The sequence below is a fragment of the Megalops cyprinoides genome, chromosome 10 (genome assembly GCF_013368585.1).
Source record: "Megalops cyprinoides isolate fMegCyp1 chromosome 10, fMegCyp1.pri, whole genome shotgun sequence".
In the NCBI taxonomy this organism is placed as follows: Eukaryota; Metazoa; Chordata; class Actinopteri; order Elopiformes; family Megalopidae; genus Megalops; species Megalops cyprinoides.
This window is the reverse complement of record NC_050592.1, coordinates 24,848,413-24,992,591: the sequence shown is the minus strand read 5'-3', so window position 1 is coordinate 24,992,591 and position 144,179 is coordinate 24,848,413. Positions and strand designations below refer to the sequence as shown.

At 43.2% G+C, this 144,179-nt stretch overlaps 4 protein-coding genes across 4 annotated transcripts; 2 read left to right on the top strand and 2 right to left on the bottom strand.

Moving 5' to 3' along the window:
* Positions 1–22,273: 22,273 nt before the first annotated feature.
* On the bottom strand, positions 22,274–23,294 carry LOC118785033 (protein ripply2-like). The gene is made up of 4 exons (XM_036539559.1): positions 23,215–23,294; positions 23,022–23,091; positions 22,623–22,696; positions 22,274–22,427 (listed from the first exon to the last, which is right to left on the bottom strand). Exons 1-4 carry the CDS (start codon positions 23,292–23,294, stop codon positions 22,274–22,276), a joined length of 378 nt encoding a protein of 125 aa, XP_036395452.1.
* Positions 23,295–28,403: 5,109 nt separating this feature from the next.
* On the top strand, positions 28,404–56,310 carry LOC118783932 (cytochrome b5 reductase 4). The gene is made up of 16 exons (XM_036537861.1): positions 28,404–28,895; positions 30,416–30,569; positions 33,018–33,118; positions 35,248–35,332; positions 35,498–35,536; positions 35,970–36,057; positions 39,228–39,285; positions 39,661–39,754; positions 40,546–40,578; positions 43,597–43,719; positions 45,228–45,368; positions 45,624–45,776; positions 51,941–52,091; positions 54,207–54,293; positions 55,644–55,805; positions 56,173–56,310. The coding sequence occupies exons 1-16, from the start codon at positions 28,821–28,823 to the stop codon at positions 56,225–56,227; spliced, it is 1,599 nt and encodes a 532-aa protein (XP_036393754.1). The 5' UTR covers positions 28,404–28,820; the 3' UTR covers positions 56,228–56,310.
* Positions 56,311–67,111: 10,801 nt separating this feature from the next.
* On the top strand, positions 67,112–77,037 carry mrap2a (melanocortin 2 receptor accessory protein 2a). The gene is made up of 3 exons (XM_036539810.1): positions 67,112–67,264; positions 71,756–71,855; positions 76,226–77,037. Exons 1-3 carry the CDS (start codon positions 67,141–67,143, stop codon positions 76,653–76,655), a joined length of 654 nt encoding a protein of 217 aa, XP_036395703.1. The 5' UTR covers positions 67,112–67,140; the 3' UTR covers positions 76,656–77,037.
* A 1,867-nt stretch (positions 77,038–78,904) lies between these two features.
* On the bottom strand, positions 78,905–112,805 carry cep162 (centrosomal protein 162). Its single transcript, XM_036539558.1, has 28 exons — positions 112,745–112,805; positions 111,896–112,000; positions 111,461–111,617; positions 107,149–107,466; positions 105,776–105,940; positions 104,063–104,231; positions 103,032–103,102; positions 102,685–102,746; positions 101,833–101,863; positions 101,509–101,622; positions 100,400–100,600; positions 100,027–100,108; positions 99,162–99,387; positions 98,657–98,903; positions 98,155–98,315; positions 96,765–97,010; positions 93,936–94,073; positions 90,478–90,590; positions 89,126–89,234; positions 88,861–88,987; positions 88,493–88,656; positions 88,055–88,162; positions 86,772–86,990; positions 82,734–83,395; positions 81,045–81,186; positions 80,733–80,831; positions 80,334–80,468; positions 78,905–79,126 (listed from the first exon to the last, which is right to left on the bottom strand). The coding sequence occupies exons 2-28, from the start codon at positions 111,953–111,955 to the stop codon at positions 78,905–78,907; spliced, it is 4,548 nt and encodes a 1,515-aa protein (XP_036395451.1). The 5' UTR covers positions 111,956–112,000; positions 112,745–112,805.
* Between the last annotated feature and the right edge of the window lie 31,374 nt (positions 112,806–144,179).

Genomic DNA, 144,179 nt, shown 5'->3' with positions numbered 1-144,179 from the left:
CACTTTCAGCTGTGCTCACAGTGTTAGCATGTTTACTCGGGCTCTTTACACCTAACTCTGTGCCAGAGGTACTGCGTCCACCCCTCCACCCCAAACCCCCCGGCCCTCTCCCAGCCTCTCTGTTATCAGCAAGATGTGAGGTATTTACCTTGGAGATAGGTGTGAAATTTCGTCCCAACTTGTTGGTAAACATGAGCCTTGTACTTATCAGAGAGCGGGAATTTTACAACAGGGTGAACTAATGAACTGCTGCCTTCTTTAAAAGAGTGTGTGGGAGGGGGCAGGGTCTGTGTGTGTGTCTCTCTCTATGTGTGCTTGTGTGACAAAGTGACAGATTTCTGGGAAACTAATGAGAACTGTGTAGGAAGCACATGCAAACACATACGTAACACAGATCAGAAGAAAAAAAAAATCCTGATGTGCCAGTGACATGCCAAGTTCCATAATATCAGTGCAATGCATCATTCTCACATACACACCTGGATTGTCTGCTTTCACACCTTCCACCTATATATTGCATACATAACACATTCTTTCAGCAAAAAAAAAATGTTGAAATGCTACCCTTTAACCTCAATAACATTGCAAAGACATAATTCATATTAGTAACAAATAATGAATTTTATTCCAGAAAACATGAGACATTTATTCATAGCTTCAGGTCTTTTTAAAATCTGACAAACAGAAGTACACACATATCATTATGCTCTGCTTTTTGGAAGTTCAACAGAAGCTTCTGACACTATATAGAACCTCGATTAATTGTCACAGCCGGGCATCAAGCCTAGAACCATCTGGTTGTAAATTTTCTTAAAAACTGTACTGCAGACCTGCCAGTGTATTGCTAACTGTGCTGAGGGGGGCTGTGGTTGAACACTGTGCACCCTGTACTGTGGGGTGTTTTTCATATCTTCTTTTATCATTGTGTGAGCAAATATGAGTTCTGTCCCTTCGTCACCTGCTTGATTCTGACTTGCGTGCGAACCCCCGGGCCTCGGAGTGATCGGCTCCTTCAGGCCACACCTCCTGGGGGTGTGAGGAAAACCCTGCTGGCAAGTCAGGCCCCCTGTCACCATTTATGTCTATAAGTAAATCTACCATTGACAACAATGTGAGCAGCAGACAGTCATGTCACGCTCAGCCTCTGGGTTATGTAAGTGTGACTTTTATGCATCAGAGCTGATCTCACAGCTATTGATCCCATGTTTTCTGACAGGCTCAGAATGTGAGTAGCTGATGGGGAAACGGCCCTATCTCAGGGTGCTGAAGCACAGCATGGGCACAGAAACATGTCCAGCTTCAAGGTCTGACACATTTAAATGCAAATGATTTACATTCACCACCCCCCCCCCCTCCCCGTCCCTCCCCCCCACCACCACCCCACAGCAGTGTTAGCGAATGCTTATCACTGTTGTCTTTGTCTCAGAGAATAAGAAGTTTGCTTTAATTTAGAGTGAACGGAAAATTCATTCATTAATCCAGATTTCCATCCTGTTCTGAGTCAGCCTGATCTGCTGAACTTTGTGGCAGCCCAATGTGATGTTCTTCTATGACTGTGCATGCAGCCTCCAAGCCCAGTGTGGTTCCTGCATTGCATTTTTATATCTCATTATATTGAGCAGAGAAGTTATCAGTGGTCTAGCCCTTGGGTGCTTGGGTTGAAAAACAATTGCAAATAGTTGCAAATGTACATTCAATTGTTTAACTTAAAACATGCTACAGGTGTCACGTAATATACACAACGTTTTTGGATATATTTGATGTCTTGAATGTACAAATTTGAAGCATATGATATTAACACTGCCCTTCAAAAAGCATACATTTTAGAAAATTAATGTTTTTAATAAATCAAGCACTGAAATATGTCTTCAAAGTGTTAATGCTAAATAGTTGTGTAACTTGGAGAAACTCATAACGAAGCAGTTAAAATGTTGGTCACCTGAGGTGAATGCAAAAGCATACAAAATGAAAGGAAAAACAGTGGATTTCTAAGGTGACAAATAATTACCTTCAACAACTGAAACACAAGTGTTCACTCTATATCAGACATAGCAAGACACTTTGTTACTGTACATGATAAGAACAGGACTTGATCTTTTTACCCATTTGAAAAGGTGATATATATTTGCAGGCAGTTAAGGATATTGCTAACCACTATTAATTGCTAAGATAGGGTCCTGATTATGGCTGTCATGAAGTATTCACGATCGGTTTAACAGCCCTGCATGATCCGCACTGTGTAAATTAGTGTCAGCCTTGAATATGAAAGGAGAATGATTCCAGGTCATTAGAAATGTCTAAAGATGATAACACATCCTCATATAACGTCAGTACGGTGTTAAATATAGTTTTATAATTGTGGTGTCGCATTGCAGATTGAGAGTGAACAGGAATGAGGGGGAAATGAGAGAAAAAGTTTGTGAACTCTACCGTATTTATACACATTTAACCTCCATTTACCTTGTGTTCGTAAGTTGTGTTTGTATATGTTTGTGTTGTACAAGAAGAAGGAATTATCCCAATTATATCTCACTCAGTTTCTTTCACCCACTGAGAACTGTAAAATATCTAGGTAATCACCTTTAGCCAGTTATGTTGTTTTGTGTGCTGCATGATACATTACTTAGGCAATGGGTAAATGATTGCTAAATAGTAAGTCACTGTTCCCTCTGGACTCTCTGCCTATTTAGCCTATGGATTATTGGAGAGCTTCACAGAGTTTGTGTGCTATGTTCACAGTGTACATGCTTTATCAAGAAGCAACATCATGGACACCTGTTGTGATCAGATTTGACCACGTTTTTTTATTCACAATGAACATTGCAAAAATCATGTCCAGGTGCTGCCACAGAGTTTGGGGGCAACACTGAATTTATTTTCAGGGCATGCGTGTGGTCATGCCTGTAATTTGTGATGTCATCCATCACATGTATGCATAAAATGTTCCCTTGCTTCCCCAAATTCCTTACATTTTGATAACAGTTGTATCTATTTTTTTGTTTTGCCTGCAGCCTCTCTCTGCACTCTCTCCTTGCTTTTGGCTTCAAACAAGGTCTTTAGCTTGAGGCATTTCATATTGAAATGTAACTATTTAACCATACCATAACATTTGTGGATGTTTCAAAGTGCATGAAGAAACAATTAGAGATCCGCGGCTTTGAATACGGCCCGCTATTTACTGAGAAATTCTTGTTGAAAAGTAATTTAAAGTTGTCTTTATCGGTGATGCTACGTGAGTTCAGAGATATTGTGCAAATGACCTTTAAAGCTCAAAGATGAAACGTCTGTAAGTTCTGGAGCACTGAGCCAAGATTCCAGAGGCCTTTGAAAAGCTTTAATTAATCCCCAACAGACCACTTTCAATCTGTTACATTTACAGTATGCGTATGCTCCTCCTGTACTGGAACTTAAACAGGAGGGCAAGCACCTGCGAAGCCTTGTCTTTGGATGTGCTAAATATGGTACATAGAAACGGAAATGTCCAGTTTAGTAAAAACGCAACAGCAAGAGAGATAAATGTGCAAATGAGAATGTTTCATTAATTAACAGAAGTTACCCGTGGAAATTTGGACTCCACAGAAATCAGGGAACCAGACAGATGCCTAAGTAATTTGTCTGTTTCAATGGTAATAATACAGTTAGAGGACTTGAGCATTGGGCTTTGTGGATGCAGCTTCTTCTGTGCGCTGTATGGCCATTGTCAGAAAAGTCAGCTGGGCAGAAAGGTAACAAATGGCTTTGTAATGCGGCCTTGCAAGAAAAGAAATGAGGCCAAATATTGTGTCTGGGACAGTCAGCTTCAAAGATCATAGATATTATTCTACAGAAAACTAATCTGTGTGTAATACCCTGTATGTATGCCAATACCCTACTGAAGGCTGTCTCTCTGATAAATAGATAAAGAAGCTACTGATGGTAATATAATATCAATAATCATAATGACATTATTAAAATCCAATAATGTTAAGAATAATTATCCTGTAAAATGTTTTTTTCTACTCTATAACCTGTAATTCACCTCAACATTCCTCTTATTACCCTGGCTCAACTCTTAAAGATGCCACTGTCTTTGTGGGCACGCTGAGCATTGTGGGCACGCTGAGCATTGTGGGAAACTGGAGGACTCCGGTCCATAAACAGGAGAGAGTTGTGATGCAGACAGTTGTTGTCTGGATCCTTCAACGCCAGACTGCCCCCCCCACCCCCCCACCCCCGAGAAACCAGGCACTCTCTGAATACCAAAACTGTCATTTTCCTCGTTATGAGCTTTTAATGGAAGTCCTCTTAGATAAAATGCTAGCGTTTTAAATAGCACCCGTACATCATTGATTTCCAATTCCCAGGTCTGAGGAAAAAGGAAAAATAAATCTATATTGGTTGAAGCTGAAATTTAGCGGATGCACCCTTTTATCTGAATACGCGGATTCAAATTTTATTTTTCGAGACCCCTAGAAACCTGATTAGTTCCTGGAGAAGAGGAGTGTCTGGGCTGGATTCTAATGAAATAATGACATGCATGGAGAGAGGCATACCCCCTCCAACCCCCACTACACACACACACACTCTCACCCACAGATAAGCACACACACACACACACACACACATTCACACATTCACCCACAATCCTGCACACGCACATACTTGCACTCACATCCACAGACCTACACAGACACCTGCTTTCACCCATCCGTACACACACATACACACATGCACAAGCATACACACACACACAAGATCATACACACACTCACACTTATACACTCTCATGCACTCACACACACACACACACACACTTAACTTGCACATGCACACATCACACTTGCACCAAGACACAGATACACATTTACACAGAGACACATTGGTGGTTTCAGAGGAGGAAAAATGAGTCGCATTAGAGGTGAGATCAATAGGAGGCTGGTGACGGGGGTGGGGGGGGGACAGAGATTACGGCAGTGAGACTGTGAGTGACGGCCCTCATCTCTGTACACCCGCTCTCGCAGGAGGAGCTTTACAGGGATTACAGCAAAAATAACTGTTTATTCAACCAGGGAGAGCTGCAGGCAGAGCACACAGCACACAGCTGTGTGTGTGTGTACGTGTGTATGAGGGCAGGCATGACTGTGTGTGTGAGATTTAGCTGTAACACACATCGTATTGCTGTCTCTACACCGCAAATATGTAAGTGTGATTTTATGTTAGTGTGTGGAAGGGTGTGTGTGTGTGTGCGTGTGTGTGTGCGTGTGTGTGTGTGTGTGTGTGTGTGATTGTGCATGTGTGTATATGCCTGTGCACAGGAGGGTATCATTCAGACTAGTTCAGTCAGAGCTGATTGCAGTGGGGGCAGGACATTGGTCTGGATGAACAGCCATCAGCATGAGGTTATCATATGATATATAAGAATCACTGTAACAGCTGAAGCCTTTGTCCCTTTTATGACAGTGAAGATGGTGGAGGATGTAAGTACAGTCTTGCTCTGATGGCTGTCAGGGTTCATGCTGTTCTGGGTTTGAGATTGCCTTTGGAGATAGCTTTATCACACAGGTACACACTTCCATGCCTACAGGCTACAGACTGTGAATCAAACCTCACACCCCTTCACTTCCACTTTATGACTTTAACAGACCTTGATTGACAGTCGGAGGTCCCGACTGGGAGGGGCTCCCCTCTGTTGGTTTAGTCCGACTGGGTGTCTCCCCAGGGGGGTGCCCCCTTCTCTTGGCCTGAACTCTTGACACGGGACATTCCTCTTTGACTTCTGGCCTAACAAGACGGACGAGACCCTCCACGCCGATTACCACCCGGTGACGGCGATCAGCCCGCGAAAGGCGAGAGGCGCATTCTTCGGTTCGTTCCGCCCGTCTGATGGATGAACCCGCAGCCGTGCCCACCACGGCGGTCCCGTCAGTACAGAGTGCACGCAGGGAGCCAAAACACCCGGAAGCTGATCGATTGAGCCGTTGGTCAAAGGGGGGTGGGGGGGGAGATCCCCCCCCCCTCCCCCAGTGATTTATGAGGTGTGTCTGAGTGGCACCCGGGGTCCAGTGCACCACTTTTGGTCTGGGTCGCTGATATTTTTGGGGGGGCAGGAGAGTCCAAGAGGTCTGGGGAGTCCAACCTGCACGGTCTTGTGGGTGGAGCCGCCTCCCTTTCCAAATAATAAAACGCTGTCAGGAGAAACTTAACGTGAGATGTACAAGGTTTCAAAAATGGAATGAGACAGAAAAAATAGTTTTGGAAAATCAATACAATTCCTCCTCCACTGTATAAAATGCAGTTTGGTGGATTAAAAAGACAAATATTCGTCTTGCAGCATAGTACAAAATAGGAAGGAATAGAATGATTTAAATACAGTAGAATTAAATGGAGTGGAATGAAATAAATCAGTGTTTTATAATTTGATTTGAAGAAAGTGGACTGGATCAGAATGTCATTCATTATTATTCCAAAAGGTGAAAGACGTCTTGCAATGTTTGTGCAACAATCTAGGACATGGATGGATGACAAATAAAGCAATATGATGTAATCTATACAACAGGCACAACACTTAATTAATCCCTGTTATTTAATATCAAGAACTTTCACAATGTACAATAATGACAGCTTATGACACTTCGCTGGTGTAAGCCAAAGTGTCCTTCATATGTGAAGCAAAATGTCTTCCACTGAACAGTGTATTTTAAAAATAGAGAAGGCATCATCTGGTCCCTGATTAAACATCTCAGAGCCTGCAGAACATACAGACACGCCGTGACATGGCGGTCACTGTGACACAAGGTGCTGACGTGCGACCGGGAGCAAGCTGCTATTCCACCGCGGCTCTGAGTGTCGTCCACCCAAACATTAGAAGTACCTGTCACAATGCGCAAATATCAACAACGGCGTTGGGCTGCAAGGATGGCAACAGGCTGTCCTCATGTCAAAACAGTCTTAATGGAATGCTCTGTCTGTTCTCACGGAGCCATCCATTTGAGACGGCTGAAATGCGGCTTGCGGAAAATATTTTGACAAACATTTGGGTGCTGTCAAGGGGGGGGATGCAGGATGAACATTCGGAAATCCTTCCATCTCCCGTGTTGCCATAGAAACACTGTTGGCGTTTGGTGACTAAAACTCTGCTTGGCAGCAAACAGGACTCGACATCTCAGCTAACGCACATAATCTCAGGCAAGGTGTAATAAGGCATTATTTTGACTCTATTGATGATAATGGTGGATAAAGCACTTTCATGATGTTGCTAGTGTGTTAAAAGAACTGCATTGTCATCAGCATGTGCGCTTGCATGTTCTGTCAGGACTTGTGCTCGCACCACATGTTGTATGGCAGATGTAATACGTGCCCAGAGCAGGATGTAACAGACCTCCCTGTGTGCATTTCAATAATCAGTATTTGCCTCAGTGAGCTGAGCCTGAGTGTTCCGAGAAGACGTTGTCATGGAGACGCGCCAACATGTTGCCCTTCCCTCCTAACTCCAGTGAGCTCCGCTGGGGCTAATCTACCTAGGCAAGCCCCAGGCTTCACAGGCCTCAGAACCATCAACTGTTTATTTTCCCTTTCCAAGTTCCCTTTTAAACTTAAATGAACAGTTTGAAGATATGAAGCAAAGCTATACTACTACTGTGCTTAGCAATATTACTGTTACTGTAATGAACTATTATTGACTGACTGGCATTACCTACAATCTGTGATTCTGTTTTGCAATGTTTAATGTTCAGTCTATCCCTCAGCTTGATCTGTTCTTTTCTATGAAACCAGCAGCACAGGGTGTCCAGGCAGAATGCAGAATCTTTTTTCTGGGTTTGGCTGAGCTGTTGCGTTCTTATGTGTTGAGACCACTGCTATTCACATCAGAGTGGCCGGCTTCTCCTTGAACCAAAAGCCTCCTGAGAGAGTTTCCACATATTACTTTGAATTCGGACATTTGAAACACCATGAGTTGGGTAATATGTGTTACTGTTTGTAACACAATGCCTCAAAACAAAAAAAAAAAATGGACAACTTCTTGATGATCTTCATCCTCATAATAACTGAGGTAGTGACGTCTTTTTGTTTTGATGTGGCTTTGGATGAAATACGTGAACACATGGGCACAAAAGCTGTTTTCTCTCTTTCTTTGGTAATGTAAGCAGTAAAATTTGGTCCTATAAATAGTTTAGCGTCTTCATCTAATTTGAAGCCACGTTGCAGATTTCCACATTCATCAATGAATATGTAAGCTTGTCACCCTAGATGTGGGTAATCTAGTCATCAAAATACCCTAAAGTCAGTGAAAAAACAAAGGCCCTGTATTCCCACCACCGATTGCAAACCATGATAATTGAGGCAGGCTGACACGTCAAATGTTAATGTAATATTCAACAAGGAGCATGAACATGATTGTGTGTGTGTGTGTGTGTGACTGTTTGTCTAGCTTGCTAGATAGCTAGCCATTAGGTAATGCTACTGCAGCTAATATGGCTGCAGTAATGTTAACAAATTTTCTTTTGCTGAAAATCTTTTTTTTGTTGTTTGTTTATCATTATTTCAGGAAGGGAGTTCATGTGTTATCTGTGCAGCTGATAGATTGATAACATTGCCTAACTGGCTGTCCATCATAAACAGAACTCGCAAGCCTTGAAGCTACAGAAACTGATAAAGTAAATGTTGGTTGACTAGTTTTGACAGTGGTCAGCATAAGAAAATGACCATTTTGAAACAACGCTTGGTGTATTGCATATTACAGTTTCTTGTTTTCTTAAGCACATTTGTCCACTCTGATGTCACATTTTCAAAACAATTAACACACAGGCTGAAACAGAAGCTGACTGACCAAAATGACTAATTTTGTTTGCAAAATGCTATAACACTCACAAAACATTAAAAACAAAAGCAAATAGTTTCCTCAAACACAACTTGTGGTCAAATTAATATATTCTTTCAATCAATCATTACACAATGACCACCAAAATACAAAATACAGCTATCAATATGAACCGGTTCAACCTTAGTTTGTGCTATATGCCTGTGCCATATGCCTGCCCTGTTGAAATACTGTAAAAGAGACATTTTCTAAAAAAGTTTTCTTCATTCATTTTATTCTTGTGTGCAGGTCTTTCTGTGCCCATGAACTGTCGTTGACATGTAAGAGTAACAGTAATAGTAAGCACCTAGACTAGACAAATTCAGACATTCAATTTGGTACCGCTTTAGTACTGCATTCTTTCTTCACCAAAGAACCAATAAAGATTTTCACCCAAAATACTCAGACACAAAAATTTTTATTGTATCAGATTTTTCCATGTCATTCTTTTTTCCATACTTTTCAAACTCAGAAACACTGAACTCTGTAAATAAAAATAAAATAAACCAAAGGACACTTATGGGTGGAAATATCCAAAAAACAGAATGAAGAGTTGAAAAACTCAGAACTTCACATTTAGTCCATTCGTTCCTAACGATTAGGCCACAGGTTCTCATCAACATTGCCTTGGATGTTTTCCCTTGCAATGCACTGAGGGAAAAACCTCCTTGCATGGCGTATCCATCCCTGGCAGTCCTCTGCACCTATTGCCAGGCAACCAGCATTCATGGTCTCCAGGAGGGACATCTGGTCATTTGGCCGGTGATCATATACCTTCCATCTCCAAGCAGAGAAGAATTCCTCAATTGGGTTCAGAAAAGGAGTATGCAGGGAGGAATTGCATCATCATATGGGGCTGTGCTGCAAACCATTCATTCACAAGGCGGGAGCAGTGGAAGGCAGCATTGTCCCAAATGATGACATACAGAGTCATGCCAAGCATCAACAGCCCTCTCTCTTCGGGTGGAACCAGTCTTTCATTCAGTGCATCAAGAAATGTGATGAGATGTTCTGTATTGTATGGGCCGATAGTTGGTATGTGGCAAAGGACGCCATCATTGGAGATGGCAGCACACATGGTGATATTAGCGCCCCTCTGACCTGGCACTGTAACAGTGGCCCTCTGCCCAATGATGCATCTTCTGCGTCTCCTCACTTTAGAGCGGTTGAAGCTGGCTTCATCCACATAAATGAATATGTGATGTGCCCCTTCAGCTTCAAGCTCCATTATTCTCTAAGAAAAAGCTAATTCATAAAGCAAATTATTCCAGTTGCATGTAACTGTATGGTATGACAAGGCATTACAATAACAAATCCTTACCTGCACATACTGGAGTCTTGCCTCCTTCACGATGTCAGAGTTTCTTTGGAATGGAACTCTGTACAGCTGCTTCATTCCGACATGGTTTCGTGTAAGGACTCGATCAATAGTAGCCAAACTCACACTGTTGATAACTTTAAATGCTCCCCGATCTGCAATTACTGCTGCCTGGATTTCATGCAGTCTGATTGCATTGTTTGCCACGACCATATCTACAATGGTAGCCTCCTGTTCAGCATTAAAGGTCTTTCCTCTGCCACCAGTGTGTGGTAGTCTGTGGATTCTATAAAGGAAATGCAAAAAGCATGTCAAAATTGACATTATGACAGTCACATAAATGGGATTGATGAAACAACTGCAATACTGTAGACCGTTTGTTCTGCCAACAGGGCAATACAGTAAAGCTGAAATACACAGTGGTTTACAGTAACATTGTGATTTACCTATTCTCGTTCTGAAAAACTCTGACAATAGATGCCACAGTGCTCCGACTCAGAATGGGCTGGAGCCTTTGTCCAGCCTCTCTAAAGGACAAGCCATGATTGATGACATGGTCAATAATTGCCACCTGAATTCCATCTGAAACTTGAGCTCTATTTTCTCCTCTTGTTGCGGCTCCTCCACCACGCATGCAAACTCCTCTTCCTCAGGTCCCTCTGCCATGGCCACTTACTGTCATTACGTGCCTTTGGCCTCTTTGATCCATGCTTGCAAATAGCAAAACAGAGGTGGCATCTTTTATAGATGGATAAGGACTGATTGCTGAGTGAAGAGTTGTGCAAAGGTGTTTCACACAGGTGCATTAGAGATCCATAAATATAAGTAATTTCTATCAACTGTGAATAGATGTTTTCACTTTGTTTAACACAGTTAATCCAGAGTTTTGGGTCCTTCTATGAGATCTGTGTTAACTGTTTTGAAAAAGGGTGTAAAAATGTGTGAAACCAATGAAAAAGTGTTAACACATTTGCAAGAGAAGACTTCTGCTATGCTAAGAAGGTGATGATGAAGATCAAGTGGAGCCCAGTGTGTCTTAGCAATCAAGAAAAACTGTAATTGTAAAACATGTCCTTAATACAAGATACTGTATGTCCTGACATCTTAGACTGCTTCTATGCACTGTTAGGCCTGGTTGATATTTTGGGTAAAATCACTAAATATACAAAAAGAAGTTTGACTCGATTTGGAGGCTAAAGTGTACTCTTATTTTTATGGGCAAATCAAATACATGTTAGGTCCACCTTTTCATATTTTTGCCTTAATGTTTGCTATAGTGCGAATCAGCAGCACATTGCCTTAGTACTTGTTAATGTACATAGCGAGCTACTGTATTTTACAGAAAAGCAGATATGAAACATTAGCTTGTGTTTTTAGAATAAAAAGACATAGCTGAGGGAAGATATTTCTTCAAGTACACAATCAAATATTCAGAACAAGCATGTGTGAAAACAAATCTCTTTCCCAGGCATTGTTTCACAATAGTACTCATCTTACTGTTTTGATAAAAATAGCTTTCAGCTAAAGCTTTCATTAAATAATTGTTCTGATTAATCAACAAATTACTATATCCCTGACATACGCATACCTCATTGGAAAATGTTAAGACAGGATGATGTCCATGCCCTTCTCTTGGGAGAGTGAACCATTTTTCGTTGACCTGGTTATAGTTATCACACGTGTTTCCTGTAGCGTGTAACATGGCACTCTGTTATAGATTACACAGGGTAACCCTTTGGATAAAACATCTGTGGCCCCAATGCGACACTGGTCAGTGGCCCCTCTGTCCCCTGTGCTGTTGAAAGGACTTCTGGGAATATAAATCTTCTTCATTGATTGAGCATTACAAATGAACACCCAAGTGGCCAGAGTGGACATAATCCCCCTATCACTGAAGGGAGGGAGGGCGGGAGAGGGAGGGAGAGGGAGAGAGGAAAAAAGAAGAAGAGCAAAGGGAGGAGGAGGAGGAAGAGACAGGAAGACGTAAATGGACAAAGGTAACAAGTCAGACCGGCAGATGCTTCTGTCAGTCCATCTACCATGAGGCAATTTCTCCACTCCAGCATTTATCATTTTCACAAAGGTATGACCGTCTGCAGCCAGGAATTGAACCACAGACTCCAATGTTGGGGTGATCACCCTGTCCGCATTGCCACTGACCCAGACAGAAGAAAGAAAACACAGTAAAGAGTATAACAGAACAGGCCTCTGCACTATGACACGATGCAGGATCTGAATGAAGTTGTACATTCTTGCCCATTCTGATAATCTATTTCACAGGTACAGGATCACCAGATGAGTAAAAAAAGTTCTCTTGAAAAGAAAAAAAAAAAAACTTTCAGTTTCAAAATAGCATTCTGAACCGACTCACCTTTTCCTTCATTTTTTTTTCAGTCACAACAACTTTTATTGTACATCAAAAACATTTTTGACCAAAGATTATGAGTCAAGCCTGTCTGATATCACTGCCCTCCTCTGGCACAAATTCGATTTGCTGCTCATAACTAGTAGAACCATTCTAGTCATTCCATTTCTTCACTTTCTGCTCTCTCTCTTTTTCTCTCTCTCTCTCTCTGAAAGACCACAAGCGGGAGGAGGCTGTTTCTCATCTGGTACTTCAAGCTTAGCCTCTGGCCCCCTTTGGCCTGGAAGATGACCGACGCCAGAATGTAAAAATACCCAGTTCTGTCCGACACCATGTTAAATCAGACGCGTGACTTATCAGATGAAATAGGGGATTAACTGGTAATGATCTGGCAAATGGTTCTGAAATTGTAATTATCTGCACTGCACTCAGATTTGGTTGAACAGAGACAGAGAGTGGGAGAAGGAGAGAAAGGGAAGAGGGGTGGGTGTAGGTGGGGGTGGATGGGGGGGGGGGGGGGGGGGGGGGGGGGGGGGGTGGTCACCATAAGAAACAAAAAGTCAAAATGTTTTCCTTTTTTTTTGCAGTCCATAAATTTCCGGCAAAGCTACATGGGGTAAATATTTAGATGCAGCTTACACTGCAATCCAATTTGACGTGGCGATACTGTGGAATGGTTTTAATGTGGAATTTCATGCATGGATGAAGGGATAGGCACTGCTGAATGGAAATGGAAAGAGCTTAGTAATGACTGCGCTCCGATTCGCGCACAAGCAGAAAACGCCTGCTCCCGTCTAGACAACCAACAATTGGCAACCTCCTGCCTCTGTAACCGGCAGGAGATGTGTTTTTTTATCAAATAACATCCAGCTTTGTTTATGAATTTCATACATTTTGGTGTGCGCGAAACAGAGGGCCACCTTGTGTCGCATCTGACACTGAGCGCAAAGGGAAAGCAAAATCAAAAGAAGATTCATTTCCATCGCTGAACGTCAGCGAAAGGGTTCTTTGCCTGATTGGATGGGTTCCGACGTGTTTGTTGGTTTTGGTTAGTTGTGTGTTTTTTTGGCCTAGAGCAGCCGTTCCCATGTCTCCTCTGGTGCCCCTCTGTGGGGTTATTCCAAGGCAAGAGAGCAGGGGGCTGGGGGCAGCGGTGCAGGTGCACTCTCACAGGACTGCTCTGCTTCTGATTAGGAGCACCGCACTGTTGTTTTTTAGTCATGTGGAGTGAGACCACAGGACTGCCAGTAACAAAAACAGCCATTAGCACACACCTCCACCTCTCTTCTGGCAATGTTTTCCCTGACCTCTCTCTCTCTCTCTCTCTTCTTCTTTTCACCCTCCGTCTTACACACACTCTCACACACACTTTCATTTTACCTCTCATACATACTCTTCATGCCCTTCTGTCTTCCTCTTTCCCCCAGACCAACACACAACATGCTAACACATGTTCCTTCTCCCTCTCTTTCCCACATGCACACACACACACACAGAGAGAGAGAAATACAGACTATTCAACTTCTGGGAGATTTTTCCGAGAAGGTCGAAAACTGCTGCCAATTCATTCATGGGCAGAATAGAAGGATAGAAGCTCCAGAAAAATTCAATCAATTTTACAGTGTTTTTTTTTTTTTTTTTTTTTCAGAACTGACCTGCACAGACCTGATCAAGATTCCAGAATAACAACAATAGTGATGGCACAATTCTTACTAAGAGTACTATTTCTACCACTACCCCTGCTGTTACTACTGCTGTGTCTAGTACTACTATATCTACCACTGCTAGTTATGATACTCCTTTTACTGCTACTACTAGTCACAATAAAAACAATCATCATCATTGCACAGGTCTGCAACTTCATAAGAGAATATAATATCCTATATGAATATGGTTTAATCATTCTCTAATTGTTTATTCTGTTTTGTTTTTGTTTATTGCTGCTGTTCACACCCAGTAATTTATAACTATGATAAAAATTTCAAATAATTACACAGTGCAATCGAAGGCATGCAGAGTCTCTGGTTTTGAACAAACATTGGCTATTTTGAAAGATAAAATTTCAACCAATGTGTTGGATTTACTCAGTATCCAACAAATGTACTGGTGTAAAATAATAATTTTACTATTTTGTGGCTGAGAAAGGAATGCAAAAAAAAACATGCAAATGCTTGGAGTTTTGCTGCAATGCTGGCTTCTACTGCCCACTGCTGAACAATGTTGAGAAATGCGTGCTTCGCTGGGGCTCATAACTGAGTGTGTGCTGCCATCACGTGGTTAAAAGCGGTGCTCCGTTTGAAGCCTCAGCTGCTATGTGGCCAAAGTTGTAACACTGGCTACCTCATCCTTTACGGAGTACGATCATCATCAGAAATGACAAGCAACATTTCACCCGTGTCTCCACATTTTTTAAATTGGGCACAATGACATGACGATGAACAAAAACACAACCATCTTTGGATCTTTGTAATCATTGTTGTCATGTTGTTATTTGCAAAATTGAGTATATTTGTGGCTGCATGCCTGAAGTCTAAATCAATGCAAATGGAAGAGGCCTGCTTTCAGTTGCAACCATATGGCTTTAATATGTAAATCTAATACTCTGTAAATGGCGTGTCAAATGAAAAAATGTTTGCCATAAGTTTTGCAGAACCATTTCTGAGGAAATAAAAATGAAATGCAAGCAGTTCTCCCAAGGTTGATTACCTTTTGTATTTAATAAGTTTCCTAAAACCTTAACAGAGTAGTAATGGCTGCAAACTATCACCAGCCCCTGGCCTCATCTTCTGCTGAAATGAGGCAATGGTCATATTTTTTCAGCTCCTCCACATGCAAATTTCTTCAGGTGCTTGAACAATGGGGACAGACCACCAATATTCTCAGAAAGTTCCCCACAATTTTTTTGTAATCCTAAAAACAATTTGGATCAAGTCTGATCATTGCCATAGTGGTTACTAAAGGAGACAGACACATTTTCACAGGAAATGTTTCATACTGTGAAGTATTTTTTTATCATATTTAAGATTTTATCAGATTTAATGATATAATGTCATTTTTAGCTGCTGTCCCCTTGAAGAAAAATATAGATGAGGTTGCAATATGCGCTGAACACTGAGATTTTCATATAAGATGGTGTTCTGGTTCTGCACATGGCCATGGATGGTGCTCTGGAATTCTGGCCAGTCTGTCTGCCGTGTCCAGTCTTTCCTGGCCCCTTGCTGTGCTGGCTCCTTCATCCTCAGGTGTTCCCCTCATCAGCAGACTTTCCTCTCAATTGCTGCCCAACTGACCATTCAGGTCTCTTCCTCCGCGTCCACTTCCTGGGGATGGCAGGGGTTCACCACTGTTTGTGAAATACAGTTTGATGTAACCATGTGGTGGCAATTAGCCAGATAAGTACACTGTGCTCCTAAAGTCTCAGTGAAGTTAAAACAGTTCCAACATTCTGCTCTTATAGAGCTATAACATGAGATATGGAACTGAAAAACACACACACACACACACACACACTTGACTTTCCTTACTGCCACAAATACAAACATCATAACATCAATTGCCATCAAAACACAATCTGAAGTGGTAAGAAGTAAATCAAAGCTGTGTTTCTTCTGACCTAGCTTTACTGTAGACCTGTTACTACATACCTTTGATCAGTTGGAAATGTTGATATGTCTTCAACAGACTTATCCAGTCTGACAGTATTTTAGGCCATCCCTAGATCTAGCAGTAGACTGAAACTACATAAATTGCTCTGCTGAATATATTCCATTGTACATTTTTGTTGTGGGCTTTCCAAAAGAAATAATAAAAGAAAAAAAACATCTGGATGAATTCCAACATCATAACCTTGTGAACAAACATACACATTTGATGAGCCAGCAAAGCATAGCACAGACCCATCAATAAAGGGTATCTCTTGTGGTGATTTTTTTTTTAGCTTCTCTGTTGATGACAATAGTCTGTAAACAATGATAATAATGATAAATAAATCTGAGATTTAATGTTACAAATTTATGAATATAAATAGGCCCTGTCAGTCCAAATAGAGAAGTTCTGTTGGAGATATGATCAGGATGTCATTATTTACATTTGCCAGCAGGTAGAGTTAGCTATCTAGGTAACTAGCGGTCATAAATGTTATTGTAGCTAGCTGTGTATCAGTTCCATAATATATAATTCCATATTTTCAAATTTTTCCATAGTCAGAGGACAGGAAAGGAGACTTAAAAGTTGGCAAAGATATTTTAGTGTCATTAACAGCAAAGCTGGTTAACAAACATTTTTTTCTGTTGTATTTAAACACTAATGTTTCAGCTTTCTACTTAGTTCACTACAGTAGAGTGTCCTTTGGGCTTGGCCTTCATTCAACGTGCTTTATTGATTGCAAGCTATCATTTATGTAGACCTCTCTCTATGCATACCTATTAACTGTCTATTTTTAGAAATCATTTATGAAAATCGCAGCTACCTACCGCAGCTAGCTAGCAGTAAGGTATCTTTGCAACCAGTATTTATGGAACTAAGGTGGCTCCATTTTCTCTTCGCATTATTACAATTATTGGTAAACATTTAGCTTTCTGGTGTGTTATATCAGCTGTGTCCCTGATTATAATAATGTTATCTATTATAGTTTGTTAATTCTGCCGCTATTCTGAATTTGGAATTCTTGTTGAATGAATCCGGCTGTTCTGTAATCCCCAGAGCACTTTTACTAAAAGATAGCTAGCTAGCTTGTTACAATTACAGACCTTGCTGCAAGACCACTGTCAGCTTCATGATCAGTACTGTCACACAGTGAGGCTTTAGCACAGGAATGATCAGGCTGCATTGGCATGCACAGCCCTGGTCATGTTTTAGTTTAGACAAAAACTTTGAAATATATAATGATCACTGCAAAAGTATGGTACGTCCTTCAAATCTGAATTATCAAACTACAGAGGCGTTATAAGAAGAGTGATGTAATGGGAAAATATCCCAAGTGCAAAGCAAACAAAATTTTCAGAGCCCAATCAGCAAATAAAGACACACCCGAAGACCTTCAAAGTGATAGTGACAGCATATGTTTCTGAGAATATGTAACCACTCACTATGGAATCACCACCTTCTTGGATGTTGACCTAGCTTCCTAACTAAATAAGTGTCCAGGTATTACTGTTTGGTTTGCTGGCTAGAACTAAAAACTAAACAATATGTGAGTAATGCTTACATTTCAATGGAAAACAGATCTGCATCTCTTTATCTCCCTTTTTGTGTGTATATGTGTGTGTGTGTGTGTGTGTGTGTGTGTGTGTGTCAGGGAGCAATGCACATTAAATGAACTGTAGGCAACTGTATTGAATGGCTAGATGACATAACTAGTGGCCATGTAAGCTAATTTGCTGGCTGTCTGGTTAAACTGCATACATATAAGCAAACCAAACAAACAGGTTTTCTACATTCAAGACATCCTGCTCTTCTAAAAAATACACTTCCAACAATGCACTTCCAACTGGCTGAGATGGGGAATAGAAAATATTTTTCAGGGATCAGTTTTTTGAAGAGATTTTTTTTTTACTTTTCTACTTCTTTTTTTTTTACAGCAGCACCATTAAAGTTAGCTAGCAACTGCAGAACGTGACATCAAACCAACTTAAGGCATATGGCAACCCTCCTTTTAAACTCAAGATGGTGGTTTATTTGCTTTTTACTTTTATTATAGACCAAGTTAGGCACAAAGAAGCTGTGAAAAGTATGTTATTTACTGCTGGAGGTACCCTGTAACTGCAGCCAACATAGCAATGTTGGGCCAGCAGAAACCATGAAGAAGTTGTTGGAGATACTGTGAAAATCTGCATGGTTATACTTAGCTGGGAACAGCACCAGCCAACCTCTGCTCCATAGCTACAAGATGAGCTGTAGATAGATTGCTCATGGTTTAGAAACACCTCTGTGATTTGGGTGCTCTGTGAGATTACATCAAAGCTTTCCACAATATGGCAATCACTCATTGCTCTGTGTCAAGAACATATCAATCAGAAAAAAATGCGTAAGTGTGAAATATGAATAGGCATACATTGCGAATACACATAATTTATGTTCTGACTATCACCTCAAAGAAGATCTCATTACATCTGGTGATATGCATCCAACTGCATACAGCTAACACAAACGCACCACTAATGCTAAACACATGTTTTCTGGTTAGCACTATGACAAGCACTTCAAATACAATTGATATTTCTCAGCATACATTTCTATTGGAATCATTCTGTGAAAACAAGAGGACTACAGAGAAGGATGGGTTGAGGGGTAATGGGAGTGGGACACATTATTTGACTAATTTCCTTCTGTGTCAAAATGGAATTTCCCTCTGAATGTTTGTATTAAACCTGACTGTCATCCTTATTTAGATTTATGTTTGTGGGGAAAGCAAACTTAAAAAATATTAAAAAATATTTTTCTATCTCTGAATGCTTTCCAGAAACATCTTCAGTATTTATTGAGAAGTTGTTAATTTGCAAAGCAAAAAAACATTGCAATGCTTTGGATCTGACCTCTTAAAATGTCATAGGATACCATTTTTTTCTGATGTAACTGTAAAAGTGCCTTACACAAGGGCACACCTGCAATGTCCTGTCTGTTAGTTTAGTTTAGACCAACAGTGAGAGAAAGTATCAATGTATGTGTGGGAAAAGCAACAAGGATGCAGGACCTCTTGGATGATTTTTTGTGTTCTCATGCTCACACCTCTACTTGTCACCGGCTGCCAGTGCCAAAATCACACTTTCCAAGTGTAAATGTTCACCCCAGGAAACCTTCAACAGCATTTCACATAAGGTTTACCAAATCCAGACAAGCACTTGCATATGTTATTTACATCATACAGTGAAATGAAATTGCAAGCTTAGTTGCATAATTGCACATTTTTATGATTGCATATATGTATAATTATTGGGTCTATTTTATTGCTCAGCTGGTCCTGTTCTAATATCACTGATTTCACACACTACTGGTATGTGCAGTACTAAAGGTATGCATTTGTAACTGTCGGGAGTTACAGTAGTACAGACTGGTATTTGTATTGGTCTTGCTGCGCTTTTTAATTTCCGTCTAAAACTGTAATGGCAAATACGATAAACCATATTTCTACCAACAGCCGTGAATTTGGCATTGCATTTACGGTATCGGGTCGAATTGTGGTCATTCCCGAACAGTTGCGACACTTGCTCATCCATGATGCACGGGTTTGGACATAGGCGTCATTTACGCTGGGAACGCTGGAGACATGTCCCCACCGCTTTTTGAAAGCCTGTAGTCAGTTGTGAACACGTCGAAACCGTCGTTGTCCCCAGTACTTTTCAAAACAAACTGACGCCCACGGCTTTGCATTATCTGGCTCATGCTGAGGGCACGTGCTAGGTGGCACCCTCAGATGGAGGCGCGTTAACTTCACACCGCAGCAAGTCACCAGCACACGCTCCAGAAGCGAGATGACATCACACCTCCCAGCGTCACACTTTGCCCTGGGAACGGCTGGGTCAAAGGAGGGTCAGCAGCGTGAATGTGCTACATCTGTAATCAAATCACTTCCCGATGTCTTGAAACACAATACTTTGCAAGCGCTCACATTTTTATGCTTTTCGAAAACACAGACCTGTTTGTTCTTCTTAAAATTAATTTGCGGAACTAAATGTTTTGTTTGAATGTGAAATGTTGACAATTTCACTAGCTCGCAAAGAATACCACACCACAATTTTTGTCTACAGTCACGTGTTGCTCACAGTGCCACAACTAAGTGGTGAAACCTTGTGTAGACTCAAGCGATTACGTCAGACGATAAGCAGCTTGTATACGGGTAGGCTAACAGAACAGTTTTGTATTGACAAACCAACAACGATGAAACAAGTGCACAGATTGTTAACACAACTGATCTATCTGAGTGCTTGCTAATGTTCCACATTTAAGTTTATTTTAACTATTAACTATTTTAGAATGCCGCCAAAGCACTCGTATCCATGTCACGGACCATGGAGTGATTTGCATACAGCCATGATTCGAATGACATCTTTTCCCGAGCGCTTTGTAGATTGAAAATAGCCTCCCTTTAGACCTTTTTCATTCCAAGAAAGTAACTAGAATGTTAAATGAAGAGAACGAAGGGGAGGAGGAGGAGGAGGAGGAAGAAGAAGAAGAAGAAGAGGAGGAGGAGGAAAGAGGAAGATATCTATCCGCTGTGGCTGGCTTCTTCTCTAATTTTGTGCCAGGTGCGTGTTTTCTTATTGAATGATTACGTCAACAAGAAGAATTTTTAAAATCTCGGTTGGTTTTGTTAGGATGCTTTATGATTTCTTTTTTTCAGCGATATACAGCACGTTTCTGTTTCCTTCTTCTGGCATGTATTGGTGTGCATCTGTTCGATGTGATAATCTGAGCTACTCTGGGGTTAGCGAAGGATAGCTCACGGTCTGTCACTGTCTGTGTTCCGCAACTGCCCTACTGATAAAGTGAGGTCTGCGCACTCTCACACAGCACCCCACAGTCAACCACGCAAAAATGAAATGAAACCAGCGTATACAAAATCTGTAGTCTTGAGTTGTGTCGACTTCGGGAACGACTACATAAGAACAAACAAGACTACCTCACATTTTTTTTCTGTCCTGAGCTAACTGCAGACAAATGCTCCGACAAATCTTGCTTAAAATTATAATGACAAGAGGTGATCGTGTAGGCTAGCTGTTAATAAAGGTAAAACACAAAATGTCACGACGTGAAAACATAGACTGTTTTCCTACTTTTATATGTACTCTACCCGATGACATGTGCTGTGGCAGCCAGCCCCGGTGTGTTGACATTTGTAAGCAAATGAGAGAAGTCACGGCAGCACTCCGTTTGGCCACACAGTGTTGACACGTGAGGCGTCAGTGGCTAGCAAGTGAGAAATCGCACATTTGGTTTCTCGGTGCCAAGACGTTTTTCGTTTGACACTCCGAAGGCTTTTAACCGTATGTAAGTGGAGCTACTATAGCACAACTGCAAAGACATAGCAGTTTATACAAAAGAATAGCCTTTTAATGAAACTTGCCCACTAAAACTAAAATTAGCAAAACTTCCACAAAAAACACATTATCTATAGAAACGTAAAGATAACAGAAGCAGGACAGGCTTCCGGGAAAAATGTGGATTAATCTGTGTTTGACTACGATTTTACAATCTACAATGTGTTGCAAAGTATTAACACTATATTGTGTTCTTATCTTAAATATATAATCATTCTTTATGAGCATGTTACGATTTAAGATGTCCTCATGACTTCGTTGAAACTTATTTCACAATGCTCCTTTTGGTCAGGCGCTGATATGATTGAACTGGCTTCACTCTTTCACAACACTTTGAAGAAGCACATTTTATACCTGTTACGATTTTTTCCCCTCGTCGTTCATTGCAACATGTAAATTCAGGTTTTGAAGAAAATACCAACAAGGGGTTATATTTCCAGAAATTTATTTTTGCCTTTCAAGGGTACATATATAACAATATTAACTCTTATAATACATAGTATACAGAAAAAAAATAAATTATCATATATGCTGTGCTGAGTATGTGCAATTTTGTCAATAAACAATTTCATCTTCAGCTTTGGCGTCATGTTTAAACGATTTAGGCTACGCGAGAGCTTATTTACAAAATAAATTAATTAGAAATATATTAGTTCATCGTTTCACTTCTTAAAATATTTTACAGACATGTACAGTCAATTTCGGATAGGGCGACGGCTTCAGTTGAAGTCCTTCTCATCCTCGGACTCGCTGTCTTCGTCGCTACTGGAATCCTCGTACAGACAGATGGTGGCCTGCACCGGGTAGTTCCGCAGAAGCGCCTCTGCGTCCCGGTAGAGATAGTCGTAACACCGGGATTTGGGCCAGAACAACCTAAAACAAAAATAATCACACGTTAGATAAATGCAGACCAACAAATCAGTTAAGACATAGTGCCATGACCTTAAAAGAAGGGGGTGCGTAAACAAATATCACATGACTAAACCCGATCAACTGGAAATAATAATTCAAACGCAATCGCTCTTATAGCTAACCCCAAAAGTAATGTTATATAATTGTAATACGTACTTCACGGGATGTGAAATCCGGTCATATTTTGAGTATTTGTCCGCTGGAGCGCTTCCATCGAGCTTCGTGTAAGGCTGCAATGACAAAACAATAATTTTGTTGAAAATGAAATGTATTGCTCTCAAAGCACAAATCGGCAGAGTGTCTATGAGTAATGTTTTTAATACCGTTGCTTAGTTTAACGATTGCATATAGCCTGTTACCCATGGTGGTGATATACTCATAAACATTAAATGTAATCATGGCATGTTATTATTTTGAAACAGAAGATAGAAACAACTCAACAGAAGATAGAAACAACTCTGACGAAAGCCTAAATATCTTTGAAACATTCTTTAAAATGTTATCTAAAAGAAATGATAAACCTGTCTTGGGGATTGTCTTTGTTTGCCATTTTACCTTATATGCCACGGTCCTCTGTCTTCTGCGAGATGCTGTAACAGTCCAGGGTCGCCACAAGTGGACAGTCCTACATGAAAAAAGAAAACGGATACATTAGCGTGGACGAATACAATCACGCATGATTCTACAAAGGCGTTCGACCCAAAAGATAAACGGACGCCACGCGGTTTTAATGAAATCGCATCTGTACCTTTTGTCTGTCTCTGTCAGCTCAGCGCGTCCCATGATATTTCCACGAGTGAATCCAGTCTGAACGGTAAGTTTGTCCATAGCGTCCGGCTGAAGAGCGTTTTGCAAAGAAGTCCAGCGAGAGAAGAGGCTATCAGGCACAAGTGACCGTCCTTGGGCCGGATGCCTGTATATATCGGCCGGAGCCCACGTGTCAAAGTGTGCGCGTGTAAACAATTTGACACGTCCACGCGCCGCAAATTGGCGAGGTGTCCGTCCAGTCACACTTCCCAAATTTCAACCAAATGGTCACACGTGCTGCGTGTCCCTTAAAGTTTATCCAGAAAATCTGCGCTTCTCCAGAAGGCAGCATCTGACTTAAAATCACCGCTGGTCCACTGCTCATGTCATTGGAACATGCTTTGTTTGTATTACATATACAGTGCTGTCCATGCATTGTACTTAAATTGTGTTTTAGAAGTTTGGTTGAAGTCAGGAAATGGGTCCCAACCCCAATAACCAACGGAGTCAATTTTACTTGAACACTGGCCTACTTCAGGCAGCCTATATTTTTCGAAGTCAATATAATTTCTGTTATAGAAAACAATATGGTTCACATTTCAGTTCAAATGGTATTTTTTATTTATTTATTTATTTTTATCAAGCTCACTTTCCAAAGGTGTGAACTGAGTCAGGTGACATTCCATTTGCCCATTTGGTCGGGTGAGGTGACAATGATGCACGCGCTGCGATTTTGACCCCGTCTGAAGTGGCATGATGGAGGGTGTGCATTGACGCCAAATGCAGTTAGTGTTGTGTAATGAAATTATTGCTATTTTTAGAATTGTACAATTGCATGTAGGCTACTCATATTTTTTAGTTCATATAATGTTATTGGGATGTTTCATTTGTGCCCTTGCCAATAGAGCAATGCATTTCGATATCGATGAAAAATGAAAAATATTACTGCGTGCCTCAAGTGTTCAAAATGTTTGTCTTCCACTGAAATATGAAAACAATATTGCGTTTTCCTCAATTTTTGAGGCAACGTGTTATTCACAATACAATATAATAATAAAAATACTAGCATTAAACGAGAATTTACCATTTCCTCAGTACGTGTGTGCTTGTAAAACATAGACTACGAGATTAAAATCTCACCGTGAGGCCTAAGAAACACAGCTTTGTATCTGATGAAATATGACGCAACCGTAAAATTTCGCCGTACATTACTCGTGATAAATCACGTCACTTCAAAGGTGTGATGGCGTCAATCTTCTTGACCGCAGAGGGATGCGCAGAGCACACTTTCCTCATTGCAGCAGAACAGAGCGTTTCTGGACACCACAGAGACCAAAATAACAAGGGCAATTTATAGTTTGTGTCATAAAAGTTCTTTAATGTATGATCAATTTTCGTTGGGTCCGCTACGCATCTCACAGGTGCCACGCACCTGTCGAGAAAAGACAAAGAAAAGAACTCTAGGAAAAATATCAGTTAGGTTCGACACCAAAGTGTTAAATCAACCTCGTCGAATCTCCACTGCTACAAACGTCTTCAACCTGAATCTGAGCCTTAGTCTTAGAAAGTCAGGATGCTAGCCATGTTATTCCTTGAAACAGTATACACGTCAATATTTGAATATGATGGCGTATCCTCTGTATGATCCCGTCTTGTATGTCATTTTAACGATGACTGAGGACATTCTGCAGTGTGATGTCTCAATATTGTTTTGCTTATTTTTTGTGGTGTTAATTCTGCTTTTCATGTCATGTTGCTATGGGGTTCTTGTAGTCACAATGCTTTTCTTGTGAAAAATAGACGCTGACATGCATGTTCAAACAAAAGCTTTAAAGGAGATAAAAAAAAAACAAACAACAGCAACAGTCTGAAATCTACCGGAGGACGTGTAGACTGTTGAAAGAAACGTGGTACAAGACTCGTGTCCATCAGAGATGGTAATTGGAGCTGGTGTATTTCGAATACAGCGTATACGATTCAACTACTTTTCTAATATGCTATCCCATCGGCCATTGTTATCGGTGCTGACTGAAGGGGTGCCGCTAGAAATTTTGGGCCCTGTGAACGAATATAATATTGGGGCCCCCAAACCTAGACCACACACCAACCTAGAAAACCCATTTGACGGCCCAAAGTTTATTAATTTGTAGGCTGGTGGCTCAAGTGTAGTCTAGTGTTAATTACCTAATACTTAGCCTACTGCATTGACCATTGATGTATGGACGGTCAGAGGTACATGAGTAGCATCTCTCTTTAGTGTTATTTTCTAGCAAAAAGACATGTGAGGCTGTGGGTTGAAAACTACATGAATTGACAAATTCTGGTGTAAGCCATGTTGAAATGAATATATACAGTGGGCTCCTAATGGTGTACTCCAGATCATTTTTTATATTTTTCTAAAGCTCCCCCAGATTAAATACAATATGAAAGCTTTAATGTAGGCCCTTAATGTCAGAATAGACGGTATTGGGATGTCTGTGAGTTCTATTCCCACGCCAGTTCTATATCCAGTTCTCATTCCTGTTACAATTTCAAGCTTAAGTTCAATTTCAATTTGCATTTCAATTCCAATTTGCATTCTAAATCAATGTTCCAATTTCAAATTTCAGTCTGAACTCCAGATTTCACTTCCAGTGTCCAACTGAGAACGGGGAATTAGAAATAGAAATTTGGATTTTAAATTACAACTATGAATATAAATAGGAAATTAAAATTTGTAATTGGAAATTGTCATTGAAAACATAATTGAAATTGGAATTTGAAATGTATGATTTTAATTTATAAGAGGAAATTTCATGCTGATTTTATTTGTCCTCTGACATTAAATACAATAAGTTTCAACTGAGCTTGAGGTGAAACACTAGGTATTTGGTAAGCAGACCCCCTTTATCCAGGGAAAGCTAAATGGTAATGATTCAGGTTAACTTCTTTAGTATAGCCCCCTAGTGGTGTGACTGTTCATATTTTTGTCTATTAAAGAGCCATGTCCACAATAAACACAGTCGTCAGTTCTGCAGTCAGTTCCTTCCAAGGCTACCCTCTGGCTACCATGTTTATCTTTTTCAATGCTTCCTTGAATGAAAATGGCAATATATCCCCTTTTAACCCCCCCTCCCCCAGCAACAGACCCAACTGTATCACACATTATATATTCACAAATAGACCTTCCACTATCACATCAGTGAATACTTGCATCAAAGAATAGTGCTCACTTTCAGTATTAAGACATGCGAATGTCACACTGGTTATATATATATATATATATATATATATATATATATATATATAATTATATATAAATATATATATATATATATATAATATAAGTTTTTGTCTATGTAACATCCTAGTTGCCAGGTATCCTGCATGATAAGGGTGTTGTCAGTGTTTACTTCCTGAGAAGCAGAATTCTAAGAGTGGTCATCCAATGCTCACTTCGGGTAGTACTCTATCCGTTTTGATTTCTAGGCAGTGATAGGATTATTCTAAATATCAATTAGCTGTTCCATGACGTGAGTAAGATTCTAAGGTTTTTAAAAGAGCCCTCATTTGCTAATACATACCAGATGGCTGGCGTGTCAATACGTCAACAAGTAACTCCCTCTTGCTAGTGTAATGTAGCTTGCACACCTGATGTGCCATGCATGGCTGACTGTACTATGGGTAACAATCTAGGAAAATAAAAAAAAAAAAAAACTTGCTACAAAAAATTTGTTTAAAAACAACTATTGCATAAGGCATTTCACTTATGTGGAGGAGCTGGCTGATGTTTCTCACAAAAAAAAGATAACCAGAAGGTTGAAAATTTCCAAAAATGAATGACTTATTTAAGGAAAAAAAACTACATGCAAAAAGAACATGCATGCAGCACACAGTGAAACTTCAGTGAAAACACAGTGAAAAAAAAAAGTAAGTTCTCCTCTAACCACTCACCTGCATTTAACTTCTTCCAGTTAAGCCAGGTGTGGCTCACCAAATAATGACTGACAATTAGACAATTAACAATGATAGAATGCAATAGGGTACAGCAGCCCTGTGCCCTTGGGCAAAGTACTTAACCCATAATTGCCTCAGTTAATATCCAGCTGTGTAAATGGATAACATTGTAAAAACCTATAATTAATGTAAGTTGCTCTGGATAAGCGCGTCTGCTAAGTGGCAGTAAAGTAATGTAATAATGTAACAATGAAACAGTTACCCTGTATAGATACAATTGAATAAAATAAACTCAGTTATGAACAAAGATGAATTGAAAGAGAAGGACTCTTACATATTTAAACAAAATAATCAGTTTAGGGGGCAGAGTGAAGGCTCTCCTTGACAGCTTGCTAAAAACATGATCAAAATTGAAGAAAGGTTTTGGTGCCAAAAAGAACGTTGGACCTGGCTTATGTGAACGTTATGAATGCCAGGGCCCAGAGCAAACATGTAGATTCTGCATTTCAGTGCCAATAGTGTGCTTCACACCAAGCTTTGAACCAGTGTGTACTTTTGATGTTCATAGATGTTATTTAAGACTAGTGAAAAAAACAAAACAAAAAACAGGTGGAAATTGCCTTTTTGGGCTCTTACAACAAGGGGTTAAGGTTTTTTGGCCTAAAATTTACTCCAAACATAAAATAAATTGGGAAAAAAATAAGTATGAAATGAATGAAAACCAGTGGAGCCATAATCAAATACTAACTATGCTGTTAAAAACTCACAACAATAAAATACATGCAAAAAAAACAAATATACAAAATAAAAAACATCAGAACTGCAATGATATTACATTTCCATTTCTAAATGCTACCCGATTTTCCAATGTGTTGATGTGTTGCATTATACATTGAATTGAAATACCAGAGAACCTCCCCCTATGTATACTTTTAATGACTTTTGTTTGTTTGACTACTTTGTATGAGAGGTATGGTTCACCACTACTTCAACCGTCCAGGTTTTTTATAGCATGGATCATTCCATGTTTCCTCTGCAAACATGTTGGAACACTTGGAACATATTTTAGCTGTTGAGGTTTTTTAATAACCTGTACCATAAACAAAATAATAAAACATCAACGGTAAAAGCAAGGATGAGAATAAAACAGTAGCAAAAACAAATGTACACTAGAGGTCGCTGTTATTTTATGAAAATTTTAGTTCCGCGAACAACACTCTTTACCAACGTCGTCATACATACGCGACAAGAAGAGGAGCGATTGCGTTATTTTAAAAACAAGGAAGTGAGTCCGGGAGTGATATAACTCCAAACCGGAGTTTGGGTACCTAGCCAACAAGTTATACAAAGTATTTAGCTAATACATTTTCACAGATATTGAATTCGTCACCTTCTGAAATGAACGTTGTTAGTAGCTAGCGAAACAATCAGGTCGAGAAGGGCCATTTGCAAATCCTGGTTATTTCCTTTGCTGGAAAAGGTCTTTTATTTTATGTCCGGCTTTTTCAGGAGCAAGCGACACAATTCTTAATGGGACATGTGCCGTTTTCAAACGGAAATATACAATCACTTTGTCCTCTCGTTGTTGTAATCATGCCTACATCCTCGTTGTAATTCAAAGTTCACCGTTCAGGGTTTCTCAGGAACTGGAGCTGTTTTAGGAAAGTCAAGATGCTGAACGTCCCATCGCAGTCCTTCCCTGCCCCCAGCTCCCAGCAGCGTGTGGCTCCGTCAGGGAGAAATAAAGTAAGTTTACCTTCCGTTGCTAGCCATGCTTCCGAAGTGTGTCGTGTGTAGCTTAGTATACTGCCTGTGCGTTCCCACGACTTCCTAGCCAGACTAGTTAGGTAGGTAGCTTAGAGTAGCTATCTTAATAGGAATACTAGTTTAGTCCCAGCAGCGTTAGAAATATTTAGAAGGAGAGCTAACATTAGTTAGACTTGCTTAGATGTTCCATTCTGTAAATACATATATTGAGCTGAAATTTCTTGACGCCAGATTTCTGTCAGATAGCATATTTTCATTACTTTATTGTAACTTAAGGAGCCGCGTTTGAATGGTGAAGTTCAAATGATTGTCTGCTCGTAGATAGCTAGAGTCATAACAGACAGTCTTGTACACGGGCTGGAGATTATAACAGGGGTTGCTTCGATCCACAGGTCTGTAGCAGATAGCTAGCTATGCCGTCTGGATGTCTGCGTGAACCGATGGTACCTATCTGGCTTACTTTGACCATCTAAGTTAACTTAAACTTAGACTGTTTGACAGACATACCCATTGTACTTATTAGCGCATATGGGCAGCGCCAGCTTTAAGCGATAAAAACGATATGCCATTATCGATTTTCACAACTTCGCTCGATGACAGCACCTAAAGCTGTCATTACCTGAATAGGTTAGCCACGCCATTCATTTTACAGCTGCATATCTAGGGAGCTAACCGTCTTTCAGCATAATTACCCAAAAGGTTATTCTCTCCTATGAAAATATTCTAATATCATTAGAGTCGATTTCTCCACCCCACCACTGTCGCGGCAATGCTAGTACTGCACCTTCACGTTTGTACTTAACACCGCTCTGCTTATGGAAAACAGCAGTCTCTTATGGCCATTGCTTACACGCATTTACTTTTATTTGCTGCAGTATGGTTCCACACCAAAACCCATATTAGCCCTTAGTGATACTACTCAAATGTCTTCCGCATCAGCGGGCGACTTCCGCAGGTTTTTTCTAAAGCCTATTTATTTCGCATTTTGTTGTACTGAATGGTGTAACCTACACCATCCCTGTTTAACAGTTTTGCAAACGCAAACAAAATGATGTGATGGGTAGTTGTGGCTATTACAAGTGAGTTGTGGTAGGCAACCTTTAATTCTGGAGATTCAGAGTCAGTACATTTATGATAGCAGCAATTGTCTGGTACAATATAGTATTTTCGTCCACTGTATTGGATTCTAGGCACTTTTTACATGGTGGTGTGAACATCTTCAGGAAGTTGGTTGTGAAATGGTTGTGAAAGTTGCTGGGCTGTATGTTCCTGGATTTTACAGTTTCAGAGCATGGTGGTCAATGCCTCAAAAGTCTGTAGGCAACTTTTAGCTCATCACAGGAAAGTACATCTTAGGGGTTGACCTTCCATATTAGTAATGGTGCAGTTTGAGAAGTTGTCTCATTCTAAAGGTCAACAGCGCTAGTGAAAGGAATGATGTCATGTTCATGTGATCACTGCAGTGTTGTGGTTGGGGTGTGCTCTCGATGTTGACGTAGGTGGGGCTGAAGCCGGGCCGCAGTCTTATGGACTGGATCCGCCTCACGAAGAGTGGGCGGGACCTGACCGGGCTGAGGGGCAGGCTCATCGAGGTCACGGAGGAGGAGCTTAGGAAGCACAACACGCGAGATGACTGCTGGACCTGCATACGAGGTGAGATGGGCACACACATACACACACACACACACACACACACACACACACACACACACACACACACACACACTTACATTTATTCATTTGGCAGATGCTTTTATCCAAAACAACTTACAAGTGAGGTAGAGTGCAACACATGCAAAAAACCATAAGGAGTCAGCCATATTAGAAGCGCCGCCTAACCAGGTTTCAATGGTTGGCCAGACAAGGTACAAACTAGGACGTTTCGGTTTTGAGCCCTGCTCCTTACCACTATGCTACACCGCCGCCCACACACAGGCAAATTCAGGCAAATCCAAAATCATACTGATGCACCCACCTGCACAAACACATACACACACACTGATACTCAAGCCCAGAAGTTAACTCATTAGCAGTCACAGAATCAGTTTCCTGCTGCTGTGGACATTGTGTTATGAAACTAAATGTAATTAATTAGTAAAGCAGGATGTGAGTGTCTGTGTGTGGGAGAGGGGTTGGACAGCGCTGTCTTGTGCATATGGGAACATTGTGAGCAGGTTGGGCTCTTGGTGTTCAGTTTAGTTCTGTTTAATTGCTTCTCAGGGGATTAGCAGGAGCACAGATGGCCAATTCTCTCTCAGTCCCGTGGATGAAATGCAAATGAACAGTTAATACACAGTGGCATTAGTCAGCAGCTTCTCCTGGCCAGCCTCAGAGGAAAAAAAAAAGATCTTGAGTGAGTGGGCTGCCTGACACAACAGCGTGCATGCGCAGTATCCACACTGCGTTTCTTTAAGTCTCGGCAGGTAAGGTTGTGTTTGTGCCACCTGAGAACGATGCACCAGTCTTTCCCTGAGGATTTTTTTTCTAGGCCTTGTAGGGCCAGGTGACGCCATGTTGGTCAGCGCTGTGTTTAATTCCATCAGCATGACTTGGCATTGGCATCTTGAAAGAGTACGACTGCAGAAGGGTTTTGGCTAAAGCTGAGCGTGTGCGTTGCTGAAGCTCGGAGGTTGGTCTTCCGTTACTGCATTTCATTGGTAATGTTTAGTATCCCTGCATGCGTTTCCCCCATGTGCTTATTGGGGATCCCCTGGCCCTCGCTGTTCACATAAAACACAGGCAGTGTCACTGTGAAGTGCACATAAACACACACACACACACACACACACACACACATTGTTACATCTTTGGCGTAGGCTAATGGAAACAGAGGTGAATCAATGTCCTGTGTCCACAAGTTTGTGTGTATGTCTGCTTTTTTATCTAGTTGTATGTATGTGTGTGTGTGTGTGTGATTGTGTGATCCTGTGACCATGTGACCGTGTGCATGTGTGTCTGTCTCTCTGTGTGTGTCCAGTGTTGATGCGTTTGTATGTGTGTCTGTGTGTGCTTGTTAATGTAGGTGTGCTGTAATGAGACCTCGGAGAGGATGTTGTGCAGCAGGAGAGAGCACGGACAGCCCTGATGCATTATTTCCTTAGTTAATTGTATGCAGCAGGGCTGATGTATTATTAATGAGGCCGAAGAGAGGAGATTTACATTTGGAACAGTATTTGCATGCAGACATTGAGGATCTTGGCTAAAGCAGCTTCATTTGAGTCCGTCATTCTAACAGGCTGGGTGAAAGCTATTATATTTCAAGTGATTGTGAATGCCCTGAGCACTTCTGCATTATTTTCATTAGAATGTTACAGGTTTGGTTCTGTGGAGGGCCGCTGCTGTTGTACTGTTAATATACAGAATGAATAATACTGAAAGTAATTGTTTAATAACAGCTGCCTTTGGCTGTATGAGTGACTCATTATCAGCTGGCAGGTGTGTCCTTGAGCTTTAGATGTTCTCATAGAGAAAAGATTGGTACCCCAGGGTGAAATAGGTGAAAAAGGGTGAAAATATTCATAAATGTCCAACTTCAGTTGTGAGTCTTATGCTGTGTAATTTGAAGACTAGGTTTGTTTGTTCTTGTGTAGCAATACATATACAACTATTCAGTCTGTTTGTGTAGCGTGAGCTAGGATACCAACTCACCTGACTAAATTCCCCGCAGTATTCCTTTTGCACCACCAGATGGCAGAATAACGCTTGCAAGAAGTGGCCATACCCCTGTAAATATTCCCCAACCTCACTGATTGACTCTTAAAACGTACACAGACAAGCTCATTAATACATGTTGTGACTGGAAACATGCAGCTTGCATTGAGTGATGACTGTGTAAAGCTGTGATTACAAGTATTAGCAAGGTGCTTTGTGTATTACTGTGGGTATTTATTTTGTGGTTGCTTTTCATATGAGTGTGCAGTTATTGCTGAGTATATGCTGGTTGAGGTGTGGGTTTGTGTGTGTGCGTGTGTGTGTGTGTGTGAGAGAGAGAGAAAGAGAGAAAGAGAAAGAGAGAGAGAGAGAGAGAGACAGTATGTATTCCTCAGTGAGGTGTGTATGTGTGCTAAATGTGTTTATTGATGGTGTGTGCATCGGTTCCAGGCATGGTGTACAACGTGAGCCCCTACATGGAGTTCCACCCGGGTGGTGAGGACGAGCTGATGAGGGCAGCGGGGGTGGATGGCACTGACCTGTTTGACCAGGTGAACCGGGTTTACAGCACGCACTACAGCCCAGGGCCATTACACACTGCAGCACACAGGAGACAGAACAGTTTGTCTGTGTCTCTTTTGTGTGTGTCTGTGTGTGTCTGTGTGTGTGTGTGTGTGTGTGTGTGTGTGTGTGTGTGTGTGTGTGTGAGTATATCTAGTGTCCTGTGTCCACATGTTAAAGGTCTTTGTGTGTAGTTGGTCTATATCTCTTTGCGTGTGTGTGTGTGTGTGTGTGTGTGTGTGTGTGAGCGTACCTGCGTGTGAGCATGTGAGTGTGTGAGCATCTGAGCGTGTGAGCATGTGTATGTGTCATTGTGTGTGTCTGGTATTGATGAGTATGTGTGTGTCTGTGTGTGCCTGTTAATGTAGGTGTGCAGTAATGAGACTTCGGAGAGGATGTTGTGCAGCAGGAGAGAGCACGGACAGCCCTGATGCATTATTTCCTTAGTTAATTGTGTGCCCTACCTACGTCTTCGTTAATGCTGAAATTCGCACTAACAATACTGAGCCTGTTTTTAATTCCTAGAATACACGCTCTAATTAAATGTTGTCTTGCACCTGCAATCTTCTCCTGTAATTCATGTCAGACCTTTACTACCATGGAAAAGCAAGATCAATAAGTATTTATTTTTCCGACAGCACCTATATACAGGTCCAAGACCCATGAACTGGAGCAAGCTGTATGTTTGCTAGAGTAGGGATTCTCGCCTTTTACTCTTTTACAGAGAATTGCTCATTCAACTTGAATGGATACACTTATGTTCTATTGTGCTGGAAGTCTCTGTGGATAAGAGTGTCTGCTAAATGAACGTAATGTAATATAAAGAGAATTGTTATTTTATATTATAAAAAAACATATTCCAGGGTATGTCACACACAGACTTTACATATGCCATTTATGCAGTGGGATGCTTTAATGGAGCAGTTCTGTAGAACTACGTCACTCAAAGGTCAGCTGTGCCCCACTCGGGCAGTCCTAACTTGAGCTCCCTGACCACTGCTACACATCCGTGAGTCAAACAGGAAAGGCCTGATGCTCATAATAACATGCATGAACAGTAGTGTGAGAGATGTGAGGTGGTTATTCTAGGATCCTGAACAGTTGTCAATGTTCCCGATTCAGTAGCATTTGTTGCCACAAGGTTTTTTAATGCTGAAAGGCTGAAAATAGGTGTCCTTGTTAAAGCTTTGGTGCTTTAGCGTAGCTGATGTAGTTTCACCACACTGTTTCTGCACGCTGTGTGTTAGCACACTGTCTCACCACACCGCGTACGCCAGCCGCGTGTCGCGACACGCTGTATCACCACACCGCGTACGCCAGCCGTGTGTCGCAACACGCTGTCTGCGTGCGCTGCTCTAGCGCACCGCGTCTCGCCGCGCAGTTCCAGCGGGCCGCCGCGCAAACGCTGACCTTTGCGGGGCCCGTTAAAACCGCTCGACCCGTCAGCTCCGTACGTGGGCCTTCCCGGCTGTCATCGGGTGACGGGCACGTTGGAATCGGAAACCCGGGGCTAATGAAGGAGCCCCGCTGATGCGTCCGTGCGGGGGCGTCGATTGGAATGGCAGCCACGCTGACACGTACCGCTCACCGCCTGTTATCAGCTACCCCCATGAGGAATCCGTCTCAGACCTGAGCCGCCGAGCTTGTGCGTTGTATGGATCTTCTGCCACGTTCGAGCACAGCCAACGTCAGCCGTGTGCGTCTGAGCGGGGCGCTGTAGATTCATTACATCAGCCAGCAGTCAGAATGCTGCTGCGGACGTGCAGTTGTGAGTGCGTGATTATGGATGCTGTTTTATGGCTGAGTCTTTATTTTGCTTGTTTACATTGTAATACTGTGATTTGTGTTGACATGAATAAATGCAGAAAAATGGTAATGAATACTGATGGCTTCGTGTCTGTATTCTTCATTGTTACATTGTGACTTTGTTCTATCCTGATACAATGTAGCTGCTGTCTTCTTTATTATTTGCATAATGATCTCTATTGTGCCCTGTTAGATTGTATATATTAACATATGGGGAAGAATGATAGTCAATAGTTATTGATACTTATTGATGTTGTCTTTCTTCCTCTGTGTGTGTGTGTTTTAATGTGTGTCTGAATGTGTGTGTACGCAGGTCCACCGCTGGGTTAATTATGAGTCCATGCTCAAAGAGTGTCTAGTTGGAAGAATGGCAGTCAAGACCAGCACTGTTACCCAAGGTAAACGGGGTGTGTGTGCGTGTGTGTGTGTGTGCGCGTGTGTGTGTGTGTACATCAAGTGTGTGTGTGTTATGCATTTCTGTGTCCGTGAGAAAATGTGTTTGTCTATATGTCTACTTATATAGGGATCTTCAACTTCACTCTGAATTCTATTTCTGTCTGCAGCTCAGCTAAATACAGAGAAGAAAATCAGTCCTGTGAACGGTAAGAACACCTACTGTATACAACAGCCCTGATTAATATTAATAAAGAGAATCCCTCCAGCTATACTCCTCTACAGAGCCTGTTTACACCACAGACATGAAACCTGATTATCACCCTTACTTTAGTTCAGCATTTTGTTTAAAAAGGATCTGGAAGAAAGCCAGTAATTGGGTGTCAAAACATTTGTGCAAGTACTCCGCTAAATCGGGCAAATGACTTCACAAACACTTGTAGCAGTTAGACATGGTGAAAGAGTTTACTTAAATGAGTGTGCCACTGTGGCAGTGGGAATATATAAGTACCGTCCATACCGCTCCTTTTAGCATGTAGACCTAACCTTGAGCCTCTACTCTGAGAATCTTAGCCTATTTGGTTATCACCTGCAGAAAGCCCTGTCCCACTGAAATCCTCTTGCGTTTGTGTTTTCTCACAGGTTTGCCCGCCACTCTCCCCGCCCTGGTCTTAGAGACTCCCTCAGCCCCACCCAAGGCTCCGCCCCCGCCCAAAGACCATCGTCCCAGGTGGGTGCGTTCAGAATGGCTGGTGTCTGTGATGTGGCCTGTCCGCTCTTGCTCACAGAGGGCGCAGTCTTCAAGCTGTAGCATCCTTCTCTGTTTCAGTATACAAGACGGGATTCTCTCACATGTCCCTTGAATGTAAAACTTCTTAACTTACTTTTCTGTTATTAATTTAAATTAAAATGATTGTATGTTATTATGGCATTGTTTTTACTGCTGCTGAATAGTTGGCTTGATTTTTTTTTTGTTTTTTTTGCTTCTAATGGCCCTGGTGGATAGATTAAGAATGCAGCTACAGTGTAGCAATGACTCATTTGTTTCTTTGAGACCTGCGGAAATTTGAAATTTTTTTTAATGAGCCAGATAAATTCTTCTGGCAAAGATTAAGGGGTTTGCAAATCTCTAGCGTTACACCCAAAACCCCTGCTCTATACAAACTAATGGGTGATATTACCTTAGATGGCATCTGCTTTATATATTTTAATACAGTCTGATTCCAGAAATTGTGGTGTGATCCGGAACACAGGCTCCTGTCCATGATTAATGGAGGCCCCCCAGACAGAGTTGTAGATGCGGTAGGATTGTTTAACCTGGGTTCAGCAGTGTTCAGTAATTACATCTCTCACTGTGCTGTTTCTTCCCGTAGTGCTGTTGCAAACTGCAGGGTTGTATTATCTCCCCCCTGCCATGTATTGATTCTGCAGAGGCATGCTATCTGCCCACACCAACCTCTCGCCCCCTCATTAGTCCCTGGGTTACTGGTACAGTGGGTGTGTGCTCTGAGTGCCTGTAAGGAGTCATGTTTTAAAGATGTGCACATGTGAGCCCTGCACAGCCTCCTGATGTGCATGGCTGTTTAAATGTAATTTCTGTTGGCTGCTCCATAATGAATATCTGCACGTTTTATGTTATCGCAATGTGTTTTGGGTTCTGTTATCCAGCCTCTGATGTATGGTAGCATTCTTGGCTTCACTTGTCTAAGTCAGGTTGCGCAAGTTAATTTAGGGTAGGGCTTGAACAGTTTTATTCTCACACTTGCTGGTCTGGGAGTGTTGTTTACCTGGTCTGACACTTGCTCATTAAACATGAATGGATACACTTATGTTCTATTGTGCTGGAAGTCGCTCTGGATAAGAGCGTCTGCTAAATGAATGTAACGTATTGTGAAAACCCATTCATGTATCCATTAGGAAATCCACAAGTATTTAACGTGAAATGTTTTCTCTGTAGTTTTGTATTTGTGTGCATAGCTATGTATGTGTTTTTTTTTATTATTGTTTTCTGGATACTCCCCTTCCTTTTTTTTTTTAACCTAATTCAGTATTGGCAGTTGTATGCTAGACTCATGTCCTCAAACACCCTCTTTGCTCATGCAGTGAGCTGAGCACAGTGCTCCAATATAGCCAATGGCTGTTTTTCACAAGTCCCACATTGCTCCACGGTGGCACCTGCCAATTGGAGGGACTTTGCAGGGACCTCATAAACCTGTTGGAGGGCAGCACAGCGGGGGGACGAAGGAACTCCAGCTGAGCAAAGCGAATTAGCCTCGCTGCTATTGGCCCCTGGTCACCGTTGGCCGATGACACAACTGGGCTTGAACCTGGCCTGTAGGGCTCAATCTGCACTCGGAATGAGCGCTTCAAGTTACTGAGCCACTTCACAGGGTTGAAGCGGTTGTACTTCCACAGCTGATGTGTTTTATTTCCATGTGATTTTTTTCATAGCAGAAGTATCGTGGCGAGGACAGTTGGCTTTGATGATGATATTGATGGGTGAGACCCGAGCCCTTGGCTCATCGTTTCAGAATGAAATGTGTGGGGGGCCTTTGGTTACTTACGCCCTCGACTTCTTGACTTCTTGCTTTCTTACTCTTCAATGAGGGAACTCTCTGGTCATACCGGCAAGGCTCCCACACACGCCATGCTCAGTCTTACATTTATATGAAGCACACTCATGCAAACACTCAGCCCCGTTCAAAACAAAGAGGAGCATATTTACATTCATTCTCTCAAGTCCCCCTCGGAGTAACAGCCTGCTCCTGTTGCTATGGAGATTTCCTTGTCAGGTATTGATATTTTCTTTTTAATGTCACAAACTGAGTTTGCTAAGCTGTATTTATTGTAAAGCTGTGATGTTGTCAGATAGACCACATTGTCTGTATACTCCGATGGCCTCTCTAGCTATTTCAGTCGATTCGGTGAGCATTGTGCAAATGTTCCATTTGTAAGCCCTGTTACGGATAATGATGTTACTGTACAAATTGTAACCTGTGCAGCATCCCTGTGGAAGCATGAGTGGCCATCACACTCTTGATGAGGTCAGGGTAGTGGTTCTCTTTTTTTGTATCTGTTGATGATTTTTCAGTTAAAAGACTGAGTATGTAAAAAAAAAAAAAAAAATTTCACCATTGGCAAATCAAACTTGGTCATATCCTGTTGTCAAACAGGAAGTATGTGATATTTCGGTCTCTGTCTCTGCACAGTCTGCTTTTTCGATCTTTTAAAAACAAAGTCTGTAAAGTCTGTCCTCGAAAAGGTATTTATAAAACTAGACTGTAACCCTTTGTTGGCTGTGTTGCTCGAGTCATTGAAATAAAGAAGGTAAACTAAGCAGGACATCGCCACCCAGAAGTCTGTATTGATTCTGTGCTGCATAAGTGTTGCTGAGTAATTGATTGCAGCAGACACTTTGAAAGCAAAAGCTGGTTTTAAACAACTGTTTAGCTGTGTGTGCGCTTGTGAGTGTGCGTGTATGTGTGTGTACGTATGTCTATGTGCGTGTATGTCCGTGTGTGTGTGTGTGTGTGTGTACATGTGCAGGGTTTATTAGTAGTTTAGTTACCACAGAGCTAAACAAACACTAAGCTTTATATATACTGGTAAAAAACAACAGAAATGTAGCAGATTTTGTGTGTAGGTGAACCTTGTCACCTCAGGCTGATCGCGGCGAAATTATTTGGTTGAACCTGTAATTACTGGATGTTGAGACTGACATTGGAGACCTGGATCAGTCAAAAGATTAATTTGTTGATTTGTTTGTTCAACCTCATGGGCCAGAGTCCCCCTTGTACTTCTAATGGAGTTCTGTACTTTGCTGTGCTTAATTAAATTTGTGCTCTTGCAGTCTGGCCATGAGAAGTTGTCCTTATTTGTTAAGTCATATCATTCTTCCAGATTCGACTGGTTCCAGACTGAGTCAACAGTCAGTGTAGTGGTGTACACCAAAAGGAGGGTAAGCACCTGAACTTGTCCCACCCATCCCTCAGTTCAGTGACCACTCTGACCACTGCTCCACACTGCTCCACACTGCTGCTCAGACCACTGCTCCACACCGCTGCCCTTATCCAGGCTGCTGCTCTAACCATGACTATTACAGATGCCATAAAACACAGCAACTTATTTTTGATTGGAAAAAAAACGTCAAGCAAAACGGCATCAAGCAAAGTCGTGCACTAGATACCTGTGAAATGCAGTGCCTCATTTATGATAAGCACACCGTGGTCATGTGACATTATTAGTAAAGGTTAGTTGATAATTGGTGTAATTATCTGTAATTAGCGTCTATAGGTGACATTATCATAAGCCTCCTCTCTCTCTGACCCCACAGATCCCCAACTCAGGCTGTGCAGTCATTGACCTGCAGGACGGCGCTCTGCGGATGGAAGTTCTCCTGGGAAAGCTTTCCTACCTGCTCCACCTCCGTGAGTGTCCCCTGTCCTTCTTTTCCCATCCTGTCAGATCCCACCATCCCTTTCTCGCTGTTTTGACCCAGAAATGACATCTCTTCTATCCATTTTCCATCTGTCAGAATTCAGCCTGTCACTCTTGATTTCGTGGAGACAGGCATTTTACTTGTGCATTTAGACTGCTGCAGCAGGTGGACCTGTCCTTATGGAATAGGAGGGGATAGTTTTTAAAGCCATTAGAAAACGAATTGCTTAAAAACACATAGTTAACATGTTGTTCGTTTTCCATTTTGATTTCCGGCATAACACTGAGGTCAGGAGGTTAAAACCACAATTTAGAGGAACGAATCTCAGCCAGGGTGTACAGACTATTCATAATTTAGAAGTGAACAGTATACTGTCACAGGTCAAACATAGATGGTTCAGATTCAGATATTGGCAATGAAGTGTGAAGTTTTTGTCTCCGCGGTGTGGGGGGCATAGGGTGTGTGGGTGGGCATTCATTCGAACTTTGAATAACGAATTAAAGTATGAATTACTTTAACGGAGTAATCAAATTAAAGTACATTTTTGTCATTCTCTTACAGTAATTCTCATTAAATGTTTCTTTGATTGCCGAAGTCACGACTGCGTAAATGTAGAACAAATGTAACGCTTGCTTAAATTTGATACTCAAAAGATAAGACAAACTGCATTATTGATTGAAAACCCAGCCACACAGGTGTGTGCCAGTGTGGAGTAGAATGTAATTTCTATGATTCTGTTACGCTCCGAAGTTGTTAAACATTTATCTCTTTTTTTTTTAGGTTTGTCTCATGAAGTGGAAGAACGTATCTCAAGTAAGTACAGGAAATGATTTGTTGCATTAAGCTCTCCTCACACTCTTGTGTACATAAATGTCCACCCCCACATTTGAATTTTGAGCTTTCATATAATATCTGAAAAAAAGCAATTCACAGGGCCTGTTCAGAAATCCCTCTCTCAAACATAAATGAAGTTCCGTTCAGTTTTCAATCCTTTGAACCTGTCTATACAAACTGCTATGAATCCATGGACTCACGGTGCCATTAAACTAGTATAATTTTTTCCTCTTCGTGGGAGTCTCTTACCTTGGTTGGTTTATATACCTTGAATGTGCCACATTATCTCTTTATACAACTGAGTATTTTTTCTGACACGATTCAGATTAAGTACCTTGTTTGAGGGATCAATGGCAGTGACCTGCTTTAGGTGAATAAATGCAAGGTCTTTGTTTGCTTTGAGGGTTGAGGAAGGAGGAGCAGTCTGGCCTGGATTTGCTCAGCTGTGAGCTTCACTCTCTGTGATAACGGTTCCCTGCATTCACCCAGTCATTGTTCCTCATATCCTCGGTTGCATCGGTTGAACAGTTCTCACTTTTTAAATTTTGTCTGAGATCCAGTGTTTTTGTTCGTTTATCTCCTGTTTTCACAATCATTTTTCGGGTCTGCATGTTTGGAGATTTTATACGTTCTGGTTTGCTGGAATGGCGCCTGATGAAATTAGTCTTTAGTTTATTTTTTTCCCTAAGTAAATATACACACGCTGTGATCTAAATTCTGGTAAGTATTCAAATACAATTCATTATATTCAGTGTGGATTTTCTGTTTTGATCCTCATAAATTTTAGTTGAGCCCATATTTGCGATATAGTCTTGGGCCAGGGCCAGTCAGCCTCGCCCTCCATTGGTTTGAGGGAAAAAAAAAAAAATCCTCTGGATTAGTAGCTGCAGATTAACGCTACAATTTGCATAAACACACCACCGAGAGCATATAACTCTAGCTGGCAACTGCAGAGAGATGCCTTATCCAGACCAGCAGCTACACACAGTAATGTTTCGACCAGCCCTGCTTACCTTAGCACTGGTCAAAGGAGAAGCAGGACTTATTGTGGTTCTGGAAGAGCACAGGGGAGTGCTCTTGCATCTGATCAACACAGAACGGTAATGGGACACAATTGTCCATCTGTACTTGGAGATGGGGAGATGTATACTTCGCTGCACTGTAAATGGATGTGAGTCACGAGAAGACAGGCTGGAAGTGCTTGCATGCTCCGTTGTTTGTCTTTGTAAAGCATATCTTCTCCGGGCACTCCGCTGCGCTTTGAGACGGGACCATCTGTCTCTCTGCGGTGCCTATCAAAGCTTTCCTACACGAACCTGTCCCACTGTCTCACTCACTAAGCCGCATCTCAGCTGTACCTTCGTCCTCTGCTAAACCTAGTCTCATCTTCCATTATGGAACGGAGAAAAAAATAACACTCTTTGGATGGGCTTTTATTAGGTCGCGTCCCGGGCAGAACATCTGCTTGCACATTAGTAAACACTACATCCTTCCATCAGCCTGAAATGCTCCCCCTCCCAGCATAGTGATGCGCACTTCATGATCCAGTCTTCCTTTTGGTGAGTCAAACGTCATCACGAGCGAAACAAACCTCAGCTATGGTAAACATGCTGAACAATTTTAGCCCGAGGACATTGTGCATTCTGTAGACCTGCACGTAGTGTGCCCAGCAGAATAAGCAACATGGACACATGGCAAAGCAGTCAGTGGTGTTATGTTAAATCATGTGCACAAATGATCTGTGGTTCTCTGCCAGATATGAGGGTAGGTATATCATATATTTTTCAGTTAAGCATTTGTGTTGTTTGGATAACATAGTCACACCTTTGCACCAGAGTGCATTTCTGTATATGAATACTGCATTGGTTCAGAGTCTAACACATATTATGATGGCTCAGGTTCATTCAATACAGAGGTTACAGCTCTGTATCGAATGAACCTGAAGAATGATACATTAGTGTGCCGAACTAGTCGAGCGTGCCCGCCATGCTGATCACTCACTCAAAATCACTCAAAACTCAAAAGGTTTGATTCATCTGATGTGACGTTTCGAAAGAACGGAGCCGAAGAATGAATCAAGCTGCCCGTCCCCACGTACAGTGCGCATCAAAGGAGCCTGGTAACACAGCCACGTGCCCCGGCCATTTGTTCTGCTCTTTAGTGTTTGGAGCACAGCTGACGGTTTGCACACGAGATGCACTCCTGTCCCTCTCGAGCCCCCAGCTGCAGGAAGAACAGAAAGACAGCCCAGCTCCCATTGTGGGTTAATGCAGCACCAGGCACTGAGAAATGGAGGAAGTGACAGGCAGCTTTCTCCACTGTGGGGCGAGACGAGCACTTATTTTCCGAGGGAGGTGGGGGCAGTGATGGTGGAGTGGGCGTAGTTTCTGTTCCCGCTGTGGCTTTTTTTTTTTTTTTTTTAACTCCAAGAAAGCTTTTGAAAATTTCATTTCTCAGGCAAGGCAAATGGATATTCGCACACTCACAAACTTTGTAAGAGACCATTTATTTCTTGTTAATATCTCTTTCTTATTTTGAGCCTGCCAGCTCTTCTCTTTTGTTATTGTTATGTTCACAGATACACATTTACTTGTGGTAGTGCCTGGCATCAAAGATAAATATACACAGCTGTAAAAAATGACTGCAAGGAGAAGATAAAACTCTCATGTCAATACAATACAGTGCTACTGTGAAAACATAACACAACAGAACACTTCAGTCTAAAGGTAGTCAATAGTGGTGATAATTAAAGCAGACCCTTAATGAGACATACAGCATTAGACCACACACTGTGGTTTAATGCTTTAGAGGATGTTGTGCTCAGCTACCAAAGTGTGGGACAGCAGTCCCTGCCTGATGGTGATGTATGCTCGTCATCCTGGAGTTTGAGAAACAAAGGAGCCAGGGGGAGGGGTAACGGCGGGTCTCTCTCAGGCTCCCCCCTCAACGCTGTGCTCACCATGTTTTTTCTGCCCCCCTCTCCCTCTGTCCCGGCAGTCCAGACAGTGAGCACGGTGGGCACGGTACAGGTGAGCCTGAGGAAAGCCGCCAAAGTCCACTGGACCCAGCTGGGAGAGTCCCTGGATTCCCATGATTCCTTTCTGCGGAGGAAAGATCGGGGTAAGTCATGTCTCTGCTGGAGCACGCCTGTACCTCTCAGGTTCTGTATCTCTGTCTCATGCGCTTTCTCTCTGTCGGTCTCTCTCTCTCTCACGATCTTGCTTTCTATCTATCTGTCAGCAAAATTGCCTGCATTTGTTGCTTATCAATGGGAGCTTTGTCACCATTTTTCAAGGAAGTATTGCAGTGCAACTGCTTCTTTTTCAAACTGTGTGATAAGGAATAATGAAAACGTTTCACTCTGTTCAGCCTGCAAAATCTGGCAAGCTTCAGTTTACAGGAAAAAAGTGATAAATGTTTTGGATTTTTAAAAAGCCTTTCTTTTTTCCCCTTAATGCCAAATAATAAAGCACAGATTATCTAAAGGCAAAGGGACCGCCTTTGTTGGGGGAAAGAGGATACTTTTAAGACTTTATATGTGTGGCCTTTCTGAGGAAATAAATGTGTTTTAAGGACATCTCCTGCCTTCCATGAACAGTAACACTTTGAGTGGCGGGAAAGTCAGCCTTCTTTTGTTGTAGGTAAATTTAATTATAGGCACTGTGATGTGGAGTTTTTTTTTTTCCTCATAAGTAAACCAGATTGACTGTTGATGCAAAGCTGAGGGTGCTTGTGAGTGCATGCTGCCTTTCATCTTTGTGCTTTCTTCACCGACCTGCTTTTCTCAGAATGTGTGTGCTGATGGCGTTTCGCCTCAGTCCTCTGTGATACAGGTCCAGCTACAGGTGTCATTAGAGTCAGATACGGGTCATCGGCCCCTCTCACTCCCCTCAGGACCGCTCACGTATGATATTTCTCTGTATGCGACTCCTGGCTGCTCTAAGCCTGCTGCGTTTCTGTGGCTCGAGGCATGTGAAAGCGCAGTAGCCATATTTTTCAGGGCGCGAACCCTTCACTTCCTGGTTTATGGGCCCGCTGATTTCACCGTAGCGGTGCTGCAGGGGAAGGAGAAAACACGGCATGCTGAATCTGCTGCACACTAGAACCCTGAGACCCTGTTCTTATGACAAACGCAAACACCATATCTCCTCTCACCAGCACGGAAAGATTTAATGGCAGCGTCTGCTTTGGGGATGATCTAAGCCTGTGCCATTAAAAAAAAATATGAACACTGTAAAATGTCAGTAAGTAACACCTCCCACAATGTTGACACAGCTTGGGCATGAAGCTGACAAAGGGTGTACCTCTTTAGGAGATCAGGGAAGCTCCAGAAGAAAATTTAACTTAGGGTAGGGCTTGGATAATGTCATGCTCACACTCACTGGTCTGGGAGCGTTGTTAGCCTGGTCTGACACAGTTTCTCATTCAACTTTAATGGATACACTTATGCTCTATTGTGCTGGAAATCGCTCTGGATAAGAATGTCTGCTAAACGTCTGCTGAATATGATGTGATATAATGGAGGAACATGGGCTATACCAAATGGATTTTTTTATTCCTTTGTATTTTCCCTATGTCTTCTTCTCTGATGTGTTTATTGCTTCATCTCACCTGCTGTCTTTATACAGCGGTCTACTTCAGGGAGTGCGCGATGGTGTCCAAGACAGACGTCACACACGACACCAGGGTGTTTCGTTTCCGACTGCCGCGGGGATCTCACATGGAGGTTCCAGTGGGAAAACACGTCTACCTCAAAGCCCTGATCCAAGGTACGGCCACCGTTTCATCCATTCCTGATCCCTGACCAATAAGCAGCAGCCATCTCTGTGGATGGTTGGGTTTCATGTGAAATTTTTGTGAGGATGTTTGGTCGCTGAGGTTGTGATTTTTGAGCTTTGCAAGCGTCCCATCTAGTGTTACAACACTTGTGAGAGTGTACAGTATACAGTGTGTTCTCTGTACAGTGTGATACATCCTTCAGTTTACAGTATGTGGCCAGGTACTCAAGTGTGTTTCCTGTACAGGTAGTGAGGTGGTGAAGCCCTACACCCCGGTGGACAGTACACTGATGCCAGACTCCCAGGACCCCACAGACAGCGGCCATACTGACATCTTCCTCATGATAAAGGTCTACCCGAACGGAGTGTTCACCCCTCACCTCGATGCCCTGAACATTGGTGAGCCCAAGAGTCGTCTCTCTCTGTCATAAGGTATTAAGTGCTAACACTGAATATTAGATATTCATCTCTTGTCTGCCTGCCTGTTAATGGGTACGGCAGTGAACATCAGCGAGTCCTCTCTCTTCTGTCTGTGTGTTAATGGATAAATTCTCTGGATATTGGTGACTCATCTCGGGCTGGCTGTTTGAGGAAGTGAAAATACTTCCAGAGGGTGTTAATATTGAAGTGAGTGTGTGCAGTGACAGGAAGCGGCCCGCGCGCTGCCGGGTTTCCTCTCAACTCGTTTCGCAGGGCCTGTCCAGCTGTCCGTCACCGCGCTCCCGCGGCAATGAGGAGAGTGGCACACCTGGGTGAGAGAGAGGCTGTTGCTTAGCGCGCAACAGAGACAGAGAGGAGAAAGAGGGGGAGGGAGGGAGAGGGAGGAGGGACGCAGGAATAGGGAGGGAAACAGGGGAGCGAGAGAGACAGGGAGGGAGAGAGAGAGAAAGAGAGACAGACAGAGAGGGAAAAGGGTGGGGGAGAGGGAGAGAGAGAGGGGGAAATGGGGCAGAGACGGGGGAGCGAGAGAGACAGTGAGGGAGAGAAAGAGAGACAGACAGACGGAGGGGGAGGGAGAGAGAGGGGGGAAATGGGGGGGAGACGGGGGAGCGAGAGAGACAGTGAGGGAGAGAGAGAGAAAGAGAGACAGACGGGGGGGAGAGGGAGAGAGAGAGGGGGAAATGGGGCGGAGATGGGGGAGCGAGAGACTAAGAGAGACAGAGACAGGGAAGGGTCTGCCTCTCCTGCTCCCTGGTACTCTGCGTGAGAGTAAGAGGAGAAAGTGCAACACACAGCTCGGCGTGCACCATCACATGTAGGGCGCATCACGTTCCTCTGACTCTGGGTCGGCTGTGGCTGAGATCCAAACAAAACTGCACGTAGCCAGGCGGCTTTATCAGTGTGACCAGCATGGTGTCTGTGAAATGGAAGGTTTAGGAGAAAAACAGTAGGGTGTCAGATTGACTGTTTCACCGACAGCTCTGATAGGTGCGACTGATGTGAAAAGATTATGCAAAAAAGAAAACAACTTTGGGAGACTGTATTTAAAACGTTTGCACAAGGTATGTGCTGTTAAATTAGAATAGCATGAGTTCGCTTAGCGCTTTTCTGAATTGGCAGCTGTTTTGCAGAAGCGGCCCCTAGACACAGAGCTGCTGTGAGAAAATGAAGAAGGCTGTATGGCATCACCTGAATACCATCCAAACTCTCTACCTTTACAGCAAGAGTACCAAACAGAAACCTCAGTTTACTGACTGCTTTTCTGAATGTGTACCTGTATCACCCCTAAACCTCTGCTTTTCAGAAGAATCAGAATCAGAATAGACTTTATTGTCATTGCACAGTGGGGGTGCAAAAGAAATGCAAAGAAATATAAAGAAAAGCTCGTGCGTTAATATGGCCTTTATAAAAACTACTTAAAGTGCACAGTGGAATTGCACAGTTGTATTGAGGTAGAGGGTTGGGGGGGGGGGGGGGGGGGGGTGTCAGTGTTTGTTTGCAGTCCGTATGGCCCAGGGGAAGAAGCTATTTGTTAGTCTGGTGGTGTGGGACTTGATTGACCTGAAGCGCCGTCCGGAGGGCAACAGGTCAAACAGGTGATAGGCAGGATGTGAGGAGTCTCCTGTGATGGCCTTAATTTTACTGAGGCAGCGGGATCTGGATATGTCGTCCAGGGTGGGCAGAGGGCAGCCGATAATTTTTTGGGCGGTGTTAATAACCCTCCGCACAGCCTTCCTGTCCTCAGCTGTGGAGCCTGCGTACCACACCTCCAGAGTATGTTAATATGCTCTCCACAGAGGAGTGATAGAAGGCCAGCAGCAGATTCTTGTCCAGGTTGTTCTTCCTGAGGACACGCAGGAAGTGCAGCCGCTGCTGAGCCTTCTTCACTAAGGCCTTGGTGAATTTTTTGGGTCATTTAACATTTTTTATGGCGGAAAAATGTCTCTAATATGCAGCTAAAGTTTCATTTAGAAGACAAACTGCATGATCTCCTCAATCGTGTTAGGAGCTCAAGGTCTCATGTTCCATGCAGAACTACACAAAGAGCATTTGCTCACAGGCCTGTGACTGGGTGTATGAGAGTTGCTGGTGTAGCTCTGCTTTGCTGTGCAAGTTCTTTGCATGCAAAGGAGCGCCATATTTTGGGAAGAACCCGTGTTTCCAATGCACATTGCTATCCTGATATTCCTGAAATAACCAGTAAACATAAACTCTTGAGTTACAATGGGAATTATATCCGTTATATTGCACACAAATAACATAATGAGATTAAAGTACGTACCTGTACACTCACAAGTCAGCAGTATTTATCTTGTGCGAAGTGGTATTAAAACTGATCCAGGATTTGAATGTCAGTGTGTTACGGGTTTAACACGGTGTGTTGTGATACATTTTCCCTTTGCATTTAATAAAAATGATCTGGAAATGTAAATCTTGGGACTCGCTCATTATGTTTTTCATTCAATAACAGTGCTGCTGTTTACTGGGTGAATGAGCACAGTGGCTGCCACAAACCTCAGAATATCAGTCAAGTCCCAGAGGCTGAAGGACCGAACGGAACAGTGCGGTTGGTGTGTAACCGCATGCTCTGTGGAGTCGACTGCCTCAGCTGTTGGTAAATTAAACGGCATCTATCTTCGCTCCGCGTTTGCGTGTGGCACAGATAAGGCTTCTGTGCGTCCGTCGCTGAAATGAATATTCTCCGCGCGTGCTGAAGGGGAATCAGTCGCGCCATTAACCCTTTCATCACTTCCGTCAGTAGCGTTGCAGCATGCAGCTCTGTGGCAGTCACAGCTTTTTCCGTGCTGAATCTTCACCTGGGTACAGCTGTTTCTACCATTCATGTGTGCACTGCGAGACTGCGCTGAGCTGAGCTGAGCTGAAGTAAGCACTGAGGTGTTTTCGAAAATAACCTGAGAAGTAGCAACTAAACTGAGGTGTGTTGTGCACAAGTAAGCGTACTCAGGTGTGTGGAGCATAAGTAACTACACTCCGGTGTGTTGAGCTGAAGTACCTGCGCTGATGTGCATTCAGCAGAACTACCTGCACTCAGATGTGTTTAAAAGAAGCAAGTGCACTCAGATGTATTGAGAAGTAGCTCAACACATCATCATTTGAGACTACCGCACTGTTTTATTTTCCCTCTCCTTTACAGCATTTGGTCAGAATCCAGCATCCTGCTTATGTTTTTGACAGCGATCTGGCATTCTGCCGCGGTGTGCTCGCGTTGTAGGGCCGGATCCCTGTCTGTTTTGTTTTGTTGTTTAATGTTTATGTCCCAGTGGTCCAGATTTTAGTGTTTGGGCTGCTGTGTGTGTTTATGTTTATGACATGTTCATTTTACTCTGACTGAAATTGTATTTGCAGCATTCCGAATGTTAAGTTTATGGTTTCCTATAGTGCGACTGTTAATGTCATTACGGTATACTTGTTAAATATATGTTATATATTTAACAAATAATAAAAATAATAAAATAGTATTATCTACTGTGCAGATGTTCTTTTCCCTGGGTTGTTTGTTTAAGGCCATGGTGGCAATGTACATGAGTCCGCATAACCGTAATCATTTGAAAGTTCATTCTATTCCCCATGTATGAAGCTAACTGATGGCTATTCACTGCTGAGGGAGCTTCAGGAGCAGACAAGCTGAGGTTACTCTTTTCTGGGCTCAGCCCTTGTAATTGCAGGGCTTTATGGAGGGGGTTTATGGAGTGACTGTGATGACCGTGTTTCAGATGAATCCAGAATTGCAATTATCTGTCTGCACGGTTTTCTAAATGATTTTGTGAATAGTGAATTCTACACGCAGGCTTCCTGTGGGCTGTTAGTCCCTTTGTAGTCTTGGTTTAGGATAGCACCCCACAATTTACTGTTGTTAAGAACAATTTGCTGAAAAGCACAGTTGTTGAAGATGCTTTCAAAAATTGCTTGATTCTTGTATGCAAAATAATTGATTTTTTGTATCGGGCTGATTCTTTCCCAGTGTTTCACTGTTGATTTGTGTGTGTTCGCTGAGTGTTAGGAAGGGTACAGACAGTCCTCTTTTGGTCAGGATCTGTCTGTGCGTTTTAATTCTGACAGTGGAGAGATATTCTGCCATTGAGTATTCTCTTTTATAAAATAATGGGATTTGGTTTTGATTTCAGTATTCCAGATTTATTTTTAAGTTAGGTTTCCTCTGAATGTAGAGGTGTTTGTGCATGGTTACCTCTGATTGTAAAGCAGTGCTGTTTTTGTGTGATACTGCAGTGATGCTTGGGACCAGCAGACTTGGGACGCTCCTGGACTGAGTTCCCTTGGAAAAAAATCTTTTTTCATGTTGTGAAGTCATCTTATTCTGACCATGGTTGTGATGTAGATGCACAATCGGGCACTAGCTGGTTAGTAGGTCATGAAGTTTGACCCAACAGACCTTAAACTGTTATATATCACATATATAAATGTGAACCAACATGCCACAGTGAACTGTGAAAAGGTAAGTTATGTAGGGGGAAAAACAGGAGTCTCCATTCGGGGGTGTGATGGGTGTTGCACTGTCTTGCCTTAAAACAAAGAGCAGGATAAGTGTATGTAATGTTATAAATGTACCATCCATACATGCTACAGAACATTCACTGGTTTAAAACCAAGTCATACCGTGTGCAAAATGATAAGCATAGTCGCTGTGCTCTCTGTTCATGTGTCTACCTAAAAGTCAGCCGTCTTCATTGTTCATCTTGGTTTTTAGTTTTAAAGGTCCAGTGCTCTTGTTTCCACCAATATTCTCCCAATTTGGAATGGCTAATTGAGTCATGATGGTGCCGATCACTGCAGTCCCCTGCTTGACGATCAGGGAGGGTGCATGCAAGCACATGCCAACACGTGATACCAAGCGTCACTGTGTTACACATCACAGTCCCCATGCCAAGCTTGCAAAGACCTGAGCTGGAGGAGAACGCTTCATACGCAGCTTAATGCAGGCTATACATAGGCACCCTGACTGACCAGCAGGGGTCTCTAATGAGGAACGGGACAGTCAGCCCCCTAGCTGACCCACCTGCCTTTATATCCCCAGCAGAACAGAGCCAATTTGTTCTTCCGGTATGGACTCCCAGTCATCGCCGGCTGCTGACATGGCTAGGATTGAAACCCAGGCTGTAAGACTCAGCCTTGTATTTGACAGATCCAGCTCTCTTACTGGCTGAGTCTCTCGGGAGCCCTCTCATCGCTTTACAAAAATAGCGCTCTTCCTTGTCACAGCGTTGGTTATGACACTTCTGGAGGCACACACAGCCTGCAAATTCATCCTCCATACGTGAGGGGGGAAACAGTGGAACGATAGCGCTGCCATTTTGGAGGCCAGAACGATGTAAAATTTATGTTTGAATTCCGTGCATTGCTTCCTGAGTGCTGGGGAACTTGATGTACTTTGACATCCTTGAAACGTGGCCTTCAGAAGCAGGAGTAAAGGTTCCTGAGATTTCTGCAGTATGCGGCGCGGTGCGCTGAAACGAGCCTGACGTAGACAATACGGTGTGGCAGGAAATGCTGGAATCGCAGAATAGAATGGGCTGTTTGATTGAGTGGCTCCAGGTCCCTCCAGCAGGTCTAAGATTATCTGACTAGTCAGACAGTAGGCACGTATTATTTTTCTATTATTATCACAGACATTTGAAACAGACAAATACTAATAATATCTTAAAATACCCTTTCCATTCTGAGTTGCACTCTTGCCTCAAAGACTGCAGCCATTTTTCCAGTAGCCCACTATAGTGGTAAAGCTAACACCTGCCTCCTCCACATATTAGTATTTGTGTGCAATTGCTTTGAGTCTGGGTTAATTGCAGTAGTTATTTCACGATCTCAGTTATTTCACAATGGATGTTCTCCCCTAACTGTTTTGCAGTTTTCCACAGGAATGGCTGAAATTGTATGTTCTTTCACATGAAACAGCAAAAAGTAATTGTTCATCCATCTTCCACATTTAAGATGCACCACATTAGTAGATATGCCTAACTGATTTACTGCGGGCGCTGACACTTGCATTTATTAAAACACCTCAGAGAACTTAAAGAGACCCCTCCCAGGCGGTGTGAGGTGTGTGCGGTCTGCAAGATACATGTGTACCTGTCTGTCTCGCTCAGGCGATTCCCTGTCAGTCAGCAGTCCAGAGGGTCCCTTCAGTCTCCGCCTCGTGCGGGAGGTCACCCACCTGTACCTGCTGGCCGCTGGCACCGGCTTCACCCCCATGGCCAGACTGATCCGATTGGCCCTGCTGAACCTGGACTCCCTTAGGTGAGCTCTGTGTGTGTGTGTGTGTGTGTGTGTGTGTGTGTGTGTGTGTGTGTGTGTGAAAGAGAGTTTGGCTCCCATTTTCAGTCTTACCTCAGATGAATAATAGCTACTTTATTGGGGCTACCCTTGGCCTCTCATGTGTGCCATTTCCAGCATATTAAGTTTTTCTAAAGTACTCTTTGCGTGAAGGGGCTCTTAATTGACCACTTTGGTGGAAAGTGCATTTTTAAATCCAATTACCGTTTCCATGGTTCTTAATGTATCATTCAGGGTAATTTTTTAAGGCTCGAGGGTCATTATAATCACTGCTGCCTGTTTATTCACAGTGTGCATAGGGACAAAAGAAGGCTGAAACACTTGCTTTTTCAAATACGATGAGTATCCATGTGGCTTCAGCCCAGGTGTGGACTGAATAACTACGACCGTGATTTGTTGAACCATGGAACAGCATGTAAAGGTTGTGATTATTAAGGTCATAGATAGGTTGCCTGTACCATTAAACCCCTACAGCTAATCCAGAATGCAGCCTCACAGTTTGTCTACAATCTCCTTAAACATAGTCAAGTTACTCCCCTCCTCACATCACTTTATTAGCTTCCAGTTATCGCTTGCATCAAGTTCAAAACCTGATGGAATACAGGACAGTGAGTGGGACAACCCGTCATACCTCTTCAAATCCTGTGTTCTGCCAAGATTGCTATGCTCTGTAACCGTGGGACAAGTGACTGTCCCATCCCAATCGATCCGTGTCTGTACTGATTCCTCAGTGGTGGAATGAACTCCCCACGGCAGTCAGGACAGCGGAACCACTGGCCGTCTTCCAGTGCAGACTGAAGACCCACCTGTTCAGACTGTATCTCAGCTCCATGTCAATCCGTACTCCCTAACACCTGCTACTTGTATTACTTGCTGGTTGTTTTACACCCAGTATCGCAATGTGTTGGATTCTGTGATCTAGTGACTATGTGTGGTAGTTGCACAAGTTAAACTTAGGGTAGGGCTTGAATAGTTTTATGCTCACACTCACTGGTCTGAGAGTGTTGTTAGCCTGGTTTGACACTTTTGCTCATATTTACTGAGCTGGATATTTACTGAGGGAATTGTGGGTGAAGTACCTTGCCCAAGGGTACAGCAGCAGTGCCCCAGCAGGTAATTAAACCGGCAGCCTTTTCAGTTTCGAGTCCTGCTCCTTAACCACTGTGCTACACTGCCGCCACACCACAGAGGCATTGTCTTCCATGCAGTACGACTGAACAGAAGACGGGGCGCGGTGTTCTTTTGAATTTTCCCTGCCCATGTTCCCCCCCTGTTGTTGCCACTCGAGCGCCACTCATGAGTGGCATGCCCTGCCGAGGGAACACAGCTGCACAAAAGGAAATTGCCCAAATTTTATAGGGGCTCAGCACAGGGAGGACGCAGCGTGCAGGAGCAGGGAATGCGGACGCCATTAAGCATTCAGGACTGGGGGCGTGGCAACCCCTGCCTCTCCGGTAAGAGCCCCCCCCCCCACAGTGTGAGATTCCAAAAAAGCCAGCTCTCATTTTGAGTGTGACCTCCCAGCCAGCTCTCCCTAAAGAAACGGGTCTGCAGGGGGGCCATGCAGAGGCTTTGTGTTACTCACTGCAGTGTCATTTTTGTTATCGTGACTGCGAGTGTGGTGTAAAGTATGTCTGAGAGGCGCTGCTGAATGATGTGGTAGCCCCGGCTGAACTCTCAGCTTCTCTCTCTAATTCCCTCTCTCTCCCTTTCACTCCTGTGCTGTCCCTCTCACCTCGTCTCTGCCCTCTGTGACAGTGACTCTCCCTCTCTCCCTCACTCACCGTCTCTCTCTTTTTCTATATCCCTGTGTCTTCCCTTCTCAGTTCAATCCAGTGAGCTTAATTGGTTTGAAAAACATACACCAGTGCTGCCAAAGCAAAGCGGACATCCTTGCATACATAAGTGACATTAATGGCATTAATGCTAAAGAGAAACTAAAGAGTAAGGAAAAGAACAGAGCGGTGCTGATTGGTTCTCACACGCGGGCTGTGGCAGGAAGCACCATGTCGGGCAGCCGGCGGGGCTGTGTGTTCCCCTCCCAGACTGTTCCTCTCGTTCTGTCTCTCCTTTTCCTAGAAAAGTCAAGCTGATGTTCTTCAACCGAAGAGAGAGGGACATCCTGTGGCAGTCTGAACTGGATGCACTCGCCCTGCGAGAGGACAGGTACTTTATCAGCACTCCTGCCTGATCCACTCCTCTGTGGGCGAGTGTGTGTGAGTGTGTGTGAGTGTGTGTGAGTGTGTGTGAGTGTGCTTATGTGTACATATATACTTATGCATGCACGCAACAACAGAAATTTCCTGTATCTCCAGTAGATAAGACCTACTGTTTCTGGAACGCAAGGTTTACCTGTAAGAGCTCATTGAATTACAAGGCTTGTGTGAGACGCTGTTTCCCCAACTCCCTCCCTTCCCCCTACTTTGTATGTAAGACTGGAAGGTCTTGTTTAAGTGTATACAGTCCCTTTGCTCCACTAGAGGGAAACAGCCACTCTTATCGGTGGCGTCACAGAGTTGCCGAGATTATCTCTAACCTGCGGAACCTTTGGGAGGCTTGTGGGGAAATTTAATTTGTGGCCTGATCTGTTTGTGAATGAATTGTCTGCTGCTGGCTGCCTTGGGCGGAACCTCCAGGCCTGCAAACGGAGCGTGCATACCAAGGAGGCGAGTGTTCTGCAGCCAAGCCCCCTGTGAGCCTCTTTAAAGCAGTACTGCTCAGGGTATTTTGGGACGGTCTAATTTAATTTAAAGCCTCTATCTCAGAAAGCCACTGTACGCCCTGCCCTTCAACAGTGACTCATAAGTGCAGAGGGAATAAGTGGCTGTATGGCTCCAGCACAGCACTGATACACCAAGACATCTCTCATTTGGGGCTGGAAAATTGGGACTCATTGGCTATCATCAAAGCTGCAGGAACCAATGACGATATCAGAGTGTTAACAACATCGCTTTCCTCAGTGTTTTGGAGCAGTGTAGTTACACAAGGGCTCTCCTCTGTGATGTGCTATGACTGACAGTTAAGCTACCAGAGTGTGACACAGGCAAGGAGGATGTGATTCATGCTTTCACTTAGAAACCGGTTGGCTAGATCATGAATCTTTCATCTTGTCTACATCATTTTTTTTTCTTTCTGAAGCAGGGTTGGTTTCAGGGCTCAACTGAGAAGGACTGTGCTTTTTTTTTTTTTTTTTTTAACATATAAAGAACGCCGCTTTTCCCATTTCTATGGAAACCATTGTAAAAATTCAATGAGGTTCTGAACCTTTGGAGGCACAGCTTGCTAGAGCCCAGCATGCATGAAGCAGCCTGTTCTGTAAAATCTGCTTCATAAGCCATATTTATCTGGTGTTTCTTTTTTTTTTTTTTGACACTCCCAGTCTTTTTTTGAATGGTTGTTGCTAACGGTAGTGTGCGCTGGGCTGTGGCGTTTGAAAGCGTCAGCTCCCTGCTGTGGAGAGGAGAGAGAGAGACAGAAGCTCGTGCGGGTCCGGAACGGCCTGTTTGTGTGTTGCAGGTTTGAGGTTGAGTACGTCCTTTCTGTGCCGTCGGACGGGTGGACGGGCAGGCGGGGCCGGATAGAGGCGGCCATGCTGGCGGACTTCCTGAGCAGTCCAGAGGAATCCAAGCGCCTGGTGTGCGTGTGCGGGCCGACGCCCTTCACGGAACACGCACAGGGGTGAGCCGACAACAGTACCAGTACAGCTCAGTACCAAAGCATTGCTAGAATAGCACACTATGCTTCAACATTAACAACCTTTGTCTAGTAGATTCTGGATTCTTCGATTTGGATTATGTGATCTAGTGACTGATGTATGGTAGTATACTTGGCTTCCCTTGTCTGGCCTTGTTGCACAAGTTAATTTGGAATAGAGCTTGAATAGTGTTATGCTCACACTCACTGGTCAGGAACTGTTGTTCCCCTGGTCTAACACTGTTGCTCATTCAACTTGAATAGATACTATTGTGTTCTGTTGTGCTGGAAGTCACTCTGGATAAGGGCCTCTGCTAAATGAATGTAATTTAATGTCTCCTGTCTTTTACAGACTCGTGAGAGAGTTTGGCTACAGTGACGAGGAGATACACGCTTTCCAAGGATAGGCGATAACCTCGACCACACCACAGAAACCTCACACAGCCTGTATCCAGAGAGCCTGTGTGTGTGTGCGTGCGCGTGCACATGTGTGCGTGTGCGTGTGTGTGTATATGTGTGTGTGTGTGTGTGTGTGTGTGTGTGTGTGTGTGTGTGTGTGTGTGTGTGTGTGTGTATGCTGTATACCCTCACTATGCACTGTGGACTGCGATGGACTTTTCCTGAATGGCAATTGCTTGGTGGCATCTCCTGATCTTCACTTAGCATGGACCGCTGAGGAAGAGAGAGGATGGAGTACCAGTGCGGTTCTCCGTAGCATTTGTATGCACTCAGGTCAATGAAGTCAAAAGTCGAACGCCACCTGTCGACTACCCCTGCAAGCCTGCTTCCTTCATCCATTGCAGGGACCAACTTCTCAGCATAGCTCCTCCTTCTTAACTTACCAATTTGTCAGCAGTTGCTCTTCGGCAGAACGAATCCCTCTCTCCCTCTCGTTGGGGTGGGCGTGACTCTGAAGTGATGATGAGGGCATTGTGGGATTGTCTGTCCCCTGGTACATTTTTCGCAATTCAAAAACACTTGGCATTTACCTTGTAAAGGGTTCAGCAGATGCTGCCTGAAAATTGTAAAATGCATCGTCCTCATGCAAAAACAGCCGTAATGGACTTCACCTCCCAGCCTCCCGCAATCAGAGGTCAGCACAGCGCGGTGCAGAGTAGGTCAGGATATTTAATTAGAACGCTCCCCTCTGTACAGCGCTGTGTTTTTTCTTCCCCTGCAGTATGTCTTAATGCACGGTAAGAGTTCAGTGAGAAAGCGCTATGCGTTTAAACAGGCCGCAGAGACGGCACAGTCAGGAGCACTCAAAGGGCTGTACGCTGAAGCAGCATTTGCACTTGATGTTATTGTGACCACTTAACATCTGTATGCAACTGCAGCCGGAAATTAATTTGTATTACTTGAACGTTTAACTTGGGCAGAATGCCCTGCTGGACATATCTGGCTCAAGCTCTCTCCAATCTGAAGGCCCCTTCTGAAAGCCGTTTAATTACAACGACTCCCACATCCAGCAGAAATGCATCTCCATTGGTTTGTATGGGAGAGCAACCTTAAAAGAGCCAGAGTTAGGCAGAGCAGAGCTTCACAGAGAGGGGACAGTCACAGAGATGTGCATTGCCAGGTGAGGATTGGACAAGCCACCTAATGGCTGTGTTGTTCTTCCATTTGGCAAGCCGCCAAGGGAGAGCATGCACCACTACCCAAAGGTCTACCCCCCCCCCCCCCCCTTTTTTTTTAAAATACAGTTTTGTGGGACTTCCAGTGACCATGTCATTGTCAAAATCATATCAAGTCACTAAATAAGTGACAGTTATGCGGTGCTTGCTGTTGCATATGGGAGTATATTGAGAGATCACTAGGGCTTTGTCAATGGTCCGGTAAAGGTTTAAAAATAAAAATGCAATGGGCTTTTATGACCAACTTTGCAGACCTTGTGTTGATGGTATGGGTGATGTTTTTCAAAAATGTCAAACTGTTGTGTGGACTACATGTTCAAAGCAGCTCATGTTATTTATTTTTTAATGTTTTAAAAGTTTTATCCAATAGATGCATTAAAGATACTGTAGGTGACTGTGGCAGTCTAGATGATTGGGGTCATATGATCTTCATCCTGTAAGCTGAAGGATAGGTACAGGGTAAATTTGCTATCGTTGTTTTAGGTTTTGTCATCCCATGAAAACAGACTCTATCATACGGCCTGGTTGTGATACCAGCTAGTGGTAAGTACTTTGCAAGTATATCCACTCTAGGCCAATATCATTAAATACCGAAGGTATCTGACTCATATAATAATTATGAAAATGTCTTCATTCTGCATGGAGGAAGAATTAATGTTATGTTCCTTTCTTGCATTAGTTCTTGCATAGAGAAATTGATGATTTCTCTTGCTCAGACAGTTATTCTTTGCTGTGAAGAAGAGGGATGGTTCTTATTTCGCGAGCTCCCAGTTTTTGCTGCATGTTCACTTGAACCACACTTCTAGAAATGGTGATATTGACCTTGGACATGGGATAGTGTGGCTGAAAAAAGCTTGGCTTGTTACAGAATCTTTATTGTTATTGTTGAGTTCTGACTACGAGAACAAATCTACCTTTCTTTAGGAAATGCAGGTTCTCCTGATTTTCCATAACATGACTGAAGTTGAACTAAATGAATTATACATCATATGCACCTGTGTTTTGGGGGGACAGATGCCGTTACAGCGAGAGCACACAGCAAATTGAAAAAAACATTGTTTTGAATATAGTATTTAACATTTTGCTACTTGATTACAGGTAGGCATCTGAAGCAAAATAAAACAGGATAATGATATCATTAGTACTGCAAGTCCTTCATTAATGCACAGCTGTGTGTGTAGAATATGACTATAAGCCTTTGGGTGGTATTAGAAAAGCACTTTGAACTTAGTTATTTGGGTGAAAGAAGTCATCCTGCTTATCTTAAATCTGCCAACTACTGCCAACTGAACCCTGGTGCTTTTTTGATTTAGATGCAGGAAAGAACAAAATGTCACTGAACAGTTTGTAAGGGAAATGGATCTGTGACCGAGAGGTTGCAGACTTGAATCCCACGTCAGACGTAGCTGTTGTACCCTCAAGTGATGTCCTTAACTTAAAATTGCCTCAGTACGTACTGTTCTGTTTTGTGAAATGTAAACTATATAAATCACCCCGGATGAGGGTGTCTGTGAAGTAAAATAAATTCTGGAGCTAGGTTTTGGCGTGTTTAATTGTGCTAATGTTTGTTTTATTTATAGTTTTATACTTTTTGTTATTTTTATCTCTACAAAAATGCTTTCAGCATGCAAAAGCAGCCGGTTACTCATGAACAAAAGGAGAAATAATATATAAGTCAGTCAAAATAAGTGTGCTGTTATTATATGAAAATGAAGCCAAATTACACCAATCTGACCCACTTTACCTTGCACAGACTGAACGAGCACAACTAGAAAGCAATGCTGCTCAACATTTCCAGGCTTTCCCTTGTGTTTTGCATCTCACCATCTGAAAAAAATGTGGTCTGTCAATATTATATGCATGCTGCAAACATTATTTGGAGATTAGACTCTTCATTATGTACTGTACAATATAGGTTGGAATGAAGCCATATAATCTTTGTTGGTGAGGGTGTTGACTTATACATGACCTTTGTAGTTTCTACAAAGTTTGAACCTTTGAGTATGTGCAGTCCATTTTTAAAAGGCATTTTTATGTAAAGAACATTAACATGTTTAAAGTATTGTGTTATGTAATATATTTCGCTTTTTGTTTGCATGTTGGCAGGCTAACTTCCAAAGAGAATGTAAGCTGCCATAGCCTCGTATTATGTAGTGAGTTGAGATGTGATTAATGAAGGATTTATGTAGTTACGATACCAAGGAAAGGGCAGGCGTCAACTACGCTCCACCACCAGTTCCTTCACCATCTTCTTGTTTTGACAATTTAACACAACTAGTTCTCCAGTGTCCTTGTGGTAAGGTGTGGTGACCCAGAGATTACAGGCACAAACAGTTAACTGTCAGCCTCCCCTTTGCGGGAGGCCTTATTTCAGCATTGTATGCTATATTATACAATAGGGTGTGCAGTAATTTTCCATCAGCAACAACAACAGAGCTCATTAATATATAGAAGTTACAGCTTTCTATTGGTTGGATGCCCTAACACATTTTCATTCTACAGATACTCATTGTTTCAATACAATTTTATTTCCACAACTAGCAAGTGTACCCACATTGCTGCTGCCACTACTTCAGAGACAGTAATCTCACGGCTACCCACCAGAAGTTGCTTTTTGCTGATGGGTGGATTATTTAGAGGGGAAGGGTGTGTTTGTGTGTGTGTGTATCCATTTGCATTATGCATTTCTGAGCACTGTGGTACTTGATGAAGTAAAACAAATACCTAATGACCAGATCACTCTAAAACGTCTCCAGACCTGGTGGAAAAATGGCTAAGCTGGAGGCACTCGCTCTGGTGTGCAATTTGGCCCCTTTGCAGCAGGAGGCCAGCAGAAGCATCTTGCTCAAGAGCATGGCTGGTATGTTGGCCTTGAGGCCTTCAGCATCGCCAAGGCTAGCTAACTCAATCTATTGCCTAGCAACTGGCCCATGTCCAAGGGGGACAATAAAAAATAATTTGACAGGTTATTGTCCAGGAAGCACAGTACCTTTGGTAGATAAGTGACCCCCCCCCCAACCCCAACCCCCACACACTAAGAGGATTTCCACCTACATTGGCTGCTAGGTCTTGTAGCAATCAGGGAACTAGAGTTCTGAACCAGAGGCAGTGAGTTCACATCTCTCAATGGGCAGGGTACTTGATTTGCTACCCGCTTCCCACTAACAAGCCTATGGCAGTGAGACGTACATGTAGACATGAGGGAAGTTGATATAGGGAGCGTGTTTATCCAATATAACCCTTTAGCCATATCACCCCCCCTCCCCCCACAGTCCCAAGTATAACAGAATTGCCTGATAGGTTGATGTCTCTCATTTTGTTTCTTTTGACAGAACCTCTTCTGCAGGAATCGGCCCTGTGCAGCTGGGTGCTTGTTCCCTTTGTTTTAGTGAATTCCCTTTCATGGAAATTGTGGATCAAATGACTATGGATCCTCCTGTAGAAGTCATAGTGTCTCTTTGTCTGCTGAGAATTGTTTCTGTTGCTTTAAGAGAAGATCCGCCAATACTGCTGCCATTGCGTGCCTGCTTAGGATGGACCTCACACCAGTGAAAGTACTGTGACTGGTTTGTTTGTGCTGAGGATACAAGAGGGATCAGAGTCCTTATTGAAGACTGAAAAACCTTCACCAGATTCTGGACTGGTAATATATGAGCATGAACAAATATAAAGCCAGACTTTTTGTATCCTTAGAATATAGCTATTTTATTCTTACATACAACATTACTGTGATATTTACTTAGCATGTCCTGTAAAAGCCACGGCAGTCTGCAGTTGGGTATACTGTATGTATATACACTAGGGTCCAAAATTATTGGGACACCTGGGCATTTTGTGGTTAAGTGTGGATGTGTCCATGTAGCTATTAGTTTTATCACTCAAACCTAATTTATGGTGTGATGAAAACAGTTACATGTTTTGGCATCTATTAACATTTTCAAAACATCTCTTTATGTGGTTGGCACACAATTGCCTGATGACTACCCTTATTTCCATTTTAATAATATGTATGACATTAATTCTGCCAAACAAACTGACAATTCCATGACATTAACTTAATTTTAAAAGGTACCTACATACTTATTGAGTGCAGACAAGTGAACAAAATTGACCCATCACTTCAATTAGGCCTGATTGAATGTTGCCCTGCCCCCTAATTGACCAATTGGCACTTTTTAACACAATCTGTTAGTGTTGCTCTGCTTTTTTCTGTCCTTTTTTTTTTTTTTTATGAAAAGCGCTCCTGACATTTTTTTTACTCTTCAGAGCGAGACGCCATTTTTCCCATCGTGGTGAGGTCTTCAAACGGCACTCTGTGCAAAAAGGCAAGGACATCCACTGACTAATTCTGCCCTCATTACCATATCAATTATGTGAGAGGTTAGACTGAGATTATATTGAGTTTAAAGAATGTGCCCTATTTGCTGCAGTCATTGAATATTCCCAAAGAAGGCTAAGATTAAAGAACAGACTTTCTGTTTGCGAAACCCGGCCGACCTTGGAGTGGCTGTGTTTTGACCCATCATGGACAAACCTTTCAGACGTTTGGCCTCAAAGGCAGCTTTGAGAGCCACCAGGTGATTGCCAGGGCTTTGATATTCACCATCAAATCATTTTTTTCACAGATCATTAAAAAGAATTTGACGTTTGGTATCATTTTTCAATATTCTTTTGCGTATTACTATATGGAGGCGGCGATACTGGTACCAGTGTCAAGCCATATCAGAATCTTCAGGAAATGATCTAACAGCAATTCAATATTAAAGATACCTACACTGTAGTCTGCATATATCCTGTTGTTTTTCATGTACTTGATGGTTTTCATATAAACAATTTGAAACATTTATTTGACAAAGTGGCATGCCACACTCATGGCCACTGAAAATAATCTTCCCTTTTGTTTGCAAGTTACAGTTTTGGTTCCCTAACCTAACCATATGAACACCCTACTAAATTTAACATGTTCTGCAATCATTTTCAATTGATACATCAGGAGATGATCATTTTCTTCCATATTGTGTTGGGATCAACACTCTTGGAGTCTGATAAATAAGTAGCAGTTGAATCTTTCTCCTTTTTTTTCTGAAAGCAGATTTTAACAGAATTTATAACATTAGCACTGGTGCAGCACTGTTCTGTTTCTTTTTTTTACTGAAAATTGTCTGTGATTCTCCAGTCTCACATCTTCAGCTGGTGCCCTGCTGTGGGTTTATGAACTTCAGTGCTGGATAATGACATTACCTTGCTCTCAGTGCTGCTGCATAAACAGGACCTCACAGCTTTCTCTTAAATCATGAGTCATGAAGTCTTTTTAGGCCACTTGATTTAAGACAATTAAATTTCACCCTATGTTTGCGTTCAGCATCCATTGACCGTAGGCTTCATACTCCATCCAGAAATACCAGCATTGCCTCCTACCCTGGGTGTAATTGGTAATGGAACTCTGTTCAGAATCTGTTCAGAATCCCTGCAAAATGAACTGTGTGGCCAGTTTATTTTATGATGTCAGAGATCTGCTGTTTCACCATCGGTCAGTAAGTTCATAAAGGCGGCTGTACTGCATATGAACACTAAAGCCATTTGCACAAGCAAATCCCGTCAAGCCTAGTGTAGACCAAGAACCCTTTAGAATTATGGTTTGTTGTTAGAGGTGCAGAGGAGAGCATTGTTTGAGAAATGTGATTTAGGTAGCATCGTCATAGTACAGCCCTTTGCCACCTGGTGGATATGAAAATATATAAATTCAGATAATCCATAAACGGTTAAAGCATTCTTTTTATTGTGATCATACATGCCATACACATTTCTATATAAGTGAAAAAAACATCAGAAGTAAAAACACAAAGATGACCTTTCAGTAATAAATTAGATCAAATTCCTTTCATGTTAATTAAGAGGAGCCCCAAGTCCATTACCTGCTGGATCTGGTATTATTGATTTATGGAAGAGATTGAAACCTGCATGATATTGAAAAGGCATGAAACTGGAAGGTCTGAGTGCTGCTGGGAGGTAAAAGCAGAACTCACAGGCCATTTCACAAAACCGAGAGAGTCTCTCTTATTTGTAATCAGAGAGAGATGGAGTCAGACTGCACACTTGTTGTTCCACTGTTTATTGGGTGTCAAGCCCAGCAGAACAACCCCAGATGTTAAGAATACATTATGGAGTCAGATAACTGAAGGTCATGGCACATATCTCAGCAGAACACTGAGCTGTCCCCATAGGGAGGTAGGAGTAACTCTCATGCCATTTACCAATAAAACAGTACAACCGCAAAAGACATGACAGGACAAGACATTGTAAATGATAAACAGTATAGATATTTTGTTGGTGTGTGGCAGATATAATCAGACAGGCTTGGGGTTCTGACTTTTTTTTTAATAATAAAAAGCACTCATTGCCTTTACTCAGTTTAATCTCTTACTTCATTTCTGCTGCCATTAAGAAACATTTATTGATGTCTAAATTAGACCCTACGTACTTAATTGGCTGTCTAAGACTATTTAAGAGGGTGATTACAGTTTAAATGCATTTTGATTTCAAATGAAGAGCAAATTTGGAGAGCTTTCTGTGATCTTTATTCGTTTTATTCATCTGGGAAGGAAACCTGAGAGCATGTTATCGTCTACAATAATGCCCAGGTCAAGAGATGTTTCTTGGGTCTTTTAAAAATTTATTTCATGGTTATTTCCTTTATAGACTATTATTTAAAAGTTCAGGAAAAACAAAATAGAAGTCAAACGCTCAGAAAAGCAGGAGTCGCACAGGAAAATTTAATGATAGGATAAGGATACAACAAAGACACCTGGTCCTGTTGTTATGTCGTGCAGGGCAGTCCCCTGAACATAGAAACTGGAGAGAGTCCATCCCTCTGGCGCTGTGGCACCATGGACAGTGCCCGTCCCTCCAGAGCTGCAGCACCTTGGAGAGCTCCAATCCATGCTTTGCGGGAGCAGAGAGCCTCAAGATAATTCTGTGTTTCTGCAGGCGATTGCTTATCAGCAGGGTGTGTGTGTGGCTCGTCTGATTCCCAGGAGGTGAGGGTGAAGACTGGCGTGCTTTCCAAGAAGGAAAAGCACTTTGAGCAGTCCAAAGGTGCTGGTTTCTCCTGAGATTACTTTTTCGGTAAATTCATTCTTTGTTTATTAAAGACATAGTGTTTGTGCTTCAGCCTCCTCTTGACACATGAGACACTTCCAGGTATAGTCTCCAACACCTCAGTCCTGCACACCACACTCACACAGTCATATTGTTGAATATTTTTTTCTAATTTTGTTGTGGTAGCGTTAACAGCAATTATGTAGTCTTCTGAGAAAAGTTGTTTTTTTTCCTTAGCTGGTCGATGTTAAGAAAAAGTGTTATTAGTCACGTTTATGGAAGAAGGATGCAGTGTGTAAAGCTTGAATGGCGCACTGATTCAGTGTTGCATGGATGATCTGTTGTTGCTGGGCTTTGTTTCAGCCAGCTCAACCTTTCAGATAATGAACGTCTTCCTTTGAGCTCCTGAGAAGTCATTTATGAATGGTGAGTGTTGCAGTAACAATCTGAATGACTCGAGTACACCTGTTACCATCCATTCACAATGAGCCGAAGCCTACACACAGGATGGAACTGGCCCAACAACATCCAAATTATGTCATTACTATGGAAACGCAAAATGAGGTGATCCGTTTTTTCCATCCATCATGCGTCGTGTTGAAAGAACAATTTGTGCTAAAAGAAGCTTTCCGCCTCCCTTGTGAAGTGTGAGTGGTGTCTAGAAGTTGTCCTCCAAACAGTAGCTAATTAAAGAAGGAAATAATCCTTCTGTTAGTGTCATATGTCTTAGATTTCAGTGCCTTCCACTGCCTTCTTCAGCGATGCTGGTTTTTCTTTTCATTTCATATTCAGTAAATCCCTGATAGCTATTGCATGTCCTTATTTGTCAAGCTGAACTGACTCTTTTATTGCTGGTGGAAGAAAAAAAAAAACATGGCACTTGCCTGCCAAGTGCTACCATTACAGTAGGCCAGTGTGTTCCTTACATGCTACTCTATGTGGTTAGGCAATGGGAGATTATGACAACGTAGCTATTATAGAAGGTAGAACCGCACTTTCTAAATTTTAGCCTAGTCTCTTTCGTTGTGTGCGGATGGCTGATCTAAGAGTAAAATGACTGTTTCACGACCATTAACGAGAAGAAGAGGAGGACGAGGAGGAGGAGGAGGAAGGGGTTTTGTTTTCACAGCTGTAAGCAATTATCGTGACATGTTCATTGTCCACAGATCAGTACCCACGCAGCACCCAGAAATAATTTAATTGAATTTTCTTTCATTTCATTCAAATAGGCCTACATATAAAAATTTATAGTAATTAGATATAGTAATTATGTCTCTCTGTATTCTGGGGACAGAGAGAATTAATCATTGAAAAGAAGACGCTGCTACACAAAAACATGTACTGAACTTCAGGAGGTGAGACGGTTTCACCTGTGGAAATGAATAAAACGGATTCCCTGTTCCATCAATCATCACGGAAGAGCATTCAGAGAGGGACAGAAAGCAGAGAGGGTTTAGATCACACGAGCGCCTAACGAACACTAATGAGCGTCAGCATAATGTAGGATCGATCACTTATGTGAGGAAATAGCGTTGACTATATTGATGGTTTCAGTGAAGGAAAAGGTCCTCAGTGCGGCAAGAATAGTGAAGAACGAATTACTTAAAATTTAATCTGTGTTTTATGGTTTTATGGTTCACTCGTATTCAGACATCTTACATTTCTCTTGAATGCAATTTTGCAGGCAGTTTACTCCGGAGTTGGCCAGGGCGTGACCGATTCAACACGTCGACCTCACTGCAGTCGCACTCCAATTATGCATGTTGTCATAATGAATGAACTTAGTTACGCACGTAAGTTTCTTTCCATTACTTTGCTGCTTGTAAATTATCTTGCTTTTTAGTGGAAGATTTGCTCCTTTTCGAGACCCATATGTTTGACCATTGATGACTGCAGCAGGTTATTGCTACATGCACTCTACAGCCGACAATAAACTGACAAAAAACTTCCATTCAGCACCTTGGAGAATTCTATAGGAACAAGGGAGAGATACTCCTCTGCCCTGGGAAATTCCCTCTTCTTTGTAAATGCTCGTGTGCTCTATTTTGTCAATTAGAGCTGTTGTGTTTGCAGTTTGTAATAGGGTCGTATATCTGCGTCATCATCGCCACCTATTTCTCATTTTGAGAGAATTTCATATACTCCCTCCCTCCGCCCCCAGATCACCGCGCACGATCGCGCAGCACACCCTCCCGATATCAACGGAGTCAGAAGTGAGGCGTTTGTGTGCGGATCGTGCGGAGACTGACAGGAGCTGAGAGAAGCAGGCGCGGTGCAATGCGCTCGGTGGTTGGGTTGGGTCCCCCCCAAGCTCTCTTTCATAAACCACCTTTCGTGACGTCTCGGATTGAACTATGCTTTGATTTTTGAGGAATCGGATGCCTTGTAAATACCCGCGCGGCTGCGTGATTTGCGAAGTGCGTTATTTCTTCTGCTGCCAGGGAATCAGATGAATTAGACGCTAATGGAGTTCTGTGACGTTTAAATCTCGTAATTTCAAGTTGCGTTGGTGACATATACTGCTTAATGTTAATTTTATATATCTAATTTACTCCCAGTTCACTTGAAACCCTTGAAGGCTGTTGGAGATGTCCGAGTTCCACAATCCCAATAAAACTCACTCTAGTGATCGTGGTCCAGACTACATATGGGAATACGAATATTACGACGATGATGAACCAGTGTCTTTCGAAGGACTTAAGGCGCACAGATGTGAGTTTTAAAGAATGAATTTAAGAAAAAATGTTTTTTTCTCAGATGCGTTTAGTTGTTGTTTTTTTTTTAAAAAGATGATTCTTTTAAAGATGTTTTTTTCTTGATGCAATAGATGGTATGTGTAGTTACTGAAAACCTCATGTTTTGTCCTTGCAGTGCTCTGTGGTGGGGTATATATGATTGTGTGAATGGCTTTTTCTCAGTGTGTTCGTGATCACCTCGCATTCCACCACCGTAGCGTGTTGTATTGTTTGGAGACAGTTTTTCTCCATCTAAGAGGGATTCCGTTTTTTTCCTTCTGCGTAGGTTGATAAAACTGTATGCATGCATCAATCCATTTCACTCCTGTTCAGATGTGGTTTGCGTCCTTGACACCGCATCGACCGCACACATAATATACATAATACAGTCGAAAGTCGAAAGCCTTCATTGTACCCAGACTCCCGATGCATTAAATTAGAAGTGCTTACATATTTAGAGACTTTAAAACCTTTGTGCAAAGTGAAGGAGGAGTGTAGTTGTTTCTTTCATAGGGTTGATTCATTTCTTTCTGGCTGTGTACGCCTTTGTATATTGGTATGTCGTTATCTTGTGTTTTGTTCATTTATGTTTTTAATTCTTTGCCGCTTGTAAAGATGCTGTTTTGGCCAGGTGTCCCTCAAAAAAGAGATTTTTTTTATCCTGGTTAATTAAAAGAAGAAACTGAAAGATTAAAACAAATAGCATATCCCAATAACTGTTGGAGAATATCTGAAAAATATGTTCTAAGTCTAGTCTCTGGACAGTTCAGTAATAAATAATAAAAATGAGAAACTATTATTTTTCCTTTAATTAAAGCAGTATGAGATGGCTAATGATACAATGAAAATATTGTAATTTTTAATGAGGAGAAAGTTCTCTTTGTTGTGACTTCCTACTAATGTTGTCAGTGCTCCGCCTCCTTAGCTGTCGTGCTTTTGTTTTCCCTGTGTTTTTCCTGCCCCGCTCCCCGCCCGGTCTCCGCCCGCCTGATTGCCTGCACACCTGCTTTCCATCCCCTCGTCAGCCTTGCCCTATATGTTCCCTGCTTTTCCCTGTCCGGTTGCTAGTTCGTCACAGTGTTTTTCGCCTGTTTCGTCCCCGCGTTTGCTTTATGCTTCTGTCTGCCTGTTTTCCGTTTCTCGACCCTGCTTGTACCCTGACCTCGTTTTTGCCTGCCTCCTTGCCTCGTTTGCTTGATTGCCTGCCTGTCCGGTTCCCCGACCTTGCCTGCTCCGATTTCCCGATCCTTGCTTTGCCCACGGACTGTCTCCCGGTTTTCGACCCTGCCTGTTTTCGGATTAGCGCTTTGCCTGACGATTCCATTAAAGACGCACGGAACCCGACGCTCCCGTGGTCCGCGCCTGAGTCCCTGCCTGAGCTCCGACAAATGTAAAGGGTTGATGAACGACAATTTACAGCTGAGGTGTAGATCAGAATGCGAATGCGTGGGCATGGCATGCGTGTTGTCTGTGTCCCTGAAATAAGGTGAGACACCTCTCCGCAGAGCTCTGGAGTTCCAAGGACTTTTATCTAGAGAGAGAGAGAGAGAGAGAGAGATATCTGTAGTCCAGTTTGTGGTCAATAATATCTATTAAATGTATATGAAGAAGTGAATATGAAATTGAAATTGCATGGAAGATATGTAAGGGTCTGTCATTGGGCTGAAGATTGTAGTCCCTGACAGACATATATATAGTCTTCCACGTCCATTGATTGTCCCTCAGGCTTCAGGGAGATGACGCTTCTGTCCCTGAAACATGCAACAGTCTAGTGTGCTAGGGATCTAAAGGCATGATGTGGGGGCACCATTAGCCTACTGTATATATGGAAACAGTAAAAAATATCATAAAATATAGCTGAGGATCTGCAACGATGGTACATATTTGCTGTCAGACATTGGTGTGCGTCATAAGTCCCATCCCATACGTTTATTCCCGTTACTACAAGCAGAACATTTTCAAAATCACCCTGAAATATGCCTCTTGCATGCCCACGGGAATGCGTTACTGTGTAGAAATCATGGCTCAAGGACAGGAACACGCTGACTTCCATAGCACAGAAGGATATTCTAATTTATTTGATAACATCTCCCTTTGCCACACAATAGACGTTCCGTAATAAACATGACTATGCGGTCAATAAAAATGTAGGAACATCTCTGTATCTGTCGAGGCCTTGGTTTTTACATTATTATATTACATTACATTATTGCTATTTGGCAGAGCGACTTACATAGGTTACACTTTGTATGTGCTATCCTTTTATACAGCTGGATATTTACTGAGTCGGTTGTGGGTTGGGTATCATGTCCAAGGGTACAGTGGCAGTGCCCCAGCAGGAAATCAAACCAGCAACCTTTTGGCTATAAGCCCTGCTCCTTTACCACTATGATACACTGCTGCACATTATTGATTAATTGCAGGACCAGACTGAACTCTTTTAGAGGGAACACTTACAGCTCAGCTCTAGGTTACAGAGTGGTAGAGTACACCATTATTGATTTAGAACAACTGGTAATAAATGCATTCACTCTCATATCAAAGAGACCACTTTCAGATCATAGCTAAATCACAACAGCATACAGACTCTCCCAAGAAATAAAGGAGAAATATTCACCTGCTCCACATACCTCACAATGGCATTTGATTCCATGGAGGGCTATTTCTCAAACTGCTTTGAAGCGGGGTAAGGGAAAAAGTTTAATATATCCAGAGAACAAATATGGTATGAAAACTGGAAGCAAGAGATCAGGGTTCCTGACTCAGGAGCATGGAGTGACACAGGGTTGCGGTCCAAAATTCTTTAGCATCTACATTTTGCCACAGGGTTGGAGCAGTGTGTAGCTCTTGGTTTAACTAATTGGGTTTACTAACCTGGCCCCACAATCCCCCAACAAACCAGGGGCTCTTAGAGCAGTACTGGCTCCAGGGTCCAGCCACAGCCTGAGGGACCAGCAGTAAGCACTCGGCATTTGAGGATCTCATAGCAGGTCATCAGCTACTGTGGGGCAGCAGTGTAGCATAGTGATAAGGAGCTGGGCTTGTAACAAAAAGTTGCCAGTTCAGTACCCCACTGGGGCACTGCTGCTGTACCATTGGGCAAGGTACTTAACCCTACAATTGCCTCAGTAAATGTCCAGCTGTATAAATGGAAATAATTGTAACTTACTGTATGTAAGTAAGTCGCTCTGCCTTTGAGGATCCTGTAACAGGTAACCTGTCTCTTTTCTTTTGTATTATACTGTTTTAGTGTTACTCGTGTGAGGCAAATACATAGAGAAGGCAAGAGAGAGAAAGAGAACAATGGGTAGTGGGGGTGGACACTTAAAAGGGAGGCATATTAGTACAAAATTACACTTTGCAGAGTTAAACATTTTATCACCTCTGTTTAGCATCCGTGTAGTCTGTGTACAAATGTTTGTTTCCCTTTGGCAAGGCTGCAGATTTGCCATGCCAATGAGGGTTATTGGATTGAATTAAAGAGAGAGAGAGAGAGAGAGAGAGAGAGAGAGAGAGGCTTCACACTGTGCTTGCTGTCATTCAGCGGCAGTGATTTTCTCACTGCTCTTCCCATTCAGCCTCCTCTCCCTTAATACTCAGAGTTTCTCACAGTCTCTGGATGCTGGCTGAATTCACACCACTGAGGGGCATATTGAGCGCGCCTGACCAAATTCCCTGGAAACACATGCTTCTGAGCTAGAAGCGGTTCGCAGGTAATTTGCCGCTATTAGCACTCAGGTGCTTTTAGGCGGCCCAGCGAGTAGGGTCGCTTCAGACAAATTGGCCGGTTTTCTGGAACCGTTCCGAGAAGTGATGGGGGCTGCGAACCCCCGTGGGTTTTGCGGAGATGACAATGATGAAGATGGTGACAATAATGATAATGATGATGACGGCTCCAGCAGCGTCCCCCTTTCAGCTGGTGTCTCTGACGCCTCAGCTGATGTCTCAGTCCTCTGGGGGGGTTTTTGCACGTTCTCTCCCATGCGGCCGACCGGTTGTTGTGGGGGCACCGGTGTGCGGGGATGGCCTCAGGGCTCATTATGATACAGTCACTGCTGTGCTTCTCTCTGGCAGTGGAGCAGAGCTGCTGAGCATTGATTGGCCGATGCTGCATTGTACCTTTGATTGAAGCTGGTGTTTTTCTTTTTCTTTTTTCTTGGTGAGTAGTGAGGCAAAGAGGACAGGAGGGGGATCGTGGGACTGTTTGTTGGCCTGGCACGCTGCTCCATAGAGTACACCTGCACGGCTGAGATTTCCTCAGTCAGTTATGGATCATTCTGCCAGACAATGTGTGCTTTTTCCTGTGGTTTCCTGTGAATGATTCCTGTGTGTGCGTGTGTGTATGTGTACTCATGTGCTTGCTTATGTGTGTGTGTATGTGCGTGTGTGTGTGTGTGCGTGTTCTTGCGGGACACATTTTTTTGTGTGGTGGATTGATAATCTCTCACCGGGGTTTTTTTTTTTGCAGACTCCATTGTGATCGGGTTCTGGGTCGGCCTGGCGGTGTTCGTCATCTTCATGTTCTTCGTTCTGACCCTGCTGACGAAGACCGGAGCACCACATCAAGAGTGAGTCACCTGTTTGCGACGTTATCGTCCAATACCTGTCAGTCATGTCTCACTCCCTCCAGGTCATTTCAGTGGAATTCCATTGTACAGAAACACTTTATGAAGACTGGCAGTCTGCAGAGGTAGAACAAAATTGTCTTCATTCATTGTCTCCAAAAACGTTTTTTGTTGGCGAAGATTTCCTTTGCCTGCCACTTTGGCGCCTTCTGTTGGTTCCTAAGGCAACTGCGAGTCATTTAGATAATGTCAGCGGAGATACACCTATCCTCGAGTCAGTGTTTGGTCCACTGTGGTGCACTGTGGCACAGTGAATAGTAGCTGTTGGCTGTGTGTGAGTGTATCAGCGGATTGCATTGCTTCACCACTCCTGTTTGAGTATTGCGTATAGGTTCTTGCTGACAGGAGAGCTAAATTAGTACAAAAGGAAATTCCAAATGGATCTGACTACAAAAAGCGCTGGTAGTTTTAAGTGAGCTATTTGACTGTTAAATTACACATGACAATGTAGATGCAGGTGCAGTCTAAGCTTGGTTAATTTGGAAAGAAGTCATCTTTAATTGTGGATTGGATGTTGAGTGATAGGTGCATGTTTGAACTGTGAAATCCTCAAGGTGCTTGGTAATCAACGACTGTGCTGGATAAAAAATTTCATACCCCTCAGCCTCCGATGGAGGGGTGGGGACGAGTTCCGGGGGCTCCAAACCAAACCCCTGCCTCTCTCTCTCTCTCTCTCTCTCTCGCTCTCTCATATATATATATATTTTTCAGTTGGTTCTATTTTTCAATTGTTCTGATAATCCTTGGAGTGTCACACAGTCGGGAGATTCTGTCTCTGTCTCTCTCTCCAGGGCAGAGAGGGATTTGCTTCCTTTTTAAGGAACAAGATAGGGATCTCTCTTTTTCAAAGAGAATGTTTCTGTAAGGGACTACGGCCTCTTGTATGGACAGACAATGTAGTGACACCCCAGAGATGCTGTGTCAGAATGGACATACTGCTCTCTGTAAGTCCTACCTTTCAATGTTCCTTAAGTCTTCTTGCTTTTGGTACGGTACAGAAATTGCTCATCTTCTCAATGCAATCTGCATTCACAGATCACTCAGTTGTCTAATTCCACCCTCCCCCCCTTCAGAAAACATGGCTTCCTAAATGATGTGTTCCTAAAATTAGCAAATATGAGGTGTATTTGCCTTTTGTCATCATACCCACATCATCTCTTCGAATTATCAGTCTGACTCGTCCACCAGAAGGGGAGAGTGGTGCGCCTCTCTGCATTCGGATGCTCCATTATTCAGAGATGGCCCCTGCGCCTCCGCTTTTCAGATAAGCACAATTAGGCTCCCCATTTGTGCTTTCGCTGTTATTGTTCTCCGTGAGCTCCATGTCCTGTGTCACGTCTTCCAAAATTTTAATTAGCCCTCACTGATAGTGGCTGCCAGCTTTTTTTTTCCTGAATAAACAAATACCCTGTGGATCGGGGGCCCTGCCCCTTTCAAAACACTGTGATTATACAGGCAACCTTGCCTCCAGAGAGCAGTCACGCATTAGGGCCCTTTGAGCAATTTGTTCCTTTGTAGCTACCTATCAGTTCAGATCACAAGTACAAGGCACTGTGGTTCGGTCATTAATATGGTGAGACGAATAAATGCGAATTTACTTTTTATTGAATAGCATCGTGTTTACCTTGATTTCTAAAGAATAAAAAAAAAAAACCCTGATAACTAGAAGGAACATTTGCATTACACACATTTACTGAGAATCACATCATGGACATTACCAAATGTATTACAGCAGTCATAACAGATGAAAAAGATTTGGACGTAGTTTACTTACTACCATGAAACAAAATTGGGGAGACTCATTAAAAGATTTAAAAGATAATGCAAGATGACTTTATTGTCCTGAAGGGAGAAGTTTGTCTTGGATGTTTGGAAGTGCTGCTGTGCCCACAGTGCCTTAAAAACACATAAACACAAAAAAACTTACACATCACTACAGATTACAGTCTACAAGGATGAATTAATACAAAGTTGGTAATGGAAACTTATCATACACACAGCTCATAAAGGCAGAAGAGTAATCAACATTCCACCCCTAGCACAATCCCTCACAATCTCATAGTCTTGCTGATAGTTTTCGTTTCCCACCATATTACAGTTGCATGTTTTGAATTAAGCCATGTTATTTGACAGAGGTTTTGTGTCTGTACAGCCTGCAGAGAGGTAGTTTATATTGCCTTCCTGAGGGCAAAAAAACTGGTTTTCTGAATTCGCAATGTGGGTATGGTGAGAAATACTTAATCAGAGATTGTTCACAGTTTTCTACAGGAAGGAGGAAGGTGCTGAGAATATGTTGACCCAGTTGTTCTTTCTAGACTGAGGATTTAAGCTTTGAGTCAGACTGCCAGGCTACTGAGCCAGCCCATTGTACTACATTGTAAAATACCCTTAACTGACACAGTGAAGAAAAAAGTAACATTTCAACCAAAAATAAAGTCAAGCAGAAGGTTGTGTGTGCAATTGTGAATGGACATCTGAAGACCATTCCCCCAAACCATAACTTATTCATATTCTCAGGATACAGGATACTTGCAATGCTGTTTCTCCATGAAAGTGTGTGTGGAGACCTGACATTTTTAGCACTAGTTTGCTGAACTAGATTACATGGCCTCAATAAATTAGCAGAGAATAAACATGTACAAACACACAAACACAAGGTATTTATACAACAGAGAGCATGGGAAGACATGCAGAAAGGAGTATACACACACACGCACACACACACACACACACACAAACGCACACGCACACGCACACACACACGCACACGCACATACACATACACACAAACGCGCACACGCACACACGCGTGCGCACGCATGCACACACACGCGCACACACACATACACACAGAACAACAGTGCAAAGGATGACTATTACAGAACCATTTCAAGTATGTGTTGTACATATAATTAGTGATTTTGAATTACCTCCCACATGAGCAGACAATAGCATCTTTTCTCCCTTGATTGCATATTGTACTACTAGATATTCCACTTATTTGTTTCTGTCAATGTAACCTCTCCTTAGACATGGAATAACAGTGCTAAAGGTTTGAAGTTGTTTTTTTGTTTGTGTAAAGATGGTATGTCCTCCTGAAAGGCCTTCCATGCTGTGCATTGCATCTTGAATGACTTTTTAAAGTAATTCAAAAGGAACAATTTAAAGGAATATTCTGATTTGACCTGGTTGCAATTGACCATTTCTTTCAAAGCATATCATGTTCCTGGTCATTGCATCTACATTAGGTGCATCTTGCTAATTTAGCTTTAGCCAGTTTTCTGAACTGTTGAAATTTTGGTGAAATGTGTAATACTGGTAATGCTACAGACTGTTGGCTTTACATCCAGTGCCATTTCTTAGTGTGTGTCAGTGTGTCAATATGTATATATGGCTGCATCACAATGGGTTTTTGTGTCCCACTGATTGTTTGACTTCATTCTCTGTCATTCCCTCCTCTGATATAACTAGAATAATTATCTTTCCTCAGTCTCTGTAATTTCTCATCTTAATGTTGCAGCCATGTGAAAATGACATTTGAACGGAGACATCTTTTTAACACAGAAGCGTAATATATAATTTGCCTTAATATTAACATTTTCAGTTTTATGACTAATGCGAATGAATCATTTTACCGTTACTTTTCGAGCACAATTTACTTCCAGATGATTATATTACACCGTAAAAGATAACACAAGAACAGTGTTTTCACACTTTGAATTCCACACGCGATAAAAATAAGAAGTGGAGTTTTTGTCACTCTTGCCCTCTGTTGCAGTCAGGCAACAGAAGCACAGCCCAAGGCGGTGTCGTTTGAGGTAGCTCCATCCTGCCACTGTGGTCGTCACTGCAGAGCTTTGATTTCTGAATACTTCATCTGGGCTCTGTGCCATCTGGTATCGCAGAGAGATGTTTACTCTATAACTGTGAGTGCAGACTCTGGTCCATCTGTTATAAATGGAAACACCAGACAGCTGCTGGAGGCTTAATAGTTGCTTAATGAGAAGGTCACCAGGAGCTTGAAGATTTTAAGACAAGACATCTGAATTGTTCCTTCACTGTTTTGAAGTAAACAAATGACTGCTGTAGCAGTATAATTGTAATATAGTTTTCTGTTTGAAAGCTGAAAAGATAATGAATGCGGTTGATTATGTTTGGGCTGTTCAGACATGCTCACACAGAGCTCTGCACAATCCTCACCTGACCTGTAGAATACTCACCTGTACGGTGCTTACCTCTGCTGGGGGGTGTTTGTCTGACATACCCTTGTGTTTCCAAACACCAAGTGTAGACGCGTCTCCCCCTTAATGCAGGAACCCAGAGCAGTGTGAGAAGGGGGCTCGCCTGGCCAGCTGTGTGGTGGACATCAGCCACCCCCAGGACTCCGGTAACAAAGTGTGCTCTCGCCCCCTGCTGGACGAGTCCCGCTCCCTCTTCCACTGCTACATCAACGAGGAGGAGCAGGGCAGGGGCAGGGCCGGCGGCAGGAGAGGGCGGGGCCAGCTGGATGGCAGGAGCTCCAGCAGCCCGGGGGAGGCGGCGGCAAGCTCGGACCTCCAGGGGGCGCCGTCGGGGCACAGGACAGACAGAGAGGCCAACTTCCTGGCGCACTTCAACATCCCCAACTTTGTGAACTCCGAGCACAGCTCGACGCTGGGCGACGACGACCTGCTGCTGTGCGAGCCGCCGATCATACTGGACAGCGAGTCCCGTCCCCACAGTGCCCATCACATCCTGAGCTGAACCTCCGCCCCGCCCACCACGGTCCTGACGAATGGCCGGCTGAAGCTCCGCCCCCACGGTACGCGTCACTTCATTGGACGAACCTCCTCAGCGCCAATAACACATCATCAGCAGAAGCTCCGCCCATCTCAATTCATCACATTGTAACTGTGCTTTCATGCCGGGAGGTACATCGGCATTGCATGACTCTTTAAATACCCAGGACAGCACTCCTTACCTGATACTGTTCAAAGCTTTTACAGAAGAAGAGAACACTTTTTCATGGCTTTTTTTTCCATGGAAACGCTGACAGTTCGGTGAAACCATTGACTAACTGGCTCTGGAGACTCGTTGCCCTTTCTTTATAAATAAAAGCCCTCACATCTTCTGTCTTAAGAACTCACCGCATGCCAGGTCCAGTGGACAGAGAGGAATCTTGTGCCCAAAAGGGCATTTGGTGGTGAGATATACTAAAATCAAAGTGTTGTTGTTTCGTTTTAACTGTACTTAGTAGTGAAAAATTCATGCTCGTGCAATAATGATGTGACATACGTGCAATGTGTGAGATGGTTTTCAGCTCTGCCAGCTGACAATGCGTCCGCCTTTAAACTCACGGTGGACACTCTAAGAGTGTAAGAGCTAAACTCTAAGAGCTAAACGCTTTTAATGTTGTAATCGTTGAGAACGGTATTATGCACAACAGCATTATATCCCGATCTATGTGCCAAGTGTTGCTTTGTATGTACTGTCCTTAAATGTAGCGATTTCCTCTTTGTAAGTTCTCTTCTGAAAGAATTATAGAGCTACTTTGTTCGCCGGCGGCAAAATAAAATTTGTGTAAAAATTGGACAGAATATTATCTGGGTCAAAATCATTCATTGTAATTCACAGACATTCATTGTGGGCCTCAGGCAGTGTGAGCACTGACTACAGTTGCTTGCTGGGTAATAGTAGCATTTTTATTCTTGTTCAAACCTTGTATTTTTCATATCCTGGAACTTATATTCATACATATGTTTAAGGCCAAAAAGCTGATATATGGCCCTCATGAACATCCTCAACCATCATGAACATGTACAGTGGTGGCATCACCCCTTTCAAGCAGCTATATGCAAATTTTCTTCATGATGGCTGACAGTGACATTCCACTGTTTCAGTTTTAATTTTATCCATAATGTGTGCCGCGTCACTCAGTTCACCCATCACAGAGCACTGCAGTTTTCTATGAATACTTAAGTAGGACCATACAGTGCTACTGTCAAGATAACTTTTCATAATCTTACACTCCAGCAGAACTGAATGAAATTTTTAACCGTTAATAGCAGTCAAGCAGACGCTGATGAACTGTGTAAGTGCTACAGCAGTACACTTGCACACTCGACCATATTTGTAAGGGATAGTCTTCTCTACTCACACGAATGTAATGTGACCAATACACCTTTCTGAATCGTATATTAGGCTCCTCTTCCCACAGCCTCTACACTCATGTTGGGAGAGTGACTGTAACCTTCAGATGCACCCTCACACCTGCAGCGACCACTTCTCAAACTACAAGTCCCACAGTGCACCACTGCGAAGCGAACACCAGCTGGAGGATAGGCACACCTCTGCTAACACCAGCCGAGTGGGTCACAGGCACCTGGTGAATCGCAGGGTGACTATGAGCCGGCAGACGAGGAGACCTTGCTGACATACCCACTTCCGCCCCAGCAGACTGAAGCCACTTGCTGGCTGATGGCAGGGTAAGGCTCGAACCTGGGCTGCTCACTTTCCCAGTTAAATCTTACTGGATACACTGATATGAATACTGATCCTTCCTTGCTGATTCTTACCTTGATACACTATATGATGAAGTGTACTGGTAGTTATACTTCAATAAACTGCCAAGATTAAAATTTATACTGGTGTGACTTTGAAGAGATACTACTTTTGAAAGGAAAATAACAAAACCAACAAAACTAGAAAAAGTAAATTTTACTATACAATATCAAATAATTACAAACATACACACAGCATCACAGTCATAAGTAAAACAGTAAATAATTACACAAGTACTAAATGCAAACATGAATGAATATCAAAAATTTGCAAAAGTACAAATATTACTTAACATTTTATCTTAATAAATTAACAAAACCAATGTGAAATTTCCAATTTTAGTGTCAATGCTTTCAAATAAGTTCAAAGGAAACACAGATAAGGATTTGGCAAGCCACTGTTGAGCCTGACGGTTCCTTTTAGGGAGCTGTAACAGGACCCCAGAGGATCAGTCAAGTCCTCCAGGTGAACGCGGTCAGGGGCGGTGCCCCAGAGCCTTCTGGGGCGGGGATGACCACGCCCTGTCTCTGCAGCTCCCTGAGGATGTCCAGGATGGAGTCCAGCTCCACTCGGAACACCTCCAGCTCCTGGCCTTTCACCTGCGCCAGCTTCTTCCAGCGTTCTACCTCCTTCCGCTGCTCCTCCTCCACCATCAGCCGGGTCTGCGCGATCACCTGGAGAGAGACAGAGGCCCTTATAGGAACACTGCTCCACCTCTGACTCCAGAGAAGCCCTTACAGGAACAGTGCTTCATCTCTGACGCCAGAGAGGACGTTACAGGAACACTGCTTCATCTCTGACGCCAGAGAGGACGTTACAGGAACACTGCTTCATCTCTGACGCCAGAGAAGCTCTTACTGAAATACTTTTTCTATCTGACTCTAGAGAAGCTCTTACAGGAACACTACGTCATCTGTGACTCCACACAAGCCCTTACAGGAACAGCATCTACCTCTCTGATTGCAGAGAAGAGAACAATGCTTCACATCCAACCTACTGGAATAATGCACTGAAGCCAGGTACTGTTTCTGGGTAGACCCATTTATATCAACGGAAAACCCAAGTTCCTGCATCAGTGTAAAAGGGATCTGTGTGTGTGAGAGAGAAAGATACTGGGAAAGAGAGAGTGTGCGCGCATGTGTGTGTATGTGTGTGTGTGTGCGTGAGAGAGAAATACACACAAAGAAAGTGTGTGTGTGAGTGTGCACGTGTATGCGTACACATGCATGATCTACCTGCTGCAGTTCATTCTCTCCCTGTCTGAGAGAGTGTGTGTGCGTGTGTGTGTGTGTGTGTGTGTGTGTATATATATGAGAGAGAGAGAGAGAGAGAGAGAGAGAGAGAGAGAGAGAGGAAGAAAGAAAGAAGTGCACACAGGGAGTGTATGTGTGTGTGTGCGCGCGTGTGTGCGTGCGTGCGTGCGTGCGTGCGCGTATGTGTGTGTGCGTATGTATGTGTGTATATATGAGAGAGAGAGAGAGAGGAAGAAAGAAAGAAAGAAGTGCACAGAGGGAGAGTGTATGTGTGTGTGCGTGCGTGCGTGCGCGTATGTGTGTGTGCGTATGTGTGTGTGCGTATGTGTGTGAGTGCGTGCGCGTGCGTGATCTACCTGCTGCAGCTCCTTCTCTCGCTGTGTGAGAGAGAGTGCGTGTGCGTGCGCGTGCGTGATCTACCTGCTGCAGCTCCTTCTCTCGCTGTGTGAGAGAGAGTGCGTGTGCGTGCGCGTGCGTGATCTACCTGCTGCAGCTCCTTCTCTCGCTGTGTGAGAGAGTGTGTGTGTGCGTGCGCGTGCGCGATCTACCTGCTGCAGCTCCTTCTCTCGCTGTGTGAGAGAGAGTGTGTGTGTGCGTGTGTGTGTGTGCGTGCGCGTGCGTGATCTACCTGCTGCAGCTCCTTCTCTCGCTGTGTGTATCGCAGCTCCATGCTGCTGATCTTCCTCTCCAGCGCACTGAAGTGTCTGAGCTCTGGGGTGTGGGCCTCCTTCGCCTCCTTCAAATCCTCAAGCAGCTTTGCCATCTACATTCACATATTCACATTTACCTTTATTCATTTGGCAGATACTCTTATCCACAATGGCTTACAAGAAGTGCATTCAATAGGGTTAGGCAATTAGCAGCACTCATACTGAATCAATAGTGCCATTCTTGAAATGTACTACTATTGTGGGAAACACTGCCGCAGGGACAGTAAGTGCTGTCATGGCACATGACAAACACAGAATAACACACAAACACACACACACACACACACACACACACACAAAAGCAGGCTTGGGCATACCTGGTTCTGTAGGGTTTCTTCTCTGACTTGCGACAATGTCAGTGCCTCCTTGCAGCCCTGTAGATCCTTCAGCTGATCACGCAAGTGTCTGATCATGATCTTAAGGGTTAAATCTCAGTTAGAACGAGGTTCAAACAGGCACTGCTTGGGCTCAGGACACATACATTCACTCAGTAAATATCCAGCTGTCTGAGCAGATAATAAGATATGTAAGTCGCTCTGGATAAGAGCGTCTGCTAAATGATGAGATTGTAATGTAATGACTGAGCGCCATGACCGCTGCCCCTAACCCGCTGGGTTCTGAAAGCGTACCTCCTGCGTGGAGACCTGATTGGTCAGCTCAGCCAGTTTAGAGGAGGAGTGTTCGAGGGCATGGCGAGCCAGCAGGGCCTCCACCTCCCTCTGGTGCTGGGCCCTGAGTGCTGACAGCTGCTCCTCGGCACGCTCCTGAGTCCTGCAGGGGGCGATAGAGGGAGCCACTGCTAACAGTTTTTTTTTCTGAACGCTTAAACACTTAACAGTGATTCTTGAAGCACTGTCTCTGAAACCATTGACACTTGTAGCCAATGCATTTACCGAGTGTAAAGCTCTCTGCTTTACACTCAGTTTGCAAGTCAATAACACATTCTTATGGCCAGACCCACAAAGTTGGCGAGATTTAGCCTAATTGTTTTCTGTTCCTTTTTTGTTTTAGCACAAATATTTTTGTTTTCTTCTACTGCGCTTTTGTTGTTAGAACATTTTGAGAAAAAAAATAACTTTTGGCCCTTATTTGTATTGATAGTGTATTGATTGTATTGATAATGTATGACAAAACTTTACTGCAAACTGCTATGCCCTGCACACAGAAAAAGCAAAAGCTGCAAGTGCTTTTCATTTATACTATCAGTGCGTAGTTGGTGCTTCGTGTGCTTATTCAAATGATGGCTTGTGTGTTCTGTATTGACACAAAAACACAACTTTTTAAAAGAGTTTGATGAGTTTTGCAAGAATTGTTTGCTTTTGCGAGAGATGTATAATGTTTTGCTGGTTTGGTGCAAGGTTTTGTGGTTAGCAATCAGAAAAAACTAACACTCACAGTGATTGTTCCGTTTACCACAGCACTGCGGTATGAAGGATGGGGCAGGCTGAAAACTTACTGAACAGCTTTTCAGTTCTGCTTAAAGCGTACAGACCAAGGCTGTTGCTGCATGTGGGGAAGGATGTGTAATGGGGGGTGGAGGTGCTTGTGGGAAGGCGTGGAGGTATATGCATGGGGGGGCAGGAGGGGGGTGCGGGAAGGGAGGGATGGAGTGATCCTCCCAGGCTCTGTGGATGGAGTTGTCTAAGGCCAATCTCTGTCTTCGAGCTGGCCGACTGGCACAGAGGCTATTCTCGGGCTCATGAAAGATCCAATTGCAGCAGAGCCCCTGCGGCTATCTTTAAATAAGCTTTAGTCACGAATGGCCACTTTCTGGCATGGCTCTTTGCGAGAGACTGATAGAGGTAAAAGGATTTTTGTCCACCTCAGGGGATCAGTTAGGGAACTGCTGAAATTCTTGAATTCATCCTTATTCCTATTCAAATCTCACATACAGCAAAGAGGGAGAGAAACTGCAGAATGGAATTAAATACCTAATAAATCATTTCCACTGTGCCACAGCTTTGGGCATCCACTCTGATCACTGATATTTCATCAAATATCCCATTCTGCCCTCTATTGTGTGTATTTAGCTGATCCACATGCTTCTCTGGAGCTTACTCCGTGTGGGCGCAGAAGTGCGAGTTAGTGAGCTCAGTGCATGTTTGTGTGCTCCCAGAACTCAACCTGTGTGTATCAGTGTGTGAATGAGTGTAAAAAGAGTGTGAGTGTATGTGTAAGAGTGCCAAAGTGTGTGAAGATGTGAGTGTGTGAGGAAAGATTGTGTAGGTGTGTGTGTGTGAAAGTGTGTGTGTGTGTGTGTGTGAAAGTGTGTGTGTGTGTGTGTGTGTGTGTGTGTGTGTGTGTGTGTGCGTGCGTACCTGCGGAGCTCTCCCTCCGCATGCGCGGCTGCAGTCCGCAGCGAGACCCTCTCCTGCTCCGCCTCCAGTTCCAGCTGCTCCAGCCGAGCCCGGAGCCGCTCGCTGTCCTGCAGCACCTCCGAGATGTGGGAGCCGGAGAAGGCGCTGGGCTGGTAGTCCTTCTCGTCCAGCGTCGGGGGGAAGGCCTCGGCCCTTCCGCCCTTCTTCTCCGCGGGGCCCGCGGGGGCCCCCCTCCCCTGGCCTGCCGGCCGCCTCTCCCCGGGGGGCGGGGCCGACAGCATGGTGCGCCTCTCCCTCTGCAGCCGCTCCACCGTGCGGGTCAGCTCCTGGACGCTCCGGCTCTTGGCAGCCAGCTCCTGGTTGAGCCGCTCGATGCGGGAGACCTGCGCCGCCTCCGCCTGCCGCTCCTGCCGGGTGGGGCTCCTCTGGGGCCTCTCCCTGCCCGGCGCGGGGGACCGGGCCTGCTGCAGCCGCTCCTGCAGGGCCTGCAGCTGGGCCTGCAGGGAGCTCTCCCTCTCCTGATGACTCTCCCTCTGCAGCTGCAGCTCCTCCTGCAGGGCCTGGAGCCGGGACTCCCAGTCCTGGGGCGAGCCGGCCTGATCGCACTCAGCCGCCTGGGCCAGCTGCTGCTCCAGCTCTGAGATCCGCTCCTCGTACTGCATCTGCAGAACGACACGCGGATACATTCTGAACACAGACCCAGACTACACGTCCATATGGTCACACAAGCAGGTAATCCTGACAGCGATGTCTGCAGAGAACCGGAACCTATCCTGGATTGGTGTAAAAAGCAATCTTCTTCACGAGGCCCTTACCCACAATCCATCACTTCTAACACTGAATGCCAAGCAGACAGGCAATTATACATAATGCAGGTAAAGGTGGGTATATTACTGTACTGGACCAAATGAAAGTACACACCAGTTAAAACTGCTAATGCTACGTGGTGAAAGGTGGCACAATTACTCAAGGCACCAGAGGACTGCGTGCACTCAGAAGGTGTGCAAGTGTGCAGTTTAGATAGCGGCACAAAAAAGATGAGCCTAAACTGCAGTGACTCTGCTCAGAAAGGACGACGGAAGGACAGCTATGGGACTATCCAAAAGATCGAGGAGTTCTGATGCTACTTTTAAGCTCATGGCAATAATGGAGAAGTACCACTACAATTACTGTCATGCTGCTGAAAACACCAAAAATGCGTGTCTCCAAAATGATGCCAGACTATGAAATGCTTTTGAGCATTAGCTCTCAGATGAAATCATCTCAGGTACAGCAGCCCTCGCAGCGCAGTCTCAGCTCCCCTCTTGACCATGCCCCATCTCTGCACACCCTCCCCACGAGCCTCAATCTGAAGTGAGCCTATGACCCTGCGTCCCTGAGTTCGGGTGGCTGAGTCTCATCAGTGGATCAGGGCAGTTTCTCTCACATGATGCATGATGCTCCAATCGGCTCATACAATATGCTGTATATATTTACGCTGCATACCATTAGCAGAGAAACATGCCTATATGAAATGTGGGGCACACATGTAATATTCAGATGTAGACCCCAGCATCATTTTATGAAACAAATACTGTTGAGGAAATAATTCAGGCGGAGCAGTTGATTGAGGATTTGATTCAGAGGAGCAAGGCTTTATTCTCGTGCCCGTACAGGGAGAGTCAACACATGCACGCCGGACAGGTGGTGCAGTCAACTCTATTATAAAGTTAAAAACATTGTCTTATATAGGGTTTTCCTTCTAGAGCATACATGACTCGGGACACACACAGCCAACGTGACTTCTCTATCTTTCTGTTTTAACTAAACATGCTAATTTGAGCAAATAACTGGGGAAAAAAAATAGGAGCAGATGTTGGAACAAAACCCAACCAAGAATTGATAACCCAGTGGTGGATCAATGCTTTTTTTCTTAAAAAAAAAAAGAAAGAAATCGATCAGAAATATTCCTTTAATAAGAAAAGTACACTGTCAACCATAAAAAAACAAATGTGAATAATTCACAACTTTTACAAACGCCCCAAGTAATTATTACTACACTTTATTCAAAAGCTTTCATTACTTCAGTGGGTGAAATTATACAAAATAATTCAAAGACTACTTGATTATAGTGATCTGTTTAACAAAGAGATGGCCAACTCGTAATCATCCAACCTTGAAAATGAGGGTGACGTAAGCATTTGAATCTAAGTCTTTTGTCTTTCGCTATCAAATGGCAATGAATGGAAGAGTAAGAGCAAGAATTTTTCCCCTTCGTTTTTTCTACAAAATGTGCTCTCTTTCATACATGTAAATCAGAAACCGTTTAAGCACATAAATAAACAGGAAAAAAAGAGGATGGAGAGATGCATTATGTTCAAGGTTAACTTTCCCTTTATGCTTGAAATTCCAATTGGACTCACTATTCCTTACAACGGTTTCTTAGGGCTGCTTCATTATACTTGCTTGAGAGTCCTGCGTTGGCCCTTGTGGGTGACCATGGGAGACGTGCATTGAACTGAATGGTCCACGTGGAATCCTACTATGTTTTTCACTTGAGTGCGGAACAAAACAAGCACACGGTTTCAAATAACTATGCCGCTCGGTAGACTATGATTATTCCAGGAACAATTTCACCGCACTGCATCAAAAAAGAAAAACACGGAGTGGCTTTTTTTTTTTTAAGGGCTTTGCACAGTGCAAACCTTATTTTGGAGGGCTGTACGCTCGCCTTGGCCACCCTGCAGCGATGGATTCTGCGTTTACTCCTTACTTACTCCATCACTGCTGAAGGACAGCACGTATCTGCTGCTCATGTAGCTGCCTACGCTTGTTGTTGCTGAATGCGTATGTTAACATAAGACATTTCAACCATCAATTAGGTAATTGCCAGTAGGCTTAATGACCTAGAGAAGTTATCGGCCTGTGTAAATTACCAGTAGGCAGACTGGCTACCTAAGTAGCTCAGCAGCTGACAAATACATAGCATGAGCACAAGCAGTTATTTTTAAAATAATTTTTACACATTTTTCATAGATGTATTATCTTTTCATATATACGCATCTTGTAGCCATCGGTTTTAGAATTCAGTAAAACGCAGAAATGTCAGAGACTATGTTTGATGTAGCCTACTGTTTCAGCAGCAACACGGTTGCCAGAATAAATTGAAATGTTTGCTTGAATGTAGGCTGCATTAAGCAGCTCAGCCGCTCGGCTATCCTCATGAGCAAACATCTGAGCACTCAATGAAAATGGAAAAAGCATTTTCAGCCTAATCTCTGACTGTGGGCTGCGGATGCAGTATGGGCTCTGCGGTGGTGGGTGTGGTGTAGGTGGTGGAAGCAGACCAGTGCAGGGCTCCGGTTTGCTGTTCTACGTCTCGGATGCTGTGAAGTATTAGAGGTTTTTGCTCCGTTCAGTCACTACGCTGAGAGGTTCTATCATACAGTGAGGACACGTGCTTGTCCTTGTTTTCCCTTTGACAAATGGCTTTTGCAAATCGCCTTAAAAACCACCACTCCGGCTGGGGCTCTGTGACTGATGGGGCTACGCGCTCTGGGCCATTATCTTGTCACCAGTGCGTTATAATGCAAGCTCTTCAGCAAAGATGAAGGGTGCCACCCTCGCTCTGTCATTTTCCAGGTCGTTCGCCTGTGTCTGTGATTAACGGTGGATTAAGTACTTGCTTCACATGAGAAACCGGACATGCGGTTTTGGGACACTCTGCGAAAAGAGCTTAAGTGATGGTATTTAGACTCAAAAGTCTGAGGTGAGGTATGCCAACCCCTACATTTATCACTCTCCCTCCCTCCTGTGTTAAGCTCTGGTGAGAGGAGCCAAGCTATTGTAATGGAATGATTCACAACATAGCTCCAGCTACCTGAGGCCTCTGGGAAATCTCTCTGTGCAGTACAGGTGCACTTAGCTATTGCCTCGATCATGTGGTGCTGTGCTAAAGAAAAGCCAGGCTTTTACCTTGATCCCGTGGTCCTTTCTCATATCAAACACTTGGCCTTGATGCTGCGATGGCTGACAGCTGCCGTGAAGCCGGGCCTTTACCTTGATCCGGTGGTACTGCTGCTCCATGACCCGCAGGCTGCGCTTGGCCTCCTCGTCCTTGCCCTCCAGCTCCGCCTCCAGCCTGCGGATTCGCCGCTCCAGCAGGGCCGCGGACTGGGAGCTCTCGGCCCCCGCCCCGCCCGCCGACGCCGCGGCGAAGATCAGGGCGGGGAGCGAGTTCGGGTGCCGGCGCCTCAGAATCTTCTCCATCTCCTTCACCTGGGAGGGGGGGGTGGAGGGAATTAGAGATGCGGGAGAGAGGAAGGGGAGGGAGAGGAGAGAGAGAGAGAGAGAGAGAGAGCGAGAGCGAGCAAGGGGGGGGAGAGCAGGGAAAAGCATACACATCACAAACAGCGCAGACCACCCACCCACACATAAAAGGCACTCTGATAATCAGAAAGGATAGAGGCTTCATGCACTTTCTCTGCTCCACACTCTCATGAGGCTAGGGGTGCTGGAATTGATTTGCCTTCAAAACAGGATGAGAGGGTAATTTCATCTCTGAAGGTATGACTCCCTGAGTCGGTGTGCCCTCCTGGCAAAGGAGTAGAGCACTGTCAGTACCACGGGGGGGAGCTGAAGATATGACACCCCTCAGTGCAGACGTGTTCTGACTAGACACAACAGAGTGACTGGATCCTTTCACCAAGAGGAAAATCATTTGTTCTTGCAATAGAAGCACATCATTCTATAGCATTCTCTCATTAGATAAAAGGCAAAATGGCTCTTTTTAGGGAAAAAAGAAAATGCATTCTATGCAGATTCTAAGCAGAGATTGTTTTGATACCTGCAGGTGATGGAACTCAATTCAGGGTACTGCCAAAGATCATGCTGATTGGTCTATTTGACAGATTTGTCTACAGCAGAAGAATGGATTAATTTACATAGCAGTTGAAACTCGTTTCCATGACTGCTCAGCTCGATGCATAACGTCAAAGGCTCATTGTTCTCAGTACTCACTCAATTCTGTATCATTCCAGATTTCACCTGATATCAGTGATAACTCACAAGCCATGGCTTCAATATGAGTCATATAAAAAATAGCTTCTACATATTCTCATGGAGATACAATTACCTCTTCTTCTCTAAGAGCATTCACTGTCTGACATTTTTAATTAAAAGAGCTCTCCCTTTCTGGAAAGGGCAAAAAGACTGTAGGACCAAACCGTAACAGGCTTCTTTGTGCTCATTAATATAACCTAACAATCAACGTGAACATGTTCTTTACAGGCTTTTGGGGATATCCTTTCATCATGTGACTGTGTGACATGCCTGTCACTCACCTGCCTCTCCAGGTCCTGGATCCTCTTGGCATCGCTCGCTCTCTCTTTCATCGCCTTCTGCTGCTGCTGCCCCTCTCTCTTCCCCACCTCCATCTTCAGCCTCTCCACCTGAGCAAACGGGTACAGCCATCACTCAGACCCTCCCCATTAACAGCCTGAGATCAGCCCCTCTCACATCAAACCCATCGCATCTTCCCTGCTCCTCACCGGTCTCTAACAACTTGGTTTACACACTACTCAATGATGACAGTGTAGGTGCTGTACTTTCTTTCTACTTTTCTACTTTCTTTCTTTTTTGAGTTTCTCCTTAAATCCGTGAGCAGGAGAATGGTACCTGTTCCCTGAGCTACAGCTGGGTGTTTAAGGACAGTGTCTGTAATTACAGTACCTGCTTCCTGAGTTCCTGTTGGGTTTTTATTGACAGCGTAAGTGTGGTACCTGCTGCTTGAGTTTCTGGGTCTCTTCGGTGGCCAGCCGCAGTCTGGCCGCGTCTTTGTCCAGCAGCTCCTGGTTCTCCGCGTACCACTGCAGCCTCTTCTTCAGGGCCGACACCTCCTCTCTGTGCTTCTCTTCCAGCAATTTAATCTCAAAGCTCTTGTCACCTGCCAATCAAGTACACACGCCATCCCTGGTGATGTCACTGTCACCTCAAAGAACGGCCAGCCACTAACTGACATGCTGCACCAGCAGGGATTATGAGCATTATTGAATAAAATGCATTCATTCTCCTGCACAAACAACTGCAATCACGATTACACCCATCCACGATCTACCCAACCACGCCACCTGCACACACACGCACCCACCTGAGGTGTAGATGACCTGTGATTTGGCCTGATCTCTCTCCTTCTTCATCATCTCCAGGTCTACCTCGAGGGCCTGCTTCTCCTGCCTCAGTCTCCGCGTCTCCTCCATCAGCCTGGCCTCGGTTTTCTAAACACCAACACGGTCAAACCAAAACACCACCGTTAAAAACATTGTCAAACAGAGACTACCACCTGTGGATGGCCCTGCAGGGTTACATGTAATGGGCTGTACCCTCACCCCGACGTCTCACCTAAAGACACTCACCTGCAGAGCCTGAACTTGTGCCAGCAGGTCTGCTGCACTGCAGCTTGGACCTGGCTCACTGTCATTTCCCACAATCCTCCGCACACTGTTGATCCTGCTGATTTGTTCTCTAGGCGAAAATGAAGACATCAAATACAAAAATAAATATGTTAAAACAAAGGCCATATTCATATGTCACGCAGACTCCATTTAAAGAATCGCAAGGAAGTACTGCGGTGCCTTCCACAGTAAACACAAAGGGATTAAGAGTTATGAGAACTAATCAGCGTTTAGATTTCAGTCATCAGTAATCTCTTTAATAAGATGGCCAGGAAATAACTCGCTCTCATGTCATTAACACCCAGAAATTGATTAGTCTAATCCAATGACATTTGGTGTGGTGGTGTGCAATCTCCCTTTAAGCACATCTTAGGTAGGCGGTGAGATTAAACAAATAATTCCTCTTTATTGAAACATCTCCATAGCAGAAACAATTTAGCATTTTATAATGCTGTTATTTATTTGCAGAAAGAACGAATGTGAGCCTTTGCACGCTGTGGTTCCTGGGCAGATTTCATAGTCTGCACTATCATGCCACCCACACTCTGCATTTTCTTCAGCCTGGAGAAATTCCTAATAGCCCCCCCGCCCCAACACACTATGTTCTCACTGAAGCTGTTCACAGCCCCTTTTGTGTCGAGCACAGCTGGTTAGGGATTAGCGGAGTCGCACTGCAGTGGTTTCTCCCTGAGAGTGTGAGTAAAGGCCAATGTGTCCTGCCCAGAGCTTAATGGCACCCTGCCTTATAGCTGTCCTCGCGCGGAGGAGCGGTGCTTCCCCGTGACTCAGCGCAGTCATTAGCATGCCCCTCTGCACACTCCCTCTACGGATACCGTCACGGCCTGCTGGCCTTCGGGTGACGCGCTCGCTGACACCCTGGCTCCAGCCGCCACCGGCAGTTCTGTGCGCGGCCGCGCACTCCGCACTTTTCCCACTCAACGCAGACTCTCTTTTCATCTTGTTTCTTTCTTCCCAAGACAGTCTATTGTAGAATACGGTTGCTCAGTCAATGCAGACACATTTTTTAAAATTTTTATCTGGTAATCGGGTATTCTTTTAGATTTTGTCTCCTTATTAATTCTTTATGAAAAAGACGAAACGCAATTATAAAAATAGCTTTCGAAACCCACGTAAATGCCATAGCGACTTCAGCTGCAGTGAAACCCTGACAAGAATAACAGGTCTTAATATTTTAGAGGGTTTGAAATTTCGCTACAGGAGATATTCAGGGGAACTGCGTCACCCTGGTGTGCAACCATCAGTGACCCAGATAAGGCTGGAACCCATGCCCTCCTGGTGCAGACGGGACTCACTTGGTGGCAGCCAGCTCAGCCAGCAGCCTCTGGTTCTCCATGAACATGGCCTCCTCGTTCTGCTTGCTCTGTGCCTGTAGGGCCTTCACTTGCTGGTAGAGCTTCTCATTCTCCTACAACAAGAGCAGCCAGCAAGAGTCAGACAGGCACCTTTCAGGAGCTGTAACTGCCTACATCATATAGAGATCAAAAACAAATCCACACACACACAATTTTCACTGCTCAACTCAAACAGATTGGGTTTGTAATCTGATCTATTAGCGAATACATAAAATAGAAATATTGCCATATAAACCATTGCCATATATTGACGTGTAAACATCAATATCCAGCCCACATTTTAATTAAAGATTAAGCCGGGTCATTCAAATACTACCAATATAAAAAGCATATAAACTAGTACACCTAATGGCATGTATAAACTGCCACAGTCCTAATGGTTTTGGCAGCTGGAGTAAGTGCATGGCCTGAAAATAATAATGTCTGCTAAGCATAAGTACTACCACTAAAACAGAATCCAACTTCCAGCTTCGTGATAAGCAGGAAATGCATTAACTGTACCATTGTTGTTCTTGTTTACCTCCCTCAACAAAAGCTGGAGCTGCAATTACTGTAGTTGAAATGGAGGATTAGCCTAATCATTTCAGAGGGGTTTCAGTCAGGAGAAAAGGCTAATTACATCAGCTCTGCATATCATGTAAATTCCTTTCATCAATATATCCACACTGACCTGAATTCTGAAAGAAAATTACTCACTCGTCTCTCGCTAAACGGAATATAGTCCTACCTAGTGTTCAGGACCAAGAAAGATAAAAAACTATGATACACTATATATTACACACACACAGATTTTATATATTGCATATATGTACGCACATACCCACTGTAAGTATGTATACATGTGAAAAGTATGCACAAGTCCTGTAAAATCTGCTGTATATGTTTATTTTCTGAGCATTCTCAGAGGCCGCTAAATTAAGAGGAAGAGACTAACATCCTACACCAGTCAATACCATAAATCAACCAATAATGTAATAACATATAACCAGCCTACCATTTTCCTAATTAGACTATTACATAGATATGTAATTTGATTAAATTGTTACAATTCATACATTATGCAGTAATACAATAACCCTAACAAACAATATTATAACCCTCACAACTGCTTCTTTAGCAGTAAAGGATGGGTAATAAAAATCATAGAAATGACATCAACCTGTGAGATTAATGCAGAAAATACATGGTTCTGTTACTTACACTAACCTTATAAATCACATTATAGTACATGAAGTAAGGATAGTGATTCTTCACAACCAGCTGCATAAGCCCTTCCTGAGGGCTGGGTGATGTACCCTTCTAATCATACAGCCACTGGGAAGGAAATGGCATGTCCTCAGTGCTGCACTGTGCAAATTTACAAACCATAAAAAAAAATCAAACTCATGAATGTTAAATGGAACCAATTTAAAAGTGAATCACATGATTTCCTAATGTCTGAGGTGGAAAGAGCAAATCAACAGTTTCATATAAGCGGCCTAATTGTTCACAGGTTACATGCCTTGGGGAACGAACTGCTTGATCCCAGGGAATTTCATCTATAGGCATGAATTCACTATTCGTATACGTCAACACCTTCATTGTCTTTCAATCACACAACTGCAGGGCCAATCATTCCTTCCAATGGTTTGCAAGAAGATCCTGTGTAAATCTAACTTTGATAAATGATCACCAAAATGGATAAAATTCTAAGGTTCATGCCAGGCATGTTTCACAATATATCACCTTGACATCTGCATACATATTGAGACGTAGGGTAAAGGCACTTATATCAAATTTCATGCCGATATGTTGTCATTTCAGATATAATTTGAATGTTGAATTTGAATGCCTGCTGATCAATTGATGAGTAATTTCATCCAAATCAAAATCAAATCCAACCAAATCCACATCAAAAGTGAATAATAATTTGTGAAGTAAAGGAAGGACACATAAGTGAAAACTGTCAAGGAGATATAAAAAATCCCAGACGTTGGAAAATACAAAATGGCTGTTTGGCCGCCGGATAATAACATAAATAATAATACTGATAAAATAAGATAAAAATGATATTTTAAAAAACAACTGAACGTTCACTGCAAAGCCATATAACATCAACACATAACAGATTTGGCTAAACAAAAAAGGAATAATTTATAATTTTCATCAAGCAATAAAGTTGCCAAAATATTCGACCAATGAGAGAACGAATATGAAACGCTTTTGTAACCAGACCAATTTACAAAGTAATCACAACTTAATTTTTTTTTTGCTGTCCCAAAATTCAGCAAAAAGATAACATTTGACCTTTTGATGGCTGCATAATTGCCATGGTGCGTCCTCATTCCAGGAAAGGCTTGTGCTGTACACACCAGTTGACTATGCAAAAATCACTATAATCACATAATTACACATAATTAAACAGTCAAGGCAAACATTTAGAAAGTGTATTTTCTGCATCCATCTTCCTGGCTGTCGCTAGAAATTACAGTGACAAGTATGAATTATATGCAACTGACTGAATTCAGATGTTGTTTGACCCAGGCTTTTCTGTAAATAAACTAATTCTGACATTATTAATTACAGAATTATCAGTTATGCAATTTTTTCCCCCATAATTTATAACACTTATATAACAACAAACAATAATGTGATTAATGAGGAAGATGTTATTGGATAACTAATTATGTTAACTGTTACAATATTTAATTACTTTACTGATGTTCATACAGATGTTAATAACAATACCAGTTAATTACTAGTTTATCACTGAAAATGTGTAAGTTATTATGTCATTGGTTGCTACACAACGCCATGTGTAAACATGTCAGTCACTGGAACACAGCTGCAGCAGTTCTCCCTTTGGCAGTGGACACTTGGCCTTTTCAAACCCAGTGTGGTGTTTACGTTTGAGCCGTGAAAGATGGTGCCGTCTATTCCCTGTGCTGCTAACGCTGCAGCCTATACCCTGCCATACCCTGCCATATCAATTAGCTTTTATTTAGCTGCTAATTTTCTACAGACCATGTTGTCATCAAGAATGTGCATGCATGAAAGTAATCACTTTGTAATCAAAGGTCCTAGTGTTGAAGATGCAATCAAGCTGCAAGCTCCAGTTTGGGCTAAAAATACAGCACTGACGGGAGTGTGGAGTGTCTGGCTTAGTGCAATGAAATGTGAGGCACTTCCCATATGTTACCTGTGACTACCAAAGCTACGGAGAGCTTCATTTGGTTTATATTGGACACTGACTGACAGCCATTACGGTGAAGCCCCATAGTTCTAACTGAACAAAAGGAGTCAGGTGGAAAACGTAATTTTCCAGGGCCAAGGACTGAGAGAGTGTTAGGGTCGAGGTGAGCTTGGACGCGTCTTCAGGGACACGGATAGACTGGAATTGTGAGACGGGGCTGCTCTACCTGATGGTAGCCTTGAATCAGGGTCTCCTGCTCCTTCACCTCCTTCTCGATGAGCTTGAGCTTCTCTTCTGTGACGGGGTCCGAGGCCTCGCCAAAACTCCACCTCCGCTTCCTGTTGGCCTCTTCCAGGCTGCGAAGCTGGGGAGCAGACAGGGGATGCGTATGCCAGTTAGTGTACCACACATACACCGGGCAAAAACTGCTCATTGCAAAAACTCCCAAAACCCAACACATGGGAAGTACTTTCCATACAACGCCACAAATACCATGCTGGCTACAGATACAGTTCCGAACAAACAGGGGAGGGGCTCGCCCTACAAACCGCATATGCCCTGCTTGCCCAACACAAACAAAGAGAAGCAGAAAATGCAGCCTCGCTCCATGTGTGCAGTGAAACCCGTGAATTGTCTTCTCACTTCACAAGCCCAGGCACATAGACTGGTTGGAGAATACTGATGTTCTTTATGATCAATGAGTACGGGGCCTGCCAGTCATAGGATGGGGACTTAACTAAACCCAAGTGATTAATTTGGAAAAAAAATAGATCCATCTATCAGCACCATGCTCTCCGAACTGGCTTCTCTCAAGACAGATTTCCCTATAGATTTCTCAGCCATTTGTCTACTGAGATCCTTTCAACAGCCCAAGCTGGTGTCCGTCAAACAAACAGCCTGCACTTAGCGCTAGGCACAATTACTCTGAACAAGGCGCAGGCTGCATTCTGATGAGGTCATTAGCATGAGGGAATCATTAGCATGGTTCGGCAGGTGGGTCTGGTGACTGACAGACTCCATTAATCCTACCTTCCTCATTCTCAGTCTGCATACACATTTAACATGACAAACAGCGTCTAACACAATGCCTGTTTGCCCATGTCCTATACCGTCACTTGTTTCTACGTAAGACTGAAGGACGCAAAGCAAAAATATGACTAACCCTTGACAGCCAGAACAGCTGCCTGCTTAGGGGAGGCAGCTAACCCTCAGCAGATAGATTGATGACCCACCCCCACACATATACCGCCGAACCCCATGAGCCCAAATCTGTGTAATTTGAGGGTGAGGATGAGAGAAGGAAGACGTGAAGGATAAAATTCAACTGGCATCAGTTTGCTGATAGGCTGTTGACCAGGGTAAGCTCCGGGGAACAGGTATGAGTTTTCCTGGACTGGGATTGGGCTCTTTGCTAAAGAAAGCCTATCACAGTGCTTGTAACCTCTTGAGGATGGCAGCATTTAAGAAAGGGCAATTTGTGTGCAAGGTTGGGAAAAAAATTCAATTTCGGCCCTGAATCACACGGTACTCATTCATTCGCTCTTGACAAACATCTTCCTCCAGAGAGAAGAGGAAGTACTTTAAGCTTTAAGCTTAAGATGTTGAAGAGGCAGTTCTGAACCAAGGCCTGATTCTGCAGCATAGGGTTCAAGTCCAGGAATAACACAAAGGAGAAACAACAGTAAGATAACCCTGAACAACAATGCATTGAGTGTTATGAAATCACAGCCCCAGAAAACCACAGAAACAGATAAGGCACATAAGGCACTTAATTTCTAATTGTGCCTGGGTTTACATGAAAGGATCACACAAACCAGGCATTCAGTACTGAATAGGTGACATGTTTGCTATTATTATATTAGTTAGCACCTGTCCTGTCAACAAATTCTGAACTTCACCAACCCTTTTGTGCCCTAAATCTCCCCATACTCAGAACAAAATATTTGTGTTCCATGGTTTTGAGAGATGATAAACATTACAATGAGGAGCAATGTTAATACAACAGCTTTAAGTTAAGGCAATAAGTAAGCATGGAATGATGTTATAGGCTGATGTTAGTGACGTTATAGGCTGCCATTTCACTCCCTCTTAAATCTACTACTGAAGACAAAGATGGTCATGTTGCTGAGTGCTGAATGCATGGAAATACTTATTTTCCCACTTTTCTCTCTTCTGTGTTCACTTTTTCCCCCTGCTGTATTTGCCACTCCTGTTGTCTGGAGTAAGGTGCACAGCTCCAGCATTTCCTTACTGGGGCAGCAAGCTGCAGGAACCCCTGAGTTACTCTGGGTGAAAGGGTCGCTCAGTCAAGAAACAGCAGGAAGAACTGAATGAAAATGTCCTCAGTCTAAATCAGTCAAATGAATAAAAGCTGAGTTGGAGAAAAGGGATGGGGTATATGTTAATGCTGTGTGCAGGAATACATTTCTCATGTGCTGTAAAATATAACGGCCTCGTTGCATGTCAACTGAACTGGTCAGCAACAGCATAATCGACAACGTACATCAGACATTTGGAAGGCTTCTGGATGGCTCAGTCAGCAAGTCACTCGCTCTGAGTGCAGACTCTGCTCTACATCTCCAGTTAAAAACCGGCCAAGCAAATTCGCTTTACTCTGTCTGGGATAGGGGTGGGTAGATTCGTCAGGGTCCCCTTAACACACTGCTCTCAATGCCCTGTGTCTCATCAGGTACCTGTGAAGTGCTCAAATGACAGAGTAGCACCAGTCCTCAAATCAATACCGAGTTCTCTACAGTGCGCTGTGGGACTTGCAACATGCAAAGTAATTGCCTTGGCACGCATGTATGTTTGAAGATTGCATTCCCCTTGCTGTTGTGGTGAGAGAAGCCTGAGGTAGTACAAATGTACAAGGTGTAGTACAAGATGAACAAAAAAGCAAAACAAGATTTTTGTTTTTTTAAGTGGATGACTGGAAATATGATGGCAGCATTGTTCGGTCCTACCAGTAAGCGTTCAAAGTGTCCAGCGGTGTACGCACTGCTGTACATGGGTGCCTGGGTTCTTGGGTAAAAAGGGGGAGGGTGGTAATGCTCACCTTACTCTGCAGGATGTAGTTCTCCTGTTTGAGGGCGATGACCTCCTTGCCATGAGCCAGGAGAAGCTCCTCCTCACGGGCCTTCAGCTCCGCCTCCTTCTGATCCAGCTGCAGTTTCAGCCGGTCCACTAGGGGGTGCTCTGAGCTCCAGCGCTCCGTCTGCTCCTCCCGCTGAACGCTGCCAGGGGGTTTTACCACAGACACCTTGCCTGGGATGTCCTGAGAGGAGTCCTCCCTAATGTCACTCTGCAAAGAGACAGGACTTTCTGAAACGTGCAGCCTACCTAATTTTTAATGAACAGACATCACGATCTATTGCAAAACATCAAATGTTAACACTTACATGATACCCAATAATAACATTAAACAGTCTCAAGAGAAGGGTGTGGCAGCATTGCCCCACCCAATCCAAATCCAAAGTCCTACTGGATTCATGCGAGTAGCACCCTGCCTGCTACATTAGTACAGGACATACCTGACAGTGGAGGAGGTGGGAGAGGGCTGACCACTTGCTTGAAGTTAAGCTTTTTATTACTCTCTTCTGTGAGAGCGAGATTAAGTACTTTGACAGTGCTGAGCCCAGGAGAGACACTTATGCCAAAAAAGACAGACAGATTGACTTCAAATCTCTCTGAGTCAAAGCCACTTTTGTACACATGTGTATTGCACCCTTCACTCTAAAGACCATATTTAACCACAGAAATAAAGTTCTAGAGGTCTTGGACTGTCTTACTCCCGAGGAGAAAACGCACAAGCATAGCAACAGCTCGTTAATCCTGCAGTTATTTTCCTGACAGTGGTAGCTCTCCCTGTGAATGGGCGATGAGTAATAGCTGTCATGCAGAGACAGAAAGAGCCATCCCACAGGCTACTATCCTGACACAGGGCTCTGCGGCGGGTGACAGCATTGGCAGTCAGGTCCTGGGCCTTTCAGTGCTTCTGTAATCACTGATGCGGAACCGTGGAGCAAATGTGGATCTGGGCTGTCTCCAAGGAATAAGGCCACAGCTCTCAGGTCTACTCCCGGAGGGCCGCGATCCAGCAGACTTTAAGGCCTCCGTTTTAATAGCTCTACTTTGAAGCGCAATCAACTCTAATTGATCAAATGAGCTAAACAACAGGGCTGGGTGGAACAAAAAAAAAAGACTTTGTCCTGCACTCTCCAGGAATTTAAGAACATCGGATCACACCACCGGTCCAAAGTACGTGAGTCAGACAGCAACAGTATTACAGCTGGCAATTTGATGTAGTTGTCCAAACCCACAACACTCAATCCAGGGTCATCTGCCGTACCCTGGAGTCCTAACCCCAATTACATAGTTGAAAACAGAAGCAAGTAAATCAGCCTTAGCGGTGAAAAATAACGGCCCCATATATGCAAGGCTCTCACCCCCCTGCCTGTATGATGCTGTATCTCGCCGTTTTCTCGGGAACGCTCCTCCTGGCCACTCGTCCTCTCAATCTGCTGCTGCAGGTAGTCAGCGAAGGACTGCACCGAGGCGATGAGCTCATTGCTGACCTTTAGCCCAGCATCGGTTTGGGAACCAGCACCTTTAAGAGCACAGATCACCAGCATCACAGGACAATATCAGATCAGCCCTTTTCCCCAAATAAATTAACGGGTGATGTCAGAAGGATAAAAATAATATGTGATGCATCATGCTCAAACGTCACCGAGTTAACTCTCACTCCTGGCGTCAAAGACTTAGGAAATTACTGCCTCTTTGTCAGTGATCAGAGAAGTTCACACTCCTTCCCTGTGTCGGTGATTAGAGGGAAGTCCCTCTCCTTCTCTGTGTCTGATCTGGGGAGTTCACTGTCGCTCCTGGTGTCAGGGATCGGGGGAGGTCCCACTCCTTCCCTGTGTCAGTGATGAGTGATCAGGGAGTTACCTTTTGCTGCATGTGTCAGTGACCTGGGTTTAGGGCCGCTCTTCAGCCCCTGGGAGACAGGCTTCCTCTGAGCGATGGGAGAAGACCTGGCCACTGGACCGGTCCTGCTGGACGCAGAAGTCCTCGTCACCGTAGGAGGCGGCCTGTTCGTGACTCTTTTACTCCTCGCTGGCGGGAGACTACTCTTCCTCCAGGAGGTGGGAGGAGGAGCGTCCTGGCCCCAGGAGACCGGAGACCACTCAGAGACCTGTGTGGACGACAGACTTAGTCCCCCCTTTAACCATAAGCAACAACCGCCAGAAAAAAAGCCTTCAGGGTTTTCTTGCTAGTCTGGCACGTCTCCTGCCACTGTCAACTATTTCCTCACCGCTTCCTCTCTCTTTAGGAGAGAGAGAGACACTTCTACATTCCATAATGTAGAACTGTGTAAAATACTTCATGTTTTCTCTCTGTTTGCCTCCACTTCTCTCCTCCGTTAAACAGGTGTCAGTTCCCTCTCTCTCACCTGTTGTTTCTTTCCTTTACTTTGAGGAGGGGAATGCTTCGGAGGCGAGTCCTCCTCATACTGCATCAGGTGTTCCACCTGCTCCCTGATTCTCCTGTACTCCTTATCCGTGTCCTCCATGCTCTCTCTGGGTGCTGCGGCCACCGACTGGTTGTCACCGGTCACCTCCTCAGGTGAGGCTGGATCAGGAAAGGGCTTCTTTGTCTCTGGCTGGGGCTCTGCCTCGCTGTAGGAACACAGTGTATTAACCTCTGGAGAGGGACTGCCACAGACAGCATCTCCTACAGCACCGTGTCCATCAGTAGTCCAGTGTATACTGTGAAATTCTAAACACAGCCCACACACGTGTGCACACAAATATAATATACATATAATGGGCTCTCTCAGAAGCATCTCCTTCTACAGGTCATAATTTCTCAGTTCTGATGAAAAACTCTCCACTGTTAAGTGGCTTAATTTTCTCCAGTGACACAGAAGCTGCGGCTGCACCAAGCTGTTAATTCTTAGATAAACTAAACTGCCACTTAAGGGAACTCTGTATGCTGATGTACAGAAATGGATGTGATCATTAGGAGGCCTTTCTAGATGTTTTTCCTAATGCCTTGCTGGAAGGGTTTCACAAATACCATCAAAATCCTTATTACGAGCATTAGGATAAACTGCCACATTATATTGTGGCTATACAAGATTACTTTTACTGTTATACAGTAATGTGCTGAATAAGTATCAGACCTCCCTATATAAACCTCAACTTAACCACAAGCTACAAAACAGCACTGACCTTGGGGGCAGTGTTTTTAAGTTTACTTGTATTCTAAACTACCTCTCTGCCACCGCTGGCACACCTGTTGAAGTAGAAATTCACCTGACAGGCTGCAGCGCGAAACCTCGCCCGAACCCTGAGTCTGGTCCTATGGGCCGCATCAGTTCTTCTGCTGTGGGCAGGTCTGCAACACACACAGTGTCACTTTCTGATGACATCACAGGCTATAGAGGGCAACGGAGGAAGACTCCAACACCATATTCAGGATATGACCAATGTAGTATTCCAATATGAATAGGGTCCAATCACAAAGCACAACCCCACCCTCTTCTTGTGGAACTTCTGGAGATGTGAAATGGGTGGCTGTGATTGTGACCAAGCACATTTTGATAGAACAATCGAGCCCAAGGGGAAATTAAAGTGAACTGTGATGTGTCTGACTAACACATCTGCTCTCCAGCTGATACCAGCTTACCTGATCCTGTTGTCATGGTATTTTTAAATGTCCCTTTCGAGTGCTCCAGGCTTGGAGTGAACGGACTTGTGTCCCTCTCGTTGTCGGCCAGTGAAACACTCTGCTCGTGGTCCACCACGTCCCCCACCGAGTGGCTGATTTTGCGATAGGCCTCCTGCAAGGCCTCCATCTCACTCGCACCACTCTGACCATAAGACTGAGCTGAGAGAGGGGGGGGAGAGAAGGAATGAGGGTGACACAGAGGAAGAGAGAGGGGGAGAGAGGGAGGGAGTGGGGGGTGAGCAAGGACACAACAGACAGAGAGAGAGAAAATGTCTGTGTGTGTTTAAAGAAAGAGGGCACTTCCCACAATCATAACACAACATGCACTACACAAGCTTCCTCATTATAATCCTAAGCACTGTATACGTGACTCTTTATTGGTGGCTGCTATGTCTAAAAACCAAAATCAAAACCCTTATAATGTCAAATATCATACGAGATAAATAATTAATTTGCACAGAATATAAATGAATAATTATCCATTATTAATAATGCATTACAATTATCCTTCATACAAGAAAACTGAAAAATTCTAACCACTAACCACAGTGGGCTTTAGCCAGTATCCACATGCTAGCATGCTAACTTTCCCATATGAGTCAATTTTCGACATTAACTGTATGGAAAAAAAAGTCCTATCCTTCTCTGATTCATAAAGTTCATAAAATTATGAACACTGTTCATGCTCTCTAGATCACACTCTCTACAGAGCCATACATTCATCTACGTGCCAATGCAAACCAACTAGGATTGTTCTGTAGTTGAGAAGAAACCTTGCTGGATTATTCCTGTAACCGGTCATGTTGAGAGGCACACTCCTCACCAGGGTGACATGGACAAGTATGGAGTAAGCGAGATAGGTCGATTAGCTTGTGAAAGATGTTCACTTCACATTTGTCACAAGCTGCTAGCTTAGGTGTGTAGAGGTTTTTATTTTTCTTTTAGCATTACTCCACTGTGTGGCAGAATGAGGTCATGTGTTTCTGGTGTTTAAGAGATAGAGAGAGAGACACAGTACCCTGGAATGCGCTGAGGAGACAGAGGGGCGTGTCTAACCCCACTCTCACCTGGCCCTGTCGTCTCAGCCTCGCCGGGCCCCGCCCACTCCTCCCTCTGTGCCTGTTCATTGGCCTCGGCCTCCTGAGCTGCGCCCATTGAGTCCAGAGAATCATGGAGGGACACTGTGAACCAGAGACAAATAAGTACACATATGTACATGTAAATACAACAGATATAAAACACATGAACAACACACACATGCATACACATGCATATGCACCCGTATATGAAAGCACACACACGCACATGACTGGGAAAGCCAGCACTCAGATGGAGGCGCAGAATGGCCGTTACCACTCTGTTATGAGAAAGGAATGTGAGAAATGTCTCACCTTTGGCTAGCATGGCAGATCCATCAGACCTCTGAAACACACAGATGGGTGTGTCAATGTAGTCAGATAACAGATGAATTCCTCCCTGTCCAAGACTCTCAATGCGGCCCATGTAAAGGAACTGCTCTCAATATACATCACCACTAATCTGCACAGTCCTTCATCTAACACTTTAAATAAATGTCTCTACAGACTCAAACAGAATTACACACACACACACACACACACACACGCTATATAAACACATGTGAAAATGCATACACTTTCACTTAGAGTGCGAGATGATGCTAAATGATGACAGTTTCATAAGATAACTTCAGTGCTGTCAGAATTTGTGTTTTTCTGCCCCAAACTGCTCAGAAGTAAAGCTGTTTCAAAGGCAGGAACGACACCCTCGGGGAGCTGCATAATGAAGCAGGTGGAATCCCGCTTTCGACATCTGAAAGTCCTGGGAGTTCTGCTTTAAAGGAAAAGCTTCTCTTTATACACTAATCGCTGTATATCTCAATCCTTCTGTTCTCCCTCTTTCATTAGCACATCTTTCACCTCCTCTCTGCCCCTCCCTCCCTCGCTCCCTGGCTCTGAGGTATCCAATTTACCGTACCAAGCCAACACCGAGTGGGCTGACTAAAACTCGGTGTTTCCCTTGATTTCCTTGTTTTCACACATCAGCCTAAAGTGCTGTACTATGTAGCACAGCATTGTGCACAAACAGGCTTTCTTATCAAAGCTTACAGTGCAACAAGGGGAAAACAGTCACTGAAGACAGTTCTCATTACTGATTGGCAGAGCTGGAGGAAGGGATCTCTGTTTCAGGAAGAACACCTCACAGAGATCCCGGGGGCTTCCTACCTTATCCTGGGCCTCCCTGAAGCTTCCTTCCTCCTCAAAATCCTCACTGTAATTTAGAGAAGCTACGGGAAAGGAGAAGCAGCACAGAATAATCAGATAATATTGATTCAATAATACATTTTCCATTTTTAACCTGACATCAGATAACATTGCTCTCTCTGCTCTGTCAGTGTGAGTAGTGTTTTCGCTGCTGTAGGGCTGTGTTTTCTGAAACCAAAGATGTTTTGATGAGCTTTCTGATGTACGAGGCCAAATCACTGACCAACCAACAGATAATGTCTTAGGGGCAGGTACGGGAAACTGAAGACAGGTGTTACACACATGTGACTGAGGTGTACTCTTCTCACCTGGAGAACCTCTCGACTCCTGCACTCTGTCCCTCCCCTTCTCCTCTTCACTCCCAGCATCCTCTGCTTTCCTGGAAAAGTAATTCCTTACCCTCAAAATCTACACTGATTCTTACAGCTTACCTTGCATGATGTAAAAAATACACAGCGCACATCAAAACCACACTATTACATCACTGATTCTACTTCTTTCATTTTTTATCTTTTCCTCCTTTTCCACCCAACTTCTAGCAGCCACTAATTGTACATTTAAGCTCATTAGAATCACAAGGATAACCACAGTACCCACACAGGAGCATGGGGTGACACACATACAATGCTCTGATACACATGCACTCCTACTGCCACTGCATTTCACACTAAAAGTCCCAGAGTGCACCAGGATGAAAAGGCTGTCAAAGGATGGGCGCATCATCCTTACGCTAACTCACAAGTACCCAAATGAGTCTCTGGGCACCAAGAGCAGAGCTACAAAGGGACCCTGGCTGACCTACCCACCACTACCACTGGTAGAACAACGCGGAACTTGCTCACTGTAGGCAAAAGGCATGGCAGGTTTCATACTCAGGCCGTACGGCTCATCCTGCACTTAGAACAAGTGCTTTTACTCTATGAGCCACACGCAAGCATGGGTAGCTGGATGGCAGCCATGTAGTTCCTGTTCTTACTATGATAGAGATTACGAGTAGAGAACCTTTATTAGGGCATAGTATCAGAGCTACCAGAGATTCAGTATATGGAGAAAGACAGACTAAAATATGGGGATGGGCAACAGAGAGAGTGACAGAAAGGAATAGCGAGGAGAAGGATGGAAGAGAGGAAGAGGGAAAAACAGAGAGAGAGTATAAGATGAGGAGGATGAAAGAGACAGGCAGAGGTGGAGCAGAGAGAGGAAAAGGAAGGTGAAAGAAACGCAGAGGGGAGCAGAGGGAGAGGAAGAGGAAGATAAAAGAGGAGAAGGGGGAACAGAGGGAGAGGAAGAGGACAGGAGCGGAGAGCAGAGGGAGAAACGGACGGGAGGTGAGCAGTACATCAGGGACTCGGTGGAGTCCAGCTCTCTGTTGAGTCTGGAGTAATCGATGGTGGACGATGCTCCCTTCTCCAGGTGCTCGAAAAACCGGGCCTTCTCCTCCTCCTCGTTCAGGGTGTCCAGACCCATCACAGCAGCACCGGGTGCTGGGCCAGACGCCATCACAGACTCTGAGTCCAGCGGAGACAGAGAGAAGGAAGGAACAGGCAGATCTGACTCATAGGATTCCACGCCTTTCAAGTGTAATTATCTTAACTATTACTAACAGAGCACCTATTTTCCACACCTTCAAAAAACTTATACGATTTTTAAAATCTGGCATTTTAAATCATGCAAAAGGCTGCAACAACAGAGCCCATACATGCTTATGAACTTCACTGTGAAGAAACATTATAATCATTTGCATTAAACGGTTCTATGCAATTCCAACACTGTGTGAGAATGGAGGAGGTGTGACTGATCATTCATCGGAATTCACTGCGTTTGCCTCGATTGTTAGACCCTTGGCTAAAATAACCCTACGTCACACACCAAAGCCAGGGTCGGCTCACATCTTTTGATCGGCATGGTGTGTGGATAAGTTGTGGTGGTGCGATTCACAGGAATCGGTATAAGACAAGCGTGAGACTTCTTCACAATTTCATGCCCAGCCCGTCCCCAGTGAAGAAGCAATATAAAGGTGCAGCCAGAAGGTGACTGTGTGCATGTTAATACACTTATGCTGAAATCCACATTACCGGTATTGAAATGGGGATGGCAACATAACTGCCCCATCACACACGATGCACTGTGATACAATTTCAGTGAATTTTGTTTTGGGGGAAAATTTACGTATAGACAATTTATAAAAAAAAAAAAAAAAAAAATGAAGAAGTGGTATTAATTTAAAAAGTCGTACCACAGATGATACAAAGAAAAAATCCTGTGCAAGTTACTGCAATTTACTCAATATCGATGACCGTGATATATCCATAACTATTAGTCATATTCCATTAATACTGCACATCTAACAAAAAATAACTCTGCAAAACGGGTATATTTAAATCTCATGAGAACTGAAAAAATGGATGGAATAGGCACAACACTTACCATCTTTATTTATACAAACTGCTACTACAAGGAGAGGTGTTTAGGCAAATGTATGTAAATAGATACCATATTTCCTTTTTCCTGCAGCCCATCAAGGCACAAGCAGCACTCATGCCTGCGTTTTGTTCCAATTAACAGAGCATCATTACGATGTCCTAATAAAGGGAGATCACCGAGGGCACCTTTTAAATGAACTCATTACCATACTCACCTCACAGGCACGGTCTCTTTACATATTCACTGCTTATGGAAGCAGTACAAACAAGTTCTCACTCCTGTAGGAATCTAAAGCTGGGCGTTTCTGCCTAGACTTGAATTCCCATTGATGACACCAATTAGGGCTCACAGTGTTGTTGTTTTTCCTCTTGTGCTGCTGTTTTCATTAAAAAAACCTGGTAAAAGATTTTTCTGACTGCAGTGGCTTTTTGAAAAATTCAAAAAGCTGTATGAGGACCATGGCATTTGTTACAACCATAATGCCTGCTCTCTTTCCTTTTAGATGGGAGGGACTACATTTGAAAAGGATAAAAAAACAGGAGATATAGCGAGACGGATAACCCCTTTTTTGATATTTAATTTAAATATACTGAGAGAGATGTGCTGGAGAGAAACCCTGACGGCTCACCTTCAGGTTCCAGGCTGTCCCTGCTCATGAGGACCTGCTCTGCCCCTTGCTCTCCCTCCTCCTCCTCACCGCGGTCCGTGGCTTTCGGCTGCTCCTCATCCTCCTCCTGGATGGGCTGGGATTTTCTCAGAGACTTCCGGAATGTCTTTCCAGATGCCAGCAACCCTGACAAACAGAACAACGCTGATGTGGAGCTGTGGTCAAAACAGCAGTGCGGAGCAACAGTCAGAGCAAAGCTATGGAGTACTGGTCAGAGCAGGAGCGTGGAATAGCCTTCAGGGCAGCAATGTGGAGTAGTGGTCAGGGGACCTATCTTATGATTTAAGTTATAATTTGCCATAAGTTAATACTGCTGTGCCTTACAGCAAGTTTTAAAAACTGTGAAGTCATGTAAAAACAGACTACAATAAATTATCAGAAAATTCTGTTTCTATTGTGTGGTTAACAGAATGGTGAAATGCCCTTATTATGACCAGGACTGAATTTCAAAAGTAAAGGGTCCATACAATTTAAGATAATCGGGCTGTTCCAGAATGCCATGAGCTCAAAAAAGAAAGTACAAGCCAGTCAGATGAAAAGAAGCGAACTGCCCTTGCAGCAATACATCCATGATTGGCATACTGACAATTGCCTTAAATGCGGCAAAGTGAGAGACCAGCTGCTGGTGAGTTAAAGCCATGCCATTCTCACCACTCTGACTAAAAGCCCTCTGCTGCTGCCTGTAATGAGACAAGAGGCTTAATAAAAAGTCTCAGATGGAAAGGTCAGCCATCACAGGGGAGGAAATTACGGGAAGACGGGATACTCTCTAAATTCGCTAAATTAAAGAAGGCCAGAACAACAACAAAAAAAGTGACAAAGCCTCTTAAAGTGTCTAAACACTGTTTTGGATTCAGCAATATGGTAACAATAACCATCAAACCAAGTGAAGTTTCAGTGGAGGAACCACTGAATGGCCTACTCAGACAGCAGAGAACTATGTAACATTCTATTTATAGACAGAACAGAACCACAGAATGGCCTACTCACACGGACAGAACTGAACCACTGATATTCTATATTATGACCAGATATTCAGCTCCTTCGTTCGTTCCATCCTCATTGCTTCCTGTTCTACGGGGTTCTGGGGCTGTCTGTGTTGATATGTCAGCTATGTAGTTCTGTTTTACACTTTTTTTAAAAAAGCCAGTAAAACAGAGTATTTATAGCTTCATCAACAGCAGAGACAGAATTTTCAATGTGAAGCACACACAGCTGACACTGGTCAATATAAAGAATATCTGTGATGGAAATACTTGCCAACCCATCAGACTTACCTCTATGCACACAATTCTGCTCTAGACACTATACCAGAACAAGATAAATGACATTACCATCCCCGCTGCCCTCAGAACAGCTATCACTACTCTCCCCCACAGCATCATGGAGTTGTTCAGGACTGCTTTTCCCCAGTGCATCATGGGAATCTTCCTGTTCAGGACTGCTTTGCCCCAGTGCATCATGGGACTCTTCCTGTTCAGGATTTTTTTGGCCCAGTGTATCATGGGAGGCCAGTTTGGTCATGTCCTCCTGTTTGTGAGTCACCTGCCCCGGTGCTTCATGGGAGGAACGTTTGACACTGTGGAGCTTCTCCAGTTGACTCAGCTTGTCCAGAACCTTACTGCGTGGTTTGGGGGTGGGCTTAACAGGGGCTGCCACGCCCACAGGAAGAGGAGGTGAAAGAAATCAGGGTCAGACACAAGACAGGAAAGTCAGTAGGAATAATGAGAAAGTGTGGAAAGAACCACACCGGCACTGCCTGCAGTGTTTGATGTCTCTATATGTTAAAACTGACACACCTGCTAATGGCTCTACAACCACAAATCACATCAATCCCGTAAGACTCTGAAAAGGTCTCTAAGACTCAGGATTACAGGGACAAATGGATTGCTATAAACAGCTCCGAGGTAACACAGAACATCACGCTGCAGGCCATACCCTGGGGTGGGCTTTCTCTAGGCCTGCTCTGGACCTCCAGACCCCCCGAGGGATCAGTCCCCTGACCAACCGCCTCGCCCGTCCCTGCCTGGGGCTTTCGCGCTTTACTGAACCTGCGTCTCCTTGTCTCCTCTTCAGGACAGAGAGCAGGAAGCACACAGAGAGATGGAGAAACAGCACACAGACAAGGGATCAGACGACAGAGGACAAGTGAACAACGCTCTGACAGGTTCAAGTCCCCACTGTGTTCAAAATATCATTCGGTGAAATATGGATTGAATGAAGTAATAACCCCCATCTCCGAGATGCTGTGCAGCTGTAGTTTTTTGGAAAGGGGAGCCCATGACCTCACTCTGGGTGCAGTAGAATGTTCCACGTTATCTTACATAAACCGGGGGAAAACAGACATGACTCACTCTATCTGCCTGCAGTTCCAGTGCATTTGTTTGTCTCGTAAACAGGTGATCCATCTGTAGGAGAGGTCCTGAGGAGACTGTCAACACATCCAAAATACAGGGCTACAAATACAACACTGACACTGTAGACAGATGGTTACCCGAGCTCTATGGGGGAGACTGCTTACCAAAATACAGCACTACAGAGATGACTATAGACCACAGCTTTGTGAATGACACTACTGACCAGAGCACAGCCCCACAGACCCTACTGATGAAAGTACAGCTCCAAAGAAAGAATTACTGACTTTGGATCTAAATAGGGAAGCATTAACATCACTACACATACATGCACAGGCAAGCACAAAAAAGCAAGCCTCATAAATGAAATGGTGATACCTTTTTCATGAGGTAGTGATGCTTAATAATTGGCAAATCTCAAGGTAATGGACGAATGGCATATTTTAGTTTGTAAAATGCTAAATGAAACATCTGTCTGACTGAGACCCCCTTCCTTGTTAAATCAGAATTATCTCTGTCCAACTGCAAGATAAGAGAATGGCTGCTGGTACTCTGCTATGAAATGTAATCTCCCAAGGAATCTTACGAGTCCTGTTCGATATGTTTAGCTAGGTCAGAGGAGGACACGCTGGTATTCTGTTTCATTAAAAATAGAAGCATCACAAATTCTGTTTGGTGCAACAAGGTTTTGCCGGCTCTGAACTTCTAACACCCTGCCACGGTTCACTGCTTCATTATACATCAGAGAAACGTATCGATAACAGCCCCGGTCTTATTCACAGTTGCTGATGTAGTTAAGAGACAGACAAAACACTGCAGCAGTCACCAATACTGCTGGGGGAAAATAAACAGACAAGTATCGATGTATTTACAAAGGAAGAGTACAGCACAGAGTTCTCCGTGTTGCTGGTCTTTGTTGTCGCTTCTGTGCCACAGATGACCAGACAAAAGAGACTGCGGCCCGTCGCTGACTCTTGGCACCTGGAGAAGCTCATTAGTTGGGGTCCTGTGGGCAGAGCGGACCTAATATTCTCTGGTGCGTGACCACTGCGACACCCGTCTCCGCGGTGAGAGTCATTATGTCACCTTCATAAAAGCAGTGTCACACGGTCCTCCCACCGGCAACCACAGGTCGTCTACAGCCTTGGGTCTGACACATACTTAGTGAAATATGAGAATATATGGCTTGTGTATTTACTTCAGGGGCAGGTGGGCTGCGTAGCAATTTGTACTGTGTAGGAAAAAGATTTAACCAGCGGGCTGCTTGCTCTAATTCCAAGTGGAACACTACAACTGTGGCCGTGTCCCAGGCTACTTACCCTGAACTGACTCAGGAAGCTTCGAGCAGTGAAAATGGAGATGCATAAAATGGAAATTATGCCAATTGCCCCTGACAGTAATGACATTTGATAAAGCCTCAATGAGCACATGCGCTAATCATTTCAAAAGGAAATGCAAGGAGCGATGAACTGGATCTTTCTTCTGAAAGAAAAAAAAAAAAGCACATCTTGCATTCCAAGTGTACACGACTGCTCCTCACCTCACGGAACCTCCCTGTGGTTCTGCAGCATCCAACACCATGCTGTGCATCACAACTAGACGGTCAAGGGTCAACTCTGAGTGCAGAATCTGCCCTTAAAACACTGCAGTATCTTGTCTGGTCGAAATATTTTTCACTCACAGAAAAAAAGGTTACACATACAAAACCAGCTGTTTGCTGCAGTGAAACTGCTACAGATCCAGCAGCATATCATTTTTATATAATGTAAAAATCCAGAGCAGAAGTTGTACCTGTGGATTAGTTTCTACAAACTGCACCCACAAATGGAGGAAAACATCTCAGAGACATAAGGAAGGACAGACCTTCACTTTTTTTCCCCTTAATTCAACAACATATGATCTTGGATACTCAAAGACCAACAGAATTTACAATTTTACATACCAAACACCTACATAATCTGAATATCTGCCTACAACTGATCAAATGACCTCAGCACACACTGCAAGAATATTTGCATCTTGGTCTCGAAAGACAACTGTAATTCACTCTTTGGTATACAGCGACCTCTAGTGTTCACATGGATTAGCTACACATCACTGATAAGGACACGTCTCATGAATGCAGGGAAACGTCCCCTAAAAGTTCAGTGGTAGAATGTGAGTACAAAAAAGATCATTTCACTTGTCACAGTGTTAATAACAGTTATATGGCATTTATAAGTGTGTCAACACCAGCCCGTTTGGAGATCTATTCACAGAAAAAAGGAAAGAGGTCACACAAATGAATACTGTATCCTGAAAGTAAGTCCAAAATGTCCTTATTTTAAACAGCTCTCATAAAAACACTGTTTGTAGGTGGCAATGGTTCTTCAGCAGGAAACTTCATTTGGTTCTTCAGTGCAATTACGTGACATAGGGTCATATACACTGCTTACACCCTAGGGTGTGACCAATAGAAATAAAGCTAATAACATTTAGATGTTTGTTTTTGCTACACTTTCCAAGACCATGTGTTTATGTGGTAATGGGCTTCTCCACATGACAGGGTAAGAGTTTATCTCTCCCCGAAAACACAGCATGGATTAAAAGGAGAAGGGGTAACCCAAAGGACGGGAGGAGTATGTGACTTATGAAATTCACAGGAATAATGCCAAGGAAAGATGTGTGAACCCTAGAGCACTTCCATCACCCACAGGAAAAAAATAAAACCTTTATGACTCTTTTAGTCCTCTTAGTAATGCAGTGAAACATCACAACATTGGGCATGCCTGTGACAGATCTCTCTCTGCAGTTAACTGAAAGCACGCCAGACATCCAAACCCCAGCATCAGCGGACAGGTTCACACCATGGCAACGGGTCTGAAAACCAGCCAGTCTCTGATCAAAGCAACATAGTTCAAAGAAGATCAACGCAACATCTTTTTCAGTGATTTTACTATAAGCAATAAAAAAAAAACCCTGCACCCAAAAAACTGAAAAACTAAACTAAACAAAAAACAAAAATAAAATGAAGCAGACGTGATATTCAGACTGGGCATTCCCTTCTGTTCCGTGCTGGGAGGGCACTATAGTCTGCCATACCACAGGTGAGGTCAACCACCGAGTAATGTTCTGTAATGGTGGGAAAGTGAGGTCCAGCTAGGGTTTGAGGAGTATTTTAAAACTCGGCCTGAATGTGCAATCCCAGTAGCACCACCGTCAGACGCTGCATAATGGCTCTGCCTATTAACCTTGCTCCTGGACATTGAGGGCAAGCAAACGCAGCGGCAAATGTGCCTCTCAAGAGACATACCTCTCCCGCTGGTGTCTTCACTGTCCTCATCCTCCTGCCACCAGGGTCGTGAGGGCTTGCTCTTTTCGGCTGGTTTATGGGTGGCCTGTCCTAATGTGTCTAACACACTGGAGCGCTTCGAGCTGCTGCCCAAATCGATGGAGTCATCAGAGACAGACTGCAAAGAAGAGCACACGTCACCACAGGGGGTCTGTGCTTACATGAAGTGCTTCTGATGGCAGCAACGTGACAAAGCATTAAAGACAGCGTCTATGGGTATAGAAAATGGTGTTTGACATGCCATCATTTTAATGTCTGCAAAAGCCATTCCTCCACGCACATAATACTTACATTTACTTTCCCGCCAGGGCCTACGGGGGTAAAACAGAAATGACGGAATATTCCCAAATAAGGGATGCAAGTCCTGTATCAGCTAAGGTAAGTCTGCACACCCACCTCTTTCAAAAACTGCTCGAACTGCTCGTCCAGCTCCTCTTTTGTCAGTCGGTGCGACATGATTACATTTAAGTTGGTAACTGCTCACTGTCTTTTCACGAGTTGCTATGCAGGAAACAAACACAGACTTGTATCAACAACTTACACTGATTACGATAATGAGAGACACTACTTATCATGTAACTAGTCAGCTAAGCACAGGCAATTATCTATCTACTATTAGGAAGCTAATTTGTCTGTATAGTTTGTTTTACAGCTGCTATAAATAAACATTTGCAAGTTAGTCTACCTATCGAGCTGACTTTCTTGATATAAATAACGATAGCTATATAGCTAACGGGTTCTTTTTTTGCATCGAAGAAAGGTGCCTAGATAGCCTGCCGGTTAGCTAACTATGTAGAGCTACACTTACTCGTGGTCAGTGGTCGCACTTGCCAGTTACCAACTAAGTTATCTGCATTTTAACACTCTATGGACAGTTGGCAGTTAGCTAGCAAGCCAACAACAATAGTCGACTGGCTAGCGAGCTAACCGGCTAACATCCGATTTCAGTGAGTTTAAGGAGTTTTTACTTCTCAGAGAAACAGGCGGAACTGCGCTCCAAAAGCAATGTTTAGCTAGCTAGCTACTGTACTACTTGCCAGTTTGGCTAGACTTGTTAGCTAGCTCTAAATTACCTAGTTAGCTAGTCTATCTAACTAACTAGAGTTTTCACCATGTCAGGAGCTAGCTATAACACACTGGTCGGATGCACTTCGGAAAATTTCGCTAGCGTGCTAAAAAAAACAAATATTTGATTATCAAAATTCACACACTTTTATGTTTTCAATAAATTAATACACATCACACCTATGTATTTCATAGCTTTGCGTCCTTCCCGCGATGTTGACCGGGCCCCTGTCTCTAAGCGGATTGGTTGCGTTTGACGTCACATTACATCCGCGTTTGATGAGCTTCCGGTTTTAAAACCACGGATCGCGTAACTGTAAATTTGCAATTTAAATTTCCTTAATTTCAGTGTGAAATGCCACTGTTTAAATTGACCTAACTTTCAAATGGAGTACATTAAAGCAAATGAATTCAGCAAATACAATTATACAATATGCATTTATACAATTGTACAATAATTGTACAATATGCATTTAATACTTTTTATTATTGTATCAACATTTCATAAGAATTAAATAGAAGTTCTGAAAACAAAATCAATATTAGAGCCGCAATATATTTTTTTTTCAAAAACAAAATACCTTCATTCCTTACTGACACACATTTATTTAACAATACACAAATACACAATCTGATAGTCACTTTATTCATTGTGATGATCATTCACAATAGTATATAGCATACTCTATCATCACTCGATGTATTACAGGAAAAAAAAAAAATCATTTGCTTGGATAGGTCAACTGATAGGTATAGCTCATGGAGTCTCCATAATTCTCATCTATGAAAGCTCCATAATTCTAATCTATGAAAACTAAAGAGGTCTCTTGTAAATTTATGATATCATTTAAACAGATGCTTTTTGAAAATCCATTTTCCCTCCCTTCCTCACCCAACTTTTTTTTCACAAAGGCCAATTGTACATTTGGCTTTTCTTACAAACTCTCTATTTGCGGTGGAACACGGGGTGAAGTGCATGCAATCCTACAATACATACCATGACAACGTTCCATACTGCGAATCCCACAATGCACCAGGAGGCAGACGCTGAATGTAGGATAACTGCAATGCTCCTGAAGCTATCTGAGCTGCTCATAGACATCTGAACAAGTGGCAGTGTGATGAAAGCAGTATGACAGGTGGTCTGCTACTGTGGGCTGGCTGTGAGTCATTGTAGGTGGATGATATGGTCAGGTTCATATCTGGGAAGTAGTGCTCCTAACTTTGTGCTTATAAGAAGGGCTACAACTGTCTGCCAAACAGATGCTATCTCCATGGATGTTAAAAGCAATTCAAGATCAGTTACATTCTTTAATAACTTAACTAACTTTAATTTTGAATATTCGTTTTGTATACATGTCACAGAAACCATTCTGCATAATTTTTGGAGCTGTTCATACTCTAAAATAACAGGGCAGCATTCATTAAATAAAAAAAAAAAAAAAAAACATGAAAAAGAAAATGTTTCATTCCATAAAGAAAAGGGACCGTTACCTTTATGAGTTCGCAAACTGCATGTCCATGACTGCAAGGAATTATTTTCATATTGATGCCTAAACTTCACTTTACTAAAAACAAGTTTACAAATCAAAAGCCTCATTGGAATGCTCTCTGAAAAGAAAAGGAAACATACATACTGTGAGCCTAATTGGGACCTCACAGAACAAAAAAGAAAGCTATGATAACTATGTAAAACTCTTACTGTTTTTGTGCGACTGATTTAAGTCTGCCCCCTGGTTCTTCCTTTATTCTTTTTCTTTTCTCTTTATTTCTTCTTTTTTCCATGTCTTTGTACTTATGTGGCACTTTTCTTGTTATGTTCTCCTTTTATGTTATTCCCACATTAAAACAAACAAACAAAAAACTTTGCAGTGAAGATATAAGTCAGAGCACCATGCCATTAGCCACTGAGATTCATCCCTTTGACTCAGTTATTCTCCATGCTTACATGGTTAATGACAAAAACGGAATGGTTAGCAGAATAAAAATCAATTTCGACTGGCAGCTTTCTAAGTAGCAAGTGGTTTCACACTTTGATAGTCTGCTTGTTTCTCATCTTATTTCTTTTTGAATTTTAGGAATGATAAAAAGTAATTGTATCTAACAGTTCTAAGAAGAGGCCCCTTCTATTGTAGTGTGAATAAAAGGAAAGTTTGTGTTGGAGATGTACATTTGCTGTGCTGTAGCAAATGCAATAAATATATTTTAAGCTTTTTCCAAACCATAGCAACAACAAAAAAACAACAACAGCAATATGTATTGCACTGGCTTAAAGTTTATTATACAATTATATTCTATATATGTATAGTTATATAAAAAGCCAACTTTTATAGAAATAACTTGTGTTTTGTTGTGTTTTGAACAACATACATCAGCTCACACTGTCTGTTTAAACAGCTAGATATTTACTAAAGTTGTTTGCATTATATACCATACTGTTGGGTACAACAGAAAAGGGAAATGCTATCGATATTGATCAGTTAAGGACTGAAAATAAGTTAAATAAGCACATTTTTCCTAACTTGTTTCAGCTTGTATGGCAAATAACAGCTTCCACTACATATAAAAAAGAAAAACAAAAAACTAGCTAGATAGAGAGGGAAGTGGCTACTACAGAGTGGTCTGACATAACAAAAAACATAAGCTGTGTGTACCTACAAAGCTGTAGGAGGAGATACATTAATATTTTTGTATGATAAAACAACGGCCTTGAAATACAAATCAATAAATGTCTCATGCGGACTGAAAAGCATTCCTTATACACTGTTCACTCCATCAGAGTTCATCATAGTGTTTCCTTTGTTTCTCTCACCTTCGATCCATTGAGGATATTTTCTTCCCTTGCTGTGGTAAAATCTGTAGCTATGGTTAAAGCTGACGTACCTTTGCTCCATTTTCGTATGTGTTCATTTATATGAATGAGAATGTCTCCCAAATGGCTAAATGTAAATACAAATGTTCACTTTATATATCAGTGTTCACTAAACTATTAATGTATTCAGAGATTGCTATTGATAATGACGACATATATATTTGATTTTTTGACATTATTCCTAAGTCTAAGGTAAGTCAAAAATAGTCTGTTTGGGTGTTTGCATGCTTAGTGTTTAGAACTGCTGTTGTAATTAAAAGTATTAAAAGCAAATCTCACTGGACTCGATTGGCTTTTGTTAGCTTCAAATGGTTTCCCAATTTAATAACCCTTCACCTGACAGAAACATAAATCAAAGGATGGCGTGTTGCGCCCTAAATTAAGCCCCCAATTGTACTGGTCCAGTCCCGTGTAGCACTGAGTTCCATGAAAGTTCTACTCCCATAGGAGACAAACACAAACCTCAAAAACCATCTCATAATTACTTTCCAATCCGCGTTGTTCAACCTGAGGTTAGTTTGGACGATAGAAGTGGCCTCATTTATATCAAGGGCGCTCAAAGCCCGAGCAATTGTTCGCTGATTCCCTCCGGACCGGCAGCAGTCTATTGCCATTCCACTCACTCCCACACCCTCTTCATCCAATCAAATGGATAGAATAAATTGTGCTGGTCTCTGGTCCTGCAGTTGGAGTTCCTGTATTGTCAGGGACTCTGGTCCGTGGGTGGAGAGAATCTCATTTGGCCTTTTTTCGGGTTTCTGTTTTGCCGGAGCCCCCCGCTTCCATTTCCCGGCTAATGGACAGCGATGTGTGCGGCCTGCCAATGCAGGCCGGTGTGGCACCGGGGCACCAGAAGCAGTCGCGCGAGTCGCCGCCTGGTAATATCTGACAGATTGTTTGAGAAAAGATATAATTACTGCGTCTGCTGCTGACAAATCAGAGATGGCCTCCTATGACTTGCTTTGGAAGCTCGGGGAATTCAATCCGCTCACCTCTTTGAGGGCCACTTTTGAAGAAGAAAAAAAACAATAGTTCTTATTTTTTGCTACCTCCATCAGCATTATTACAATGTCAAAATGACGCTCTGTCTGATGACAAAATTTATTTGCTTACAAAAAGCTACACAATGGGAATTATTTTCTAAGATGACAGAAAGACAAACCATATCCACATTTGCATTCTATAATTATTTCCTCCTTAAGCTTGGCTAATAACTTTTTGTTCGTCAGCCTTGTTGGACAATGAGTCGATGAAGCCCAATGAGGAGCAGCTCTCCCCTAGTTTTTGACACAGGTGTTACACTCAGTTATATGGTGTGGACAGGATTCTGGAGTGCTTTGGGTTCAGACCTTCTGTTTGTTTGATGTAAGAAGGAAGGTGGTTTATTGTGGCTCGCAATCAAAGTGAAATGTTGTATTGCTTTGGGTGGGGGAGCATCTCACAAACAGGTCTATTGCATAGGGCAGGATGGGAAAAATTTCAGTGCTGTTTTCTCAGCTCTGACAGGCATCACATGGTGCTATTATTTTCCTGAGGTTCAGACAATTCTGTTTTGCAGGAATAAACACGAAATTAAATTTTCTTCAGCTGTCAGTCAGCTGACATATAACGTAACCTTATCAATCTTACTGAGGTTACAAGGGCTAAGATAATGATTTCTCTTCAAAGATGTTCTAAGGATATGATGCTTGCTACATACATATTGTATGTAGACACCTATAAAAACTCATACTCTCTCTCTCTGACACACACACACACACACACACACACACAGACTGTGAGAACACCATTTGTTATGGTTGGGATGATTTGGTGTCTCTCTGTAGGAGATGTTTCTCAATATCCTGCAGGGGGCAATGTTGTGTTGTGATCATCTCCCCCCTCCCTCCCTCTCACATCAGGCCGTGTGTGTGTGTGTGTGTGTGTGTGTGTGTGAGAGAAAACGACTGCTTGTGTTCTCAGGTCATCACAGTGAGAGATCAGTGGTAATCTAATAAACTCCTTGCTCTGTCCTGCCTGTCTTTCCTCAGAGGTTGAAATACATCCATTTAAAATACTTGCTGTTTCCACCTTGCACCCTCTTCCCCTTTCTATGTCTCACGTCTATTCAAAAATAAAAGCATTTGCCCGTGCAACAGCAATCAGAACATACATCATTCTCACAAGTAAATCAGTTGCAAAAAATGAACATATGTAAAGATTTACATGAAGGCTAATCCAGGTATGTCGATTTTTTTTTATCTTATCCCCACACTTCTACCTCTGACTTCCCAGCTCATCTGGGACATGCATCCAGAGCTGAAAAATCCAACACGGAGCTCTCAAACAACATGTATGTAGTAGTGTAACCATGCTATTACATGGTTACATGTTGTAGAGAATTTTACATATGAGCTATGTGATGTCAACTGGTCTCTCATAGTTAGAAAAATGGCAGTTAAATAATATATTATGAAGTAATAACAATCCCTTGCTAGAAAAAAGTATGAATGTTATTTGATGTGAAGCTTGATTTCAGAGCTAGCATACCGCATATCTTCTCATTTGTCATAGCTATTTATTGCTTTGTCACTAGTATGCAGGCAATAACTGATAATAGCTATAGAAGACAGGAGTGAAAAACTGTTATCAGAGATTCACAGCACATGTCAAAATCTAACATCCATGTAAAATCAAAGACAATGTAAGCAACCTCAAGAATTTTGAGGTCAAATGTTGTTAATAGTAATATGTTAGTAGTAATAAAACTCAAGCCCTATCATGAATAAGTAATATTGGATGCAAAAACAATTAGTGAACATTCTCAGATTTCGGGAAAATTATTGAGATGACTTAGCTAAAACAGTATCCAGTAAAATTCTTGCCAAACTGTAGTAGACTACTTGTCTTGCCTCAGTCAGCCAGCCGAACAAATTTCTGATGACAACCATGCATTTAAATGAGATAAATATGCAAGTGTGACAAGTAGGAGCATTGAACATTACTCACATACCCCTTATGCAATGAAAAACACCTACTGCATGCTGATTGAGGAGGCGAAAAAACACCAGCTGCATTTAATTGCTCTGCCTTGGATTACATACTAACTCAGCTCTGAGCGTGCTTGTCACCTGATGTGTTCTATGATCTGACATCCGGCTCATAAGTGATGACTAAACAGCACTTTCCACTAAGTGGCTGTTTCAGCACAACTGCTCTGTGAGAGTGGGTGCACAATTGTTGCATTGATTTGGCATCCATACACCTGCAGTTCCATAATTTGATAAAAAGACCTTGGGTGGTGAGAAGTGAGTCTAAGACAGACTGCCAAGCTTCAATGAGCTTCTCTCACTGTGATTTTCACAAAATCAGTTGCTGAATATTTTTAAAGCTTTCTCGAGCAACAGTTGTCTCATGTGCAACAGGTGGTCCAGGATATATGTGAGAAAAAGAGCTAAACCTCTTATTTTGGTTTACCTGTCTGCAGAGCTCCTAGAAAGGTTCAAATACATTTTAAAAATTGCGTATACACACACACACACACACACACGCACACACACACACACACACACACACCGATTGGAATGTTCTCAAGCCTCAATTTGACAAAGACAATGGGAATGTTAAAAAAAAAAAAAAGTATAGCGCAATAAATGTGAGGTGAACCTGAGGAATCGTTAACTTAATTAAAAGCCTGCAATACGGTGCACTTTTTTTTTTAAAACAGCAGCATTTCTGAGGCAAGCAGCCTGTGTCTGTGCATATAAATGAAACATCTCGTCTTTAATCTGAGGAGACAAAGGCAGAGATATCACGCCTCGCAAATTGCCATTACAATGTGTTTAATGACCTTTTGAGACAAAATTTAAAAACGAATGCGCTACTTTTTCAGCTCTTTGCAGCTGTTTTCATCTGTGGTCGTGGGTCAGTTTTTAATGAAAGAAATGAAAGTTCGTATAATCATCTAAACTCGGTACAATAAAGCAAAAGGTCAAGAAATATACAATACTTTGGGTTACAAGAAATCTCATTTGGTAAATGTTTTTGTGGATGCTGTCTGAACTTCTTGTGGTGCTCCAGAAAGCAAAACTGAACCCATGAATCCTACGGCACAGCTGTATGTTCACAACACAGTGAATTACCCTGAATCAGAGTGTCATAGTGTCAAAATCAAAGGACTCAAACCTGACACATTAAGGTGTAGGGCCCAGTACTTTGACTCTTTCCTCAGACACAGTGACACTGTAATGTAGTGACTTTTGTTATCCTGCTACCTGTTCATGATATGCATATCTGTGTCTACCTACATATCTATCTCTCTATCTCTCCATATATATATATATTCTTTTATTTGCCTCTCTTTCCCTGCCTCCTTCTCCTTCTCTCTCTCTCCCCCCCATCCTAATCCCTCTGCCCCATCTCTTTTTCTCTGTCTCTTACACCTGCTGTCCCTCTCTTTCTCCGCTCACAAAGAATGCCCGCTATAACCCTATAGGATTAAACCAACCCCAAAGGCAGTTCATTGTTTCCTTTCTCCTCATTGTTATTATCATTATTATTATTATTGTCATTACGGCCATTCCTCCGAGGGCCTCTGCCTACTGGGATACAAAGGTCAGATTGCTGCTATCAATTGGAAAATGTCATGGTGGACTTTTTTTTTTTTTGGCTCCGATGCGTGCTTGTCCAGGGCCATCTGGTTGCACTGCTGAAATGTCAGATCTAGTGTCACCTCGTGTCTCTCTTCTGCAGGAGCATAATTACCTGCGGCCACCTGCTGTCCTCAGTCTGACACACGGGGCCACGCCCCACTGCAGATCATTGGTTTAGAGGGAGAAGATCTAAAGGTCAAAGGGCAATGTGCTGCACATGTGAAGATAGACATGTACCTCAGTGAAGATGAATTTCAAAAAAGGTTCTGCAAAGAAATGTAAATGATTGCTATATAGGTCATCAGCTAAAATTTGTTTTGTCTGCTGATGTTGGTACTAAAATGATGTCGCTCCCAAGCTATGAATACTGTTTGATTGAAATGAATGTGGATCCTTTGAGACTGCATACACTGCAACTCACATTATAGAGAAGCACTCCGTTTTTGCAGGCATCGTTTTGTGAATCACCTCTTCACTCATTTTATGCGCAGCCAGTGAAAGCCTGCGCAGGTAGCTAAATTGTTGATGTACAGACATTAACCAAATGAAGTGCATCTTTGATTTCAGCTTGATTCCAGCCTTTCCCAGACCTGGACCTGGAGACCCACTTTGTAATCCTTTTTCATCCAGATGATTAAAATAATTCGTTTATTAAATCCTGATTTGGATTTTACATGTCTTTACAGTTATATAAATGTATAATTATATATAAATATTTGTCAAAGACATGCGTGGTTTGGATGAGTTTATAAAAAGATCAGAATGAAAATGTTTCTTCAACTTAACTTTGTCAATATCAGCCCCTTAATCAAACCTGGAGGCTCTGTTCAAACTAAACTTAATTGTTCAAGTAATTGTTTTAGGCTCCATCATGATAAAAAAAACAAACTGACCTCAAGTAAGCTCAACACTAATCTGTTTTACCAGTTTGTTTCAAATTAACTAAAAAAAGTTGTAGTAAAACTTTTATCTTTATATTTTTATACACCCCCAATAACAATATTATTTTACAAAGAACTTAAAGCTCATAACTGTCAAAGAGAGGTGAAATTCCTTTTGGTGTTCAATTAAGAGCTCAGTCAAACCTAATTTATTGAGCTGTGTTGGAGCAGATACCTACACACAAAGAGGGCCCCAGGACATCTGCATCACCTTCTAATATTGATTAGAATATTCCACCTCATCCCCTGCAGATGAACATGTATAAGAAATGCTATAAACCACTGAAAAGCTATAAAATACTATTTTGTAGAAGAAACTCAACCATGGCTAGTATTGTTTACCTTCAACAGGAAGCAACAAATGTGATTGGGAATGGCCACTTGGCCCCTCCACCATAAACCAACACGGTATTTGCTCCCGTGTCGTTGATGTGGCTGGATGAGACATGAAATTGCAGCTCTGAATTCATAAAAAGAAAAAAAAACACACTGTCCCTTTCCCTTCTCCTAAAGGAATGCTTGGCGCATTCTGATTGTGCACCTTGAACAATGAGAGTGCGCATGCACACGCCGGCCCCTGCCCTCTAATGAGAGGGGTGAATTTCTGCCTGAAATGGGTGCTGCTTAACGTCTCTTCCCCCCTGGAAACGCGCTCCCCTAATGAAGACGGTGTCCTCTCCTGTCGGCGTGACATTGGAATTTCTCATCTCTGCGCGGATCGCCGGAGAACCTGTCTCTCCTCGCCCCCAACCTGCCCAGCCACCCTATATTCCAATACATATTTATGCAAAGCTCTCTGATTGATATATTTTTTTGGGAGGGGGTGAGATGGAGGATGCGGCTCCATCACGGATAATAAGACTGACCTTGCACTCTTTTGTGACAATTTGTACCGCAGTTCTGCAAGTCCTGTTTTGACTTATGGAATTAAAGTTTGCATTGAATACATTATGTTTTACTTGGCGTAGCAGTTTTGGCGATTATCTGGCTTTGTATAATCTTCAGTGCATTGTGTAATTGGAAGGCTTACAGTTTTTTTTTCCCGAACTGCTTGCTGCAGTGAGTGGGGGTATTTTATTTGGGTCAGATAGTGACCTTTCACCTTTTTTTCAATCTGCTGATGGGACAGTAATATAGGGAATAGGATTTGAAAAAGAAAGATGGACAAATTTATCTCCCAGAAACACCAATGGTGCTGAAGGACAAATGAGAAGAAATGAGGGTGAACTGATATTCTCAGCTATTGTTGTTATTAATTCCTTTTCCCTCAAAATGTTATAGTTTCAGCCGTCATCGCTCTGTATGAGAGGAGGGGTGTCGTGCGAAGCTGTGCGCGGTGTATCTTATTGTAGAAACAGGATTCTGAGGGGGCATGAATAACTCGCACACAGCGTTCCTGCAGAAAAGCCAGCATGGCCTCAGAGCAAAGCGGAGCGGGCGAGCTGACGCGATATTCACGCCACACCAGCTGGAAGGAACGGCGCTCTGGTGACATCAAAGCCTCGACACGTTTTTCCGTCGGCTTTGCAGGCGGGTTCAATTAAGCGAACCGCGAAAGCGCGTGCGGAGCGGGCCCTCCTCCCGGCCCAGGCGAGGACGTGGGGACCGCGGCGGACATGATCGGGAGCCTCCGTGACAGCACGCGGGCATCGCTCTCCATGGAGGGCGTAGCGGAATCTTTGAAGCGTGCCAGGGGGCCACGAGCACTGCCCCCTCGAGCTCCCGCTTGCAATGCTCCTCACTGCTGCCCTGACGGCCACGGGATCCTGGTGATGACAGCAGCGATGATATTTATATAAGGCCAATGACAGACTGGGGCCTATCTAACCCGTAGAATACTGAAAGCGAACACCAGGGGGTGCGTGACCTGCTAGGCAGACCTTCTCTTAGACAATGATGCTGCCCTTACTACTGTGGACCTGGAGGACATGCACTAGGGAAAGCCTCCTCTCTCTACCACACAGCAACTCTGCATGGTTTAACCAGATCATGAAAGCATATAACAACACTTTCCCTGGTTCCAAGCACCCCTAAACACCACTGCCTGTAAACTGCCAGCATCCAACCTAAATAACAAAAGCAGGAACTGGCACTTTTCTTAGGATGTGATGGCTTGGGGTGCATCCCCTTATTGCCTTTTCACTGTTTAGCAGTAAAATGCAGATACCATTTTTACTGGTAAATGCCTTTGCTATATTTGGGTGATTTGGAGAGAGAGTCTGCTTGCAGCATGGAACCTAAAAGGCGAGGCTGCAGCTCCAGCTATTTTGAGCTGTTGTCCAGACAGTACCGTTTCCCCCCTGCTGAGAGTGACCCCCTGTCAGGAGAAAACACCACCACCGCTGTCAGAATGAGGGCTGATTTATGATTCTAGCAGTTAGTTCGACTGTAACTGTCACATGAACAAAATGTCGTAATTATGATTATAATGGCTGGTCACATAGGGGGTTGCTCTGCCAGCCGCTATATTTTGTAACAATGCCAAGCACTATGCAGTCGACTGCAATACCACCGCATTCAATGATTGATTGATGATGAATATTGTCATGGCCAGAGGTCCTTTGACCAGTAGGAATGATGGGTCCAAAGAAGCCATGTTGGCAGTTAGTACATACAGCCACATATTGCCTCATGAAAATGCAATAAGCAAGAAGGGTCTTTACTTGGCCTTCAGAGGGTGTGCCTGTGTACATGTACACATTTATGTTCGCTTGCAAACATAAAGCATAAATCAGTCTTCAGGCAGAGACACCATCAGTGGTGACCAGTGAGGACAGAGAACATCCTATCAAACCAATGGCAGGCCCAAACCAGCATCCTGAGATCAACAGGCTTTTTCAGTTTTAGAAGGCACCAGTCACTATGCAAGTCATTCACCTTTATTTATGTGCATCTATTTTGGTAGTAAAAGGAAAAAGTGGCATGAAATTATTTTGATTGAAACAAAGAAATCAGAGATTGGTCTTATAAATTAAATCCTTTTTTTCCTGTTGTAGCTATAAAATGATCTGATGTGAAGTGCGCAAAAGACAGAGATGCGGCATTAGACGCAATCAAGTCAAAAAGAAAACAACTTTTGATGGGGTGATCCTTATTCATTTCGCCACCCTCGTTAATCATGCAAAACAATCAAGAACAGGTTCGGCATAATCATTAAATCGAGGAAATCTCTGTCTCCTCTGTTTGTAGCCGACTGGATGCCACCGGCAGGAATAACTCTGAACAAACAGTGGCGAGGCATTGTGCCAAGAAGCCCAGCGGTGACCCAGCATGCCCGGCGTTAGGGTTACGCTCACAATCCTGCAGATATGCCAACTAATCAATGCCAGGAGGGCGGATGATGCCAAGCTCCCTAAAATAAGCGATGACGGAATCATAAGAGGTACACCAAGGGGTCGAGGTCTATGATACAAGGGCGTTCAGAACAGACACATGCTAACACCTTCAAAACAAATGGGAAATGTCTTACTCAAGACTTGGCTGCAGAAGAAAGCTGACCTGAATCTTGTTTTAAAGTGGCACATTTGACAGGGGGTAAAAAAGAGCCAAACTTTCTACTTGGCTATAGGGACTATTTCCGGCTTCACCCACTCCTCTTAGCTATAGTGACTACATTTTGCAGCACCCCTTCCGGGCTGTTGTGGTCATAACTAGCCACACTCTGACCACTACTGACCATCATCAGCTCCACCCCCTCCCAGCTGTTGCGAACACTTCAAGCTCCATCTTTTTACTGCTGATATCTCTGTGGCTGGTGTGGTCAGATCTTATGACCATGTACAGGGCTGACGTCCCATATAAGGCACAAAGATCAGAAGTAAACCATTGATCTTCGGTTAATCTGCTTTGGCCATGATTGAATGGCAATCATGACTAACATCTCATTGCACTACAGTACACAACATAGACCCCCGCATGTGTCTGATGTGCTTACAGTGCACATCATGATCAGGCATCTTTCCATGGACAAACATTAGTTGAACACGGCACCCAGTGTGAAATAATTAGGCCTAATAGTGATATAACAACGACATTTACAATTGCATTTAGCATGTGAAAAATGTATTCTGTCATTTAAAAGCCTAAATGAACAACTGAAAAAAAAACACTTTGTAAGTGAACTTAGTAATGGTCTTCCTTTGCACCGCCTCATTTATTCTTGTATTATTGTGGAAGAATTTGTTATCTTACTGAAGACAAAAAATGACCAGTTGCCTGCATCCTCCCTGGTCCCAGTAAGAAGCCACTGAAGTCAAGCGCATGGGTGATTGGGTCCTTACCAGAGCGTAAGGCCAAAAAAGCAAAAGATGAGCCATTAGTCTGAGATGGCCTGGACCGGCATACAGAGCAGAGAAGCACATGTCAGTGTCAGTGACAGAAAGATAACAGAATATGTATGTAGATGTGTAGAAAATGCAGATACCATTTTTACAGCAAGGTAAATGCTCCAGTCGGTCAGTGAGAGACAATGCTGTTTCAGCAGCTTAGTTATACCCTCATTGGTCCTCTCATACATATGTACAATCTATTCACAGTGTAGCTGCAAAACAGTCTGCATTTAATACATGTACAGTCTACCAAATCTGTATATACACAAACCTTGGGGGAGGTATAACATGTCAATCATTCTTAAGAGGGGAGTGGAGGAACCACATACAAATTGCCTCTGCTGATATATATGTCAGTATTTTAGCACTTGAGTCCAGGACTTGGATTCAGGTCTGACTCAAGCCATGGACATATGACACGGACGTAGATATGCGGTTTCAGACAGATTTATTCATAAATTTCTCTGAAACTGCTAATTTCTGTAAAAGAATATGTGACAAAATAAACTTTAAATTTTAAATGATTAAATTGCAACTAATAATTTTCAACAGTATGTTCCCGATCAATCTGTTATCTGAAAATCTGTTACATATTAACATCAATGCCATGGAACGTTTATTCAATGAGGAGAACAATTTTTTTGAGGTGTCGATACTAAGAGTAATCAAATTTGCACTTGTTAATTATACTGTCAGTGACAGAAATAAAGTTTTGGCAGCCTGCACAACCTGCAAGAGAAAATCAGACAAAAGGCAAAACCATCAGCATAATTTGTGGATTTGAGTTTAATTATACACACATATTCCACTTGAGTACTAGTGACATGGACTCAAACATGGCCTTGGATGTGGATGTGGAACCTGGAATGTGAAAAATATGAGATGAATGAGATAAATCATTACGTGGGAGTTTTGTGTGTAGGAATTAGTGGTCATGTTTTTTTTTTTTGCATGTTTTTTTTATGATTGATAATGGTGCGTTATCAATCATATGCGTTCAGACTAGACCACAAAATGATTCTAGAATGTTGATTCGGTCCTAATTACCTTATTAAACTAATTAGCCCCGCACCATAAATATGTGCTGTAGCGTTCGTTCAACATCAAAGGAATTCACAAATTAACATTAAGCAAATGGATGACTCTCTCCCTCTCTCTTCTCCGCTTGCTCTTTGTTGAAAACGGTGCGATAGGACCCCCGGGAATGCTCAGGGGAAAGCAAGAAAGCAAAGGCTTTTGAGGAATTCCTTTTGTCTGGTCTTACTGTGATATTTTCATCACTAAGGGGCTTTTCTGCAACAAAATGAATCAGGCTATGCTTTGTTGTGACAATTTAAGCATTCATACACATGCACATACACACTTGCACATGCATGCATGCACGCACACATACGCAAACATGCACACAAGCCTGTCAGTAAAAGTGCAGTGAGTCTATAAAGACTCTTGTCTCAGCAGGTCATGAGGCCTTGGCTTTGCCGAGGCAAACAGAGTCTCCTAAACTCATTCAGTGCCTCATTCATATTCCACAGCTGATGTGTGAATCACAGGTGTGCACCCTTTGACACACGCACAATCTGTTCCATACACACACATTACCATATGCGTCAAATACTCACACATTATGTGTTATTCACATAATATGTCACACACATCCAGAATATACAGCATAAACACCAACACACACACACACACACACACACACACACACACACACACACACACACACACACAAACACAATATCAAATTTACCTATTCCTTCCCCAGTCCCTGCCACGTCCTTATCGGCTGACTCAGAGGGTTTGCACCCGGCCCCTCTCTCTGTGGACACTTCCTGCTGTCGCGAGTTCAGAGAGCTTCCATGCCATGAAAGCAGACAACATGCTAGCCACATTTTTCATTAACTGTCACCGAGGGCCAGAGAGTTTGCTCAAAATTGGATTTGTATCCTGTGGGCAGCGGCACAACGCTTTAAAATAGCGAGGACACGCTGCCTGCATTGCAACGCTTCCAGCACTTTCCGGGGCCCGCTCGGCTTGAGTCTGTAAGCTTTTTGATGTTTTCTCACGGGTCGAGAAAATGACAACAGAACATTTCTGTTCGCTGTGGATTTTCTGGAGCCAAATGAGGATCATTGATGGCTCATTTTCGAAAGATACCTTCACTTATGCACGTGCGTGTTTGTGTGTGCATGTGTGCATATGTGCATGCATGTGTTTGTGTACATCTGTACATGTTTTTATGCACATGTGAGTGCGTATATGCATGCATCAATGCATGTGTCTGTGTGTGTTTGAGTTTGTGCTTGGATGAATACATCTGTATGCGTGTACATGTCTCCATGTGTATGTAACTATGTATATGTGTGTGTGAGTGCATCTGTGTGTAAGTGACTGTGTATATGTGTATATGTATGTATCTGTGTGTATATGGTGTGTATTTCACTGCGTATGTGTGTAACTGTGTGTATGTGATGCGCATACGTGCTTGCGTTCATGATAACGTGGCTGACGTTGTTTACACCTGTAACTTTACCAAAAGCACCTGGGGCTGATTTTTAAGAAAAGTGTTCACCACTTAACACTGTATTTATATTAAATATTAAATCCAATTTAAATACAAAATTGCAATATTAAATATTGAGGAGGGAGTAAATATTTAATGTGAGCCCTTTAGCAGGGGTTGGTATTCATTACCTTACAGGGTGGCATATCAATGGACCTTTCCCCTGGGGATAGCAGGGGGGGTGGGTGTAATGCTGGTTCTCTTCCATGTTGTGCCCAGTGGAAGCACGGAAGGTGTCACAGCCTGGCCTGAGCTGCAGGGGGCACCGAGACGCCCAAGCGAGCTGTATTACCACCGGCTCCCTACAGTGAAAGCTCTGAAGACACATAGAGATCACCCAGGAACACAGACTGTGGAGTCAGCAGAGAGAAATACTGAAACATTACAACACAAACAAAGTTGACGAACTCATTACAGTGGTTAGAGCAGCAGTGTGGAGCAGTGGTTTGAGCAGCAGTTTGGAGCCGTGGTCAGGGCAGCAGTGTGGAGCAGTGGTCAGAGCAGCAGTGTGGAGCAGTGGTCTGAGCAACAGTTTGGAGCAGTGGTCAGAGAAGCAGTGTGGAGCAGTGGCCAGAGCTGCAGTTTGGAGCAGTGGTCAGAGCAGCAGTGTGGAGCAGTGGTCAGAGAAGCAGTGTGGAGCAGTGGCCAGAGCAGCAGTTTGGAGCAGTGGTCAGAGCAGCAGTGTGGAGCAGTGGTTTGAGCAGCAGTTTGGAGCAGTGGTCAGGGCAGCAGTGTGGAGCAGTGGTCAGAGCAGGAGTGTGGAGCAGTGGTCTGAGCAACAGTTTGGAGCAGTGGTCAGAGAAGCAGTGTGGAGCAGTGGCCAGAGCTGCAGTTTGGAGCAGTGGTCAGAGCAGCAGTGTGGAGCAGTGGTCAGAGAAGCAGTGTGGAGCAGTGGCCAGAGCAGCAGTTTGGAGCAGTGGTCAGAGCAGCAGTGTAGAGCAGTGGTCAGAGCAGCAGTTTGGAGCAGTGGTCAGAGCAGCAGTTTGGAGCAGTGGTCAGAACAGCAGTTTGGAACTTAGACCCTGAGGAACCCTGAGCAACACACATTACATAAACCCCTGCTCCACGAAAAAGCCTACAAGCATGTCTGTTTAAATACAGCTGTGTCAGCACACATACCGCATGGACACAAAAAGAAAACCAATACAGTGACTAAGCACACTGCCCTTTTTGGGAATCTGACACAGAGACAGGGGAGTGGCAGGTGCTGAATGTGGTGATGTGGGGTTTACCGGGTTGCTTCACAGCCAGCGCTGCCCCTCCGTAGTGTGCTTTTTCATTCCTTCACCATCCCTCCAGACACCCCTCAACCCCCGATCCCTATCTTCCCTGCACGACCCCCCCACTCACCCTACTGCTGTCATTAGCATTCTTGTCCAGCCACACAGGCGGAGGGGACAGAATGACTGGACCGCTGATTTGTCAGCTCAGCGGGCTCTTCGCCGGTACCTCCAGAACTCTGTCCCAGTGACACAAAGCCTGTCAATCACCAAAGTGGCACTAAACAGTTTTCAAACTTACACACCGTTCCTTCCTTCCTCTGCGCCCCACCCTTTCTGCTCCAATCCCCCCCACCCCTCACACCCCCTCTCTGACACAGCAGAGGAACATGGCATTGGAAAATGCGGATAAATCAACACGAGATGGCTTGGGTGGGGGGTGGATTAAACAGCAAGAGCTCATAACCCTGGCTGTGCCACAGAGCCGGCAATCAATAGTCCTGCTGAGGCAGTAATTGGGGAGCGTAATTTGCCCTGGATGATAATAACGCCATACATCAAAGTGTGGTGGACCGGCAGGGAGACAGAGAGCGAGAGAGGGAGACAGACAGAGGAAAAGAGGGAAGGAAGAGTGGGAGAGACACATAGAGGGAGCGAGGGAGAAGTAAAGGGAGAAGAGAAAAGTGGCAAAGCAAGGCAGGCTCTGTTTTCAGCAACAGGAGGTGAAGGAGCAGTAACTCCCATTTTGTGTACGTGTGTGAGATCGGGGAATGGGGTTCCTTAGAAAGCTGAAGCGATTGGCCACATTTGCGCCACCTGTCAGACAACTCCTCTCCTTGGGTCAAAGGGTCAGGCTACATTTTGGAATTCCCCTCCACGCAGGTGTGTCGCATAAATGTTTCAAAGACAAGGAAGCCAAAGCCAACAAACACGACTGCAGTAATTAGAATTACCCATCATGGCGATAACCTTAGAAAACTGCACAGTAAGGGGTCCTGAGTGTTTCATTTGTTTGGTTTGAATGCAGGCGGATTTGCAGACAATGACCGGACCTCTACAGCAGCAAAAAAAAATTGGGGTGAGTCCATTGGTAGTAGTCTCCTGGTCTCACTGCCCCCAGCACTCTGCAATCTGTCAGGTGGCTGCAATTTGCTTGGTTGAGGTCAGTGTAGTGGTGCCTATCCTCCAATGAGGACCTACTCCACTGTAGTGCACTATGTAGTATAAAACATTAGCTTTGTGTAAATGTGTCAGAGGATTCCACTTGTCCTGCTTCAGCACTTCTGTGTGAGTGCACAGGTCATCGAGGTCTAACATACATAGGGTTTCATCAAGGCAAAAAATTAAAAAAAACATAAAAAATGCAACATACTCCAACAGTAAATTTACTCTCTGGGTGATACTTTATGAAGAATCTGAGCTAGCATCAAAGATTCATAACTGTTTTTGTGGAAAAAAAAAAATAAACTTGAGCTGCCTGAATTTTTTTCTGTCCCTCCAAAAGGCATTTATTTAACAGCTAAGTGCTTAGTGATGAGGTTATCGATGCACTAGAAAAGGTTAGATTCATTTCTCTTCCCTTCTGAGCAATCCCATTATTAACTATAGCTGTTACAGTTCCCCGTGCTCATAATTAAGTGAGAACTCCTAAGCCCCCGAGTGCAAGGTGAGCGGACCAGGCCCCACCCACGAAAAGATATTGTGATCCTGTTTATTTGTTTCTCTTGTTAATTAAACTTCAGTGCTGAGGGGTGGGAGGGGGGCATTATTTTCAAATACATGCCGAAAAATGAAGAGATGACAGGAAGAGTGTAATTTCACTCACCTCTCTCCCGTGACACACGCCCGCACCTTCATTTTGTCTCCTCCAGCCCTCTCTTACCCCATGGCCTAGTTCAGATCTCAGCATCAAATCCCATTTATCAAAGGCCTGAATCCTGAATTTTCCAGGATACTTAGCAGCTGATTTATACCTGGAATAAAAGGCTGTTTCAATCCCTGTCCGAGCTCTAGAGACTTCAATTATTTGCTTAAGAGCTTGATCTGACTGCATGAATACCAGCAGGTCTAACTGGAATTGCCTGCCCTGGCTGTCAAGGGACTCTTGAAGATCCCAGCAGCCATGGAGCTGGATGAGCAGCAGCGGCAGCAGCAGCAGAGGGTCCTGATAGAGCAGACGGTATTCCTTACAGTACTGCTTAGCACTGCTAACACTGGTGTAGCAGCACCTGGAAAGATAATAACTTTAGCATTATCATTATTTTATTGTTTGCCAGACTTTGGTTTACACAGACATTTTGGGTTTAGAAACACATGCGATAGACCCCCTGAGAGGGGGGATTTGGTTTTAAGTAAAATTAGGTTAAATTCCACCATGACTTGACAGTGCATTACCACTGGTCAGCCAAAAGATGTCAGTCTTGGTAGAGGAGTGGCAGAGGGGAAAGCCTATCTTCAAAACATTCTGGTCTCACAAAACAGTGGACTCCATCATTTTGCTAAGCATTAGCAGAATAGTTACTGCAGCACTGTGCAATAGTCACTGGCCACAATAAAAATTCACAATCACATCAATGCATACCTTATCCAAACTATAAACAAGGCTTTGAATTACTGTCAGAATTACAGAAACGTGTGTAATGCAGCTTTGTTTCACTTAACACTTTGACCCGGGTCACACAAATTGCTCGAGAGAGGATACACAAAGCCCCAAACAAAAAAAGACCACCTTTTCATTGAATACTTCTTGAATTTACACCTTTACTGCATAAGAGAGTTGAATTGGTTTTTCAGATGTAACACATGTATGCACTCTGCAAAACAGCAGCCTATGCTTTCTATTGGTGGGAACTAAACCTGTGTATTCTTCCCGTCATAATCAATCACCTAATGTTTAGACTCATTAAATCTGTCTGATGCAGATTGTATGCACACAAACACGTTAAAAAATGAATACAGCCCAAACAGACCTATAGGGGTCAGTGTTAAACCATGTTAGAGACTGCTGTACTCGAAGGGGGCAGCCTCTGGAAATCCTGAGGAACAATACCTCACTTCAGGAGGTGCTTTCTTGTCTTCAGTGGGATTTTTTACCTAATGCCCCCAACAGCCCCTCCACACACTCAAAAACCCACACAAACACACACAGCAACTGATTGCAGCTGGTGGCGGGCTTGTTTACAGCCATGTCGGTGGAAGTATTGCTCTGTGTCCACACCCACCTCCAGTTACACCCCACCCCCCCACCAGCACTTGATTCTGAAAACCAACTGATACATATCCTGAGGGTATGACCTCACTCAATGCATTTTGTTGGAGTGTGCCCCTATCCATGGTTCCGCTATTATGGGTTTTGTCTTGTGCACCCCCTCTCCTCCCTCTCTAATTCTTGTCAGATGAATAAAGAAAAAAAAGAATGGTTTTGACAATGTTTTTGTTCTTTGAACACAGAGTACAAGGAAAATGGAGTCAAATGAAATAAAACTTTAAAGCCGCGGATCTTTAGAGTGAAGTGTTTTTATCCCCAAACTATATTTAACAACCCTCTGCCGATTAGGGATGTAAAAGGAAAAGTACGTCATGAAGCTGGAGAACAGAAGAACACCCACAATAAAACGTTATCCCACTGGGCAGTTTTAAGAATAGGTATGCTTCCAGCTGCAGAACTGAAGTGAGGCATTAATTCAGATCATTACATGCTCCAGGATGTGAGAGTGTGCAGAAACAACCACCTCTAGTGGAGGTACATCACACCTCTTATAACACCGGTTTCCAATGAAGTAAACAGGAAACAAGAAAAAGAATTGGAAATTACTGAGTGTTCATGAAATGGATTGCACCACTGTGCAAGACAAACTTCAAGATTCTGTGAAAAGCAAAACTCCAACAATAAGGTATAGATGAAAAATGAACTCAGAGACTAAAGGACAGACTCTGGGAAAGAACTATTTGAACATGCTCTGTGAAAGAATGACTCCCAGATGAAAGGACAGAGACTCCATGGAAGAGCAGCCCCAAGGCTAAAGGATAGATACTCTGTAAAAAACACACACAGATGGACAAAGCCAAACTCCCAGACTGTGGGATGGAGCCCCTGTGAAAAACAAACTTGAAGGCTGAGGAATATGGTCCCTGTGCAAGAGTTCCAGGACATATCAAGCAGTTGTTTCTGGGCAGGTGACACACTGGTGTAAGGAACAACATTTATCATCCGGAGACATCTGCTCATTCTGTTGCTTTAGAATTCTGTCAAAGGAGCCCAAGAACCCCCAAACCTCCCCCTTCACCAACCGCTCGGGTGCCGACCCCTTTCAGCGGAGACCGACGGAGTGACGGATTCGAGCCATGCACTATCGAGCAGCTCCATTCAAATTACAAAGCATTCTCCTTAAACAATGGGAGCAAGAAGGAAAAAAGAGAGAAACAGGAAATGGGAGAGAGAGAGAAACAGAGATTACTGAGCGCATGCAAAGAGGGAGGATTGTCAGGCACGCTCTGAGAAGGAGAGAGACAGAGAGAGAGACAGAGCCAGAGAGAGAGAGGGAGAAAGAGAGAGAGAGAGACAGTTACTGCAGAGACACACCCAGGGAATCTTAAAAAGCCTAGCCTTCTCAAATACATACAGGACTTAATTTGTTAGCTATAAAGAGCAAGGGAATCCTGACGCTGCGTGTTTGGTGGATAGCACAGATGTAAAGTTTAACCGTGTGTATAAAGACATGTTCAAGGAACGGCTGGCTTCACAGTGGCACAGTTGGGAGAAATTTAATGGGAACAGTTGGCCTGACTGTGGTATAGAAGGAGGGTATATTCTGGGAATGGTTGGCTTTACAATGACACAGAAGGGAGACATATACTGGGAAAGCTGGCCTCACAGCAGCCCAGACGAAAGAGATATGGGGGAAAACTCAGCTTCACATTAGTACTGAGAAGCTACAACTACAACGCTTCGCTACAAAGCTAGTAACTACAACGCTAGTGCTGCTGGTGATGTCATTTTCTGTTGAAAAATACATACATAAATGAATAAATGTAATACGGCCATCATAATTATATGCCCACAGCCCTTTTCAAATTGTGGATACAATGAAATATCTTTGGTTAAGGTCTGTCATATATTGAACACAGTTCTCAACTTATTACTCTTATTAGATGTTCTTCGGACTTTATCCTTGATGAAAAATCAATTGGTTTGAATTCCACTGTGCCTAACCCTGCCTCCTTCTCTCTCTCTCTCTCCCACACACAAACACACACACACACACATACATAAGCACAAAATAACAAATGGAATGATAATTCTTGGCAGCCTTGACAGGTAACTGTGCAACGCTAATAGCAAAGCCCCATATGCCCATAATGAACCCCCACAAATAAATTGAAACTAGACAACACTGTCTATTGCGTCATTTTTAAACCTGATAAACAATTGCCCTTCATGCACACAATAGGTTTGCAGATTTTATGGATTGCTTGGAATACTCTCGCTTTAGGTAATGAATGTGCACCAGTAATAAAATAGATTCAAAGTCATACAGGTATGCTGCAGTTGCACTGTATGTTACTGTCAAATGCATTGCTAAATTAAATAAAATATCCATATATCACTAAAGGTGTTAGATGGAAAAGCATTGTGAGTCATCCTGCCTGAGTTGACCTGTTTAAACACTTTAGACTGGTCCTGTAATGAGTTAACCGCTCCTACTGGCTGATCATCACTCTGTGCCCCTCCAAGCTTAGAACTCTCACTCATCCATTTGTCAGCGTTTTTAACTAACCAAAGCACACACCAGTCCCTCTTATCAATTCATCAGCTTTCCAACTAATATCAGTCGGTTCGCCCGTGGCTCGCTTTCAGGAACTCTACATCTGTTTTAGCAGGGAGCGCTGAATTAGAACTGAAATTAGTCTGCAAAGCCCAATTCAGCGCTTTCTCCCTCTGGCTACAATGGAGCGTGAAAAATGTCTCCTTGGTTCTTTTTCTGTTTGGCCTCTGAAAAGTGAAAATGCTCTGTCTTTGTGCAGACAGAGCAGAGGGGCCGGGCCGCTGAAGGAGCCCTGCTCACTTTGAAGTTAAAAGAGGTTCAGTTCGGGTTGCTCTCACTCAGTGCATAGCAATCAGATTTCTTTCATTCTGCTGGACAGACAGCCTCGTACGGGCTGACTTATATTGCTAACGCATTTTCCGTCAACATGGTTGGATATTTTACAGAGACAGTTCAGTACAGCTACTTTGCATAGGGCAAAGGGCACAGCAGCAATGACCTTAATATGGATTCAAACCCCTGGTCCCCTGATGTAAGCCCACTTAGCCCGCTGCTTCCCTGACTGTGGATTTCACTCAGTCGGTGTAGTACAAGACTTCAGTTTCTATACGTCTTTTTTAACTTGCGGGTTGTTAGCAGTCATTCACTAATGTATTCACTTATTTACTCATTTTACACATTACCTGTAATTTCAGTTTATTTCAAAAAACAAATTGTATCTGAAACAAATTTGATGTCAATTGGACACAATACCCAAGCAGTCTAAAACAATCACCATCCACACTCAGAAGTGTGTGTGATACACGAGAGAAAATGCAAAGTGAGCCAATGGATCAAACATAACACCAGCCATAAGTGCACAAAGACAGGCCGTAACATGACAAGTACGCAATACCCAACAGTTATCATGCAATCATGACCGTAGTAATGGTCACTTGCAATGGTCCTGGGTGTCTATTTTTTATTACCAATTTGAGGGGGTGAACAATAAAATAAAATGCTTTTTAAAGTCTGGAAATACCAAGGAGAAACTATTCCCATTTTGTCTCTAAAACATATAGTAGATTTTCTGTCAGGAAAAATAATTCTCCATCTCCTTGCAGGTAAGTAAGGCTTACAGGCTGTGATGCCTCTGTTGGCTAGTTATTTTATTTTAGCCTTGTAACCTTCCGAATTGATTTTCCTCAAACTCTACTGCAGGATTATATGTCCACTCATCATATCTGAATGATCTAATGGGTGAAATTACGATCATAATCTATGGGAACTGGGCTCTGCAGAAAAAGACAATCAGGTCCGACATTTCACCTTTCACCAAAAGACATACGCACATTTTATCTTGTCAGAGTGCTGTGATAGGCAGGTTTATTGGCTAAAGCTACCAGTGTGCTCCCTCTTCAAAATACCTCGCAAATCATAATCATTACGAGAACAGGTTGTGGACAGCCAGGAATTTAAAGTGCTCAACAAGCTTTAACACTTGGAAGGTCATCGCAAATTTAATCTCTCATCTGGAAGGGAGGTACATTCTCTCACTTTGTGGCTGAACCCTAAGTTTTTTGGTTACTTACAGCACACATAATTTCTTACTGATATAAGCCTGACTTAAAAGAAAAATATTACAAAACTATAGAAATGGCAGCAGCTCCCTTAATTTGCATCTTGAAGCTGAGGCCCAGCATCAGAGTATGAGCTCCGAATTCCACCTATAGGGTTGAGGATGAGGCAACGAAAAGGGAGGGCATCGGGTGCACATGGGAATAACTCGGTGGCCATATGGAGAAGTCTGGGAGGTAGGGATACTGGAGTTTCATATGCAACTGTCATATTCTGACACACCCACACAAGATCACAGTACCTTTGCTGTATATCACCTTGGACCAATGATGGGAGAGTGGGGCTTAATGGTCAATAAATTGGGTGAAGCCATCATGTCCTTCCAATGACTCAGCCAATCCTAATGATTTGAGCCAATGAGAGTGTTTTTGCTGTGAAGAGCAAAGTCCTGTAATTTATGAAGTGTCACTTTCACATCACTGCTACAGTCCTCTGTTATAATCACCAATAGGTTCACAGTTTGCTAGAGCATTCAGATTGTATGACTATGGGTCTATTCAATGAATAAAATACATCTTATCCTTGTCGATTGGCATGTTTTTGTCGTCTTAGAAAACAGTGAATATCTCCAGGGGCAAACACGCCATTTTAGTCAATCCAGCGTGGAGCACACGGTTCTCTAGAACGCCAAACATACTTTCTCTCCGTTGTCATCTTATTCCGACTCGCAGCATCGTTTTAAGCATTCCCCCGCTCGTTATAAATAAATTATACTTTTAAATGATCCCAATGGGAAGAAAAAGCCTCGCTGTTTTGAGGAGGGGAGAGAAAGCGACAGACATTAGCATTTCATTTGCAAGATTTAGGAGCAAATTATGTTTCATTTTGCAGCGTTTTGCTTCCTCGCTCCCCTTTCGCTGCCTCGCACACGTCTCCCGCGTTGCGCTGATCCGCTCGTGGAAACCCCTATTGCGCCGCTAATCTCCGCGGCGACGAGCGGTAGCCGCTGCCGCCGCGGCTCCGGTGGCTTTGATCCACGTCACTCGTATCGGCTTTCGTATCGAGGTCACACCGCATTAAAATCACTTTGGATCAATTTGTGTCTACCGTGGAGGGGGCCACGGCGAAGCGGGGAACCCCGCTCTTCTTTTCATTTATTTTCATAAGAATTCGACCTTGAAGTGCTAAAAATTAAATTGCGTTGTCTGGCAACAGGCGCTTGGTATGCTCATTTAAGTGTGTAACGTTATCCCGAGCAATACATTAGACATTTAAATGAAGAATGGAGCAGTGCACCGTGCTCCCCCACTCCCGCCCCCCAGAGATTAAAATTAAGCGAGACAATTGATTTGGTGTTTTTTAAACATCGTAAACACAGGTGACCATGGGTAGACAGTGTGATCACTCGGCGTGATCCTGCTTCAAATAATTTTCTTTGTGCTCACCAGATGAAGAAATACCGAGAGCAGATCTAGAAAAAGTTGAAGTGTTGCTGGGGAATGAATTACAGAATTTAAATATAGTTCAGTTATAGTCATTCCAGCCTTTGCCTTTGGTGACCCATGAGGAAGTCTAGTGGTGTTGAGAGATTCCACTGGCTGGTAAGATAACAGGATGCTGAGTGGATGTTACTCCCCTGTCAATAAAAGGCAGAATTCAAAAAGACTTCATATGCTTGTCATCCGCAGATGTGCAGGAATGATGTACTATGATGTGATGTCATGTGCAAACAGTAGAAGAAAAAATAATTTTGCTTGGAAAATACTATTGCCATTTCCTCTGTGTACAGAGGGACATTTCCTTGCCTCTCTCTCTCTCTGTCATGTTCATATTTCCAGGTAAACAGAGCTTTACCTTGAAAGCATCCACTCATTTAAATTTTTGCTGCTCTATTAAACACATCCTCCAGGTAATATGAAATAAAAAAGATGCCTCCTTGAATAAGAATTAGCCTGCAATCACTCTATCGATTAGACATCCCTGCAATAACCTGCCTGGATCTCCTCTCACCTGCATCTTCTCTGATTAGAGGGGAGTGTGAGAGTGTGTGTATATGTGTGTGTGTGTGTGTGTGTGTGTATTTGCCTGTGTGCACATGTGTGTCCGGCTGTGTATGTGTATGTGCCTGTGGGTAGTATCTTACTTACATGTCACCTGCGTCAGTAGCCCTATTAACACTTATCAACACTGAAGTAAGGCTTACGCAGTGGACAATGTGCATCCTTTAGCTTTTGTATGCTGCCTATATCCCTTTTCTTTACATAGCAGAGAAAAAAATGGCCTGAAATGTAATTATTCTTTGTTTACTGAAAAATATTTCCTAAAAATGTGATCCATCATAACAGGAAGATTAATTATATGTAAAGGTTAATGAGGTAATCTCACAGTGAGCAGAATGTTTCTCAAAAAAAAAAAAAAAAAACCTGCATTTATTATTTTTGTGCGCTCTTGAAAGAGAGTACAGAGCCTGTCTGAAGAAATAGAAACAGCGACTAAAATCTCAACAGGCGCACAATGCCATTTATTGCATTATCTATGCCTCTCCCTTTGAATACAAAGAATTGACTGTTGGTTTGATAAAAAAAATATATTGACTTTTTGAACATTTGTTTTTAGCATATGATTTAATCGCTCCTTTTTCATTTCCCTGTGTCTTCACATTTCAAAATAATGGAAATGTAACATGAAAAAAAAACTTTTATCACGTATGTTTTATCAAACCCCATACCCCATACTATTGTGCCCAGGATGTCCTTTTATATGTATATATATATATATATATATATATATATATATATATATATATATATATATATATATATATATATATATGAGGACATCCTTGGCACAATAGTTTTTATCTTGTGCGCTCTTTTGGTGGCCATTTTTCACAGTGGAAATGCGGAATGCGGTGAAGTAGCACAAATATAAATCGATTCGCTCCAGAGGTGAAAAATGTCTGTCCATTCAATGCTCATAATGGCCTCTTTTATGGGGGGCCTTTTTGAAGGAAATGTCTCCGAAAACTCGCCTTTTTAATTCAACATGAGATGAGGAGCCGCTCCATGGCCATTTCCTGGCAAAGATCTGGAGGGCGCCGAAGTGAGAGGGGCGCAATGAGGGGAAAGTTGCGGGTGATGTTTCTGCTTTCATTACATGGATGTACATGATTGTAATCATCCGTAATTCTGACCAAATAGATACATTCACCCTTCAAACAGTGATGTGTTGGTATGAGTGAAGCTTTATGAAAACCAAAATGGGTCTTTTTGCTACTTCATTAACACTGGTTTGCTGTGGAGTCTTATGATTGGTTCAAATGAGTCAGTGATTGACAGCTTGCTGTACTGCAGCCCTACCAGTGTCAGGGTTCATGAAGCCTCATTTAGATGTGACTACTTTATTGCACATTGTCTGTTTCCGCTTGGCTTTGCAGGCTCTTTCTATTGGGCTGAGTCGGTCAACAGCCTATTTGGACATTCATTTTGTCCAAACTCATGTAGCCACAATAAGAACAATATAGTGCGCACAGTCCTGCAGAAATGTGATTTCACAGGCATGGAGCAATGGTCTGACGCTTCCATTGAGAGTGGAAAGTTAGAGTGGCAGCTTAATGTAGAATGATTCTATTATAAAGTGTACATGGAACATAATATATAGGACATGTATAAGACTTATAAGACTATAATATATGTCTTTCAGCACTGGAAATCATCTAGGCAATTTTTTTATTGTGTCATAAGGAATTAAAGCACTCTTTTCAGTTCCATCTGCTATTGACATCTAAATTAAAATGACTTGGCCATTGGTTATTTTTGAAACTCCTTTACTGACTGTCACCATGATTTGCCAAATTCTGTTTCTTTAATTATTTATCTTCAATTTCTTACTATTGCAACTAACATCAGTGCAAAACACGGCACTGTTCTTCCCTTGCATAGAATGACATAAGTGACATGACATATTGCAACAATGTAAAAGTGTAACTTTGTTCAACTAGGTATGTCTATCTATGTAAGTCTGACTACGTAAGCTACAGTTTAAACAAACATTTTCTTTATATATTATATATTAAATATCCTTGAAAATAAACATGCATAATTGGAGAAGCCAACATGTCAGGGAGAACAGCTAGTTGTTACTGTTGGCAGAAATTTGGATGAAGATCAGAGCATGATATTAAAGACACAAATTCTTGACAGTAAAATGTATATTTCAAACGGGACATATTTTCAAATATTTGCTTGTAACCAACTGTAATTTTATTTTTATACTCATTTCATTTAGTATAATTTAGTCGCCATTAAGCACATTCTCCTTCTCTAGATGAGCTTTTGGGTACTGGATGTTTGTCAAAGGGAGTTACCTGCTTATCAGATCCAATTGGAGGAAAACAATCCGTCACCAGCGTGTTGTGATCACGCTAAATGATCCCGTGCTTGCGTGTCGCTGCAGGTGACACGCCCTGCATAATCAGAGGTGACAGCCCCGGGCCGTTCTTTTGATTTCCCTCCTGAGAAAGTACATCGGCTCCTGGAGTGCAGGTGGCACTAATGCCCTGAAAGTCTGGCTGACACCTCAGCTGTGCTGCTGCCAGGTGCCCCAGGGTTTTCTCCATACTTCATCCTGTTACTGCAGAGTCAGGCTTGTGGGGGACGCTGCTTTTTTTCAATTGCTCGGCTCGCTCGATTTACACCATGTTTTTTCCCCCAACAGAATGTGCATGTGCTAGATTCCCTGGCGACCCACAAGTTCTGTGAGGAACCCCTGATGCATTGGGCCTTCTCCCCGTGTATAGCGGCTGCATAATTGAAATGCATGAAAGGTGTGTGTGTGTGTGTGTGTTTGTGTGTGCTTGTGTGTGTGTGTGTGTGTGTGCTTATATGCTTCTGTGTGCATATGTGGGGACAGTACATACAGTACAAGTCGAAAGTTTGGACACACATGATTAAGATAATGGGACACATGCATTTAAAGACTTATGCTTAAATGCTTGAATTCTGTTTCTTAGACAAATGTAAATAGTGAAGTTTATGCCTATGTATGAATTTCTTTCAATTTTTAAAAATATTTTTGGCTACTTTGAAGAATTTAAGATATAAGATCGTTTTGAGTTTTTAACACTTTTTTGTCACTGCATAATTCCATTTGTTCTATTTCATAGTTTTGATGTCTTTACTATCATTCTAAAATGTGGAAAATAGTAAAAATAAAGAAAAACCCTTCTATTAGTAGGTGTGTCCAAACCTTTGACTAGTACTGCATGTGTATATGAGTGTGTACATTCACATGCATGTTTGTGTGTTTCTGGGATGATCTTAGCGCTCATGAGTGCATGTGTGTGCGACTAGAGGGGGCCTTTGAAGATCTATCCCAACCTCAATGCGGAAGCCTGACATAATTCTGCCTGCGTTGCTTGCAGGTTCTGCTGGAAGGCCTGTGATCTTGCCCCAGCCCATCCTCATGAATGTGTTCATTATCGTGTCAGTCTCTGGCCACTGATTGCTGCGCCACATCTTGTTTACTCTGAGTGTCTCCTTGCGTCCCTTCGACTCTAATGCGGAGAGTGGGGGAAAAAAAAAAAACACAGGGCTGAAACAAAGGTTGTAATTGGGCCTTGAAAACAAATATCGGTGTAATGAACAATGTATGAAGATATGGAAAAAAATCAACAAGCAGAAATAAAAAGAATAAGCAGTGTTTGTGCTCCTAGGCTTTTTCCATCTGTGTGGCATAAATAGGGGCTTAATGAAAACTCAATTTATGACCAATTTTTTTTCATGATGAGCTGCGAGTCAGATGCCAGGAATCAGGCTTGAGGGACGGAAAGGGAGGTGTGCTCGGATTACTGATATCGCAAGCTCACATGTGCAAGCATGTTTGCCCATATTAATGTAGATTCAGCTGGTTATTGAAAATGCTCCCCCTGACAGAGTGGACCCCCAAAACCATAAGGCAGCTGAGCAGATGCATGTGAGAGAAAGGGTCTGGACAATTTTTGTCCTGGCAGGGCAAGGTATATGCAGTCATATACAGTTTATGGGCAAGTTATATGCAGTCACGTAAGAGGTTTTGACCCTGTGTTGTTCATGCTTGGGAACACACTTATAAAGTCTGTGCGCCTAGAGTCGTTTTAAGTTGTGATCTTCTCAAGGTCAGAAACACTTTGTTGTGGATGCAGTATAAAGGGCTAAATTGTCTCTCATTAATTCCTTAGAGAAGGAAGAGGAGGTAGCATTGCCGGAGGAGTGCATAAGTGTATGTGTGTGTGCATGCGCGTGTGTGTGTGTGTGTGTGTGTGTGAAGGAGAGAGATAGAAAGTGTTATGGAGAGAATGAGAGCTTGTGTCATTGAGTCTGTGTGTTAAAGAGAGAGTATGCATGTGTGTATGTATGTGTTTGTGTGCATATGTGTGTGTGTGTGTATTTGTGTGTGTGTGTGTGTGTGTATACCTCTGTGTGTGTGTGTGTGTGTGTGTGTGTGTGTGAAAGAGAGAGATAGAAAGTGTTACGGAGAGAAGAAGAGCTTGTGTCATTGAGTCTGTGTGTTACAGAGAGAGTGTGCATGTGTGTATGTATGTCTTTGTGTGTGTGCGTGTGTGTGCGCGCGCACGTGTGGCTGTGTCTGTGTGAGTAGACGTGCGCATATGCGTGCGCTTGCCTTTTTGTTCAAGGATGGGGTTAGTGATTGTGAGCAATTGGTAGCGACATGCAGAGTGTGGCAGATTAGAAAAGGAGAGCTCATGAACAAAGCGGGGAGATTAGAGGCCCTTTATCAGACAGGCGAGTGCTCCAGGGTTGGCTGAGCATGTGAATGGCTAATGTACACTCAGGGAATGAGAATACACACTGTAGGCACAGGGAGCATCCTGCACTGTAGGATTCATCTCAGGCACCTTGCAGTGCAATAACAATAATCAATCTGCAACCAATAACAAAATAAGACCTCATCCTGGAGAAAATACACTGTAATGGGATTGCTGTGATAATGTAGTGTAAAGTGATAATTTGGTGGCAATCTGGATTTAGCATGATAACATGTTCCAGTGGTTTAGGATCTGGATTAGCAATGAAAATATCATCCCATGGTATAGGACATTTGTTGGATTAACCATGATAATGTGATCTCATAGTAAAAAATCCTGTACCCTGGATCCTATCCTGTATTTGCCTGGAAAACATTGCCCCATGGTATAATAACTGTACTGTATTCACAGTGATAACAGTACCCCTTGGTACAGGATATTCGCTATATCTAGCCCTGAATAATATTGACCCATGGTCTGCACTGGATTAGCTGTAATAACATATTCCCATGGTAGAGGAGCTGTACTGGATTATCCACGATGGCATCTCCCTGTGATAGTGGAACCATACTGGTAACATTACTCAGCGGAATATACTCTGCAGTGGATTAGCAACGATAACACTAGTCTGTGGTCTAGCCTCTTTCTTGTGAGGGTTTTGTTGTTGCTGCAGTTCCGTCAGAGAGAAAAAAGGGAGAAAAATCCCGCTCGCCTCACTGTGAGAGAAACCACAGGCCCCAGCAGTGCTTGGGTTCTAGCTCACAGTTATTGGCTGCACGCGGGGACCACTCAGTGCGGCTAGTCTTGTGTCTGACCTTTATTGCTGTTGCAGTGGCCCGAGCTTTATCTCCTATCCCAGAGGCTGCACAGTGACTCATCCTTTTTAACTGCTTTCCTTCCTCAAGAGAGATCTCTTTAATACAGCAACAT

Bases quoted from the DNA above. Each gene is read 5' to 3' on its own strand.
- LOC118783932 (XM_036537861.1), top strand. From the start codon at position 28,821: ATGCTGAACGTCCCATCGCAGTCCTTCCCTGCCCCCAGCTCCCAGCAG. The intron at 36,058-39,227 runs GTGGGTGCGTTC...TCATTCTTCCAG, and splicing joins CCCAAAGACCATCGTCCCAG to ATTCGACTGGTTCCAGACTG. The intron at 52,092-54,206 runs GTGAGCTCTGTG...TCCTTTTCCTAG, and splicing joins CTGAACCTGGACTCCCTTAG to AAAAGTCAAGCTGATGTTCT.
- LOC118785033 (XM_036539559.1), bottom strand. From the start codon at position 23,294: ATGGACAAACTTACCGTTCAGACTGGATTCACTCGTGGAAATATCATG. The intron at 22,697-23,021 runs GTAAAATGGCAA...TTGTCATTGCAG, and splicing joins AGAGGACCGTGGCATATAAG to CCTTACACGAAGCTCGATGG. The intron at 22,428-22,622 runs GTACGTATTACA...TTTTTGTTTTAG, and splicing joins CGGATTTCACATCCCGTGAA to GTTGTTCTGGCCCAAATCCC.
- mrap2a (XM_036539810.1), top strand. From the start codon at position 67,141: ATGTCCGAGTTCCACAATCCCAATAAAACTCACTCTAGTGATCGTGGT. The intron at 67,265-71,755 runs GTGAGTTTTAAA...TTTTTTTTGCAG, and splicing joins AGGACTTAAGGCGCACAGAT to ACTCCATTGTGATCGGGTTC. The intron at 71,856-76,225 runs GTGAGTCACCTG...CCCTTAATGCAG, and splicing joins ACCGGAGCACCACATCAAGA to GAACCCAGAGCAGTGTGAGA.
- cep162 (XM_036539558.1), bottom strand. From the start codon at position 111,955: ATGTCGCACCGACTGACAAAAGAGGAGCTGGACGAGCAGTTCGAGCAG. The intron at 102,747-103,031 runs GTGAGAAGAGTA...CCTTTCCCGTAG, and splicing joins GGAGTCGAGAGGTTCTCCAG to CTTCTCTAAATTACAGTGAG. The intron at 100,601-101,508 runs GTGAGAGTGGGG...CCCCTCTCTCAG, and splicing joins GGCTGAGACGACAGGGCCAG to CTCAGTCTTATGGTCAGAGT.